Genomic DNA, 134,259 nt, shown 5'->3' with positions numbered 1-134,259 from the left:
TATTATTATTATTATTATATCTCCCCCTCTTTCCCAGGGGAGCCCCCATTTTTAGGGGGGGTGACGTTAGGAACTGAAAAAAGCTGCAACCCAGATCTGGGTCTCCCAATTTTTTTATGTCTTTCAATCTCTCCCAGCCTTGGGGCTATCGGCTGTGTTGGGACTGCAATTCCCAGAATTCCTCAGCTGTCATTGGGAATGCTGGGAGTTGCAGTCCCAGGACACACCCAGACGTGTGGTTTAATGGAGGAGTCTTGGACCTTGGCAACTTTATGACAAACTTTATGACTCGTGGACTTCAACTCCCAGAATTCTGGGAGTTCAAGTCCACAAAGTTGCTACGTTTGGAGACCCCCGTTTTACGCTAAAGGAGGGGGGTGTCACTGAACATAGGGGAGGAGAAAGGGGCTCAAACTCTTGAGTTCAAGACAGGTAGGGCACTGACCGGGTGGAGGTCCCTGGGATGGGCCGGCCGCTGACCACTCGCACGCACCAGCAGTAGCCTGTGGCTTGGTGACATTGCACCTCCTTGTAGGTGCCATCGCCTTCGCACTCCGGGATGAAGGTGCCCTCCTGTTGGTGCTGGCGGGCCTGGTGGATGGCTTCCCGCCGTTCCTGTTCGCACGATGGCGGGTATTCTGCACGGAAAGAGCGTCAGGCGCAAGAGAAACCAGGAACAGGAGTTGAGTTCAAAGCGCTAAAAGTTTACCGCGTTCTACCTCTATGCAAGAATCTGATCTACTAACAGTCAAGCCCAATTGGTGCCAGATAAGAATCAACGGAATTCATGGGAGGGCTGGACTTGTTTCTCCTGTGGGAACGCCACGATTCTAAACTTGACAGCATGTTTGACCCCACCTTCCAGGTCAGCCTGTTCAACGACAAGGAGGATGAAGCAGATTTTTCTTAGCAAATGCTAAAATGAATTTCACAAATAGACTGGAGAACCACCTGACTGGGATGGTTCAGATAGTCCTCGGCTTACGACCACAATTGACCCCAAAATTTCTGTTGCTAAGCAAGATAGTTGTTAACTGAATTTGGCATCCATTTTATGACCTTCTTGTCACAGCTGTTAAGTGAATTACAGCAGTTGTTAAGTTAGCAATACGGTTGTAAACTGAATCTGGGTTCCCCATTGTCTTTGCTTGTCGGAAGGTCGCAAAGGGGGCTCACGTGACCCCGGGACACTGCGACCGTCATAAATAGGAATCAATTGCCAAGAGTCCAAGAGTCAATTCCTAAATCCGAACTCTGGACAGATCTGGCACTGGACAGAAATGATTTTATTACATTCATTCATTCATTCATTCATTCATTTATTCATTTATTTATTTATTGGTTTGATTTATATGCCGCCCTTCTCCGGAGACTCAGGGCAGCTTACAATGAGTTAAGCAATAGCCTTCATACTTTTGTATATGTCTGCTTAGTAGGGCTTTCGGCCCCCCCTAAGCGGTGTTCTTTTTTTTTTATACAAAGTCAACTTATTGCCTCCACAATCCGGGTCCTCATTTTACCTCCCCCGGAAGGATGGAAGGCTGAGTCAACCTTGAGCCTGGTGAGATTTGAACTCGCAGTAATTGCAGGCAGCTGGCAGCTAAGTGCTACTTAACAGCGCTTTTAGTCCGCTGCGCCACCAAGGCTCCTTTTAATGGGCAGCTGTCCAGAGTCCCTTTTTAGAGTGACACAAGCAGCATATAAATGTCATAAAGATATTAGTAAGAAAACGGGGCTCACCTTGAGCCGGTTTCGCCGTGTGGTTGGTCTTGAAATCCGGAAGGATGATGGGAATCAGGAAAGGCAGGGTGGTGCCTTCTGGGTTACGGAGGAGCAGCGAGGGATCCGTGATGGGCAGGGAGGCAGAATAATTGGCAGGAAACAGAAGCCGGGGGGGGGGGGGGGTTAGAGCAAAAATGTGGCATCTGGAAACCCGCTTAATCACACCCAACTCTTTGGTGCCTCAATGGCCCTTCTGGTTTTTCTCTTGCCGCCCCCCCCCCACCAACCCGGCCCATCCTGCCACATCCAAAGAGTCTCCTGGTCCTGTTCAGGGTGTGGGGGAGTCCATCCTGCCAGGCTTCCTTATGGAGAGACCACCTCTCGCCAAATAGGGCAGGGCACCCCACCCCAACTAAGGGCAGCTGTGCCACCCATCCACATGAGTTGCCCACTCAGCCGACAGGGACTGCCGCTGCTTTATATTCATTTTCATGTATATTTAGATTCATCGGTGAGTGAGACGGCAAGTTCTAATCCTGCCTTGGACCTGAAAACCGGCTGGGTGACTTTGGGCCAAGCGCCAGGAGTCTGGGAGTTCTAGTCCCGCCTTAGGCATGACATCCGGCTGACTAACTTTAGGCAAGTCCTTCTCTTTCTCAGCCCAGCCCACCTCACAGGGTTGTTGTGGGAAGAATAGGAGGAAGGAGTGTTAGCTATGTTTGTTAGTTTCATAGTGAAGGTGAGATATAAATAAATACAAAAAGAGAAGGGGAAGAAAGAAAGAGAAAGAAAGAAAGAAAGAAAGAAAAGGAAGGAAGAGTGAGAGAAAGGAAGAAAGAAAAAGGATACAGGAAGGGAGGAAGGAAGGAAAAAGGATAAACAGGAAGGAAGGAAGGAAAAGGATAAATGGAAGGGAGGAAGGAAGGAAAAAGGATAAACAGGAAGGAAAGGAAGGAAAAAGGATAAACGGAAGGGGGAAGGAAGGAAAAAGGATAAACGGGAGGAAGGAAGGAAAAAGGATAAACAGGAAGGAAAGGAAGGAAAAAGGATAAACAGGGAAGGGAGGAAGGAAGGAAAAGGGATAAACAGGAAGGAAAGGAAGGAAAAAGGATAAATGGAAGGGAGGAAGGAAGGAAAAAGGATAAACAGGAAGGAAAGGAAGGAAAAAGGATTACCAGGGAAGGGAGGAAGGAAGGAAGGAAAAAGGATAAATGGGAGGGAGGGAGGAAGGAAAAAGGATACAGGAAGGAAGGAGGGAAGGAAAGGAAGGAAAAAGGATAAACAGGGAAGGGAGGAAGGAAGGAAAAAGGATAAACAAGGAAGGGAGGAAGGAAGGAAGGAAAAATGATAAAGAGGAAGGAAGAAGGGAAGGAAGGAAGAGAATAGGGCAACTCAGGCATGGCAGGTATAAAAGTCCACATTCGGTGTCTCCATTTCAAGCATGCCTTGTGCAATTGTTGCCTAGCAGTGCAAACACACCCATGCAACAACAGTCCAGTTCTGGCGAGTCCAAGCAGCTTATTTCCTCCCCCCACCCCCCACCCAAACCGAGGGCGGTGGCCTGGGTGGCACACTGACCAGAGTGGGGAGAAGGAAGGGCTGGAGACCTACCTGGCTGCCTGTGGGGCCCGGGGCTGGGCTGAGTAGGCCGGGGGGCGACGCCTTCCTCTGCGTTCAGGGAGGAAAAGAGGTGGAAGGCAGCTATTACAGAAGGTTTAATGTCATCTTCTCTGTCCAAAGAGGGGGAGAATTTAGAGCTGCAGGGGGCGCCTCGAGCCAGTGACGAGGGTTCATCGGGGTTCTACATTTGACGCAAACTGAGGGAGGGGACCCACCCGAAACCCAACGGGGCAGGGTATCCTTTCCTAAGACAGAAGAAGCTCCATCGGTTGAACTTCTGCCTGCTAAGTAACATTCCCCCCCCCCCAAGGCATTAAAGGGAGGAATGCAGAAAATGACTTTAGGCTCTTTTGTCAGGAAGACCCCCACTTCCGTAGCTCAAGTAGCTATAAATTGGCGTTTCTCAACCTCGGCAGCTTTTAGATGGCTGGACTGCAAGTCCCAGAATTCCCTAGGCATTTTTAGATGGCTGGACTTCAAGTCCCAGAATTCCCTAGGCATTTTTAGATGGCTGGACTGCAAGTCCCAGAATTCCCTAGGCATTTTTAGATGGCTGGACTTCAAGTCCCAGAATTCCCTAACCTGGCTAGGGAATTCTGGGAGTTGAAGTCCACACATCTTAAAGTGGCTGAGAAACACTGCTCTAAATCCGTGTTTTAGTGTGTCTTCTGGGGAGGGGCTGAGGGCTGCTATGAAGGAAGGGGGGGGGTCACGTGAAACCTATTTTTAAGACTTCTTAGATTTCTTATCAGCAGTCAGGCTCCAAATCCCAAGAAAGGCAAGTCGAAAAGTTGCCAGACTGAAGGAGACAACTTGCACCATAAAAACATACGCTGTGGGAACTGTTAGGGAGCAGCTGTCTTCACTCTTCATTCTCATACACCAAACTCTCTGAAATGAGTCTTGAGCTGCCCCTCCCACCTGGGAATCCAGACTACATTCCACTACATCCTCAAAGGGTGGGAAAACACACCCCTGCTGTTCTGCCACTGGTTAAGAGGGGGGCTTTGGGAAATGCGGGAGGGGGGGGTCTCCTCAGAAGGTCAAAAAAGTCAAGAGGGAGGCCATAAACACGCAATCAAAATCTGCATGTGGCATGAGGAAAAAGGGGCGGGGCTTCATTGCCTCATAGTGGCAATGCTTTTTTTTTTTTTGAGCCCCTCCCTGCAGGCATCCCTGGGTGGGTCTTTCCTAGAGACCCACTTATGTACTCCTGAAATCCAGCTACAGTAAATGTCATATTAATTTTAATAATTTTAATAGGTATTTTTAGTTGTACGACGTTCTGTGAATGAGATAGGCGGTTTCCCAATTAGACATATGACTAAAATTAAGTCAATAAATAAAATGCTCATGCAACAGACCAGAGATGCAGTACTCCCACACGCCAGCAGGATTTGCAAACCGAGATTGTGAACGACTGAGTTCACAGCACCTTTTTCTAGAAAGTCAGTCGAAGCCCTCGGGGGGCTGCATCCCCACAACATGCTTAAACCGGGTTAGTCTGAATCTCGATCGGTGCATGGTGTGAATCCAGAACACACGGGTTAACTCACTAACCAAGTTAGGCACATCATGCACACTCAGTCGCTGGGCATTAACAGCTAGCAGAGGGCGACTTACCTCGCTTAGAAGAATGGGCATCTTGCCATGAAGTCCCCGCTGAATCCATTCCTGGTTTGGGTCGGACGCAAAAGAGACAGAAGGAATAAAGAGGTTACTAACAGACTAAGGTTTACAGACAGACCTCGGTTTATAAGCACCGTTGCGAGTGGAACTTCCAGCAATCTATTTGTTAAGTCAGCCGTGCCTGATTTTGCAACCGTTTTTGCCCCCGTCATTAAGCGAATCCAGCTTCCCACACGAACTTGGCTTGTTGGAAGCCAGCTGAGAAGGTGGATGCCACAACCATTCTGGGAATTGAAGTCCATATGCCTTAAAAGTTGCCAGGTTTGAAAAAACACCGCTCTTAGTCTAATCTGGATTTCTAGCTGTTCTTGATCTTTTATTAAAATGCCCAGGAGTTCCCTTGGATATTTATTAATTTATTAAGAAATGCTTTATTATTAAATTTATTAATTATTTTAAATTAATTTAATTATTAATTATTTTCTCTGAGTGGCCAGTGGCCTAGAGGTGGAGCTCTCGCCTTACAGTCAGGAGGCTGGGAGTTCGATCCTAGGTAGCGGCAGATATTTCTCTCTCTGGGCATAATGAGAATTAAACTTTATTACGGTCATCGACCAGCAATAGACATACAATAAATTAAAAATAATTCTAACATTATTCGTGAATAATAACATCTCTGTGATAAAATACATGATCTCAAACCTAATTTACATGCATGTAAGTACATGGGTAAATGTATTGTTATAGATCTCAAAAAATTGGCACCAATTGATATTATAATTCGGTAACCAATTTTTTTCTTGTGGACACAATGAGTAAATATCAGCTGTGAACTCTGCACTGGCAACAGGAAGGGCATCCGGCCAGTAAACGTTCAGCTCCATTCAGCTGCCCAAATTCCAGCCCGATGAAAGGGATTATGGGGTCATTAAAAGACAAAAAAATAATAATAATTTTCTCTGCATTGATTATTTCAGTTCACAAGGCAAGCCGAGCCCCCCAAACCAGGAAAATAAATCTTGGCTAAATTCCTTGTTTCTCCACCCCACCCACCAGCCTCTAGGAACCTGGCTGGAGGCGAGAGAATGCCAGGAAGACCTTACCTGTGCAATTGGGCGCTTGGTTCAGGGCAGACGTTCCCGCAATGGGCTTGCCTTCCGGGGTAGAGCACCAACAATACCCGGTCTGTTTATGGCACTGGACCTGGGCAGACGGGAGAGAGAGAATGGGTGAGGGGATGTGCCCAGGAAAACGATGCAGGTGATCCCTCGACTTATGACCATTTATTTAGGGTCAACAGATATTTTGGAGCTCGGTTGTGGTCGTAAGTTGAAGAATTTGGGGTCTACAACAACCACACTGTCCAAAAACCAGAGCTTGATGGCAAGGGCGCAATATTGTTTCTGAGCATCCCTCGGGCACCCCGTTGTCTGCCCTTCACCCTGAGCTCCGAAGGAGCCCGTAGAACAGGGGTGTCAAACACAAGGCTCTTTGGGCTGGACCCAGCCTGCGATGCGGTCAGATCCGGCCTGTGGGGCCATCCTGGAAAATGTAAGGGGTCATCCTTGCGTGGCTTCAGCCAGTGCGAAGAGGAAATATGCCAGCAGTTGGGGGGGGGGCATCAAGCTGGCCACGCCTATCTCCCCCTCCCGAGGTCAACCACAGCCCTGATGCGGCCGTCAATGAAATTGAGTTTGACACCTTGCCGTTGAAGATTTATGAATTGATGTAGGAAGTTAGCACCCACCCCTCTCCTAGGAAAATGAGATATTTTAGGAAATATTAAAAGGGCAGAATATTTCCCCTAAACGGGAGGCAGAAAATCAGCCCCCCACCGCCCCACTTTGTCAATGGGCCACTAAGGCCTGGGCCACTCTATTCTACGTAACAAAGATCTACCTCCTTCAGGCAGAGCTATAGTAGGAATTCCCCAAAGCCACTTTCATTACATCATCACCCAGCAAGAGTCAACCAAGCTTGGGACTCAAAAATCACAACCTACAAAGTTGCCCCTGCATGGCCCCATGGGAGTCTGACAACCAATCAGAATGCAAGCTCAAATTCAAAAGCCCAGAGAGGACATAAAACCCGGGCACTCTCAGGATCCCTTCCCCTTTTTTATATTCACCCAAGATCTTCAAGGCATGGGGTCCCGTCCACCATTAAAAAAACCTTCTTCCCAGTATCTTCCTCCCCACTTGGAACTGAACCCAGGGGGACATTTCTTCCGACATTGATTAAATGTATTTACTGCCCGTCTTGCTATCGAGAGCGGCTCAAGATGGGGCAGGAGGACGGGAAGTTCGCCCAGTGCCGTAAGGAAGACGTAGAAAGAGCTTCACCTCCAGGAAGGCACCGTTCTCACTACATTCGGGCACGTACAGGGCGTGGCTCTGGCGCCGGGATTTGACGAGGGCAGCCGCTCGGTCTTCTTGGCAACGAGTCAGATTGGCACCTATGGAAGAAATGGGAGGAAGACACAAGTCAAGATCGGACATTGAACCAGGGTTTCTGAACCTTGGGGACTTAACTCCTACCTAGAAACAATTTGCTAATCCATCAATTCACACCGTGGTCCAGTTTCACAGCTACGGCCACTTGGGGCCAGTCCCTTGGGAGTCTGGAGAATTGCGGTCGTAAGTCGAATACCAATAAGCAATTCGTCAATCAATCAATTCACACTACAGCCCCGTTTCACAGCTATGGCCACCTGGGGCCAATCCCTTGGAGGTCTGGACAATTGCAGTCATAAATCGAGGAATACCAATAAGCAATTTGCTAGTCAATCAATCAACACTGCAGCCCAATTTCACAGTTAGGGCCACCAGGAGCCAATCCTTTGGAGGTCTGGAGAATTGCAGTTGTAAATCAAGGACTACCTATAAGCAATTTGCTAATCCATCAATCCACACCGCAGCCCCGTTTCACAGCTACGTCCACCTGGGAAAAGCCACCCTTCCCCAAAATTCTCTCCCACGTCCGTCCCCCCTTGACACAGGGGCACCTCCCTACCATCTTCTGCCGACCCCGATCCCCCCCTCCCACTCCTGGTTTCCTTACTGTTGTTATCCCGCTGGGCAGCTCCTCTGCAGCGGAAACGAGGCCACACCTGCAGATTGGGACGTTCACACCTGGCTTCCTGGAAGGCGCAGGGCGACGCGTAAAACTTCCCGTCGGAGGCACACAGGAGGCGGCTGTGTTCGTGTGGGGGGCACTCGGCCGGGCATGGCAGCCGCTCCTGGTCACCCTCCGAGATGAGGAACTGCAAAACAGGCAGAAGTGCGTGATTAAAACACAGGTCGTCCTCGACTTACGACCACCGTTCAGCCCAGAATTTCTGTGGCTAAGCGAGACTATTATTGTGGGTCTACCTGGAGCCTGCAACATCCAGGATAGACAGTCCCACAGCCCCCCCCCAGCAATTAATCATGGTTAAATCTAAGTTTCAAAGCAGGGCTGGCACAGAAAACATGCCAAGCCAAAAGGGTTTGCTAGCTAGCTAAATTCTCCTCGGTTGCGTTTTGAGGCACCTGTTGGATTAATCTTTCAACATGACAGCCGGGACTGACCGGGGAATTCTGGGAGTTGAAGTCACCCACCCACCCACGTCTTCAAGTGGCCCAAATTTGAGAAACGTAGCTTTATTCTACAAAAGGGGCTTTGAATGTTGCCCTCATCGAGCAGACATGAGGTCACCCATCACCTCGACAGGAGCTGCTGTGTCTTCGAGGGGAGCCAGCCAGGTCTCCGATTCGGACAGCCCTTCCTGGACTGTGTAGACACAAACCTCCCCCCCCCGCCCCCACAGAGTCTCCCACATCTCGTCGGTTGAAGGATGGGATGGGACGGGGGGGGAGGGGGCACTGCTTCTGTGAAGGGTCTTTCAAGAGGATGGTCCTTCTTTCTGAGCCCCCACCCCCCACCAACCTTTAAATCATTCTCAAGGACAATTGGGATTATACAGCAATAAATGATTGGTGTATTCAGACCAGGAAAAATATAGGTCTCTTTTGGATACGTGGAGGGGTGGGTGGTGAGCCAATCACCAGGAGACAGGGAGTTGTAGTTCCGCCTTAGGCATGAAAGGCATCTGGGTCAGGGGTCTCCAACCTTGGCAATTTTAAGCCTGGAGGACATCAACTCCCAGAATTCCCCAAAGCAAAGCTGGCTGAGGAATTCTGGGAGTTGAAGTCCTCCAGGCTTAAAGTTGCCAAGGTTGGAGACCCCTGATCTGGGTGATTTTGGGCCAATCACCAGGAGACAGGGAGTTCTAGTCCTGCCTTAGGCATGAAAGCCAGCTGGGTGACATTGGGCCAGTCCCTCTTTCATCCCACCCCACCTCACAAGGTTGTGGTTGTGTGAAAAATAGGAGAAGGGAAGTGTATTAGGTATGTTTGCAAACCTAGAGTCATATATAAACAATAATGAAAGTGGGATAAAAATCCAATCCATCCATCCATCTTTAATTTTAGCAAAACCATTGTCTTCCCTTTTTTCAACCAAGCCATTATGCAGATGCTGGAGATGCCTTTCTCCACTACCCCACCTCAAAATACGTAACCAGATCCTCCCCTTCAATACGCGAAGTTCTTTAAGGGACATTCCATTCTTTATGGGGGGAAAAAAATCCATTTGCTTCTTTTTGGGTTTTCCCAAGTAACATTTTCATGGCTAAGGTGAGACTAGAACTCGCTGTCTCCTGGTGATTGGCTCAAAGTCACCCACTTGGCTTTCATGGCCAAAATGGAACTAGAACTCGACATCTCCTGGTGGCTGGCCCAAAATCACCCACCTGGCTTTCATACCTAATGTGGAACTAGAACTCCCTGTCTCCTGGTGAAGTCACCCTGCCGGCTCACCCTAATATAAACTCAGCATTCATCGTGCTTATTGCAGCTTCTCAGGAGTGTCCTTTTTTGGCCATTTTGTGGTCAAAAAAGAGTCAAGATAGGACCCCCCCCAATGGTGGGATCAAAGCTCCACCTGGTTTTTAGGTGCAACGGATTCATACTGATCCGTATGAGTGATTTTAAGCCATTCGCGGGGAGGTGGGGTCCCTCATCCTGAAACAGAGACCAAGTTGGCTCACTGTGCATTTTTTTCCTTTTTGCCCCGGGACTGAAAGACGACACCGTCTCCCGTTGCCTTATTCTACGTGTCCTTTTCCCTCTGCAAAGTCACCACTTAACGTCGACAAACACAACACACACCTCCGAACAGCCTGGCCGAGATGCCAAATCGCATCTCCCGCTGCCTCCCAACACAAATATTAGTGCATATTGCAAAAAAATGTGGGTGTTATGGGTGGGGATATTTGTTTATTTTGCAGTAGACAATTTATCTAATAATTTAGCCAGGAGGGGGAGGGCAGTTGTTTTGGTGGGAGATGCACTTGGAAAAACGTTGTGGGTCATAAAACGGTTCCAAATACAACACAGGCCCTTTTGGGAGGGGGGGGGGCCTGGATGCTCCTGGGCGCACGTCGGCTGGATGTGAAAAAGGCTGCCGTTCTTTGGGATTTGACATTGATGGACCCTGGCACGGAGCCCACCCAAAAAGAACAGTGGGTCTAACGTCTCATGGCTCCCTCGAAGTCTCCCAGTATGAAAAATAGAGGGGCCATTCGCTAGGGGTGCTTACCGGACAAACCTGGAGGCGTTTTACACATTGAGATGACACCTGAAATAAACCCACGACTATTACAGGTGGTCCTAAGTTTACAACCATCCTTGGTGCTCTCTGAGCTTGGTTGTTTTCTTGGTAGATGTTTCATTACCCAAAGTAGGTAACAAAATCAGTGCGAGAAGGAACTGTGTTTGAGCAGAGAGCAACCCAAGGAGCCTTGGTGGCGCAGCGGACTAAAGTGCTGTTAAGTAGCACTTGGCTGCCAGCTGCCTGCAATTACTGCAAGTTCAATTCTCACCAAGCTCAAGGTTGACTCAGCCTTCCATCCTTCCGAGGTAGGTAAAATGAGGACCCGGATTGTGGGGGCAATAAGCTGACTTTGTATAAAAAAAAGAACACCGCTTGGGGGGGCCGAAAGCCCTACTAAGCAGGTATATACAAAAGTATGAAGGCTCTTGCTTAAAAGCATTATAAGCCGCCCTGAGTCTCTGGAGAAGGGTGGCATATAAATCGAACCAATAATAATAATAATAATAATAATAATAATAATAATAATAATAATAATAATAGTCCCCACTACCTTCTAGAACTGATGGTGCTACCTAGTTTGGTAATGAAATGTCTGTGAGAAAATAACCAAGCTCAGAGAGCACCAAGGACCCCACATATCTCCTCCTCCTCCTGTCTCTCCTCCTGCTCTTCTCTTCTACTCTACAACCCCCTCCTTTCTAGCACTGATGATGTTACCAAGTCTGGTAATGAAACGCCTGCAAGAAAACCACCAAGGGATCCACAGTTCAACCCTGAGCTACAAAATATTCTCCCCAATTAGTTACAACCATTTACTGAACAATGGTGAAAAAAAAGGGACTTACGACCGGTCCTCGCAATTACAACCCCCCCCCCTTCCTCACAGGGACGTGATCAAAATTCAGGCGCTTGGCAAGACTAGCACTGTGCAAGTAGTATATATGTTATTTGTCTTTTACTGTTTTTATGGCGGATGAAATGTCAGGATGGTCACACTGTGTTCCATATACTTATATGTAAATAATAAAAATATATCTTTTTTTAAAAAAAATCATGCGCTTGGCAATCACACCCCTGGGTCATGTGACCTTCCCACCTGGCTTCTGGGAAAGTCAGAGGAAGAAGCCGCTTAAAGACACAGAAATTTTGACACCACGCCCCCCCCCCCCAATTTTGGTTGTAAATCATGTACTACCTGTAATAGCACCATAAACATTAAAAATAACAAACTGCCTTGCTTGCCTCATTAAGTGGGGCAAGATTTTTTTAAAATATTTATTGCATCTATCTATCTATCTATCTATCTATCTATCTATCTATCTATCTATCTATCTATCCATCCATCCAACCATCCATCCATCCATTCATCCATCCATCCATCCAATTTATTTGCTGCCCATCTTGTAGTTCAGGGGTCTCTGGATTTTATTTTATTTTTTTTTAAAAAACCCAAATCTTAACAAAAATGTCCCCTATGACAGAGGTCTCCAACCTTCCCAACTTTAACACTTGTGGGCTTCAACTCCCAACTCTGGGAGTCTTAAAGTTGCCAAGGTTTAGGATGGAGTTCAGCGGTGAGGGTGAAGTGGTTTGAGATCTGGATTTGTGGGAAAGACTCTGAACCTCTCTGCCCAACAAACAGGTCGGGATTAGGGGTGCAAATACCCCAGGGGTTCTTGATGCCAAAGGTAGAGTGCCGTGTGTGTGTTTGTGTAAAAAAGCTGCATCTGTTGCACGCCACTCTCTGCAAAGAGGCAGCTGCCATCTGAGCACTTCAGTCTTGATTGACAAGCCAGTCGTAGGGATAGCCGCCTCCCGGCTGAACAGATTCCCTGTCTCTTTGTGTCTCTGTGTGTGTATGTGGTGAGCAGCCCAAGTGCCTCGCAGCTTACCTTGGCTCCTCGCACGCTACCCCGTAACCGCAGGAGCTGCAGCCAGGAAAATGTGAGGTCTGCATCAACAGAATTTAATAGGCAGGCCTGCCCGTTACAACTCTCCGTTCTGTGTCTTCCATCAGCATCCGAGATGCTGGGCGATGCTGCGGGGGGGATCTTTAGGGGGTCTTTAGGAATTTGGAGAGGGGGAAAGAGTCGAAAGAGCAGGGAGGGAAAGGATAAGGGTGCAGAGAAGTTCTGAAGCAATGTTCCTCAACCTGTCTAAGTCCAGTATGTTTAAGATGGGTGGACTTCCACTCCCAGAATTCCCCAGCCCACCATGCTTTAAGATGGGTGGACACAAGCAATCAATTTTAAACTAAGTTATTCTCTTATTTAACTCATTATTTAATTCATCAATGTAATACAATGTATAGGAAAACATAGAATTCCTTAAATTTTACAAGAAGAAAAAGTGGGTAAGATTGGATGCCCTTCCTCTACCCCTTGGGAAGGATGAACCATCTCCCGCAGCGAGAAAATTCAGCAAAGCAATGAGAAATTATTTCATTGAATAGTCCATGTGTCCTTTTAGGGGTTTTTTTGAGAGTGTTTTCCCGACAGTCTACACAGGTAGACCTCGACTTACGATCACAATTGAGCCCAAAATTCCTGTTAAGGGAGAAATGTGTTCAGTTTTGCCCCACTTTACAACTTTTCTTGCCACAATTATTAAGCGAATCGCTGCCGTCGTTAAGCGAGTAACACGGTTATTAAGTGAATCTGGTTTCCCCCATTGACTTTGCTTGTCAGAAGGTCGCAAGAGGGGGTCACGTGACCCTGGGACAGAGTAACAGGTCATAAATATGAGTAGGTCACCAAGCGTATGAATTCTGATCCCACGAAGCTGCAAAGGTCGTAACTGTGAAAAACGGTCATAAGTCACATTTTTCAGTGCCGTTGTAACTTTGAGCGGTCACTAAACCGTTGTATGCCGAGGAGTAGCCGTACAAGCCCCTCTCCACTTCCAACGCAGGAGTCTTCGAACCCACTAAGAAGTGGATTTATTTAGGGAAGGGTAATAGCTTGTTGGCCGATTATGTGCTTTGCGTGCAAATAAATAAACGTGTGTTTTTTTTTAAAAAAAGAAAAACACCGCAATCGCTCCCCGAGGAACAGCTTGGGAAATCTCTGCCAGGAATCTACGGAGCTCAGCTCCTCTCCACATCAATCAAGGGGCTTGTAAATGGACCTTTGTTGTCTAAAGTAGCTTTCCACCTTCCTAAAAGCCGCCACTTCATCGGATCCATGTTTTCAAAAAAACAAAACAACACCCAAATTCAAGAGAAGGTGGACGGCTTCGGATCCAAATTCTCCCCCATTTGCATTTGGCAGCCTGTTTTCGAAACCTACCACCGAGACGTGCCTCGTGGGGGGATTCCAGAAAACCCAACCCGTGGGGTGTATTTAGCTTGTCCGAAGCGTGTCTTCTCCCGCTGAGACATCAGGGACCAAACAGACGTGCCCTGATCGACAGCCAGGATCAACAAACCTGGCTGGACAGGTGTGTGTGTTTGCGTGTGCTACTGGCTGCAGACATGCCAAACGCCCGTCAGCCAAGACGACTGAGTTAAGAGGCGACTCCAAGCGACAAGAGATGCTGCATCGGTTGTAAACAATGCTGGCCTTCAATTCTAGAGGGGTTGGGGGGGGCACCAGGTTGGAGACCGAGAATAAATATTGGGAACTGGGCCTTTTTCTTAGCTGGGAGATGCCAGGAACAGAGGCGGGGGGTGGGGTTAATTTCAAAGAAAAAAGTTCGAAGGCTTGGAAGATGCTACTTGTAGATTAAACTGGGGAAATATGCCGGGACAGCCTGATGCTCCCAATCGAACCCCCCCCCCCCAATACTGACCTTATCTACTGCCCGGCCCAAATTTAGTCAGTCTTTACAAGATCTATAAAATCTGAGCGTCCCTTGGGGCTCTCTGAGGCTTGGTTGTTTTCTTGAAGACGTTTCACTACCCAATTAGGTAGTATCATCAGCTATCTAGAAGGGAGTGGGATTTGTGGAGAGGAGGAGGCGGAGTGGGAGGAGGACTATTTATTTATTTATTTATTAGTCCAATTTATATGCTGCCCTTCTCCGTAGACTCAGGGCGGCTTACAATGCATTATAGCAATAGCCTGCATACTTTTTTTGTATATCCCTGCTTATTAGGGCTTTCGCCCCCCCCCCTAAGCAGTGTTGTTCTATACAAAGTTGGCTTATTGCCCCCACAATCTGGGTCCTCAATTTACCTACCTCAAAAGGATGGAAGGCTGAGTCAACCTTGAGCCTGGTGAGATTCGAACTTACACTAATTGCAGGCAGCTGGCAGCTAAGTGCTAGCACTTAACAGCACTTTAGTCCGCTGCACCACCAAGGCTCCTGTGGGGTCCGTGATGCTATCTGAGCTTAGTGGTTTTCCTGCAGACGTTTCACTACCCAACTAAGTAGCATCATCAGCTATCTAGAAGGGAGTGGGGTTTGTGGACTGGGGAGGAGGAGGACAGGAAGGAGGAGGAGGAGGAGAACGACTGTGTCTGCTCTCTAAGATGGGCTATTTTTCTTGCACACGTTTCACTACCCAACTAGATAGTATCATCAGCTGTCTAGGAGGGAGTGGGATTTGTGGAGAGGAGGAGGAGGGGGGAGGACGAGGACGATGACGACGACAACTGTGGGTCCTTGATGCTCTTTAAGATGGGTTATTTTTCTTGCAAACCTTTCACTACTCAACTAAGTAGCATCATCAAAGATACAAGGGAGTGGGGTTTGTGGAGTGGCGAGGAAGAAGAGGAGGAAGAAGAGGAGAACTGTGGGGTCCTTAGTGCTCTCTGAGCTGTTTTCTTGCAGACATTTCATGACCCTACTAGGGAACATCATCAGTACAACAAGATCTATAATCTTTAAAATCGATGTTCTTTGGGGACACTGCTCCCATTTGATCAGGTTTTGAATGCTGCCCCAGATGTCGGCCAATCCAGTTGTGCGGCTCTTCCCCCTTGATTAACTCTCCAGCTGCCATCAACTCCTTCGGGGAGGACAGGGGTTCGAGATCTTTAGCCTGTTGTCTTCCTCTTGTTTAGTGACCAATCAAAGGCACTCAAAAAAGTCACTTAGGACCATTTCTCACACTTACGACCATTGCAGCATCCGTCACGATTAAAATTCACACGCTCGGCAACTGACTCATGCTTATGACGGTTGAGGTGTCATGGGATCACGTGATCCTCTTTTTGCGACCTTCTGACATGCAAAATCAATGGGGGAAGCCGGATTCACTTAACAACCATGTGACTAACGTAACAGCCGCAGTGATTCCCTTAACAACGGTGGCAAGATGGAGCAAAACTCACTTAACTGATGTCTCACTCAGCCACCTAAATTATTTTTTGGGGGGGGAAGGAGGGGAATTGTGGCCGTAAATCGAGGACTACCCCCTGGGATGAAATCGAAGGTGCAAAAACCACGTTCTGCAATCCGTTTGGCGAACCAGGTAGCTCTGCTCTCCCGCCCTCCCTTGCTGCTTCGGCATCTGGGGCTTCGGAGTGGCCAAGCGTTTGTGGTTTCGGTGGCACGGTGCGCTGCCGTGCCAGAGCACACACGGCTCTTTCAGCTGTCAGCTGGCAGGATTTGTTAGCGCCTCCAGCAAACATGCGAGGGAAACTTTGCAGAAACGCTCTTCCCTTTGCCAGATTCAAAGCTGCATTGTAGGGAAGCTGCCCTCCCTGCTCTCCCCCCCCCACCTCCCCAGATGACAAGCGCCCTTGGGCTGCTGAGTGGCTTATGAAGGGGGCCTTATTTGAAAGGGGGGGGGAGGCAAGGAGGGGGGACTAAGAATGGAGGAGGAGGAGGACGACGATGATGGGGTCCTTGAAGCTCTCTGAGCTTGGTGATTTTCCTGCAGACGTTTCACTACCCAGATGGGTAACATCATCAGCTATCTAGAAGGGGTTTGTGGACTGAGGAGGAGGGGGAGGAGGAGGAGGAGGAGGCTGGAGCCTTCAGCATGCTAGGAACCTACTCTGCTCTGCCCCCAGTCTCAAAGTCACCAAAGTTGGAGACCCCCTGATCTCAACATTTAGTGGACCATATTCAAAGAAGTTAGAATGACAGCTAAACAAAAAGTAGAATATGTTCCTGGTTTGGGATGATTACCTATTTTGGAGACAGATTTATTTATTTATTTATTGGTTCGATTTATATGCCGCCCTTCTCCGGAGACTCAGGGCGGCTTACAATGCGTTAAGCAATAGCCTTCATATTTTTTGTATATACCTGCTTAGTAGGGCTTTCGGCCCCCACAAGCGGTGTTCTTTTTTTATACAAAGTCAGCTTATTGCCCCCACAAACCGGGTCCTCATTACTATAAATGAAACCAAAAGGAGCTTCCTAAATTGAGGAAATTGAAAACTAGCTCAAAACTCAATTCCGAAATTGAGAACTAGCTCAAAACTGGACATTTTGACATTCCTTGACTAGCAGGCAAAGGTTTGGTCAATCGTTCTTGAGGAATAAATAATGGATAAAATCCAAGTACAGATAGTTCTCGGCTTACAACAGTTCATTTAGTGACTATTCATTAGAAGTATCTTGTGGCACTGAAAAAATGTGACTTGTGGCCATTTTTCACACTTCTGACCGTTGCAGCATCCCCATGGCCACGTGATCAAAATTGAAACTCTGGGCAACTGACTTGTATTTATGACGGTCGCAGTGTCCCTGGGTCACGTGATCCCCCTTTTTTTGCAACCTACTGACAAGCAGTCAATGGGGAAGCCAGATTCACTTAACAACCGTGTGACTAAGGTTAACGACTGCAGCGATTCGCTTAACAATTCTAGCAAGAAAGATTTTTAAATGTCACTTAGCAACTTAGCAACAGAAATGTTGGGCTCAATTGTGGTCGTAAATCGAGGACTGCCTGTATTGGCATCCCTTGTTCCACACTGTTGTCTTTCTACTCTTATTTCTCCTTGCCTTACACAATGTCACAACTATCTTTTTCACAGAAAAATGTATATTTTAAAAACTTCTGATTTAGTTCAATCAGATTCAGATCCTGATCTGTTGCTCCTGAGATGCAGAAAAATCAGATCAGGATGGAGAGAGTTTCATGTCCTTTCTGGTTTTCCTTTGAAGAGGTTTCGCTTCTCATTCGAGAAGCTTCTTTAACTTTGACTGAAGGGTGGGGAATGGAATTCTTCAGTCAGAGCGGAAGAAGCTTCTCGGATGAGAAGCGAAACCTCTTCAAAGAAAAACCCAGAAAGTCCACTTGTCTCTTGGGAAAAAAGCATCTTTGGGACAACCTGGATGATGGAGAATCTCCATAGACAGAGAGTGTCATGCTTCACCCTTGTCTAGCAAATGGGGACATTCTTCTGCTTGGTCCACATCTAGGAGAAGATCTCGTGGTTGCCCAGTTGCGTTTCTAGCTGAACTTTGTTAAGGGCCCACAGAAGAGATGACCTCACTCCGAACAGACTCGGCCTCCCAAGAGCAGGTTAAAATTAGCTCCCGCAAGTGACACGTTGGGAACTAAATATGGATTTCAATCCTTCCCAATTTGGCAATGCGCTTTGTGTCTCGGGATCTGTGGAAGCCTGGCCTATTGCTGGATAGAAAGGAGCACCCAGTTCAAGCCCATCGTTCTTGGGAAAGGGACTACAGAGCCATCTTGCAGTTGGAGGCAAAGAACAGCCCCGAGAAATCCCGAATAAAATCTAATTATTTCCAGAATCATACAAGTAGCCCAAACATTGAGAGTAATCAGTCGAAAACAGACAAATTCATCACTGGGATTTTTTTTTTTTTTCAGATAAGATTTAGGATTTGAGAAAAAAATAAAATCATAAAAGAAACCCTTTTCAAATCTACCGTGTTCTCCTTTAGCTTCTTCCAGCATTAAAGATCTGAAAGTTAGGGAGAAAATTAAAAAAGGAAAAAAGAAATAGATCTCTAAAAGACAGAGAGGAGGAAGTGTTTCGTCCATGTTGCACTTAACAAATAGGCAACGCTTGATTGGACTTTTGTGGTGGACATCTTGACTTTTTTGACCACATCTGGCAGACACTCTTGGTTGGTCACTATTTTGTCCTTGGATTCTTGACTTCCAGTGGTTCTGACCACTCCATTCTCATATACAACAGAGAAGACAGTGGGGTTTTTCTGGGCCATTTATATACAGGTAGTCCTCAACTTATGACCACAACGGAGCCCCCAAATTTTGGTTGCTAAACAAAAACAGCTGTTGAAGGAGTTTTGCCCCATTTTATGACCTTTTTTGCCATAGTTGTTAAGTGAATCACTGCAGTTGTTAAGTTGCTAACATGATTGTTAAGCAAATCTGGCTTCCCAAATGACTTTGCTCGTCAGGAGGTCACAAAAGGGGATCACATGACCTCGGGACACTGCGACCGTCATAAATATGAGCCAGTTACTAAGCATCTGAATTTTGATCACATGATCATGGGGATGCCTCAAGGGTCGTAAGTGTGAAAAAGGTCACAAGTCACTTATTTCCAGTGTTGTTGTTACTCCGAACAGTCACTAAACCTATTGTTGTTAAGTCGAAGTCTGCCTGTATTTAACTTTTTCTACTATAGCATGAAGTCAAACAAGAAACCAGCAAAACTCTTTCCCGGCCAAAAAGGAATTGGAGAGTAAGCACATTGACTGAGCACTACAAGCACATTCCTGAATTATTTCTTGAGCAGTTTGCACAAGCGAGAATCAGAGGAAGTTCTTTGCCCAAAGAAGGAGCTTATAACATATAATTCAAAAGGGTGACTGAGAATGGGGACCAGCGAAAAAAGCCTCCCAGACAGGACTCTAGAGCCGATGTCCAACATCCCACCTCAAGTCCCAAATGCCGCGATCCTGACTTGTCATGTAGAAGAATGAGAGGCAACCCTTCACTGTCTAAACAGGAAGGTCTTCTTCTCACCTACGATTTCACAACCCTGAGCGGGGAGAGGGGAATGGAGGAAAGATGCATATTGATAAGAGTTATACACACTTGGACTTAAGAGGTGAGTAAGAGGTTAAGCCAGAAGGTGTGAACAATGGGAGATTTGGAAAGAAAACATGTCTTTGTTTGATTTATAACATTTAGAGGCTGCCCATGTTCTCTCAAGGTAATTCTAGGAACATGAAGGCGAAGGAATCCTAGGAAAAACACTACACAAAAACCTCAGCAAGGACTCGTCTATTCCGTAAGCTAAGATAAGCACTAAGAGCTTTGCAAAAGAGGTTAACAACAGGCAAAGTAAGATTAGAGATTTCCGTGTTTACAGCTATCCATCAACCTTGGCACATGGTGACATAAATGTCACTGTGCCTCTTTTTTCTTTCTCTTTTTTAACATCTGTAAACATGGAAGCTCCGTTGCTCACCGTAATTTTCCACCTGGGCCTAGGGAGAACCAGCCAATAAATAAAGTGAAGTTACCCAGGGACCATCACAAAGTCAAAATGACTTTATGTGAAGATGGATAAAAGATTGTGGCAGAGAAGACTTGAACGTTAAACTTATAAAACTTACTTTTAAAAAAATATTGCAAACGTATTTTCTGCAAGAAATGGAACACAAAACGTGCATTGAGTGTCATAGGGAAGGGCAGTTAGAGGCTCAATTAATGTATACAATAATGTTTTTCAACTTTGATAATGTTAAGATGCCTGGACTTCAACTCCCAGAATTCCCCAGCCCGCATGGGAGTTGAAGTCTGTGCATCTTAATGTTACCAAGGTCAAGAAACACTGAAATGCTTGACTTACTACCATAATGGAGCCCAAAATGCTAGGGAGAGAGAGTTGATAAATGAGCTTGGCCCAATTTATGACCTTCCTTGGCTCCGTTGTTAAGCGAATAACTGCAATTGATAAGTTAGTACCCCGGTCGTTAAGTGAATCTGGCTTCCGTATTGACTTTGCTTGTCAGAAGGTTGCAAAAGAGGATCACATGACCCCGGGATACAGCAACGGTCATAAGTATGAAACAGTTGCCAAGCATCCGGATTTTGGTCACCTGACCATGGGGAAAACGATGAAAAGGTCGTAACTGTGAAAAACGGTCATAAGTCACTTTTTTCAGTGTCTCTGAACGATCACTAAACAAACTGTTGTAAGTCGAGAACTACCTGTATCAACCAAAGTTCACAAACATCTTTATCTTAAACTATGATACAAGTTTCCAAGAAAAGATTATGCACTGATAATTGAAATTTAATTAAAATTCAGTTAACCTACCATCAAAAACCCATTCCACATTATGGACACATTCATAATGTTTAAATAAATAGAATGAAATTCTATTTCATTCTATTTATTTAATAAATAGAAAACAAATTTTGCTTCATTTTTGCTGGGCTGGTGCCCAAGCCTTATTTTAAATCAAAAGTGTGACAATTTTCCCAGGTTTGAAAAAAAGGAGGGTGGGAAGCGGGACAGAGAACAGCCCCAAATATTAGCTCGGATTCTCTCAGACTTGGTATGAAAAATAAGACAACGGACTCCTAAACTCTCTGCTTTTAGTTTTAACTTTGCACACCGCCAAAGGAAATAACCTTTCTTTGCCAAATATTGATCTTTTTTAGGAAAAAAAAGAGTTTTCAATATCTAGAAGTTTAAAGTCACACGCATACACGTATCTCACTTGCCATGCGTTGCGGCGTTCAAACATTTATGAATTCAGAGTAACAAAGATCCAGAAAAATAGCAGTACAAAAAAAAAAGGGGGGGGGATGTCTATCCTATTCAGGACCAAAGAATCATTGTGCTCCATTCAGGAGCCCCTCCCCAAAACAACTGCCCAGACCCCTCTCCCTTTATGCTTCCAATATCTGATCAGTTGTCTTAAAAAAATGCTTCCAAGTTTTCTTACCGGAGACCGAAAAGATGCTGTCAGTTGTAGCAGGACGAGCAGCAGCCAAAGCGCAGGAGGTTGCATGGTGTTTGCAGACCCTTCAATTCTCCCACCGAGGTTTCTGCAGCCCCCCTCCTCAAAAAAGCAGGACGAAGGGGACACGGACTGGACACGGCTGAGTCACCGCCTGCCGAGTTATAAAGCCCACCCCCCCCACCCTTGACAGCCCACCAGCACTTCCCCGCCCTTCCAGGCCGGTCACTGCTCTCTTCTCCAAGGTGTTCAAAGCACGTGGGCCACCAACAGCTGGAGGAGAAGCCACGCCCCCTCAGGGAGGGGAGATTCCCACCCACCCACCCACCCCCTTTTCCAGATCAGAGGCTGAAGCTGGGCCAGAGGGAGGCAGCCACACAGAGAAGCCAGGTTTTGTGGTCCGCGGGTAGATTTCATCGCTGGAGGTTATTAAGAGAGTCACTTATCCAAAATGGTATAGGTCTCCTGCTTGAGCAGGGGGTGGACTAGAAGACCTCCGAGGTCCCATTCTGAAATCTTTGCCTCCAATAATTTTGCAAAGGGGTGGCCCAGCTCCAGAGGGCTTGAAGGAGTACAGGTGGTCCCAGAGGCTTACCATCACAATGGAGCCCCCCTCCCCCCCCACCGGGTTTTGTGGCTAAGGGAAACTCAGTTCATTTTTGTAGCTGAGCAAGAGTATTAAGTTGAGTTTTGTTCCATTTTATGACTTTCTTGCCACGGTTGGTAAGCGAATCGCTGCAAGTTGACAAGTTGGTAACACCTTGGTTAAAGGGAATCTGGCTTCCCGTGGACTTGGCTTGTCAGGTCACAAATAGGGGATCGCACAACCCCGGGACACTGCGACCGTCATACGTATGAGTCGGCTGCTAAGCATCTGAATGTAAATCACGTGACCCTGGGGTGTGGGTGCTGACACAACAGTCGTAAGTGTGAAAAACGGTCATAAGACACAGACTTCAGAGGATCATTAGTATTGCAGAAAAAAACAATGGCTACCAACCTGCCTTCCACTGAGGACCTGCCTACTGCACAAGTCAAAAAGAGGGCTGGGAAAATGTCTACAGACCCCTCACATCCTGGACATAAACTGTCTCAACTCCTACCCTCAAAACGACACTATGGAGCACTGCACACCAGAACTACTAGACACAAGGACAGTTTTTCCCCGAACGCCATCACTCTGCTAAACAAATAATTCCCTCAACACTGTCAAACTATTCACTAAGATTGTGTTACTATTACTATTAATCTTCTCATCGTTCCCACCACCTATCTCCTTCCACTTATGACTGCATGACTGTAACCTTGTTGCTGGTATCCTTATGATTTATATTGATATTGTTTCCTGATTGCTTATTTGTACTCTATGACTATCACTAAGTGTTGTACCTTACGATTCTTGACGAACGTATCTTTTATGTACACTGAGAGTGTATGCACCAAAGACAAATTCCTTGTGTGTCCAATCACATTCGGCCAATGAAGAATTCTATTCTATTCTATTCATAAGTCACTTTTTCGGTGCCACAGTAATTCTGGGAGTTGGAGTCCACACCTCTAAAGTTACTAAAGGTTGTGAAACGCTGTTCTAGCAGAAGATCTGCGGAGGAACATCTTGTTTTGCAGGTCCAGTTCCCTCCAAGAAGCCACAAGCATGTTCAGATCTTCCTTCCTTGCCCAATCTCTCTTCTCAACGCCCCCAAGCAGCCATCTCTACTCCCCGCCGACACCGTTGAGTTTCGGTTACACGGTTACAGGGAAGAGCAAAGAGGAAGGAGGGGGAGACACACACACGGCAGCCCAGGTTGGGGCAGGGATATTTGTGAGAACAAAATGTGCTGCCGACAGCCCCTTTAGCCTCCGAGCGTGGGTTAAGCTTTAACCATTGAATCCACAGCTCCTCCTGAAGTGACCCTCCGGAACACCAGCTGCTGACCCAAACTGTAGGCGTTCTGGATTCGAGCCGCGACGGGGCACATTTATTGTGCAAGGGGCAAAACTGAGTGTGCAGTAGCTTGGGAAACAGACACTGCTCTCTGCTGGATAGAAATCGCACCGGGATCGAACGGTTGCTGGAAGTGGGTATGTCTAGTTTAATGAAAAGAAGGATGAGGGGTGACATGATAGCAGCCTTCCAATATCTCAGGGGCTGCCACAAAGAAGAGGGAGGGTCACACTATTCTCCAAAGCACCTGAAGGCAGGACAAGAAGCAACGGATGGAAACAAATCAAGGAGAGAAGCAACCTGGAATTCAGGAGAAATTTCTCAACAGTGAGAACAATTAACCAGTGGAACGACTTGCCACCAGAAATTGTGGGCGCTCCATCCCTGGAGGCTTTTAAGAAAAGACTGGACAACCACTTGTCTTGAATGATATAGGGTCTCCTGCTTGAACAGGGGACTGGACTGGAACTTCAAACAGTCACTAAACAAATCGTTGTGAATTGCAGACCGCTGTAAAGAAATCACTATCAGATCCACCTCAAAAACACCCATTTCAGTATATATCACTCCAGGCAGCTTAATCGTCTTAATTGAGCTTCAATGGACTCCAGAGGATGGTAGAGGACAGGTAAGGCCTGGAGGAACGTTGTCCATGGGGTCGCGATGGGTCGGACACGACTTCGCAACTAACAACAACAACAACAAACTCCAGATATTGTAAGGCCTTGATTGTAAAAAGATATTAATAGCATTGGGAAAAGGGGGATGGGACACTTCAAATAATTCCTTGGTGGCCACTGTTATCCGCAAACACCACTATGAGGATGCAGCGTTCACCAAGGGGGGATCTTTGCACTTCTTAAAAAAATTACAAAGGGCTTAAACCAAAATACCAGGCCTGCATCAAATTTATAGACATGGCTCCCATTCTCTTGAAGGACAGGGGAGGAGGAAACGCCAGAAATCCAGGGTCAGAAAAGGACATGATTTTAAAAAGGGAGATGTAAAAATTAAGCCAGTACGTTTAATTGACTTTTCCAGAATCCACTCGATAAGTCTGTCTTGGGTGGGCGAAAAAGCCTTCCAGCCAGCCCACGGAGTGTGCAGCGAAATGCACTCGGTTTGTACGATTGGAGACACGGGGCCAACTCTGCAGAAAAGCTGATGAGAGAAGGCAATAAAAAAGTTGAGCAAAAGGGGAGAGAAGGAAGATACGTGTGAAAGTCGGAGACCTTCACAGCCTGGAGTTGGTGACGCCATTTGCGTTTTTCTCCCAGTTCCTCTGTTAGAAACCTTCGTGTTAGGCTGGTTCTTCCCCTTTGGGTGGGGAGGAACCAGAAGGAGGACAGTTAGAACAACTTTAAGAACAGTCCATTCCTCTCCGTTACTAGTTTTAGGGATGACGACAGCCACTGCCAAGGTGAGCACTTCAGCACTTCAAGATCTTCTGCTCAAGAGATTTCTCCTCTGTAGTCCTCATGTCAGCTGCCACTTCAGGCTTGCCTTTTGCTATCACTCAGTGCCAGACTGCCATGAACTCGGGGAGTGGGGGGGACTGCATGGGAGGGGGGAGAATTCAAGGAAAACGAAAAGTTGACCGTATCTCCTTGAGACGTGGGTTTCAAGGTCAACCAGCTGGAGAACGGAATACAGCTGCATATCAAAGCGACCGTTCTGAAAATATCTTCTTTGAATTTGATTGGACACTGGGGGGGGGGGGAAGGGGTGTCAGCATGGGGAGGTATCTAAAGAAAGGAAAGTTAGATTTTGGCGCGCGATTTTCAGTTCTGGCTTTGCACTGCTGTAGTTCACTTGACATCTAGTTAACTATACCTTTGTAAAAAAAAAAAAACAGAATTAAGGATTGTTCTTTTTTAGAGACTCAAGCTGAGACAGGTCTGACATTAAGCCAGTCTTAGTTTAGTCTAATCCCTAGAAACTCAGCCTTTTCCTGGATTTAGGCCAGGGGCCTGCAACCTTAAACACTCAAAGAGCCATTTGGACCCGTTTCCCGCAGAAAAGAAAACACCGGGAGCCATAAAACCCTTTCCGTGCCTGACTATTTCTTGAGTGGCCACAAAACTAACATATTTAGTTGAATTAAACGTTCTGTTTTCTTCTGAAACTTTTCTTTTCTTGGATTTATCCATGGTTGGCCTACCGGGGATTGAAAAGCTCAATAAATAGTGTGCAGGGGCGTGTCGCACATTGGCGGTTGTGATGCATATTTTGAGTGATAGGGAGCCGCAGCAGAGGGGTGAAAGAGCCACATGCGGCTCCAGAGCCACAGATTGCTGACTCCTGATTTAGGCCAACTTGGAAACTTCATCCAACCCAGACAAGACAAGGAAGGTCCATGGCCATAGTCAATCCCCGTCCAACTGCTCCATCCCCACCCTTCCAAGAGGCTTGTGGGACTCAGTCAAGTTGACAGCCTCCGGAAGCAGACCGGAACCAGAGGCGGTCAGGATGCTATTTTTGGGCTTGTAAACAAAATTGACACTGCCCTCTCTTTGGAGGAGTTCTGCACGGATCTTCTGTGGGCAGCTGTCCTCCGTTAAAAGTTGAGAGGAGTTGTCCGATACCACGAAAAGGCCATAGGCGGCACCGTCAGAGATGCCATACTTCTTCGCACAGGCTGCACAGACCAATGCCGTGGTCATGTCGGGAGGAACGGAGATGGTCTTCTGGTTATTGAAGGGTTCGTGGAAGGAGACGTAGAGGGTGTGCTGAAAAGAAGGAAGACAACGAATGACCATTGGGGTCACAGCATCCCAACAATGGGCTCAAACTCACCGGGAAGTCATCATGCAAAGACCGAAGTCTGTGGGGAAAAGGGTCAAATGCCACGAATGGTGTAAAGAAAGAGAAGGAGAGCCAGAGATGGATGGACCCTCTTCCACTGGGGATTATAGAGAACATCTATCTGCAGTGGTACCTCAGTACTCAACTGCTTCAAAACTTGTCTAATTGGTCACAAATTAGTTGTCCCAGTACAGGAAGATCTCAACTTACAACAGTTCGTTTAGTGACTTGTCAAAGTTACAACGGCACTGGAAAAAACTAACTTATGAACTAGTTTTTACACTTACAACCATTGAAGCATCTCCATGGTCACATGACTGAAATTTCAAATGCTTTGCAACTGACTCATATTTATAACTCGTATTTATTTATAAGCAAAGTCAATGGGGAAGCCAGATTCACTTAGTTAGCGTCACTAACTTAACAACTGCAGTGGTTCACTTCGCAGCTGTTGCAAAGAAGTCATAAAATGGGGCAAAATTCACTTAACGAATGTCTCACTTAGCAACAGAAATTTTCAATTCTGGGAACTGAAGTCTACATCACTTAAAGTTGCCACGGTTTGAGAAACACTGAAGGGATGTTTTGCCTTGCCTTTTCGACTTTAATGTTCTCTTTTCACCTGCCTTCCACCCTCACCTGCAAATTGCGTCGATGGTGGTGATGGATGGTTCGGCGGCGATGCCACTGATGGATGGAGTGCTGGGCCTCCACGCTGATCTGCCTGGTGAGGGTAAAAGTCGCTTGGAAGTTTTCAATGTGGTAGAGAGCCCCGAACCAGGTGGTGAGATAGTAGCCCCCTAGAACGCAGGAGGAGGGGAAGGGAGGATAGGAACGTGGGAAACACAGTAAGGTTTCGGAAAAAATCTTGGGAGTGACAGTTCGAAGGTTTCTGACAGACCTTTTGCAAGATCAAGTTAAGCCCCCCAAGCAACTTCAAGCCAGTCTTGTGGGTTTCTTGTTGTCTCCTCTCATCTGTCAAGGCAACAATCGGTAGGGCACTTCCCTGTGCAACAGGGCACTTTTTTTTTTTTTTTAATTTGATTTATATGCCGCCCTTCTCCGGAGACTCAGGGCGGCTTACAATGCGCTAAGCAATAGCCTTCATTCTTTTGTATATTTATACAAAGTCAGCTTATTGCCCCCACAAACTGGGTCCTCATTTCACCTACCTTAGAAAGGATGGAAGGCTGAGTCAACCTTGAGCCTTGGCGAGATTCGAACCTGCAGTAATTGCAGGCAGCTGGTCTTAATAACAGGGTGCTTTAGACCACTGTACTACCAAGGCTCTTTGAATAACCCCAAGGCTTCTAGTACAGAAAGTATAATCTTTATTTTATTGTTCAATTTTATTTTATTGTTCAATTTTTATTATTTTAAATAACTGAAGCAGCAATTATTGAAGAGGCAAGAATCCTCTTATTTTCCCCACAACAACCCTATGAGGTAGGTTAGACTGAGAGATTGGCCCAAAGTCACCCAGCCAGTTTTCGTGTCTAAGGCAGGACTAGAACTCACTGTCCCCTGGCGATTGGCCCAAAGTTACCCAGCCAGCTTTCATGTCTAAGGTGAGACTAGCCACTTTTCAGCTTAAGGCAGGACTAGAATTCACTGCCTCCTGGTGACTGACCAGGACTTTCATTCCACATTTAGAAGAACCTCTGAGTCTTAGCAAGAACTTAAGATGATCTCCTAATGGCTAGTGGAAGAAAACTCTTCCTCGGAAACAGATCCAGCTGGAGCCCAGCAAGCCCACCCTACCTTCTCCCTGCAGCTGACTGGGATCCATCAGCTCCATCATGTACTCCACATCCAGCTGTATGGACACCACATCGCAGCGCACCAGCACATAGATGAGAACTGGCAGGAAGTCATCGGCACCAAACGGCTCTTCCAAAAATAGAAAGCAAAGGCATATTATGGGGAGGGGCAGCAGACATCTGAAGCAGCTCAGGGAGGAAGGAAGGAAGGGGGGGCTGAGGCTGCTTGGCAATATTTATTTCTATTTATTTACAGGTAGTCCTCAACTTATGATCACAATTGAGCGCCCAAACTTTTTGTTAAGTGAGACGTTTGTTAAGTTTTGCCCCACTTTCTTGCCTGAGTTGTTCAGTGAATTGTTGCAGTTGATAAGTCAGTAACCTGGTTGTTAAATGAAACTGACCTCCCCGTTGACTTTGCTGGTTAGAAGTTAGCAAAAGGGCCTTGGGACACGGCAACTGTCATAAATATGAGCCAGTTGCCAAACATCTGAATATTGATCACGTGATCATGGGGATGCTACAAAAGTCCTTAAGAGTGGAAAAACTGTTTTAATTGGATCACATGACCAGAGGGATGTTGCAATGGTCATCAGTGGGAAAACCGGTCATAGGTCAGTTTTTCCCATGTCGTCGTAACTTTGAACGGTCACTAACTGTTGTAAGTGTTGTAAGCGGAAGACTACCTGTATTTATTTATTAATTTCCTGCCTTTATTATTGTAACCTTCCCCTACTTTCTCCCCTCCCCCTATCAATGTCTTCCGTGATCACGGAAATAGACGTTAACGGAATTGAGAAGGAGCCCACCCAGAAGCTTCCTACCTGCCTTCTCGCAGTGGAGGTTCATGGCCTCATAAAGCATCTTGCAGACCTTCAGCATCTGCGTCTCCTTCTTCTTGGGCGAGTAGGCCTGGTGCAGGAGACTCAGCTTGGTCTGAATACGCTCCAGGCAAGCCCCGTCAGGCACCCCGGCCGCCACTCCGAGCTCTTCCAAGCTTTGCTGGCTCAAAGTCAGCTGATTTTCACGCAAACGGTTCAGAGACCCGTCCCGGGTATGGAAGTCCAGCAACTGGGCATAAATCGTATCTCTCAGCGGCTTCAGGATGCATTTGTAAAGGGCGTCTTCCACCACGGAACCTGGGCCAGAAGAAGAACAACAGAATTGGAAGGGACCTTTGGAGGTCTTCTAGTCCGACCCCCCCCCCCCTTTGCTCAGGCAGGAAACCCTATAACATTTTAGACAATTGGCTCTCCAATCTTTTCTTGGAGCACCCACAACTTCTGGTGGCAAGTCGTTCCAATGATTAATTGTCCTCACTGTCAGGAAATTTCTCCTTATTTCTAGATTGCTTCTCTCCGTCATTAGTCTCCATCCGTTGCTTCTTGTCCTGCCTTCAGGGGCTTTGGAGAATAGGTCGACCCCCCTCTTTGTGGCAGCCCCTCAAATATTGCAAGACTGCAGTCTTGTCCCCTCCAATCCTTCTTTTGATGAAACTAGATATACCCAATTCCTGCACCTATTCTTTGTATGTTTTAGCCTCCAGTCCCCCAAGGTCAAGAGAATGACCTTGGAGCCAAGAGGTGGGTCCTTTGGTGTTAGGGACTAACATCTTAGGCAATTGGTTGCAAGCCAACTTTATCTGTTTAGGTCATATTGTCCAAGATGGAGCAACCCTTTGGCCTACAACAGTAGCAGTTAACATCTCAGGAAGGTCGAGAGCAACGAAGTGGATAGGGCCGCATCGCATCTGTAGGTAGGACTGACATTTTCAATATTTTGAGCAAGATGTCTTGCTTTTCCAATGTTGGTATGCTGATTTTATGTTCTTCATGGCCATTCTTATATACTTTCGCTGGCTACAGGTTGCCCAGCCTTACCTTGGTGTAGTGTAGTCCAATATTTCTCAACTTTGGCAAGTTTAAGAGGGGTGGACTTCAATTCCCAGAATTTCCCAGCCAGCAAGGCTGGCTGGGGAATTCTGGGAGTTGAAGTCCACCCCTCTTAAAATTGCCAAAGTTGAGAAGCTGGGGAATTCTGGGAGTTGAAGTCCACCCCGCTTCAGTGTTAATTCAATTTGCAAATCACAGATTTTAGCTTGGAACCCAATCACCGGTGTGTCTTCAAGACATCACTGGTCAAACCAATCATGGCTTATGCAGAGATGTCCCATCATCTGTTCCCCTGCCTTTTTTGAGCTGCAAGGACCGAGACTGAACCTACAACCTCCTTCCGTGCCATAACAAGGGCTGCCGAGTTAAGAAAGCTTTCCCACCTTTGTCCAGCTGCTTTTGGAGACTTACCAGAAGATAAACCCATTTGGGTAAACATGACCTGAAAACCTTGTGGGAAACTAACACAGGAAACCAGCTGGGATTATCTGTCTTTAGAAAAAGATCTTAAAGCTGGAATTTAATTTGCAGCCCAAAGCTTCTTCCAAATTTTGCACAAAAGGATGTGCAGGTGAGCTCAAAAGCTTCCCACTTTTTAATTGTCTGTTGAAAGTAGCTCTCTTGGGGCCTTGGTGCTCTCTGAGCTCGGTAGTTTTCTTGCAGACATTTTGTGACCCAACTAGGTAACGTCATCAGTTGTGGAAGGGCTTGCTGTCTATTTATATTCAAGTGGCTTGCTCGGTCAGTGTTGGTGGGTTTGTTCTTGGTGGTTCCTTGACTAAGCTGTTGTTTACTGCTTGATTCTTTGATTGCTTGTCTTCTGGCACTGATGATGGTTCCCTAGTTGGGTCATGAAACACCTGCAAGAAAACCCCCAACCTCGGAGAACCCCAAGGAGCCCTCATTTCAACCCTTCTCTTTAGTGCTAGAAGGGAGTGCAGGAGAAGGAGGACTGTGGGGGTCCTTGGGACTCTCTGAGCTTGCTTGTTTCCTTGCAGACGTTTCATTACCCAGCTAGATTACACCTTCAGTGTTACTACGGAGTGAGGTTTGGTCTTTTTTTACAAACCCCACTCCCTTCTATCACCGTAGATGTTACCTACCTGGGTAATGAAATGCCTGCAAGGAAACAACCAAGCTCAGAGAAATGAGGCCCCTCATTTCAACCCTGAGCTACAAATAGTCTCTTTTATTGGTTTCTGGTTCCCCCCCCCCCCCATCCCCGTCACATCCACCGCCCCAAACCTCTCCTTCAACTGTCAAAGCCACACACGGCACTGCTTGCATCACAACCCCGACCACAGACTGGGTTGATTTCCTAAGCTATCGGCGTTTGTGTCAGCAGACCCTGTCGTAAACCTGCCTAGAGCCCAGAGTGGAAACCGCAGAAGTATTTTCAGTTGTTCGGAGATAGGGCAAGAGATATTTATGATCAGTTTTCTGGGAAACGGACTTGAGGGGTGAACTCCTTGGGAGTCGTTGCAGACAGAGGAGTTGCTAGCGAAACTTTGCTCTACCAGGAGAAGAGAGTATTGGTAGCTCAGGGTTCAACCCCTGTAGAACAGGGTTGGTTCAATCTAGCACCAATGATGTTACTTAGTTTAGTAATGAAACATCTGCAAGGAAACCACCAAGCTCTGAGGGCACCAAGGACCCCACAGTACTCCTTCTCTTCCTCCTCCCTCTCTCTGCAAGCCCCCCTCTCTTCTAAAACTGATGGTGTTACCTAGCTGGGTAATGAAACGTCTGCAAGAAAACCATCAAGCTCAGAGAACCCCAAGAACCCCATATTCCTCCTCCTTTTCCTCCACTTCCACTCCCTTCCAGCACCAAAGAGAACATTTGTCGCTCAAAGTCGAACTGTGGGGTCCCAATCCTGCCGGCTGTTACTGAGGCATCTCTGCTGTGCAGCCATCACTGCTACCCAAGATGGATCATTTTCGGACTCCCCGCCCCCAAATCTCTCGGAAGACCCCGTTCCATACCGAGATCCAGTTCCTCGGCATCACCATATTCGCAGTAGGAGGCGCGCAGATCCGAACTTTCGCCCAGGTAGCCCTTCAGATTGCTGATCATATGCCGTATCACCTGCAGCATTTCAGTGCTGGTTGGGTGCCGGGACCCAGCTCCTTGCTGGATGTGCTCCACAAAGTTCTGCACCAGGCCTCCCACGTCCGACGTGGGCTCCTGGACCAGCTCTTGCACCCGCTTGGCGACCCGGCGCTCGAGCGAGAGGAAGCCGGTCAGGGCACTGCTCATGGCTGAGAGACGGTGGAGCACCTTGTGGGTGAAGGTGATGGAGGAAGGGCGCCGTCTCTTCTGCGGTGAAGGGGTGGCAGGAGGGAGACCCTCGCCCTCGTCCTCCATGCTGCTGATGGAGAGTGAATCCAATTCCGGGATGAGAGGCAGCAACATGGAGTCGTTCAGCAACAAGGATTCGGAACGGGCCTTTTTCAAGCAGGGAAAAGCGTCGGCCGAGATCCCTTCCACCCAGGAAACACGGTGGGGAGAGCGGGTCTCCTTTTGGGACACCGTAGGAGACCACGGTGGCGGGGTCTCTGTTTCCAAACTCTTCCAGGACGGTGTGCAAGGAAGGAAATCCCCTTGCGTAGAGGCTGAGCAGGGCGGAGGGTCTGCGGGGAAGAAAACGGCAAGAAAGGAGCCCATGGGCAAATTAGGCAATCTGTGTTATTCCATCTACCATCTAGAATGCCAACTGGTAATATTACATAGTAGTATCTACTAATAGAAAAGGAATCTTTGTAGCCCGGGGTTTAACTGTGGGGTCCTTGGTGCTCCATGACCTTGGGAGTTTTTTTGCAGACATTTCATGACCCAGTTAGGTAACATCATCAGTCCTAGTAAGGAGTGGGGTTTGCGGAGTGCAGGAGGAGGCGGAGGAGGAGGAGGAGGAGGAAGAGGAGGACGACTGTGGGGTCCTCAGTGCTCTCTGAGCTTGGGGCTTTTCTTGAAAACATTTCATAACCCAACTAGGTAGCATCATCAGTGCTAGATGGGTGTGGAGTTTGTGGAGTGGAGGGGGAGGAGGAGGAGACTCTGGCGTCCTTAGTGCTCCCTGAGCTTGGTGGTTTTCTTGCAAATATTTCATTACCAAACTAGATATCATCATCAATGCTACTGCTAGCACTGATGATGTTAACTAGTTTGGTAATGAAACGTCTGAAAGAAAACCCCTAAGCTCAGAGAGCTCCAAGGGCTCCACAGTTCAACACTGAGCTACAAAGATTCTCTTCTATTGGTAAATCATGCTCTTCCGAAGCAGGAGAACCGGGGGGGGGGGGAGTTTATACCCATAAGCCCCCCTCCCTCCCCGAGAGCTTCCCAAACCTTACCTTCCCCCGTCTTCTCTTTCTCTTCCAGAGACTTGAGACGTTCCAGACTAACTGGGGCTTCTTGCCTCGCTGAGCCATTGGCGAGTGGCTGGGATCCCCGCCTGCGTGTCGAGTGGTAGAGGCCGGGGGCCAGGTCGAGCCATTCGATGTCGCTGTGCACGGAAAGAAAGAGGGGGTTCACGATGCACAGGGCGGCGTCCTCGGACGTCACGCGGATGGAGCACGAGGGCTTCTTGGATTTCAGCAGGTCCCCGTTGGGTTCCATGCAGCTGGCTTCTGTGTCGTCTGAGCCCAGGCCGTTGGTAGGTTTAAGAGGCATTGCCCAGAATGCTGAGGAGGGAAAAAAAAAAAACAAGAAATGGAGGAGAGGAACCCTGGGGGGCGGGGGGGGGGCTTCAAACTGTTCTATGACATCAAATGTTTTATTACCCAATTAGGTAACATCTTCAATGCACTGATTATATTACTTTGTCAGGTAATGAAATATCTTCATAGAGCACCAGACACACCCACACACTCTTCTCCTCCTCTTCTCCACAAGTGACACTCCCATCTAGCACTGATGATGTTACTTAGTTGGGTAGTGAAACGTCTACAAGAAAACCACCAAGCTCAGAGAGCACCAAGGACACACACACCCCACCCACCCCATTCAACCCTGAGATACAAATATTCTCTTCCACCGGAATCCCTATGGTAAGTCTGGAGTGGAAAGAAAGATCTAACAACTTCTTTCTGAATAAAATGAAACCTTCCACTTTCTCAAAAACTGCGTGCACTTGTTCAAATGAAAAACCACGTTGCAAAGTTCCACAGAGTACAGATATTAAGCAACCCGATTAGGCAAACCCTCCCCAAATCCCAAAGCAGAAGGTGGGGTATTCTCACTCACTTGGGCCCAAGGTGGCAACTGCATCTAAATCAGCTCTGCCAGGGAGTTGAAAGGCATGGGCGATCCTGAGCAAACAGGGCAGGATATCCCTGGAAGAGAAGCACAATGACAAAAACGATGATACTCACAACTGGCTCCTTGAGGGCCTTCCGTGCTACCTTTTTTTCCCATTCATTTATGACTGATTTAGTTATTTATTACATTTCTATGCTGACCCTCTCCACAAGGTGACTCTGGGTGGCTTACAAATTATAGAAACAAGTTAAAAATAGTTAAAGGATTAAAAGATTAAAACGGACCATTAAAGATTAAAACTTTGCACTTTAGAGGCTGTTTTAAAGTGGGTGCTCCTAGTATAGTCAGGGCATGCGGTCTGATATTTCTTTCCTACATCTCTTTTCCCAAAGCCTGCCCAATCTCCTCTTACAATTTGGAAGGTCTTCCGACGAACGGAAATATTTGGGAGAGGGCAGATGCTAGGAGCCTGATATCTGGCCCTTACCGGATTAATGAAAGTCACATTCAGCACCTGTAAATTCCTCCCAGCCCACTTCAACACCACAACCTCCCTCTCCCTGGGGCTCACCTGCTCACAAAGTGAAAGCCAAGCAGTTCCAAAAGGTTTCTGAAATACAACTGAGAACCTTTGAGGTGAAGGGCTGCAGAAGGAAGGAAGGAAGGAAGGAAGGAAGGAAGGAAGGAAGGAAGGAAGGAAGGAAGGAAGGAAGGAAGGAAAAGAAAGAAAGAGCAAGAAAGAAAATAAGAAAGAAAGAAAGAAAGAAAGAAAGAAAGAAAGAAAGAAAGAAAGAAAGAAAGAAAGAAAGAAAAAGAGGGAGGGAGGGAGGGAGAAAGAGAGAATTTGTTTAGTGACTGTTCAAAGTTACAGCAGTATCGAAAAAAATGACTTACCTCTCTGGTCACGTAATCAAAATTCAAATGCTTGGCAAGTGGCATGTACTTATGACCGCTTTTCACACTTACGACTATTGCACCATCCCCATGATCTTGTGATCAAAATTCAGGCGCTTGGCAGCTGACTCATATTTATGACAATCGCAGCGTCCAGGGGTCACGTGGTCCCCTTTTGCGACCTTTGAACAAGCAACATCAATGGGGAAGCCAGATTCGCTTAACAACCATATTGCTAATTTAACAACTGCAGGGATTCGCTTAACAATGATGGCCAGAACGTTAAATTCACTCCACAGCTGTCTCACTTAGCCACGGAAATTTTGGGCTGAATGAGGACTACCTATAGATGTTTGCCATGGGGGGGGGAGGGGGAGGAAGGAAGCTTCCGTCCTTGGCCAGTGCTTACTAGTGAAGCACATGCTTTATAATCAGAATAATTTCTTCCCATTTCTTTTCACAATTTCCTACTAAAGGCAAAGGGGAAAAAAAGAAGAGAGTCTGGAAATTAATGACTTGCACGATGCCCAACAATCTGACTCAACGCTTCCCTCGGTGGATTGGGACATATCCGCTGTTCACAACAGAACATCTGGAGGGCAGCAGAAGGAAGTCTGAAATTCCACTTACTGACACTTCTGGCCTGAGAAAAAGATCTCAGGGCCAGGATCATCTCAGGAAGAAGAGGTAATCAACCAGCAGGGGAAAAAAAATATTGAACCAAGAAGTGGGATGGATGGGCTGGGTCAAAGGGAGATCCAGCCTGGAATGAAGGAGAAATTTCCAGACAGTGAGAACGATGGAAGAGCTTGCCTTCAGAAGTTGTGGGTGCTCCATCACTGGAAGTTTTCAAGAAAAGATGGCACAACCATTTGTCCAGGAAGAAATAAGGGACTCCTGCCCTGGCAGGGGGTCAGACTAGAAGACCTCCAAGCTCCCTCCCAGCCCTAGGATTCTGATTCTGTGGTTTCGTGTTCTCTACGTCCTTCCTTCCTTCAAGGCAAGGATAAGGATCCTGAACACTCTTGTTTTTCAAACGCCAAGAGCCTCTTCTCTTGAAAGTTTCAAGTTTTCCTTCTATACTGAGGCACGAAACGCAGAAGCAATAGTGTAAGCTCTCAAATAAATATTAAAGTAGTTTAAGCCCTAAAACATCAACCTTGAGACAAATTCACCCTGGAATAATTAGTGGCATTTTGAAAAGCAAGAAAACCAGCCTGACATTTTCAGCAGATGCCAAAGACACAGAGCTGCCCACTTGGCATCACTCCTACCCCTGGGTTTTGCAAAATTTAGGTAATTCTGCAAGAGAAAACTGGAAGCTGTACCAGTTCTTTCCAGTTGTTATGCAGAGCAGAGGTGTCCAATCTTGGCAACTTTTAAGACTTGTGGACTTCAACTCCTCAAATTCTCCAGCCAGCCATCGGGAATTCTGGGAGTTGACGTCCACAAGTCTTAAAGTTACCAAGATTGGACACCCCTGATGGAGAGCCCTGGGTTTCTTCTTCCCCTGGGTGGGAAAGGTGCTTCTCTCCCTCGCCCCCTTATTCATTTCCTTAAGTTTACTTGGGGAGGAATCCTCCCTGTTTTGGGGGAGGGGGGAGAGAGAGGGAGGGGGGGAGAGAGAGAGAGGGAGAGAGAGGGAGAGAGAGAGCGCATCTGTTTACATTGCTGTTTTGCCTAGAAGCAAGGTAGGATTAAAAATACATATTTAACACAAGGAAGAATTCCTCACCTGTTCAGAGACGGGGAACACCAAATTCAGGGGAAGCAAGATGAGAAAAAAGTGAGAACCGGAGAACGGAGGGAAAAAGGCAGAACTAACGGTCAAGAATTTAAGGAGGTAGCCAGTTTACAAGGCGAGCATGCAGCCTGCAACAACTGGTGCTTCTCCAAACTACTTCCTCTTTTAAGTAGAAGGAAATGATGTTTTGAAATTCCCCAGAAGAGACACGATGAGTGTTGAGGTCCAGCAACTGGTTGGGGCAAGGAAGTGAGGAACGGTAACTCAGAGCCTGGACATTTCCTATTTCCCACACTTCGGCTTCCCATCATGAGATCGAGCAAAGGAGGTGAAATTTTGGGGGGGGGGGTGCCAGAGAAGGGAAAGGAAGGGGTTCACATTCCCTGTTTCTCCTCTACATCTATAACTCTAGAACCCCGAAAATGTAGACCAGGGGTCTCCAACCTTGGCAACTTTAAGACTTGTGGACTTCAACTCCCAGAATTCCTCAGCCAGCAAAGTCTTAAAGTTGCCAAGGTTGGAGACCCCTGGTGTAGACATTCATTCATGCAGCTTCCTTGTGGGAAAGAAAAGCAAACATCTTTCCGCCATAAATGTGAGGACTGTGGGATCCTTGGTGCTTTCTGAGCTTGGCAGTTTTGCTGCAGACGTTTCATTGCCAAACTAGGGAACATCATCAGTGTGATGACGTCACTTAGTTTGGTAATGAAACATCTGCAAGAAAACTACCCACCTCAGAAAGCACCGAGGACCCCACAGCTTAATCTTGAGCTGAAAACATTCTCTTCTAACCCAAAAGTGCTTTTTTTCTGGAAGCAATTGGACTTCCATGTTTTTTCTTTGCAGACGTTTTGCTTCTCATCCAAGAACTTATTCAGCTCTGACTGGATGGTGGGGAATGGAAGGATTTATATTCCTTGCAGACAGCTGGACATTTGCATCCTTTTAGAGAATCGCTGAGGAACTTGGAGGTTTATCTGTGACTTCAGGGTCACCTGAGTCTTGCAAATGGTTCCTGTAGTCTGCAATTTGTTTGGAAATCCCTTCATACTCCCACACCATGTGAAGGCTTCTTGGACGAGAAGCGAAACGTTTTCAAAGAAAAAACAAGGAAATCTACTTGCCTCCTGAAAAATCACCTTTGGGACAACCATGACCTGGATGACGGAGAATCTCCATAGACATTTAATTCTCTTCTAACGTTAAAACTGACTGAAGATATTTTTAGCACTGGTTTGAAAATACCGCTTAATGCTGCATTGTTCCATGAGATTGCCAGGTGTCTCTGTTCACCTCCCAGGGACAGAAAGCTCCAGTACCAAACCAACTCACCTGGATTGTCTTCAAGAGGAAAAAGGTCAACAATCTTATTGTCACTTTCAGGTAACCGGAGGAAAAGGGTCTTGGTGGCGGCGTTCCCATTTCTAGCAACGATGAATGACTGAAAGAGGTGAAAAATTGAGACAGGAAGGTTGCTGGAAAATCACATCCCAAAGCAAAACCATCACCACCTCCTAAATACCCATTTCTCTCACCCTTTCGGTAGGATTTATAGTGATTAAATTTTTAAGTAACCCATCTCCCTGTGACAGTCACTCGGGGAGGCTTACAATATAATAAAAAAGTAATAAGTGATTAAAATTAAGAGGATTAAACAGAAAACTAAAAAACAAAAGAATGGGTGGCATGGGGATGTTATCTTCTCTATATCCCATCCGCTACCCCTGGCCTTGGGTGCCCCTATCAGGGTGGCAGGCCAGCCAGCAGAACCAGGTTTAAGGCTCTTCTGCATTTATTTATTGAATTTATATTGCCGCCTATTCGCCCACGGCGACTCAAGGGGGCTTACAGAATATAAAACCACATTTAAAACAATAAAAAGTAACAAAAGGAATCAAATAAATTAATGTAGTACCATATAACGAAATCACCTCCCACCCCCACCTCGGCGACAGCAGATCACACAAGCCATTGAATGGGCTCCCTCCCACTCTGGGTTCCCCAGGCCCGCTGGCAGAACTAGTTCTTCAGCGCCTTCCGGAAGAGTATTAGAGTGAGGGCCATTCTAATCTCTGGGGGAATGATGTTCCAGAGAGACAGAGCCACCATGGAGAAGGCCCTTCTTCTGGGTCCCACCAGGTGTATCTCCCTTGGGGATGGGACCCGCAACGTTCCCTGCCTCCCCACTCTGATGGATCAGCAAATTAGTCCAATCCCAACAGATCTGAAAAGATCAGCTTTGCAGGAAAGAAACCCTGGGCAAAAATTTTAGTCCTTCTAAAAAGGGTTAGTTATTCACCCCCGGTTGGTGCGACGAGAGCAACCTCTTGACTTGCTCCGGCTGGACATCCAGAAGCTCCCAAATGCCCCTCGTGGCCGAGAGCCTGTCCAGAAGTGGGATGCGACTGCTGGATTTGCGCCCTGCTGTTTCCTGTGACCTACGAAAGAGAAAACGCAAACGAAAGAGGCCAACTGATTTTGTGCTGCCAAAAAAACCCCTCCAGTCGTTTGTGTGCAAACGTTAATATAATATACGGAGTAGGAAGGACAGCGTATAAATTCAATAAATAAATAATAAACACATTTTGACCACGGGTAGGATTCGCACAAGGTCCCAAGTCCTAGCATGGATTGGCTTTATTAAATGAGCAGCCAGCGGTTCTTTATTCAACGAAACAGAAGAATGGAATAAAAGAATTGGAAGGGACCTTGGAGGTCTACTAGTCCAACCCCCTGCTCAGGCAGGAAACCCTATACCATTTCAGACAAACGGTTTTAAACAAACCACAATTATTTTATCATTTTTTATTTTTATTCTATTATTTTTATTTCTTTTATATTGTGTTTTTATTTCCTGTAAATCGACGTGAGTGAATAGGCGGCAATATAAAATTTCCAAACAAACAAATGAATAAATTCAATGCAGCAAAGGAAGTCAACCCAATATGCGATCTGGCGTTTTCCTGGGATAGACAAATAGCTTAAAAGAAGCTGTCAGCAGAACTGCCTAACTGTCAATAGGTGGTAACCCCACGAGAGTTCAATCAAAATTTACTCCTGCACTGAGATCAGAGCAGCTGTTTATTTATTTATTTTATTTTGTCGCGTTTCTATGCCACCCAACTCCCAAGGGACTCTCCCAATCAGCCAGGCACTACACAAGATCGAACATGGTAGGTTTAGAAGTGACACAAGAATCTCCTTGGATGTCCTGCCATGTTTCCCAATTTTATTTATTTATTTATTTATTTATTTATTTATTTATTTATTTATTTATTTATTTATTTATTTATTTATTATATTTCTATACCACCTTTCTCCCGTAGGACTCAAGGCGGTGTACAGTCAAGAAAAATATACACAAACATCATAAAATTGCTAATTAAAATTATTATTATAACATAGTTTGGCTCAATTAAATAAATTAATTAAATTTTGGCATTGTATGGACTTCAACTCCCAGCATTCCCACTTATCTCCTTCTAGGAATTCTGGGAGTTGAAATCCACACATCTTAAAATTTGTGGAGGTTTGGATTACACGCTCTTCACATAACCAACTGGGCAAACAGGCATTCCTCTTTCTTGACCCAGACACGCAGACCCTCTCCTTACCGAGACCCTGGTCCCTTGTGCTCCTTGTTGGCATCAACCATGATCTCCGTCATTGTTCATTCCCACGAGACTCCAGTTAATCCCCAAGCCCTCTTTTCCTGATCAAACTTTCCAAACGGTTTTTTCTTTGGAGGGGTGGTCTCCGAACGTTCTCCTGGAGAAACGAAAGATGTCAGGCAGATGAATCTGAGCCCCAGGGGTTCACGGGTAGAGAAACAATAGCAGGAGGAAAAGAAGTGTCCGTGGCCCAGGTAAACTAAACAGTGTCCTGAGGAAGGGGTGACTTATTTGTGAGATGGGTGGCTATATGCACGGGACAACTAAATAAATAATTTGCTATTGTGGGATTCAGTAAAACCTGCTACCCTCGGGGAAAGGAGCCAGCTCTCCCCAAGTCCGTCTGGTGTGACTGAAGAATTCTACTGATCAATAAACAAGAATATTTGTAGCTCAGGATTGAAATGAGAGGTCCTTAGTGCTCTCTGAGCTTGTAGATGTTTCATTACCCAACGCAGGGAGGAGGGGGAGGAGGAGGAGGAGAACTGTGACGTCCTTGATACTCTCTGAGCTTAGTTGCAGATGTTTCATGCAACTTGCAGATGTTTCATGATCCAAATGAGGCAACCTCATTACTAGTTTGGTAATGAAATGAAAACAACCAAGTTCAGAGAGGACCAAGGAACTTTAATCCTGTTTGAAACCACCAATGTATTTGTCAATAAATATTAATCATATACATTAATAGACGCCCCCTGGCCTCCTTCCATAGGGAATTAACCCCATAAGCTCAACACTCTTGAAAGTTCCCACCGTTCGGAGAAGTAATCATACTTAACATACCTACAGCTAAATTAAAAATGTCCCACGTCCAGGGAAGGTACTTCAGAAGAAAGTTTCCCCTTCCAAATGGCCACTTCCTTTTCAATTCCTGCCCTAGTAGAGCTCACACCAAATCTGCCTGCAAGGGAGACCCGAGCCCACGTGCCCCTATCAGCGGGCAAAATGGCGGACAGAGTCAATGCTCAGCTCTGAAAGGAAGACAAACATCCTGCTTGAAAAAAAAACCAGCGCTCGGCAAAACACCGAATGCATCCTTACCGTCGTGCCAACGAACATTTCTGACCTTCCTCCCACACACACACGCAAAGTTCCAGATGCGTTTGAATATCTTGAATATCTTGCGAACAGGCAAGCTCAGAGATCACCAAGAACCCCCCAATAATTCCAGCGTTCATTCCCCAGAAATAGGTGAAGAGATTTTGGTTAACCTCCCTGAGGCTTGTAGGGATAGGTAAATCTTTTCTCCTCAAACCCTGCCGTAACCTTCCTGCTCAGAAATGAAACCTGCAGTTCTGCTCCAAAGGTCCCCGTGTTTACTTGATCCCATCAACAGTTAGAAGATCTTACCTTGCGATTGGCATGCACAAAGGTGAAACCGCCAGCTGTGAAATCTCTGGGCCTAGCTGCCACCCTTGGATCAGCAAAAGGTGAGTGAAGAAAGGCAGGACCGACGCACTAGGACAGGACCGACAGTTTCAGGAGACAAAGGCAGGGATGTGGTTTGACACCTCCGCCGACTGCCTTCACGTGGTCCTGGGGCCTCCTCCATTCACTTCAAAGAAAGGCAGCTAGAGAAAATAAAAGTTGGGCGGAGAAGCATTTGTTAGAAAAGCATTTAAGAGTAGATATGCTGGATCAGAAAAAAACCAACCTCATTTAATCCACTTGCTCTATGGTGGCCAACCAGCTTACGAATGAACACAACCACTTACACTTCTCAGCAATGGCCTCCGGTACTAGAGGTGATACAGTGCCATTATGCTTAGTACATGTCAAGAGCCTTCCCCTTCTTGAATTTAAGATTTTTTTCCCCAAAGCCTTCCAAAGGAATCATCCATAACCTTCAGTCGTGGATCAATAGGTCCGTTGATGCACCAAGAGAGAGAATTCTGGAAGAAAATCTCCTGTGTGAAGCCAGAAGGCAAGATTAATCAGGACAGACACCCAAGGTAAAACTGAGATGGCTGATGGAGCTGTTAAGGAGGCTCAGGCAGGTAGATGAATTTAAGAGCAGTCTTAAGCCAGTCTCAGCAACTTTGTGTGGGGCTGCTGCCTGGGGGATTCTGGGAACTGAAGTCCACACATCTGAAAGAAACACTGACTTGGTCAAAGATATTAATAGCACAAGGCTATTAGCACAAAAGCTCAAGAAATTGGCTAAGCTTCCAAAGTGAAAAGTGCTTTAAAAAGCAATTTCCTGTTTTATTTTTTTTTTCTCATGTTTAACCTGACTATTCCTAGAGATCTTAGAAAGTTGCATACCTTTTAGGAGCAGGTCAGTTGAACTAAGAAAAGGGTTTGCCTAACTATGGACTCGGACAGTGGCTCAGTGGCTAAGACGCTGAGCTTGTCGATCAAAAGGTTGGCAGTTCAGCAGTTCAAATCCCAAGTGCTGCGTAACGGGCTGAGCTCCCGTTACTTGTCCCAGCTTCTGCCAACCTTAGCAGTTCGAAAGCAGGTAAAAAATGCAAGTAGAAAAATAGGGACCACCTTTGGTGGGAAGGTAACAGCGTTCCATGCGCCTTTGGCATTGAGTCATGCCGGTCACATGACCACAGAGACGTCTTCGGACAGCGCTGGCTCTTTGGCTTTGAAACAGAGATGAGCACCGCCCCCTAGAGTCGGGAACGACTAGCACATATGTGTGAGGGGAACCTTTGCCTTTTAACTATGGACTGTGGGAATGATTTTGCAAATTCCTTTATAATCCATGTATTATTACTTTTTTAAAAATAGTATATAACCTGTAAACACTAGCACATAAAACTAAACTCTTTATATGTGAAGCCCTTATTTATGCTAACAGCTAGAGTCTAGACCATTCAAGAGTTGCTTTTATCATAAAACTTTTCCAGTACCTCTATCTGAAGAATATATACATTTCTTTAATTGTAGCAATAAATAAAAACTTGTAATAAGATGGCAGGGAGCTATCAACTAGTGCCCAAAGCTATTTTGCTGTAATCTATGATTCAAGGGTGAAATCCAGCAGGTTCTGACAGGTTCTGGAGAACCAGTAGCGGAAATTTTGAGTAGTTCGGAGAACCAGCAAATACCACCTCTGGCTGGTCCCAGAGTGGGGTGGGAATGGAGATTTTGCAGTATCCTTTCCCTGCCACGCCCACCAAGCCACACCCACAGAACCTGCCACACCCACAGAACCAGTAGTTTTAAAAAAGTGAATTTCACCACTGCTACGACCCCCAGAACACTGAGGGGAAAGTCAATAGCTGCCTCTCAGTACAGAAACCAGAGAACCAGTAAGGATTGCATCCATATTAAACTTTGTAAAAGCAACAGTTTCACTTTGTGTCCACAAGAGGGCACCAACACTCCAACCCCTGAATTACCGCCTGGTTTGCTAATCTGGGTCACTACAAAACAGGTAATTACACCCAGTCTTCTTAAAAATAAACACAGGAACGCAGAAAGCAACAACAACATATTATCTTGTATCAAGCTGATTATATTTAATTGTCACTGATGACAGCTTTATGTAAATGATGGAAACAAAAGCATCATAGGTAGTTCAAAACTGATACCCTGCATAAATCAACAGTTTAATCAAACACTTCAAACTATGCTTCTCCGAAAGTGCCTTATTTGGTTAGATCAAGGAAACAAAGAAAGGAGGGAGGGAGGGAGGGAGGGAAGGAGAGAGAGAGAGAGAGAGAGAGAGAGAGAGAGAGAGAGAGAGAGAGAGAGAGAGAAAGAAAAAGAAAGAAAGAAAGAAAGAAAGAAAAAAAGAAAGAAAGAAAGAAAGAAAGAAAGAAAGAAAGAAAGAAAGAAAGAAAGAAAGAAAGAAAGAAAGAAAGAAAAGCCTGGATAGAAGTTTAGATCATCTCGTTTTCTTTTTTTTTCTCTAACGCAATTAGAACAAAATTCTGAAGTTAACTGGAAATTAATCAAATTCACCCTCCCAACATTTTAAAATAAGTAGAGCAAGGCTCTAAAGCAGAGGTGTCCAATCTTGGCAACTTTAAGACCTAAGAACTCCTGCTAGTTCTTAGGTCTTAAAGGTCTTAGGTCTTAAAGCTGCTAGCGAATTCTGGGACTTGAAGTCCACAAGTCTTAAAGTTGCCAAGTTGAGCATCCCTATTCTAAAGAAATCTCCACGAAATACTCCTCCTGCTAAATTAAAACTCCAATTCAATCATAATTTCAGCTCTTAGTGGCTCCAATCGGGCCCAAAGTCCCCCGAGATGACTTCATGGGGTGAGACCTATTTTGGATTCCACCTTTGCCCTGAACTCTATGACCTCCGCCAAAATCTTTGATGCCAGACGGCTAAGTCCCTTTCCTTAGTTAGAATTATATCCTGCCTTTTCTCCAGCAGCGCAAACAGACTCACAGAAGAATCTTCCTTCCACTTATCCTCCCAACAGCCGTTTGGGATGACAGGGACCCGCCCAAAATTATGTAGGGAATTTCCACCGCTAAAGACGGACACCTCATCAGCTCGCCTTAAGGAAATGAAGACAGAAGGCCCCAAGCATCCCCCGTTCACATCGAGGTGGGTTTTTTAATAATCAGAAAACTAGGGTTCCTCAATCTTCTCTAATCTCTTCATTCTTCTTTCTTTGCAGCTGGCTTTTCATTCTCCAAAGACGGATTCTGCTCTTGCTTCTTGGCTGGTTGCCAACCAGCGCCTGCCCCGACACCCACAGCCTGTCCAGATTGGGCCTCAATGAGAGCGTGTTCCTTTTCCACCAGTTCCTCCAGCTCTTTCTAAGGGGGGGGGGGTGTAGAAAAGAGAAAATCGTGTAAGGAAGATAACCAAGAAATAAACAGAAACTTAATTTGCTCAGAGTTGGCAAGCCACCCCCTCCCCAATAAGACCCCGGAGGGAGCTAAAGAGAGCCCCATTCATTTTCACATCTGGGCTGTTCTCAGTGATTTTCAAACGGGGGAGATACCTTCCATCCCAACAGCTCTGCCAAAGCCAGGCAGCCCTCATCGCAGTCTCCCAGCCACGCGACGTCCCTGAAAAATTAAGTGAATAACGGTGAATAACGGAATTCCAATTTATTAGTATTTCTATAGAGCTGACAAAGCATTCCAAAACGGATGCATCTTTTTTCCCAGCAATCTTTACAAATACTTTGTGATCAGGTGGATCTCCCTAGCAGGATCATCTTCCTAACACACCTGGGCTATGAAGACCAAGAGTGTCCCAAAGGTGCTTTTTTTCGAGAGCTAAAGGATCTTCTTGGATGAGAAGCGAAACGTCTTTCAAAGAAAAACCAAAAAGTCCAGTTGCCTCTTGAAAAAAAAGCATCTTTGGGACATCCATGACTTGGATGACTGAGAATCTCCATAGACAAGACCAAGAGTGGCCTCCCTGAAACCACCAGGCGAGCTCAGCATATGGACCATAAAGCTGCATTAGATACACCAAGGGAACTGAGCATGTCAGAATCAAGAGAAACACACAGAAGTTATTGGCTTAAACATTATTTTATTTAACTCCTCAATGAAGTCTCTTACCTAAGACTTTTGTTTGGCACCAAAGCCCTGAACAACACCCCATCTCCCATGAGTCAACCCTTAGGTTCTCAGCATCTACCCTGCCACAATCCTGCACCCCGAGGTGAACTTGCCTGTATGCCTTCTCTGAATCAAAATCCATCCCGCAGCCTAAGCCCATCAGGGACATGAAAGGATCACTCTGAAACGAGATCAAAAACGTTAAGAACATTCTCTTGGAGGGCTCCAAGATGGTGACAATTTTAAGATGGAGGATCAGCAGAGAACTATCATTATACAAGCTGGCTCGAGAATTCTGGAAGTTGAATTCCACAGGTCATAAAATTGCCATAATTTTATGGTAGAGAGGAGGGAAGATGACCTGGATGGGGATACGCAGGCGATGTTGCCTAGGCTGAAAAGCATTTTTCTTAAAAAAAGGCCAGAGCAACAAGATAGCATTCAGAAGCAACTCAAGCCGATGCCTTCCTGATTAGCAGAAGTACAAGAAGAAGCAGGCCAGCTCAGGAATTCTGGGAGTTGAAGTCCACCGCTCGTATAACTGCCATAGCTGCCACACCCTGGCTCAATTCCCAGGAGCTCCCACTCTGCGGCAGGCCAAAGAAAGCTCACCTCTCCTGTCTTCTCCTTATTGATCAGAAGACGTGGGGTGTTTGAGGGTACCCTGGAAGAAACAGAGAGGAGGAACCATTTAGCAACGGTGCCTGCGGCGTCTTGGTTCAGAGGAAAGCCAGCCCTTGCTTGCAGAAGCTGATGGAGTTGACTGAAATGGCAAAACTGACTCCTCTGATAAAAGAAAAGAACATTGAGTGCTTTGGTTTCCACATGGAAACTGCTTCTGAATTTTGGGCTTGGTGTGGGAAAGAACGTAATTTTGACTTTGGGTTTTATAGATTAGCTGGATAGATCTTTATAGAAATGACTTGTTCATGTTATTATGGAAAAACAAAAAGCTGTGATTTGATGCTAATGCCTTATTTTATTGCAGCAGAGAGAGTCGGAAGTCGATGCTTCTTTTCCCTACTTTGCCTCACTTCTCTTTCCCCTCCCTCCTCACTGCTCTTTTATTTACTTTCGTATTTTATAATACTTTATAATACTTAATTAAAACAATGTTTGGGGAAAAAAAGAGAAAAGAAAAGCAAGCCCTCCCTTACGCAGCCCAGGTTCACTGACCTGCTGACCAGAGAGGCGAAAGGCTGGACCTGAAGGGAGGTGCCCATGATAATAAGCATGTCCGCATTCTGGAAATCCTGCAAGCAGAGGGTTAGCGTGAAGGACGGAGGGCACCCAAAGAACTGCATCCCAGTTTCTAACCTGGTTTTAAACACTCTCGTCTCTGAAATAGTGCTATCTGGATAGATTCCTGTGACCTTCCATTTATTCAGATGTAGATTTTGCTGTCTCATGTTATGATCATGACAGACCACAGAAGAGTTTAGGGTTAAGGCTCCAGGCTGTAAGGCTTATTCAACAGAAAGGAAAGCTCTAGGTTCCTGCAGTGTGCAGATAGAGGTAGTCCTACGACCAGAATTCAGCACAAAATTTAGGTGGCTAAGGGAGAAATTTGTTAAGTGAGTTTTGCCCTGTTTTATGACTTTTCTTGTCACATTTGTTAAGTGAATTACTGCAGCTGTTAAATTAGTAACACGGTTGTTAAGCGAATCTGGCTTCCCTGTTGAGTTTGCTAGTCAGAAGTTTGCAAAAGGGGATTGTGTGATCCCGGGACACTGTGACCATCATAAATATGAGTCATTTGTCAAGCATCCAAATGTAAATCACTTGACCATGGGGATCCTGCAACGGTCATAAGTGTGGAAAATGACCATGTGATTTTTTTCAGTGCCGTTATAACTTCGAATGGTCACTAAGCGAACTGTTGTAAGTAGAGGACTACCTGTACAGGATTTTAAATGAGTACATACTGCGTGCGGAGGGGCTTCTGACTATAAAATTGAACGTTAATTTGCTAATCTGTTTATAGTGCAAGATCCAGCCAATGTTTGCCCAATGTTTTGTTCCAAAAAACACCTGGAAGAAAGATGTAACTCCATGGAAGCTGAATGCTGCTCTCTCTCTCTTTTTTTTTTAACATCCTTTATCTCTATTTTCAGCCTAAAATGCAGCTCCTTTTCTGCCATATTTTCATTCACCAGATTTCATTCATCCTAACCAATTATGGATCACATCTGACAAATTAGCAAATAACGTCATTTTGTCTGGAGAAATTTTAACTCCTAGAATGAGGACTCAGAAATCCTGGCTCTTGGGAGACCTCCAACGTGGGGCTGCCAGTGTTCCCAGTCCAAGGACAAACGACTGAAGCACTTACCGACTGCATGAGAGAGAAGAAACGAGGGGGCAGATTCTCCCCAAAAAACACGATGTCTGAACAAAGGGAAAGAAAGCAGAACCTCGGGTTAGGGTTCCCTGAAACCTGATCGATAAGCACCAAGATCCCAGGATGTTGCTTTGATGAATGACTGGGTGGGGATGCTCACCTGGCTTCACTACGCTTTGACATTTTTCACACCTGGGGGTGAGAGATGCAAATATTTTTTCTGAAAAAAGAAAAACAAGAGCAATGCACCTGAGCCAATTCCGTTTGCAGTCAACTCATGATTTGGCATAAATGACAGTGGTCCAGGTTCCTTAAGGGACCGTCTCACCCCACTGGGATTGGCCTGTACCACCCATGCCAGCAGAGGAGGCATGCTGCAGGTCCCCTCAGCTCCAGTATCCCAGCTGGAGGGTCCAGGAGGAGGGCCTTCTCTGCAGTTGCGCCTGCCCTCTGGAACATCTCCCTCCCACCACCCTGTGTGAGGTTGGCCCCAACCCTCCTATCTTTTCAGAAGGGCCTAAAGATGTGGCTGTGCCAGTCAGGTTGGGGCTCCAGTGGGGGATCAGCGTAATGGAGGTAGTTGATTGAGTAATAACAGAACCCCCCACCCCCCACGTGTCTTTGGTTGCAAGGTTTGATTTTCACATTTTATGTTTTAATTAAGCTGTAACTGTAAGCTGCCCAGAGTTACCCTATGGTTAAATGGGTGGCCAATTTTATATTTTTTAAAAAAAACCCTACAACCCTTAATTCTAATCAGTCTTTTAATCTCTGTCTTGCACCCATAGCCATACTAGCCAATCCAAAGTGTACCACTGGAATAGCAATAGCATTTAGACTTATATACTGCTTCACAGTGCTTTACAGCCCTCTCTAAGCAGTTTACAGAGTCAGCCTCTTGCCCCCAACAATCCATGTCCTCATTTTACTGACCTCGGAAGGGCAGAAGGCCGAGTCAACCTTGAGCCTGCTGAGATTTGAACTGCCAAATTGCAGGCAGCCAGCAGTCAGCAGAAGTATCCTGCAGCACTGCACTCTAACCACTGCGCCACTGCGGCTCAATCCCACAAGTGGTGGCTTTCTCCCCTCAGCAGCATTCACACATCTCAGAAACAAGCACTGCTTATCAAGATCATGCAGTGGGAATAATCCAGTTTATTCCAAAGGATTTTTTAAAATTTTCTTTACCCCTTCGATCCCTTCTGGAAGGCCCCTGATAATGTCTTCCCTGCTTCTAATGCCTGACCCTCACCTTTCATCCACTCCAGGCCGTAGGACTTCCTGCAAGTGGCGCTGATGCAATGGGAGGTATAAAAGGTGCCATGAGCTTCCACTAAGTGTTCAGCATCCAGACCGGCCACCCGTTCCAAGGTGTCAATGTTCTAGAGGAAGGCAAGAGGCTCGAAATAAATCCAACCTGAAGTGGCCATCAATCATCATCTCCTTTTAATGAACCCATAATCCCTTGCGGGGTGGAGTCTGGGCAACTGAACAGAGCTGAGAGTTTACTGGCTGGATGCCCTTCCTGTCGCCAATGTGGAGTTTTGTTCAGCAGATACACTCTCATTGTGCCCAGAGAGAGAAACAGCTGCCTCTACCTAGGATCAAACTCACAGCCTCCTGATTGTGAGGCAAGAGCTCCACCTGTAGGCTACTGCACCACTCTAACCTGAAGTAGCTGTCAATCCTGGAACTAAATCTGACTAGGACACTGTTATTTTATCTAATGCCAGCGTATTAACTTTCGAGCACCACATGTGAATTCAACATTTAAAAAATCCTTTACATGTGGTGACAATAACTTATTATTGTACCCACATATTAAATCATTTTACTGGCTCACAGTCAAGAAGACTCATTCAAAATTCACTTGCTGCAATGCACCATTTCAAAGAAAAAATTCTAATGGCCCTTAGGAGGCCAGAATAATATAACAAAAACTTTCATTGTTTTAAAGCGCCAGCCCCAAAGATCAGAAAGAGACCCAAAGGGAAAAGGACTCATTTACCTGAGTGTAGCAGCGTAGCAGCAGCCCTTTATCCTTCAAAAGGCGAATGAAGTAGTGACAGACTGTGGGCTGAAAAGGACCAGAGCCTTAAATGTCATATTTTCTTTTCACAAAGGAAACCAAAGGGGTAGTTTTTATTTACATGTTTATTCATTCATTCCGACACTTTGGCAGTTAACAACATTCATCACATTAAAACATCCATTGTAAATTAACAATAAAACATCCACGGCGATTAAATGAAACAATAAACCCCAGTAAATTAATGCATAATCAACTGACGACAGCAGAAAAAACATCAGCTTCGGCTCATTAAATCCTGGGGATGACATTGAGCAATCAACAAAAGAACTTGGTGTTTGGCATCTTTTGGAACAAAACCAAAGAAGGGCACCTGGATTTCAACAGAGTGGCTGTTCAAAAAAGCAGGCCTTACTCATGAAATGTTGTACCTCATCCCAATTCATGGATGAGCACAGGAGGGGCACTGGTAGTAGTCTCTTGGGGGAGAATCAAGTCAGTCTGGTTAATTCTAGGTGAAGAATGCAGTTCTGCAGGTGTGTGTTTTATTGTATGGGAATTGTATAGTTTGGTGATTTACAACCAGTATGATAAAGAAATGCCCCTCTTCCCAAGCACTAAAAATTGTTAAGAAAACTCAGAGGATGTAGCTCTGGTTCTACTCTAAAGCCTTAGCCCAGAGGTCTTCAAACTTGGCAGCTTTAGGACTTGTGGACTTCAACTCCCAGAATTCTCCAGCCAGCTATACTTAAAACCTCTTAAAGAGACCTGATTTTGAGCACCTCTCTAAACTAGAAGCAGACCAAAACAGAGATGGGCTTCTCAAGAATGTGAAGGGGGCAGGGAGGGCACTTGTTAAGAATTCTTTGAAGCAGCTGTTTCTTCTCCTGGGTGACAAGAAGACCACTGCACTTTTAGGATTGAATTTAAATCCCTGCCCACCGCCTAGGAAACATGAAAAGCCAGCTGACCTTGAACTGCCCTGGGTAGAGCTCCCGAGCCAAGGTGAAGAATGGGTCTGGGTTTTTCTAAATGAAAACAGACATCGAATCAGTTATGCCAAAGAAAACAAACCACAAGAGAGCACCGTATTCAGCCCACGTAAAGAGCAAGCGGGTAACTCAGCCTGGTACCTTGAAGTAGCCAATCTCAAAGATGGCTTCAGGGTATGGTAGATTGTATTGCTGCAGATTGGCATATAGCCCCGTGCCAGGTGAGCGGAAATCGGGGATCCCCGCACCTGAGAGGCAGAAAGGCAAACGCTGAGACCGAACGGATAGCTGGAAGCAGCTGAATAGAAAACTAACTAAGGATAGGGGCTTATTTATTCTGATGCTACAGAGAGCACCAATACAGTTTGAGCTGAGAAGCAGATACTGTACTTGAGGTTCCCAGTTCCATTATTTCAAGCCCAGCTTAGAACAAAGGGGAAGAAATTAGTTTGATTCAGCAGGGTGCTTCTCGTGAACATTTTTTCTCCACTTTCCCAGAAAAAGTGTTTCCTAATTAAAAAAAATAAATCTCTGTGGCAGGATAAGACCACACTTTATTAGACTGAGTAGGAAAAAAACTCCTTCTGACCCCTAACTATGTAAAGGCAGTTTCTAATTTTCTCAACCAGCATCACATTCTGCTCCTACATTTGCACAAAACTAACAAACAAACAAAAAAGAAAGAAAGAAACATGATCAGCAAAGCCATCGTGACACTTACTAGTTGAGATTCCTGCACCGACCATACAGATTATATTCTTGCCTGCAAGAGAAAGGGCAGTAAATTGCCTTTCAATATCAAGCCCTGAACTACACCAGGCCACCCTCATACCCTGAACGGCATCAACCGCTTGGCATGGGCATCCAACCATTGGAGCCTCGGCAACTGAGAAGCCACAGAATTTCAGAAGCCGGGATTCAAGTTATTCTGCTAAGAGCTTCTTGACCTTTGGGTCGCCCTGGGCAAATAACCTTTGTCAACAGCAGTCCCTATCGGTAAAAGTATCAATGACCACAGGTAAGCATGCAGAGATATACTGATAACGGCATTTAACTACAGCACGCAGAGGTGCCAAACCTCCCTCCTCTCTTTGATCTACACCACCACCTGCATCACAAACTCTCCCCCCGGCCCCCGCTCCTTTTTCATCCACTTCAGAGGCTGTCAGAAAAAAGAAAAGAGCAAAATGTTTCAGTCTCTAGAAAGAACTGGTTTACATTTCTCAGTGAGCATGAAATTGGTCACGCCTTCCAGCGTCAGTTCCTCCAGCACCTTCTCAGGCTTCTCACTGCCGAAGCCCAGAGTCCGGGAAAAGAGGTTTCGCAAAAATTCCACTGTTAAGAAAGAAAAAAAATCGCAACATTATCATGTGCCTTGAAGAGCTGAGATCTGTGCCGATAGAAGAGATCATCAGGGCACAAATGAAATTACCTAGAGGGTTCTGCAAGGAAACCACCAAGCTCAGAGAGCACCAAGGACCACCCAGTCCTCCTCCTCTCTGCAAACCCTACTCCCTTCTAGCATTGATAATGTTACCTAGTTGAGACATAAAATGTCTGCAGGAAAATAACCAAACTCAAAAAGCACCAGGGACCCCATGAGATCTCTGTATATTGTGCTAAACTCTTACTTGAAGAAAAATCTACCTGCACCTCAAATGCGAGCTTTTCTACGCTTTATATATAAAAAAATGCTAATGTCTTCAAACAGTGTTTCTCAATCTTGGTAGCTTTCAATCGGATGGACTTCAACTCCCAGAATTCCCCAGTCAAGCCATGGGAAATCTAGTTTGAAGTTTCTCTAGTTTGTTTGGCCTCATTTGTTAGAAAACAAGGTTTCCCTCCTTGTTTTAGAGAAGCATAATTCTGAAAGAAAAGGCGCATTGTTGTTTTAGGAACTCACTTCCCCTATTCTATTCTTATTTTTGACAAATAAGCCCTGATTTATGTGCTCCACTGGACATTTGCTCATCTTGTCCTGAGGCAGCTGACACAAACTACAAGCTCACTAATAAATGGACATGTCTATAACCGTTGCCCAGAGACAAAAGTCAAGTGTCTTTGCTCTATGGATTAAGACTTATTCCAGGCCAAAGAATGTAATTATAATGCTTTATTACATAGCTACTGTGTACAGCAAACATTGAAGTTCTTATCCTGGGTTTCACAATTCAGGGGTTTCTATGTCTAGAAATAATATTTCATTAGCTATAGGAAGACAGTAATAGTTTGGAGATATCGGGATAGCCTCAATTTATATATCCACAATATTTAAAGGAAAACATGAACTCCCATTGGATAGTTACTTACTTTCTGTCTGGCCAGAAGCTCCCCCTTCCTCATCAGAATCTGAGCTCTACAGGAAGAAAGGAAGGAGGGATGTCATTTCTGAATTTATTAAGTGAATATTAAGTCTGGCCAATCTTGCCTGGGCTCAAACTGAGCAGGGTTAATGCCTGTTAAGCACTCCACTCCCCCCCCCAAAAAAAGTACTGTGAAATTCCAGAACATCCCAAGTCCCATCTATCCTTTCTTAAAAATATATATTTAAGTGGCTCCTGAACTTTTCCCACAGGTGCAGGTGCTTTCTGGCCTCAAACTAAGAAAGGCTCTAACTACAGGCTAGCACCAGCATGGATCAATGTTCTCCCATCAACATTTTTGGAGAAGAGATATAAGGGCATTCCATTTGAATCTAAACTATGCCCAGGGGTGAATGAGCCTCTGAAACTGCAAGAGATATCTTTTTATACCAGTGTTTCTCAACCTGGGCAGCTTGAAGATGTGTGGACTTCAACTCCCAGATTTCTGCTGGCTGGGGAGTTCTGGGTGTTGATGTCCACACATTTTCAAGATGCACAGGTTGAGAAACACTGCTTTATACCGTCTATTCCACATTAAATCCAATTCATTCTGATCAGTGTTATTTACAATCATCAATCTTATGTGACTCTCTCCTCAAGTGTGGCCAAATTTTGTCATTTGTCTGTAATATGTGCAATAGTTTAAATTAGGCTTGATGAGCTGCACAATTGATAAAAGTGTTATGTATTTCTGACTTATTTGTGTCTGTATAATTTATGCATTATTGACTACTATATGTAGTCCTCGATGTACGACCACAATTGGGACCAGAACTTCCATCGCTAAGCAAGATGGTTGTTAAATGAGGCATGCTTGATTTTATGACCTCTTTTGCTGCAGTCATCAAGCAAATCATTGCAGTCGTTAAGCGAATCACATGATTGTTAAGCAAATCCGGCTTTCCCCGTTGACTCTGCTTGTCAAATTTTTGATCACATGACTGTGGAGATGCTGTGATGGTCGTAAAAGAGAGGACTCGTTGTAAGTCACTTTTTCCAGTGTCATAAGTTCAAATGGACAGGTAAGGGTGGCATGTTTGTGTACATCATAAATTTTGAGGACCGGACTTACAACCATTCACTCAGTGACCGTTCAAAGTTACAACGGCACTGAGAAAAGTGACTTATGACCGTTTCTCACACTTACGACCGTTGCAGCATCCTTATGGTCACGGGATCAAAATTTGGACGTTTGGCACCTGCCTCATATTTATGACGGTTGTAGTGTTCCAAGGTCACATGATCCCCTTTTAGGACATTGTTCCAAGAAAAAGTTAACGGGGAAGTCAGATTCACTTAACAACCATGTTACTCACTTAACAACTATGGTTGTGAAATGGTTGTAAAAACAGAGCCAAATTCACCTAACAAGCGAATCAGAATAGAGCTGGAAGGGGCCTTAGAGGTCTTCTAGTCCAGCCCCCCAACTCAAGCAGGAGATCCTATGCCATTCCAATGTTTCACTTAGCAACAAAAATGTGGGGCTCACTTGTGGCCGTTAAGTGGAGGACTACTTTTTATCAGGAGACAGGAGGATCCCTGGCATCTCCTCTTGATGTGCCTCCATGATCAGGCAGAGTCTACCCTCAGGTACCCAAACCATACCAGATTTTAAAGGGGTGGATCCCCCGCCCCGCCGCCCCCTGCCCAGTCACTATATTAATTATTATTTACATATTTTATTTTATTTTGTAAAATCCTAACAGGAAAAAAAAAGGAAATTGCCATCGCAGCAGGAGTTTCTTTAGAGGATTTTTTCCCCTCACCTGACTCCCATTCAACTGAGCCGGGGATGATGGGCTTGGAAGTCCACCCCCCACTCCCACCCCCACCCCCCACTCCCACCCCCACCCCGAAATGACTTTTAAAGAGTCCTTATTTTGGGACTCGAGCCACTTTCCTTCTCAAGAAGCTCTACCGGTTGGATTTCTGCCTGAGGGACAGAGCTCCAGGCGCCCCCTTCCCTCTGTGGGGGCAGAGCCGCCTAGAGAGAAGGCCCCGAGGGGGGGGGATTTGGAGCGACGCCCCCCAATTTCGCCCCCTAAATCCTCACCGAGGACTTCGAGGCCTTTTCGGCGCCCTTTTCGGGACTGGCGGCAGCGCCTGTGACAAGGGAAACAGAAGGAAGAAGGGGAGACTGGGCGGGAGGCCCGGGCCTTCTCAGCCCACCGGTTCCCTCAGCGGCACCGTTACCTTCCTGGCTTGCCATGGAAGTTCGCGACGCCGCTCCGCCGAGAATCGAAACGGACCGTTGCCCCCTGAGAGGAAAACTACAAGCCCCGAAAAGCCCCGCGGGACAACAGCCAATGGCCGGCCACCTTCCAAACAAACAACGTCTGACGTCACCGGTGGGCGTAAAGAGACCGTTTTGGACTCACCCAACCGCCGCTAGAGACGAGGGGGCGGGGAAAGAGAAATTACAAATAAACCCGTCTCCCTTCAGGCTTTGCGCCGGCAATGGGGGGCTCGACGTCGATGAAGTGTAAGCTGTCTTTCCAAATTAGGGCCTCCCCAAAGCCAAAAGATTAGACGGTAGCGAATATAAACGATTAGTGATGTAAAAAAGGCGAAGTTCTGAAGGGAAACACCGAATGTTGAAAAAAGACGCCAATGTTACTCAAACGCCCTCACTCGCAGGACTCCATTCCCCATCATACCTCGGGGGGGAAAAATGGCGCCTCCGTCTCTTTTTTCCCTAAAGCGCAGGCGCGGAGGGAGGGGGGCGGGAGAGTGACGGCAAAGAGCGTCACTACAACTCCCGGCATGCCTCTCTTCGCCTGATAAGACGCTCGGCCGGGGAATCCCCAGGCTTCTGAAATTCCCCTTCATGGCATCCTCGGCCGGGCCGGCTGCTTGAGTTTCCTCGGCCCCCGGGGGCTTCTGGGCCCGGCCTCCGCGATGGCACCGCTGCCCGTAGTGAAGGCTCCTCTGTAGGCCCGTCCCGAGCCATGGCCTTCGTGCAGGCCCAGCCCGGCCAGGGCGGCCCCAGAGAGCCGAAGAAGCTGGAGGCTGGGGGCGAGGAGTGGTGCGACAGCGGCCTGGGCTCGCTCAGCGAAGGGCAGCTGGTCCAGCTCCGGGAGGATGGAGGCCTGGGGCCCCCTGGAGACGCTGAGGGGGGCCCTGGGGGCTGCCCAGTGACCTCTGACCCCAGAGCCCCCCAGAAACAGGAGGAGGAGGAGGGGCGCCTGGACTCGGCCCTGGGGGGCGACGAGGGGGTGGGCGACCTGGTGGAAGGGGTGGGGGGCGTCCACCTCCAGAGCCAGGTGGGCCCCGAGGCTTGGCTGCGCCACGTCCTGGGCTTCGTCACGGAGGATGGAGACACGTAGGTACCCCAGGGCTCTGAGGGGAGGGGGGGGGTCCCTGGGGAGGGGGGGGGAGCCAGGTGAAATTGAAATTTGGGGGACCTCACCCGATGACCTGCTTAAGGACCAGCACAACTTAACAACAACCGTAAATTCCGGGCTCGATGGCGATGCTAACTCGAGGACTTTTAACTACCTGTACAGGTAAGTCCTCGGCTTACGACCGCCATTTCGAGCCCCAAATTTGGGTTGCTGAGCGAGTTTTGCTTCCCCCCCCCTTTTTATGACCTTTCTCGCCACAGCTTGTTAAGGGAAACACCCCCCCCCCCCGCAATGGTTAAGTTGGTAACACAACGGTTAAAGGAAGCCAGCGTCCCCGTCGGCTTTGCTTGTCAGGAGGGCGCCAAAATGGGAATCATGTGAAATTGGGATACTGCGATCGTCGTAAATACGAATCGGTTGCTAAGCGTCTTGAGTTTTGATCACGTGACCGTGGGGGAATGCTGCAGCGGTCGGTGTGAAAATTGGGCCTTAAGTCGCTTTTTTCAGTGCCATTGTAACTTTGATCAGTCATTAAGCGAGTGGTTGTAAGTCGAGAATTATACCGTAGAAAAGTTTTCCCACCCGTGAGTTTGGCATTTTTTTAAACCACGTTTGCTCTTTCCTCTCATTCCAGAGCTCTTCACCTGGCGGTGATCCATGAACACGAAGCTTTCCTGGATTCTATTCTGCAATACACCCATGGAACAGATTACCTGGATATTCAGAACGACCTTGGCCAGGTGAGACCGCAGGACACTTTGCTTCGCTCCAGCTGTCCTGGCTGTCCCAAAATTTACAAGTGAGAATAGGAAGACTGTTGGGACAGACCTGAGAACAGAATTTGCGCTGGTTAAATTTTAAAAGGGTGAAAGCCGAGGACAAGAAAAGAATGAGGCTTGGAGATTTTGGGTGGATCGGATGTCTTTTAGGCCTGGTGTCAACAATCTTGCTAAACAAATAATAGCTTTGGTGTTCTCTTACAACAAGGGTGTCCAATCTTGGCAACTTGAAGACTTTGTGGACTTCAAGAGAAGTCAAGGGAATTCCCAGAATTCCCCAGCCAGCATAAAATTAAAAAAACTTGTGGACTTCAATTCCCAGAAATTCTGGCTTGGGAATTCTGGGAGCTGAAATCCACAAATCTTCCAAGTTGCCAAGGTTGGATATCCCTGTTTTAAGAGAACACCAAAGCTAAGTGTGAAAAACGGTCATGAGTCACTTTTTACAGTGCCGTTGCAACTTTGAACGGTCACTAAATGAGCTGTTATATGTCGAGGACTCCCTGTACTGAATGACTCCCATCAGTGATGGAAATTCCAGTTCCTGTCGTAAGTCGAGGACCATGCTCTGCAAAATCAGTTAGTTTTAAAAACCATCAAATCTCTCAGGCGAAAAGTTTCACCTTTCCTTCTCTTTTCCTTTAGACCGCACTTCACATCGCCGTCATCCTCGGGGTGTCCAGCTTTGTTGGCAAACTCGTGTCGGCAGGAGCCGGGTTGGGCATCCAAGAGAAAGGAGGCCACACGGCCCTGCACTTGGCATGCCGAGAGGGATGGCAGGATTGCGCCGAACAGCTTCTGGCACCGCTTGCCATCCAAAGGCCCGGTCAGGGCAACCGTTTCCAGGCCCAACTGGATTGCACCAATTACGATGGTAAGTGACGTCCGTGAAATGGGTAGAACCCTCTTTGAAGTCTTTTGTAAATGGAGAGAGAGAGAGAGAGAGCTGTGAGCACAAGTTTCTAGTCCTCATGGCTGGGGGAAGTTCAGAAGATTACCGGCATGCCTTCTAAATTCATACAAATATAAATTTAGCTGTATGTTGCTGAGCAGGTGGGCTTGTAATCTCATGTCCTGTTGTTTGTTTATTTTGTACAAGTAGTCCTTGACTTATAGCAGTTCATTTAGTGACCATTCAGAGTTAACAACGGCATTGAAAAAAGTGACTTATGACTTTTTTTTACACTTATGACCGTTGCGGCATCCATGTAGTCCCATGATAAAAATTCAAATGATTCATATTTATGACGGTCACAATGTCCCGGAGTCACATAATCTCCTTTGGCGATCTTCTGACAATCAAATTCAATGGGGAATCCAGATTCAGTTAACAGCCGTGTCCCTAACTTAATAACTTACAGTGGTTCACTTAATAATCGTGGCAAGAAAGATTGTAAAATGGGACAAAGCTCCCTTAACGAGTGCCTCATTTAGCAACAGAAAATTTTGCGCTCAATTATGGTCGCAAGGCGAGGACTACCTCTACGGTGTGAGACAGTGCAGCATGAATGCATAGAATTCACAAAAACAGCCTGTGAAATGCATATCAAAATATAAAACTCCAGAACAGTGATTTATTTTAAAAACTCGCCATGTGAACGACCCATAAAATTATGTCCTATTGTGGTCTGTTACAACCAGAAGTCTTAGGGTTAACAAAATATATGTCTCTTCCTTTTTTTCCCCTCCCTCTTAGAATTTGATTTTTTGCTCTCCTTTTCAAAGTCAGTTGTTTACTTCTACGGCTCTGTGTGGTTAAAAATTTACCTCCTTGCCAAATTTGCATAGATTACTCAAATTCTGGCAGAGGGATCTGAACCGAATTGGAACGAATGTTATTTATTTTGTACGAAGGGTTTCTTTTGAATTCCAGTGTGGCAGGTTAAGGTTTGTGGGCCAAAGGAAATGACATGTTGTTTTTCCAATCTGTAGCCCAGGTTGGCCTCATAAAATTGTTTGTTTTGCTGGTTTTGTTTCTTCCTCAAAACACCTGCCGTCTCTCCACCAGGTTACATCCCCCTGCATGTGGCCATCTTACGGAAAGATTTGGACATGGTCAACCTCTTAATCTCTGCAGGATCTGATCTCAACAAGCAGGTTAGTTTTCCAAGCTTATGAACTCTCAAAAAAATCTTTATCAATTTCATTTTGATTTTAAAGGAAGCGGCGTCCTCATCATTAGGTTGAAAAAACCTGTAAATTCAAATAGAAAGGTGGGAGAGCAATCAGGTACAAAAAATAATTACAGGTAATCCTCGCCTTAGGACTGTAATGGAGCCTGCCCATTAGGGTTGTAAGTCACGATGTTTATAAAATAGGTGATCACGTGACTGACCTGATTTTATGACCCATTTTGTAACGGGTGTTAAGCAAATCAACATGGTCATTAAGTGAATCCGTGGACGTTAAACAAACCCGTTGTTTGCTATGGGGGCGTTTTTACAAAAAAATAATAATCAGGAAGTGAACACCATGTTTTGTCAAAAACATAAAACACGGTCATGCGGCTGCAGGATGTGGCCAATGGCCATAAACACATGCCAAGTTGCCTACCATCTGAAATGTGGTTATGTGATACTGGGGAGTGGGCTGGCCATCAAAATGCGAGGACCAAGTCATAAGTATCTTTTGGGGTCTGTTGTAACTTTGAACGGTCGCTAAGCAACCAGTTGTAAGTCGAGGACTGCCCCTATTAAGCATGTCAGTTTTGACCACTGACATGGATGTTGGGTGAGGAGGTGGGCAGTTGAGAAGGGGAAGGAGTTGGCAGAAGCTGGGGGCGGTGCTAAAAGAGGGATTAACCTAGAATCCCTACGTAGCCACAAGTGGACTTAGTGCCTGCGTTGGGATTCTAGGCTTATTCCTCTTTTAACGCCGCCCCCAGCGTCTACCACTCCTCCTGCTACATTGTTGTTGCGAAACTATTTCTCAACCACGAGAGCTTGAGACTCACTTTGAGTGCATGGCACTAATTCGTTGCCTGAATATTTCCCACTCCTTGTAACTGGAGCATCCAAGCGGGATTCGCATGACGCCTTCCACTGAGCCGTCAACAAGCAGTTGTCTTGGTGTGACATCAACCACATTCCAGGGTTAACATGACAGCCTGCCCTGCCCCACAGGCTAAACGAGGCCTGGGTCCTGCCCACAGCTGACCCATAAGCACTGCCAACACCCCATTATAACTAGTCTTAGATTGTGCAAACCCAGCCCGTTTGTAAGGCGAGTTTGTGCAAATGCGAGAATTCCAGTCTCTGTCAGGGAGATCATGTTGCAATCTAGTGGTTCCACGGTGAAGGAATGTCAGGCTGGGAGGGGCCGCCTGGAGCCATGAGGGAGGGGCCTGGACATAAGACAAAATCCAGAGGTAGAAGAACAGGTGAGAAAGAAAGTCAAAACAATCCTGCCCTGATTTTGCTTAGTATACAGAGTGCCCAGCTCAGGTGATGATGCTGTACCTTTCTCCTCCTCCTCCCCCACTTCTGCAGGAGCTAAGTTGTGGCCGGAGTCCCCTCCACCTGGCGGTGGAGTCCCAGAGCCCTGAAATAGTGGAATACCTCTTGCGTGCAGGAGCTGACACAGAGGCACGCATGTATGTGGGCTACACGCCCATGTACAGCGCTGTGCACCGGCCTGACCAAAAAATCCCACAGCTGTTACGGGAATTTGGCTCCGAGGAGCCGGAATGGGATTCTGAGGAAAGTGTGGATAGTAACAGCGAGGTGAGTGCGATCGCAAGAGAGAGGTAAACTGTGAGATGGGCCACTTGTACTCTATGGGAGGAAGGGAAGGAGGAAAGGAAGGAAGGAAGGAAGGAGTTAGGATGGGAGAAAGGAAGGAAGGAGTCAAGGCAGGGAAGGAAGCAAGGAGTCAGATGGAGGGAGAGGGAGGAAAGAAGAAAGAAAAGAGGGAGGAAGGAAGGAAGGAATGATAGCATGCTAACACTCTCTACAAGAATCCAAACTACTAACAGTCAAAGCAAATTGGTAGATGAGAATCAACAGAATTCAAGGTGGGGTTGGACTTCGGTCTCTTGTGGGCGCAAAGGGACTCAAGACTGATGCTGCCTTTGACCCCTCCCTCGGGCTCTTTTGTCCTGCAGGCATCCAACTCTTTTGGCCCGTTTTTCTTTCTTTCCATAGGAAGAATACGACGACATTGTGATCAATTGTGGCCATTAGAAGGGAGCCCAGGAGCCCTTTTACCATACGCCGGACTCCCCTGAAAGTACCCCATGGTGGTAGCTGGCTATGATCTCTGTAGCAATTGCATCTTCACTGTGAGCTAGACGTGAAAACTTATTTATAAAGGCCGGGACGAAAGGGGAAGCAGCCTCGCCTGGCCCCAGAGGCCTCTTCCCCAGTGGCCCCATTCCGATGTGTACCCTCCGTTATTTTGTCCTGCTTCAGAAATGGATGTCTTGTCTCTGATGTCTCGCTCTTGCACGCCTTGACGTTTCAGAATCAGTAGGTTTGGGTTTTCTTTGTTAGTAGCGTGTGTCCTGAGCAGAGCCTAGTTTTGAAAAGGCCTCACCTTGTCCATCTCTTTCTGGAGCACGCACACACATACACCTTTCCTGGGAATGCTCACGGTCAGATTCGGGGTTTCCCTTCCTTCTTAATGTGGGTCCGGGGCTGTGGATCTTGTTCTGGAGAGCTGGAGGGTCGGGGGACCTTGGATAGGCTCCCACCGCTCGCAGTTGGAGAGTTGGGGAACTGCCCGGCACAAATGACCAGATCCACAGGTGAAGAGTTCAATTAGCTACTTCATTGCTGGTGCCTATAATACAGGAATCTGCTCAGATTGGTCGTTTGCACCTGGGTCAGTCAAAATAAGGTTCAACAGCATTCAAGGAGGTCAGACTTCGCCCTTTTGTGCCTACGTAGAGATTCCAGATTAGTTCCCCGCGTGACTCCTCCCCCTGGCTCGGCCAATGTCTTTCCGACAAGAATAAGGTGCCCGTCCTTGGCACAAGGGAAATTGTCCCCTGCGTGGCTTGGTTTTCAACTCACCATCACCCGAACCAGGAGATTGTGGGCGAGTGGAATCCTAAATCTGTGGACCAATTTTTATCCGGGGTTTAGCAAAACACAACCTTTGGGGGGTCTCATAGCAGTTGGAGGTTGTTTAGTTGGAGGGGGGAAGATCTCTTCCTAAAGAAAGACAGAATTTAGGAAGAAGAACTTTTGGTCTGTCTTTCCCTATCCTGGGATTGTAAAAAAAAGTGGAATTTACACCCCTTTTGGACTAGCAGTAATTATGTCGCCCTGATGAAGGGATGGTCTTAATTCGCCTTGTCTGGAAGGGCAGTATAATTATTGCTCGGACTACCCCTTGTTGGACAGTTAGAAACAAGTCCTGAAAAACTGCCTCTAAATTCCAAGGGAAATAAATCCTTTTGGCCAATCTTGCCTGCTGTTCCCATGCCAGCTTTATTTCTAAATCTTGGGAATCTGACAAGCCCCTAAAAATCGTTTGTCCCAAAAGGTGACAGCGGACGACATAGCTGGGAAGGAAAAGATGTTAGTGCAAATTTGAGATGGTTAGGGTAGGTCTAGCAGCTAGGATTCTATGGAAGAAGACAGAATTTGAACCCAGAACCTGCTTGGAACTGGTGTGTAACAACAACTGGGGGGGGGGCTGGAGGTTCCCCACTCCCCTCCTAGGGGCTGTCTCCAGAGCAAAACCCCCCCAGGAGTGTCTCTTTAAAATACCCCCTGTACGTCTGCAGCAAAGAGGAAAGAATTGTGCGTTTGCCAGGCTTTTGAACTCTGCCTTGCCGTGTTTCTTCTCCCCCTTTTCACGGAGGCTCAGTGTTTTGACGTTCCAGTGTGGTTTCCTGTGACCTGTTTAAATTTGCATTTATGACTCGGTTCGGTGGGTCTCTCTCTGCTTTTTTTCTCTTCCTGCCTCTCTCTCCCTTGATTGTATTCTGTAGGTCTTCCCGAGCAGACAGATTAAACCTTACGGATGTGGTGTGTTTTTGTCTTCCTTTTCATTGCTGCTGGCGCCAGCAACCCCTGCCTGAAAGTTCAGCGGCATCAGAGTCGGATAGGAGGACCCACAAATCAACACACATACCCCATCCCACGGTGGCGCAGTGGTTAGAGTGCAGTATTGCAGGCTACTTCTGCTGATTGCCGGCTGCCAGTAGTTTGGCAGATTGAATCTCACCAGGCTCACCGTTGACTCAGCCTTCCAGCCTTCCAGGGTGGGTCAAATGAGGACCCAGATTGTTGGGGGCAAGAGGCTGACTCTGTAAACTGCTTAGAGAGGGGCTGTAAAAGCAGAATATAAGCCTTAAGTGCTATTGCTATTTTCAGATCCAAAGCAGAATAAATTGCCAATCTGGGTTGGTCTCAGAGCTTTTCTTTAATGACAGCCTCCTCTGAGAGTAATGTAAAATTTCCCCTGTACATTTCCGCCTGTTCAACTGGCATTCAATGCAGATATTATGGGAGGGAAAGCCGCTGGATTGCCAGATTTTCGATAGCTGAGCTGCATTTGCGTTTTACTTATTTATTTCTCCCATCTTTATTATTTGTACAAATAAGACAGCAAGCATATCAACACACCTTCCTCTTATTTTACTCACAACAACCCTGTGAGGTAGGTTGGGCTGAGAGACAGTGAGTGGTCCAAAGGCACCCAGCTGGCTTTCATGCCTAAGGCGGGACTAGAAGTCACCATCTCCTGGTGATTGGCCCAAAGTCACCTAGCCTTTTTTCATGCCCAAGGCAGGACTAGAACTCACCATCTGATGATTGGCCTAAAGTCACCCAGTCGGCTTTCATGCCTAAGGTGGGACTAGAACTCCCAGTCTCCTGACAATTGGCCCAAAGTCACCAAGCCAGCTTTTGTGCCCAAGGCAGAACTAGAACTCCCTGTCTTTCACTTTCTAACCTGGCGCCTTCACCACTAGACCAAACCAGCTCTTCTAACTGGAGGCAGGGACACATCCCTCTTAACGTGTGCGTAAAAGCAGAAGCCAAAAGCAACTCTGTCCTTCAAAATAAGCTGGAGGGAGAGAGGTGAACTCAGCAGATGCCGGACCACAACGGAACAGCTGTCTTGGAGGACACAAAGACACACACAGGCATGGCAAGCATCGTCTTAGGCAATTGTTTTTATTTGCAGTGTGTGCAGATCCAAAATACATTTTGACGCAACGGTGCAGCAGAACGACTGCAGCAGTTGTTAGGAAAAAGGCAAGCTTAACGACAGCAAAATACTGAGGTGCCACAAGTCACCCCTATTCCGAGTGGAAATTTAAGATTATGGGAGCCCCTGTTTATTTAACCCAGATTTTTTGCTTTTTTTCTACCCGTGGCAACTTGAAAACTTCAGTTCATGCTGGCTGGGGAATTCTGGGAGTCGAAATCCCACCCGTCTTCAAGTTGCCAAAAGTGAAAAACCACTGATTAAACCATTTTTTTTTTTAATCTTGATGCGCAACGCAGAAAAAAGAGCCTTGTTCCCATTTGACCATCCCTGGAATTGCGGCGTAGAAAAGTTGTAGTAATGCGAACTTGTCCCCCAGCCATTTAAAGACTTTGTAGTCGAAAATTCATAATAAAATACATGTGTAGCACTAAGCTTTTAGGAGGCGATCAAAGCTATCCTGGCAGTAGCAAGCGGAGATCTGAGGACGGTGGTCAGTGGGAAAACAGTTTTCTGTAGCCAGATTGAGTCCTTTACCTGGGAAGTAAGGGACTCCCTGTTTTGTGACAAAACGCGAGTCAGGTGGATATTTGTTGGGGTCCTTGATGCTCTCTGATGCTTTCTTGCTTTCTTATGACCCAACTAGGTAACATCAGTGCAAAAAGGGAGTGGGGTGCGTGGAGAGGAGGAGGAGGACTGCGTTCCTTGGCGCTTTCTGAGTTTGGTTTTCTTACAGACATTTCATGACCCAACTAGATAGTGTCATCAGTTCTGGAAGGGAATGGTGTTTGCTATCTGTTTATATACAAGTGGCTTGTCTTCTCAGTCTTGGGAGTGTCTTTGGTCATTCTTTGGTTAGACTGTAGTTAATTGTCTGAGTTGGTAGTTCCTCCCACCAAATTCCTTTAAGCTTATCAAGGAAATATCAAGAGAGCAAACCCCTCCTCCCTTCTGCACTGTTGACGTTACCTAGATGGGTCCTGAAACATCTGCAAGAAAACCCCCAAGCTCAAAGAGCGCCAAGGAACTCACAAGAAACCACCAACACTGACAGGGCAAACCACTTGTATACAAAGAGAGAGCAAAATCCCATTCCCTTCTAGTACTGAAGATGTTACCTAGCTGGGTAATGAAACGTCTGCAAACGTCCTCTTCCTCTCCACATACCCTACTCCCTTCTAGCACTGATGATGTTCCCTAGTTGGGTCCCGAAATGTCTGCAAGAAAACCACCAAGCTCAGAAAAGGCCCGGGATTCCACCGTTCAGTAACCCTGAGCTACAAATATTCTCTTCTTGACGATCATTGTAAGCAAGGGAAAACTTAGTTTAACAGTCTAAAGCCAAGCTGAATACAAGGGTCAGAGAGAAAGGAGGAAGGGGGGGCTGATAGAAGGCGACTTGATAGCTGGGATTTCTCCTACCCTCCCCAGCTCCTGAGGCAACAGCAGGATTTAACCCTTCTTCAGTTCTTCTAGCTTGTCAGCAGCCCACTTCAACTCCCGCTCAATCTCTTCCAGTTTCTCCACTTCCGGAGCCTGAAGGAAAAAGCAACACGCAAGAAAAAAATCAGTTAAAAAAAACAAAAGGGAACTCTCCCGCATGTGTCTGATAGAAGTCTTCTCCATCCTCAGATGCGTGGACTTCATCTCCCACAATTCCCCAGCCGGGATGTCCACGGGCCGAGAAATTTAAGGCTGCCCCGCCATTTCCAAAATTGAGGAAATATGTTTTTAAGAGGGCGAAGGGCATTGTACACAACCTTTGAAGAAGACAAACTCAGGATAGAGGTAGTCCTCAACGTACGGCCGGAATGGGGACCGGAATTTATGAGCATTTTGGCCATAGTTATGAAGCGAACCACAATCGTGGTGAAAGGAGTTCTGACCATTGGCTCCTAAAGCAGGGGTGACCAACCTTGGTGATTTTACAACTTCTGGACTTCAACTCCCAGAATTCCCCAGCCAGTAAGTTATTGAACTTCAAGATGGGTGGACTTCAACTCCCAGAATTCCCTCGCTATCATGCCATTGAACTTCAAGATGGGTGGACTTCAACTCCCAGAATTCCTTCGCTATCATGCCATTGAACTTTAAGATGGGTGGGCTTCAACTCCCAGAATTCCCCAGCCAGCATGGCTGGCTGGGGAATTCTGGGAGTTGAAGTCCACAAGTCTTAAAATCACCAAGGCCGGACACCCCTATCCTAAAGTATCCATATTTAGGAGAAACACTTTTTAGAAGCCTAAATCTTCATTTAGGATCTTCCCAGCTCCTTTTATTTTTCTGTTTTATTCCCCCTTCTTCCTTCTTTCCTTTTTTTTTTTTTTAAACCAAACCAGCTGATAGGTCCCCAAAGTGACTCTGCCTTGATACCAACCTTCCTCTGCCTGGCATGCTTTTCTTCCTCCTCCCCCTCTTCCTCCTCAGGAGTGTGGTGTCTGCCCCTCAGATCCGCCTGATCCTTCCAATATCTCATCTTGAGGTCCAAGTCCACCGATGGATGGCGGTGGCCGTATCTCGCCTTGTTGTGGTTCTCCTTTTCTTCCTCCTCCTCTTCTTCCTGCCACGGCTTCCACCCTTTATGGAGGTGGGCCTTGGACTTGGAGCTTTTAAGACCCTTCTCTTGTTCTTCCTCTTCAAACTGTGAGGTCTCCTCGTCGCTGGCCTTCTCCGCCACCCTCTTGGCCACGGCCGATCTCCTCTCTTCTCCCTCCCACTTCTCATCATCGCTGTGCCCTCCAGGATGGTATTTCTTCTTCTCCTCTTCTTCTGAGGTGTCATCTCCCTCTTCCTCATCCATCCTAAAGCGTCTCTTGCCCATTTCCTGCCCCTCCTGGCTTTCTTCGTCTCCCTGATGCATTCCCTTTCTGATTTTGGGCGGCCTAGAACCTCTTTTCTTGACGTGGCCAAAATATTCCTTGGAGTGCCACGTCTCTGAGGAGGTCCTCTTCTTTATATCTCCTTCCTCCTCCTCCTCCTCCTCCTCTTCCTCTTCCTCCCGTTCCTTCAAAGCCTCTTGAGAGACCTCAGTGTTCTCCTTTGGGTCTTTACTTTTCTCATCCTTCTTTGTCACCTCCTTCTCCTCTTCCTTCTTCTTCTCCTCTTCCTCCTTTTTCTCCTCTTCCTCCTTCTTCTCTTCTTTCTTTTTGCCAGCGTGCTCTTCCCTCTTCTCCGGGGCAGCTTCCTTCTGTTGGGCAGGCTCCTCCCTCTTCTTGAGTTCTCCTTTTTGCTTTCCTTCCCGAGAACTGTGGTCCGTTTCCTGGGCCAGGAGATGCTTTGTATTTTCTGGAAACGGAATGGAAGACATTGAAGAAGAAAAAGTAAACGTTAAAAGTAAAAAAAACCCACAACTCTTTCGCTCGTGCCGTCATTCTGCTGATTCTGAATTCTGTAATTCTCACAGTGCTGTCTAACGTCTTTGTATGCTTACCCACGTAGTATGGCTGTAGTAGTATTATTTATCCTTATCTTCTTTATTATTTCTTCCTATTGTTATTATTAATATGATGATGATTATCTGTTGCTTTGCATGTTCCCTGAGACAAATTCCTTGTGTGACTAATCACACTTGGACAAATAAAGCATTCAATTCAATACAATACAGGTAGTCCTCAACTTACGACCACAAGTGAACCCAAAACATCCAGTGGATACTTTTCCAGAAGAAAAACAGATCTTCCAGTGAGTTCTTTTCCAGGAGAAAGATACTGGTCCAGAGTGCAGCTCCTGAGTCCCCCTCCTCGATACACCCAGGCATGAGTGGGCCCAAGATAGCACCCTAAAAGGGCCCCCTTACCCTCCATCTCCACCTCGCAAGGAACCGAACTCAGGAATGGAGTTGCTTACCTTGATGGGCGAGTTCCTCCAACTCCGTCAGCAGATGCCGATGATGGAGCATCGTCAGGACTCTCTCGTCTGAAATGGAACTCGTGTTAACGCTCCCAGAGTAACACATGCAGGTGTTGCTTGCGCATAATGCAAGAAACTGGCAGGGTGCAGGGTTGAGGTTATGGAATGTGGGAAAGAGCTTGGGAGACAGGACAAAGAGGACAGACAGATAAGAGATTGCATCGCCCTTAGATTTGCAGGATTGACACCTCGTGGGGTAAACCCAGATGAGCAAATTCTACTTTGCTGTACTAGCAATAGCACTTGGACTTCTATACCGCTTTACAGTGCTTTACAGCCCTCTCTAAGCGGTTTACAGAGTCAGAATCTGGCCCCCAACAACCTGGGTGCAACTTTACCGACCTTGGAAGGCCGAGTCAATCTCGAGCTAGTCAGAATTGAACCCTTGGCAGTCGGCAGAATTAGCCTGTATTCTAACCACTGCGCCACCACGGCTCTTCTCTAACGCTAGAGAATCTTGTAAGTCTGAAGCTACAATTGTCCCCCCCGTCTCCTTTACCACCCAAGAAAATAGGGACCGTCTCCTGTGAGCCTCCCTGGGGTTTGCAGAGAGGAGGAGGAAGAGGAAGAGGACGACTGTTGGGTCCTCGGTGCTTTCTGAACTCGGTGGTTTTCTTGCAGACATTTCACGACCCAGCTAGGTAACATTATCAGCATTAGAAGGGAGTGGGGGGGGAGGAGGAGGACTATGGGGTCCTTGGAGCTCCCTGAGCTTGGTGGTTTTCTTGCAGATGCTTCACTACCCAGCTAAGTAACATCATCAGTGCTAGAAGGAAGTGACATTTGTGGACAGGAGGAGGAGGAGGAGGAGGAGGAGGAGGAGGAGGAGGAGGAGGAGGAAGCCCAAATCTCCACTTACCCTCTCTCAGGATCTTCATGCAGTCACTGGTCACCGGCATTGGGCTGGATCTGGACAGGGTGTCTGCTAAGATTTCCGAGATGCATTTAATCACCTGGCCAGAAAATCAGAAGAAGACAGGAAGTTAGGCGTGGAAGCTATTTTGAGGTTCTCTTTCCCATGGGGAACCCAGATTCACTGAACAATCCTGTTGCTCATTCAACCATTGCAGGGATTCCCTTAGGCAATGTGGCAAGAAAAGACATAAAATGGGGCAAAAGTCACAAAAAGTGTCTCACTTAACAACAGAAATTTTGGCTCAATATACAGGTAGTCCTCGGTTATAAGCCGAGGACTACCTATAGAGCCTTCACTCTCCCTCCCTTCCCCTTTCCTTTACCGTTTCATCGTCCTTGGACACCTGAGTAGGTACAGGCAGCGAAAATGCTGGGGGGGAAAAAAAGAGAGAAAGCATCATAGCTTGCCAAATATTCAAACAGGCCTAAATTTCAGCAGCAAAACACAGTGCTTGGTTAGCCTGCTAGGCTTTGCATTTATGACCGGTCCAATATTAATCCGACTTTCCTTTCTGTGACATGGGAATAAAAGAGCAGAGGTGGGACTTGGCGCTTTCTAATCTAGTTGATGTGGATAAAAGAACAGAACAGAATAACAAGACTTGGAAGGGACTTTGGGGGTCTTCTAATCCAACCCCCTGCTCGGGCAGGAAATCCTCCACCATTTGAGACAAATGGCTACTCAATCTCTTCTTTAAAACTTTCCATGTTGGAGCACCCACAACCTCTGGAGGCAAGTTGTTCCACTGATTAATTGTTCTTACTTTCAGGAAATTTCTCCTTAGTTCTAGGTTGCTTCTCTTCTTGATTCGTTTCCATCCGTTGCTTCTTCTCCTGCCTTCTGGTGCTTTGCAGAATAGCTTGACTCCCTCTTCTTTGGGGCAGCCCCTGAGATATTGGAACACTGCTGTCATGTCTCCCCTAGTCCTTCTTTTCATTAAACTAGACAGACCCAGTTCCTGCAACCGTTCTTCATATATTTGAGCCTCCAGTTCCCTAATCCTCTTTGTTGCTCTTCCCTGCACTCTTTCCAGAATCTCAACATCTTTTTTTTAATATCGTGGCAACCAAAACTGGATGCTGTATCCCAAGTGTGGCCTTACCAAGGCATTATAAAGTGGTATCAACCCTGATCTTGATTCTATTCCTCTTTTCGATGTATTGTGTAACCCCCCCAGTCAATGGGAATAGCTTTTCATAAGAGAAGGCAGGCAAAATTGCTTTCTCTGACGTGCCCTCCTTTGAAAAGACACAATAAAAAGCAGGCTTGAAGTGGCTTAATTTCTGGAAAGCGAATCGTGTCCGGGTTGCAGGGCATCACAGCTCCAAACTCTCGCCAGCCCTGATGGAGGGAAACCGAGGTTTATGGCGTCTTCATCCTGTCCAGATATTGCAGTCTTTGTTTCTCTTCTCGTTTCCCCCCCCCTTTGAATTGGGCAAGAGCGCAGATTGGCATCTGTTGGGTGAGGGAAGAGACAGCTGTTCGGGGGCTTTTAAAGGATCTCCGCTGTGATTCGGTGGCAGGCTTCAGTTGTTAAGCCAGGTTCATTTTGTGCTGAATCACTTCGCCAAAAATTGACCGTCCGTTTTTCTTTTGAGCTCTCATAGTTCAAGAAAACCAAAGCAGGTTCTTATTTAAAGCAGGATGTTCCTCCGCCTGGGAACTATCTCCCTCCATCTCCACTTTGAGATGCCTTCTCTTCTCTTCTCTTCTCTTCTCTTCTCTTCTCTTCTCTTCTCTTCTCTTCTCTTCTCTTCTCTTCTCTTCTCTTCTCTTCTCTTCTCTCTTCTCTTCTCTTCTCTTCTCTTCTCTTCCTTTCCCTTCCCTTCCTTTCCCTTCTCTCTCCCATCCTCTCCTCCTCCTCTCTTCCTTCCCCTCTCCTCCTCTTTCCTCCCTTCTCCTCTCTTCCCTTCCTTCCTCTCCTCTCCCCCTTTTCCTTTCTTCCCTCCACTCCTTTCCTCCCTTTTCCTCTCTTCCTTCCCCTCCCCTCCCCTCCTCATCCTCTCTCCCTGTACTCCTTCCTTCCTTCCTTTTCCTCTTCCCTTCCCCCTCCCTGCTCCCCCTTCCCCCTTCTTGCCTTCCCTTCTCCCTTTTATTTTCTGATCTCCCTTCCCAAGCTAAAAAGCCCAGAAGAAATGAGACTGATTAAACCAGGGTCGTTCAACTTTGGCAACTTTTAAGACCTGTGTGGACCATCAGCTCTCAGAATTCCCCATCCAGCCATGCTATTCCGCAGGCAGGCTGAGGAATTCTGGGGGTTGAAGTCCAGAGGTCTTAAAAGTGGCCAAGCTTAGACCTCCCTGGATGAAATCTTCCTTATTTGTATATCTCCATTCAAGAAAAGCCTTTCGGCTGTTTCATTGGGGGACACCGAGCTGCTATTCAAGCAGATATCAGCAGAGGGCAGGCAAAGCTGCTTTCCGGTCGGAATAACAGTGAATATGTTTAAATTTTATTATTTACTTCTTAAATCGACGCACTGCCACTCTCACGCTGTCCCGTGACTGTGGCCAGCTTACGATCCGAATAAATAACTCTCCCCAGACCCTCTTAATGTCCTCTTTACCAAACCCACTGTTGCTTTTTAAAATAAGTCACGGGGTTGGACTAGAAGACCTCCAAGATCCCTTCCAAGTCTGTTGTTCTGTTATTCTGTAAAAAGGACCATTGATAACTAACGGGTGGGGGGAGGGCTGTTGCAAAGAAGTCTGTCATTATGGGGTTCATCATCTGGGGGGGGGGTTTCTACCCCTCCCCTCTGGCACAGAGAGCTGAGACTCTTAACAGCTTAGGAAGGCAGAAAGAGAAGGACTTAAGTTTTTCAGGTGTGCCAGTTTTACTTACATAAGACTTACATAATGCTAGAGACTGCACAACAACAATTCCAAAAAAAATAACCCAGAATGAAGAGAAAACATCAATCATGTACAGGAAGGAAACAGCTCCCTCTCTCCCTCCCCATCCACTCCCCCCCCCCATCCCACCCCAATTAACTCTGTTCTCTTCTAAACATGTTGTGTTGCTGGTTCCTGCTCTTTACGGGTTTGCATGAGATTGGAATTTATTTTTATTTTTATTTTGGATGCCCTCCTTCATTTAGGAGCCCAATCTTGACCTGGATAAGAAACTCGGGCACTGCTGCCTCCTAAATATCCTCTCGGCATCTCAGCTCTTATAGACCGGCTGCCAAATTAGAGGAATATAAGTACAGTATAGGGATGCGGTGGCTCAGTGGCCAAGATGCTGAGCTTGTCGATCGAAAGGTCGACAGTTCAGCGGTTCGAATCCCGAGTGCCGCGTCATGGGGTGAGCTCCCGTGACTTGTCCCAGCTTCTGCCAACCTAGCAGTTCGAAAGCAGGTAAAAAATGCAAGTAGAAAAATAGGGACCACCTTTGGTGGGAAGGTAACAGTGTTCCATGCGCCTTTGGTGTTGAGTCATGCCGGCCACATGACCACGGAGACGTCTTCGGACAGCGCTGGCTCTTCGGCTTTGAAACGGAGATGAACACCGCCCCCTAGAGTCGGGAACGACTAGCACATATGTGCGAGGGGAACCTTTACCTTAAATACAATATCTGCTTGGTGTGGAGTCACTTCCCTGATCTTTTTCAACTCTGTACTCGCAACTTTAGATTTGCTAGGGAATTCTGGGAGTTGAAGTCCAGGTATGCTAGCTGGGGAATTCTGGGAGCTGAAGTCCAGGCATGCTAGCTGGGGAATTCTGGGAGTTGAAGTCCAGGCATGCTAGCTGGGGAATTCTGGGAGCTGAAGTCCAGGCATGCTAGCTGGGGAATTCTGAGAGCCGAAGTCCACCTATTATAAAGCCACCGAGGTTGACAACAGTGATTTAAAACAAGGATAGAGAAGACAGAAACTGGGCAATCAGCCTCTGCCAGGAAACCATTTATTTATGAATTACTTTTTTTTAATTAAAAAGTAATATCGGGGCAGCACATCCGCTTTTGGGAAGGCACACTGGACGCATCAGGAAAAAAAAAACCCCTGAAAATGCAAAATTAATTTCCCTTATGATTTAAATGTCACCAATAGGGCATTATAAAACTAGGTCATCCTTTCCACTGATTATGATATGCTAGCAAAACGCTTTCCTTTTAGACCGTAGCAGCTCCTAAAAACTAAAGACACAAAGGAACAATTCCCCGATTGTTTTATTTAGAAATGGATCTGCTCCCTAGAAATCCTGATTTAGCCTAAAAAAAAAACCCACTTTATAACCGGGATGGAATGCCGGCTATCGAAGAGCCATGGGTGCACACCAATAAGCTGTACATCAGTGGTTCTCAACCTTCCTAATGCCGGAACCCTTTAATACAGTTCCTCATGTTGTGGTGACCCCCAACCATAAAATTATTCCTAAAACCATTGAAAATATGTGTTTTCTGATGGTCTTAGGCGACCCCCAAAGGGGTCATGACCCACAGGTTGAGAACCACTGCTGTACATCATCACATCAACCCGTCTCCCATTACAACTAACTGGTACACTGCATTGCCCAAGAAATCCATCAAGCCTTTTGGCCAACTTTCAAACTACAAAATGCAGCCAGTCTGTTGCCAAAAACCCAGGCAGGGAGCCCATTCACACCATCCAAGTATTTCAGGAATGGAAAAGAGGAGGGCTGAGTGTGCTTTTTTTAAAAAAAAAAATGCCTAGATAGGGGGAAAAAACAGGATTTTAAGTTTCAGCCTCCTTGGGACCAAAAGGCGCCGCTCTCCAGGGTGCTGAAATTCCGAGTTGGAATCCCATCCAAGTTCCGAAGACCACGACTGGCGCAGCGCTGGCCTAACCATGACTCTGCCTTCATCGGGACGAACCCCCGAATCCAAAGCAATAGTTGCTTTATTTAGCGGAACAGGGGCAATAAATAAATAAAGATAAATCAACTCTACTACCAGTATAACAGCTTGGTCTTGTCATAGACTCCGCATGGCATTGCAGAAAGGAGGCGGATTTTGGGAAAAGAGCCATCGAAAGAGAGGGAACAAAAGGAACGGGAAGGGGGGGAGGGGGAGTTTGAAAAAAAAAGCATTTTTTTAAAAAAAAATGCAACTGGGGAAGAGGGAGCCGCCTTCAAGGAGGAGGTTGAGAGAGGTTGAGGGTCACTCCGGCAGAAAGGTTTAAAACAGTGTTTCTCAACCTTGGAAGCTTGAAGATGGGTGGACTTCAACTCCCAGAATCCCCCAGCCAGCGCTGCTGGCTGGGGGATTCTGGGAGTTGAAGTCCACCCATCTTCAAGCTACCAAGGTTGAGAAACACTGGTTTAAAAGAAGCTGATAGAGATGATAATCAACTCCTAGTTTCAAAGCTGTGCAGGATTACTAGGTTGATGGGTTTCATTGGAATGAAAGCAGCAAACGACCGGGCCAGCCTTCTCCAATATCCTGCTGTTCTAAGTAGAGCGGACTCAAACTCCTATTGGTCCCAGCAGTATCTGGGCAGGTAAAGAGAAGGCTCTCTTGGCCAGAGGGCTGGACTAGAAGACCTCCACGGCCCCTCCCAGCTTTATGATTCTAAGGCTTACAGCCCCGTAGTGGGAAGGTAACAGATTGAGAAAGAAAACTGAAATAAGGCATATTTTAACTCTAACAGAAGGTTTCTAAAGAGAGATTGGGCAACCATTGGTCTGAAACGGCATAGGGTCTCCTGCTTGGAGCAGGGGGTCTCATCCCACTCTTTTATTTCGCTAGAATACATTCGCAAGTCAGATTCTTTTCCTTCAAGGACAAAAAAACATTTGAGATCTCCAAAGAAGGAACGGGCCATCCCTTCTGAGAAGCAGCCTTTCCCCCCCTCCGGTTTTGCTACCTTCGGGCAAAAACCATGCCTTTCCTGTGTAGGTAGAAGTGGGGGGGGGGAACCAGCAGGAAAGACTCCCGGGGACATGGTTACAAAACCCAGATTCTACGTCCCAACACTGAGCTTGTCCGATCAGAAAGGTCGACAGTTCGGCGGTTCGAATCCCCAGTACAGGTCTCCTGAGTAAGCAGGGGTTGGACTAGATGACCTCCAAGGTCCCTATCAACTTTCTGTTACTGTTATCATCAAGCTCCTTGGCCGGATCTGCATTTGAAGTTCAAGAAAAAACCCCGCCGGTGAGCTGGCAAAGGAGGCTGCTTAAGTGCTTAATGGAGCACGATCAGAAGATATTAAAAAATTAAAAAAAAAAAACTTTGGAGGGGTCGTTCCACTCGCGTCTTTCTCGGGGAATGGAGAGCGGACGGGGCTGGAAGGGGAAAGGAAGGGATGGAAACCACGCACGGGACTTACCTTGGCAGAGGCAAAGGAGCAGAAGCGAGGCTTCCAGACGAACCATCGCTCAAAAATCCCCAGCAAAGCTGCTTCTCTCGTCCTTCTTGGGGCGGTGGGTTAGGGTGGGAGAAGGAAAGGAGATCACAGAAAGGAGTAAAAGGGGGAGTGGGTGGGGGGGGGAAACCCCACGCAAAGGGAGCTCTTGCAGCAACCGGGCGAACGTCCTTGGATGAGGAAGCCTGAAGGACTTCTCTTTGCATGTGGAACTGAACAGAGTCGCATCGTAGACTTTGGAGAAAGGGGCGGGGGGAATGCTAAGGAGGAGGCTGGGAAGGAAGTGATGTCACCTGCTCCTAAAAACAGAAGGTTGAGGGGCTGGGGGAGGAGAGGGTCTCTTTATACTGGTGCTAATGAGACACACACACACACACCCCTTTTTGAAAAATCAATCAATCAATCTCCCTTTCCAGTGGGTTAGAGAATTCGTGCACGATTTAGCATTGCCTGCAAGGCAGGTTGGTGGTACCTCCGGCTGGAAAGAGGGGAGGGGATCGTTTTATGCAACCCTAGAAGTGTGAGGGAGGGGAGGAGGAAGGATTTGAACCAGGGGGGAGGGGAGCAGGAAACGGGTGGGGGGCAACGTTTTCAGAATTAAAGGCATCCCAAGCTTGCAATGCATCTTAAGCGCATAATGTTTGAAATAGGTTAGTGGCACTAAAGCAGGGGTGTCCAATTTGGCAACTTTGAAGGCTTATGGACTTCAACTCCCAGAATTCCCCAGCCAGCACAGGGGAAGAGCATGGCTGGTTAGGGAATTCTGGGAGTTGAAGTCCATAAGTCTTAAAGTTGCCAAGGTTGGACATCCCTGATTTAGAGCCAGAAACTTAAATCACCCAGTTTTTTGTTTCTGACTCTAAATCATGGATGTCCAACCTTGGCAAGGTTAAGATGGTTGGACTTCAATTCCCAGAATTCCCCAGCCAGCCATTTACTTCTGGGGGATTCTGGGAGTTGAAGTCCACAAGTTTTAAAGTTGCCAAGCTTGGACACTCCTTGAAATTCAAGGAGGCATTGCCACCCTCAATTAGCACCCAGAAGGACCACCCAACATGACAGACATTCAGCAAATCTTTGGATACTCAGGATTGAAGTAACACAACTTGGCGTTGGGTGACACAATTGGGAGACACGTTTCTGTCATCTGAGAAATTGATTATGACATTAGGCACAAATGAACTTGTTTGCACATATATATATATATACTGTATATATATATATATATATATATATATATATATATATATATATATATATATATTTTAAAGATGCCCCTGTCCTACTTTCCCATAGAGAATAATACGGCCAAGCAAAGAACAGCCAATGGCGATTAAGGGGATGGTCAAAACGGAAACTCAGCACGGAAAAGGAAGGGCAGGTGCAATTAAAAACAAACTTCCCATTTCCTTGAATGACATAAGAGCCTTTTCATGAAAACTCAGCACCCTATTCTTATCCTGCTTTTGTTAAATTAACTGAAGGCGGTGCACATAACCAGAACTCAATCCTCCTATTTCCCACAATCACCCTGTGAAATGGGTTGGGCTGAATCTGATTGGCCCAAAGTCACCCAGCCAGCTTTCATGCCTCAGGCAGGACTAGAACTCACTGTCTCCTGGTGATTGGCCCAAACTCAGCCAACTGGTTTTGATTTCTAAGATGGGACTAGAACTCAGTCTCCTGGTGATTGCCAGTCACCCACTGAGCCAGCTAAGGCAGGACTAGAACTCACCATCTCCTAGTTTCAACCTGGTACCTTAACAACTAGACCAAACTGGTCTCCCAGTTTCCCCTCCCATAAAGTTGTTCTACACCCAAAGCACAACCACCCCTTATGTGAACTAATGAGCCAGCCCCTCTGCCCTTTGGGTGACTATATACCTACAAGCAGGGATGAAATCCAGCAGATTCTGACAGGTTCTGGAGAACCGGTAACGGAAATTTTGAGTAGTTTGGAGAACTGGCAAATACCACCTCTGGCTGGCCCCCGAGTGGGGTGGGAATGGGGATTTTGCAGTATCCTTCCCCTGCCATGCCCACCAAGCCACACCCACAGAACCGGTGGTAAAAAAAAAATTGAATTTCACCACTGCCTCCAAGCATCCATAAAGTTGCATTTACTGGCCCAATTATTGTTGTTAAGCTACAACTCCCTTTTGCTCCAGACAAGCTTCTTAGAAGAGTGGTTTCCATGGCAGCCTGCTCCCTCTCCCTTGACCAGCTGCACCTGTTGATCTTCCTTTTGTCACAGGCCCTTTGTTCTGAAGTCACGCATGGAGCACCATAGCGTGCAACCAACGTGTTGTGCCAGAGGACCACAGCTGTCAGGCGGAACTCACTCAAGAGAGTGCGCAACAGCTGAAGTTGCAGAACAGGGTAGCACCCCCCCACAACAGATGGTGGCTCCCCCAAAACGGGTCTTTATCCCTGCCCTGGAGGAGGGGGGTGGGAGAAAACCCAGGGGGCTCATCCCCAACGCAGGGACAGCTCGTTTTTGAAAGGATGCAGATGGTACCAGATTTTTTCCGTCAAGGCTGCAAAGGAAGCCATTGAAAAGATCACCCCAATTCTTTATTTATTTACTATTTCTAGTCCTCTCCTTCCAGGTCAAGTTAGCCCGGTTGGGATTTGAGATGCAGGCTGTTTCCAAAAAGAATTTCAAGGGACAGAAAGAGTAAAGGACGAAACATTAGAAGGGTGCAGGATTCAAGAGGAAGAGACTAGAGTCTGAAATAAGTGTTCTGCTCCCCACGCAGGGACCTCCCCCAGTCTTGAAAATACGTCTCCATCCTTCAGAGAGGAACAAGAGAGGCTTGGCCGAAGGGTACCGAGGCCCCTCTTGTGTAGGAGAGGAGATGCCTCCGTTGGAAAGAGGCCCTGCTGGTTGGGTTGGTGGTGGATCATCTCTGGAAGACCCCAGACAGGAGAACAGGGGTCTCCCTCTACGGCCCGATGCCACCCAGCAAGGCACCACCCCAGAATATAACAGCGCAAGAAAACGTCTTTCTCCATTTGTGACTTCTGCAGGGGAAGCCGATGCAACGCGCCACATCGGAGCCCTCTCCAGCTGCCAGTCGGAGGTAGAAGTGGCACTTTTGCTGTTGAGGAGGGGCTGCCCCGTTTCGCAGCGGTATTCCGGCCCCTAACGGACGGTCCTCGCTCCTTCTAAGTTTTCCAGGGCTTCTCCAAGATTGGTTTCTTCCCTTTCTTGGCCTGGTTGGGACCGATGTATTTTAGCGGGGTGTGGCTGGGTTTATGGATGACCTCGGCGCCCATCAGAGGCTGCAGGACCGCCGGGATCCGAACGCTGCCGTCCTGGGCGAAGGAGAAGGTGGGGACAAAAGCAGAAAAGGATTATTATCACCTGTGCATCATTCCTCACAGTCCTCAACTTACGACCGCAAACGGAGCTTGAATTCCCATTGCCGAGCAAGACCTTTTTTAAGTGAGTCGCGCTCCGATGTACCTTTCGTGACACACTGTTAAGCAAACCACCGCGGTTGTTAAGTGAATCACATGGTCGTTAAGCAAATCTGACTTCCCCCCCCCCAATGACTCTGCTTGTTGGAAGCCAGCTGGGAAGGGTGCAAATGGCGATTGTATGAGACCCCCCCCTCCCCCAAAGGATGTCATAAATACAAAATTCGGGGTATCGAGCACCCAAATCTTGATTGTATGAACCAGGGAGATACTGCTGCACTGGTCGTTAAGTGTGAGGACTGGTCACAAATCACTATTCCCAGTGCCGTTGCAACTTCAAACTATCGCTAAATGAATGGTTGCACGTCAAGGACCATCTCTTCCCATTTTATTTACAGTATGGATGCAAATATTTATTTGATTTACAGAGTGAGGTTGACTTTGGCAGTTTCAGCCTGACTTGTTCCTGCAACTCAGAATTGGACTTCAAGGGCCAAAGAAAATCAGAATTCATTAAGATGGGTATAACAGCTTCCCACCCCCAAGCTGGTGCCTTCCAAGCACATTTGGACTAGAACTCCCAGCATTCCCCCAATCAGCTGGGCTATTTGCTCTGCACCCTGGCAGTGGGTCATCTACATTGGAGAAGGCTAGGACCAGAGGAAGTGGGTGCTAATGTCCTCCCTATTTTCCCCCCCACAAGCATCTATCCTCCCTTGCTGGCTAGGAATTCTGGGGGTCGTAGTTTATTTATTATTATTTATTAGTTCAATTTATATGCCGCCCTTCTCCGAAGACTCAGGGCATCTTACAATGCACTTATAGCAATAGCCTTCATTCTTTTGTATATACCTGCTTAGTAGGGCTTTTGGCCCCCCATAAGCGGTGTTTCTACAAGGTCAGCTTATTGCCCCCACAAACTGTATCCTCATTTTACCTACCTTGGAAGGATGGAAGGCTGAGTCAACCTTGAGCCTGGTGAGATTTGAACTCGCACTAATTGCAGGCAGCTGGCAGCTAAGTGCTACATAACAGCACTTAGTCCGCTGCACCACCAAGGCTCTTTTTTTCCAATGCACCCGGAGGACTCCAGCTTGCGCAAGGCTGCCGTATTCTGGAGCCTATGCAAAGGAAACACCCCCCACCCCCCCCCCATTTAACAAACCTTGAGTTGGTTGGACTCCAGGATGGCAATGAGCATCCGGGGAATTGCACAAGCCGTTCCGTTAACCTGCAAAGGCACAAGAGGGGTCGTGAATGTTTGGAGGCCGTACACACCAAGCCCCCAGCCCCAAGATTGCCCAGAGGGAGAAAAGGAATCAGGTGGGTGCTTTCTCCCTCTGCAGCCCACCCCCCTCCACCTTTTTTATTCTCGAGACATCTCCCCTCCGCCCCAGGGTCTCCCCGGACCGAGCTTACGGTATGTGCGAAGCTGAGCTGCTCTTTCTCGTCATAGTACATGATGTTCAGCCGCCGTGTCTGGTAATCGGTGCAATTAGAGACGCTGGAGATCTAGAGAGGGAGGGAAGAATGAAAGAAAAAGAGGATGAGGGCCAGGAAGACGATGGGCAAACCGAAAAGAAACAATTCCACCTCCATCTTGATTTAGGCAGAATTAGAATTCTTTTCTTGGAGCCTGGTGGCGCAGCAGAATAATAGCCCGTTATTAACATTCAGCTGCCTGCAATTACTGCAGGTTCGAATCTCGCCAGGCTCAAGGTCGACTCAGCCTTCCATCCTTTCTAAGGTAGGTAAATTGAGGACCCAGTTTGTGGGGGCAATAAGCTGACTTTGTATAAATATACAAAAGGATGAAGGCTATTGCTTAGCGCATTGTAAGCCGCCCTGAGTCTCCGGAGAAGGGCGGCATATAAATCAAATTTTAAAAATTTTAAAAAATAAAAAAAACATGAGCCATTATAAACATTCTTATTTATGTCTCAGTTCTTTCTTATCTAATTTTTTTCTATTTTTCTTTTAAATGTTATCCAATTCTGGGTTTTATTTAATTGACCAAACTAAGTAATAATTTTAATTAGCAATTTTATGATGTTTGTGTGTCTATATTTTTCTTGACTGTACACCGCCTTGAGTCCTACGGGAGAAAGGCGGTATAGAAATATAATAAATAAATAAATAAATAAATAAATAAACATTCTCAATCTTTTACATTGCTCTTTTATGAGGTTACAAAGCACCCCGAGTTGCTCGACGGTGAGATGGGCACCCTATAAATTTAATTAATAAATAAAAGTAATAAGAAGAAACACACTGACGTAGCCAAGAAGTTGTATTGGTGTGGTCCAGGAACGAGAACAGGGGCTGTCCCGTATAATCCAGAAGTGTTCAGGAGGGATTTTATTGCTTGTTTCTAAGGCTGGGATCATAATGAAGGCTTATTTTTTGGCAGATGGTTGTGGGTGCTCCAACGGTGGAGGTTTTTAAGAAGAGATTGGACAACGATTTGTCTGAAGTGGTTTCTTGCTTGAGCCAGGGGTTGGGCTAGATAACCTCCCAGATCCTTTCCAATATTCTCAGTTGGAGCTGCAGGATAGAGAGAGTAATACCTCCCTCCCCTTTGCTTTTAACCAAAATGAAGAAACAAGAATGGAGAAAGAAAAAAGTTTGGTCTGAAATACGTGAGGGGCTGGCTGCCCCAAATAAGAGGAGGTCAAATTATTCTCCAAAGCACCAGAAGGCAGGACAAGAAACAATGGATGGAAACTAATCAAAGAGAGAAACAACCTGGAAAAATGAAGGAGAAACTTCCTAACAGGGAGGACAATTAACCAGTGGAACAGCTTGCCACCAGAAGTTGTGGGTGCTTCCTCACTGGAGGTTTTTAAGAAGAGAGTGGACAGCCACTTGTCTGGAATGGGATAGGTTCTCCTGCTTGAGCAGAGGGCTGGACTAGAAGACCTCCGAGGTACCTTCCAGCCCATTCATTCATTCTATTAAAAAAAAGTGGGCCTTGATTTAATCCAGCAGATGACTCCAGAGATGGTGAATTCCTCACTCGGAACAAGACAAGCGAGTTCCCTGGAGAGAACTCATGAGTGTTGTGGCCCCGCCCTCTGAGCCTGTCCCATCGGAGGAAGAAAGCTCCGAGCATGAGGAAGAGGAGTCAGCCAGGCCTCCCTCTCCAGGCCCCTCCCCTCTGGCATTGTTTCAAGTGCCGGCTGAGGGAGAGGAAACAGCTGATTCGAGTCAAAGTGATAATGAAACATCATTCCTGGACGCACGCCTCTGAAGGCGTGATAAACGTTTGCAGCAGCTTGGGAGGCGTGCTAGGGATTAGAACTGAGTCACTGGACCACACCCCAGAGACTATATAATAGAGGGTAGTGGTCAAAGGATCCTTGTGACGAACAAAGCAAAACCTTGGAGTCACTAAAGCCTCGTCCGGAACTGCTGGGAGGAATATTATTTCTGCTTGGACTTTCTTGAACGTTCGTATCTTATCTGTCTATTTGTGAAAATAAAGTAACTTGGCAGACGGTGTGTCTATCGCTGCCAAGTTGGAGATAAGAACTGGGTGCATTCCAAAGTGTTTCCTTAACCCTCGACTGGCTGTGTGTGTGTGTGTGGGGACGGGGACAGATCAATGAGCTGTGAACACCTGAGCACCAGCAAACATTCCAGCTTGGACACTACCAAACCAGGGAGGCATCCACAGGTAGGTCAATCAAACCTTTGCACCGGCCATCTTGATTTTGCTTTTTGCCAACCCTTAGCGCGAACCCCACGCCCAAAAACCCAGGTCTTCAGACCCCCCCCCACCTCACCTCTCCATACTGGTTCCGTCCGGGCATCCAGGCCTCAATGTCAAATTTCCTGAAGGCAGACAGGCCCAGTTCGTGTGGGGGCATATCTAGAACTCTGCCACAAAGAAGAGAGGCTGGTCAGAGTGAAGCCCAGCAGCCACAAACAGGAACAGCGAAATCCTGAAGTCTGTTTGGGGGAGGCGCCATCTTGACTCATTTGGCTCTTTGGATGGGGAAACGGGGTTTACAGTGAACTCCTCCACGGGATACAGGTAGTCCTCGATTTACGACCACAATTGGGCCCACAATTTATGCCGCTAAACAGGACAGCTCTCAAGTGAGGTTTACAACCATTTTAAGACCTCTTTCGCCCCGCTTGTTAAGTGAAACACTGAAGTTGTTGTGTCAGTAACACGACTGTGAAGTGAATCTTATTCCCCCGCTGATTTGGCTTGCCCGAAGGACCAGTGACCCTGGGACACTGCAACCCGTCGTAAATATGAGTCAGCTGCCAAGCGCCCAGATTTTGATCACGTGACTCTGGGGGTGCTGCAACGGTTGTGTGAAAAACGGTCGTAAGTCACTTTTTTCACTGCCGTTGTAACTTGGAACGGTCACTAAACGAATGGTGGTAATTCGAGGACTGCCTGTGTAATAAAACTCTGTGGCTACTTCGCTGTGTAGATATTTCTCCCGTATTGGTGTTTCTCAATCCCAGCCACCCAGAAGAGGCTAGCACAGATCCTGCAACTGCTACCACGTCCACCACGTTCCTTACTTGTAGTGCAATCCCAGCTCCAGGAAAATCTCTTTCTGCAGGGCGAGAAATTCCTCCATCAACGCATTGCTTTCGAGACCCGTCTCGTTGGCGGTCACCCCAAACATTTCCACCTGGGCGAATGCAAGGAGGAGAAGAGAAAAGGGTGACCTCACTCGATGTTTTCCAAACTTGCCAACTTTAAGATGGGTGGACTCCAATTCCCAGAATTTCCCAGGCAATCTAACTTTTCAAGAACCACTTCATTTTTGGAGAGGAAAAATAATAATAATAATAATCTGAAACAGGCCCAACTTGGCAGCAAAAACGGAATACTCCAGCCAAGGTAAAATTGGCTGTGTCTTATTTTGCACTTGTTTTGTTCTGAGAAACATAATCCTCCACTGATTTGTCACTAATGTTATGTTATTGTTATTATCACTAACGTTATGTTATTGTGGTCGTAAGCTACAACCACAATTGAGCCCAAAATGTCTGTTGCTAAGTGAGAGTTCAGTGAGTTCTGCCCCATTTTAGCCCTGTCTTCCCTTCGTTATTAAGTGAATCACTGCAGCTGCTCATTTAGTGACACGGTTGTTAAGTGAATCCGACTTCCCCATTGACTTGGCTTGTCAGAAGGTTGCAAGAGGAGATCTCGTGACCCCAGGACGCTGCTACCGTCATAAATACAAGTCGGTGGCCAGGCGTCTGAATTTTGATCACACAACCCTGAGAATGCGGCAACGGTCCTAAGTGTGAAAAATGGTCTCTAAGTCCCTTTTTTCAGTGCCGTTCTAACTTCGAGTGGTCACTAAATGAACTGTTGTAAGTCAAGGACTGCCTGTATTTCTTTGCTCAACACTTGAGCTCCCTCCCTTCCACCACGATTTTGATTTTTCTCCAGGCACAGCTGAACCCACGCCGGCATCCAGCAGCTGAAATACGCCAGCCTGCATCCAGCAAAGCTGCCTTTGTTTGTGGCACTTGCAGAACCGCAGGTGCGCTGTATCCTTTCTCTCTCCGTCTGCAGACCTGGCCCTTGAAGGCGAGCGTGGACAAAACTGAGTCCAACCAGCCTCACCTTGGTGAACTGGTGCACCCGATAGAGTCCCCACGGTTCTTTCCCGGTTTCGGTTTCTGCTCGGTAGCAGGTGCTGGAACATACTATCCTGGCCAAGAGAAAAAGGATGATGAATCATGCCGGGTGGTGCAGATTCTCGGGCCTTCCCACCCACCCGCCCCACAAAAATCTGTTGGAAGTTAAAAAAAAAAAAAAAACCCTGGGAAATCTAGCCAGCTAGAAAGGCAATTCCGAAGGTGTGAATGCACAGCAAGTACAAAAGCAACTCACCTGACGGGCATATCCTTCAAAGCTACAGCATGGTCGGCAAAATAACCTGGAGAAGCCAAAACCAGAAAGAAAGGGGGAAAAAATGGGACTGATAGAAGAGAATATTTGTAGCTCGGGGGCAAATTATATTTGGTGGACTCTTGAGATTGAGTTTTCTTTCAGACGTTTCAGGACCCAACTAGGGAACATCATCAGTGCCAGAAGACGAGGAATCAAATAGTCCAAGAGTAAACAACAGCTTAATCAAGGAACCACCAAGAACATTCCCAGCCACACTGACAGGGGAAGCCACTTGTATATAAACAGAGAGCAAACCCTTCTAGCACTGATCTTGTTACCTAGCTGGGTCATGAAACATCTGCAAGGAAAACAACCAAGCTCAGAGAGCACCAGGGACCCCCACAGTCCTCCTCCTCCCCCCTCCTCCTCCACTCCACACACCCCTCTCCCTTCAAGCACTGATGTGGCCCCCAAATTCATCCTTCACTGGAGGCTGGAAGACTTCCCTGTTTCAACCATACCTGCAATGCCAACTTCAGATGTTCCCGCCAAGTTCAGATCCTCAAACTGGGAAGGGTCTATGCTATACACCAGGGAGGAGTGGACTTCAGGTAACATGCCACAGCCTTCCTGATAAACAGAAGACACTGATGATATTACCTAGTTGGGTGATAAGACGTCTACAAGAAAACCTCCATGCTCAGAGAGCACCAAGGACCCCGCAGTCCTCCTCCTCCCCTCTTCTCTTCCATCCCACAACTCTCCCTCCCTTCTAGTACTGATGAGGTTACCTAGTTGGGTAATGTAACATCTGCAAGAAAACTAAGACCACAGAGCACCAAGGACCCCATAGAAGCTAAGCAATGCATTCAGCCCCATAGACACCTTCATTAGCCAAAACTGGATGCAATGGAACAAAACAGAGGGATACTCACAAACACGGCTCCTTTAACCAAATCTGGGACGGTCATAGGAATGAAACCCTGAAGATAAAAGAAATGGTTGTTAAGGACTGCAGGAATGCCTCATGCCCCAATGCCTGTAAAAAACCCCATTTTTAGTTTGCTCTTAATGCAAAGGAGACAGAAAATCAGCATTGTGGAGCGTTTGCCGATCATTCTGAATTTTTTGCGATGAACTTTGGGGTACAATCTACACAACAGCATGGCTGGCTGTGGAATTCTGGGAGATGAAGTCCACCATACCTCTTAAAAGAGGTGTCAAGTTTAAACAACAATGATTTACACTCAAGAATTAGATCCCAAAGGTGCTTTTTTATTTTCAAGAGGCAACTGGGCTTCATTTTCCTTTGAAGGCATTTCGCTTCTCATCTGAGAAGCGGCTTCAAGGAAGTCCAGTTGCCCCTTGAAAAAAAGGCAACTTTGGAATAACCATCACCTGAAGGACCGAGAATCTCCATAGACATCAAGAATTAGATGCCCAAGAATTCCATACCTTTTGGATCAGCTTGGAGAAAGTGAACTGCACCAGGGCTCGCTCAAGCAAAGCACCTGCCCCACGGAGGTAGTACGATCGTAAACCAGAAATATGTGATAAGCGTCTACGGAGAAGAGGAGGTAGAAATAAGTGGTTTTTTTTTTTTAAAAAAATTATTTTATAGACAAACATACAATACATAATCATTCAGTGTATCATCTGAATACATCTTTTGTGTCTTCTTCTTACTCCAATATTTATCATATATTGATATTATCATTTCATTTATTGCAACATTTCTCCCACATTTAATACATTTATCTATCCTATATATATCTCTTCTCTAACCAATGATAAAATTGCCCCCATATCTTAAAAGTATTCCGATTCTTCTCTTTTTTTAATTGTCAACGTCAATCTATTCATTCCTGCACAATCCAATATTTTCTTATTTACTTCTCCCTCTTTAGGGAGTTTCTCTGATTTCCATCTTTGCGCAAGTACTATCCTTGTTGCAGTTATGACATGTATAATCAAATATATATTTTCTTTACTAAATTTCTCTGGTAAGATACCCAATAGGAACAGCTCAGGTTTTATGTTCAAGAGATTCCTAAGGGTGCAGCCAAATTAATTTGCAGCCTTCCCTTCTCTTTTGGGTAATATGGGTAATATTTAAATCAAGCCATCTGTTTGTCTCTTCAGGTTCCGAGCATTGGAAATTCTCATACCCTTAGCCATGTTCCAGCATAGCTAGTTGTGAACACAAACTGTACAGATTTTTCTGGAAAATGATCTCACTTATGTCACCTTCTGACATAAATCAGAAGGATTCTGGTAGAGCCTTTTATGAAAGCCAATTTTATTAAGTTTGGTTTTAAATTCTTATGAGCTACAGCTCACCAAAGCTTCTGCCTTTTAATCAAATACATTAGGCACAAATGCTGCTACCAGATTTCTGATTTTTTTTAACCACCACAGTCCAAATTGTCTCTCCTACAATATCCATAACTGACCTAGCATATTGCACTCTCTGCTTATTTCATTAAATGGTCATTAAACAAACACCACCTCTTATTTCAGTCTGATTAAGAAAAAATTCAACTCCGCCTATTCTACAGTATTCTCAAATTTCTATTTAGCAGATTAGCTGGAATATACTGGAGTGGAATGAGTTTTAATCCTACAATTTGGAATATTACAATTTTTCATACTAACCTTTGCCTTATAATATCCAGGTTTTCTCCAATTTCTAGGTGTCCTTTTACCTTGAAATCAAATTCTGTTTCCGAAACAAAGCAAAGAAGCAAAAGGCATTATATTTTGAAGTATTAGTGTTGCGTTAGCTGTCAAGTATTATTTTTGGCTGTAAATGGGCACTAAAACCTTTTCAATGGGTTCTGTATCTCAATGGTCTCCTCACCTGGTTTTTCGCCAATGATCTCTACTACCCTGGGTTCGTTCTCATCTTCAAATTGCTACGGGAAGAAAAGAGAAGAGGTGAAGACACAGCATCGAATATTCTTTCTGTCCAACTCAAGATGAAAAACACCAGGACTAAGCTAAGTGAATCCAAAGCAAGAGGACTCTGCAAGAATTTTATAGTAAAGGTTCAGGAAATTTGGGCCGCCTCACTCATAGGAGCTTATAGAAGGAGTGGCAGAAGCTGGGGGCGGAGTGAAAAGAGGAATCAGCCTAGAATTCCTACATAGTTAGAAAGGAAACTTAGTCCAACAACCCTCCCCCCTTGAATCCCAGGAAGTTAGTTGAGAAGATTCCTGTGTACAGGTAATCATTGACTTATGATCACAATTAAGCCCAAAATTTCTGTTGCTAAGTGAGACATTTCTTAAATGAGTTTTGCCCCATTATGTGACCTTCCCTGTCAGAGTTAAGGGAATCATTGCAGTTCTTAAAATTAATAACACAGTTGTTAATTTGCTTGCCCCAAGGTTGCTTGTCCCAAGATTGCAAATGGGAATCACCTGATCCCGGGATATTGCAACCGTCATAAATATAAACCAGTTACCAAACATTCAATCATGTGACTACGGAGATACTGCATTGGTATGAAAGTGTGAAAAACGGTTGTTAAGTCATGTTTTTCAGTGCCACTGTAACTGCAGTCACAAAACAAATGGTTGTAAGCCGAGGACTACCTGTATTGGCTTTTTAGCAATAAATCAGTTTAATTGGACCTGATCTTCCGTGCCTGACAAGAGTCCTAGGCATACTAAAATTTACTTCTCTATTTCACGCTCCTTACCACATCAGGGTGAATCCTGTTGGGCAGCTTTAGGGCATGCAGATAGTATTTTTCTTGCAACTCAACCTCCTCCTGACGCAAGGCATTAAGGCGAAAACGGATTTCTCTCCCCTCTTTCACCAAGGCGTTGTAAACAGGGAGCTGGTGGAAGAATGAAAGAGGGGAAAAGATGTTGAAGAATTCACAGAAGAAAGCAGAAAGTATCTATGGAGATTCTCCATCATCCAGGTCATGGTTGTCCCAAAGGTGCTTTTTCAAGAGGCAACTGGACTTTCATTTCCCATCCAAGAAGCTTCTTGGATCAGGAGCAAAACGTCTTCAAAGAAAAGCCAGTTGCCTCTTGAAAAAGCATCTTTGGGTGCTTTCCATTTTTATCGTTGTATTTTCTCCCTTTGTTTCTAACGCTTTTTATCTGTAACCGCCCAGAAATTTTGGGAGATGGGTGGCATATGCATTTAATCAATTATAGTAATCAAATTAGGTCCAGAAGGATTGTTGTCCTTATGGACAGACACGGGGGAACCTGTGGTGTGGGTCAGCAGGCACCTTTTCTGGCAAAAAGGCATAACTTCCATTGGTTTGAGGGCAACTCCAGGATCTGGGCATCACGTGCTTCAGAAGTGAACCGAACAAAGACCAAGCAAAGTAAATCAAGCAAATGCTAATTCTATGTTTAATGCCCTGGATTGAAATGATTAAGATAGCTGTAAAAAGAAAAAAAGAAATTTCCTTACCGTCTGTAAAGTACTGTCATCATGGCTTTTCTACAAAGAAGAAAACAGGACAGTTATTCATAAAACAAACCAATGTAATGATTGTGAATAATTAACTATCAACCAAGGACGTGAAGCTATTTTTGTCTATTCTACAACTATGAAAAGCAATCAATTAACATTCCAAAATTTGAGATAAACTATCTGAAGCATTGATTCAATCCTTTCCAGCTTTTTTTTTTAATGAAAAGTCCCCAGCAATCATAATTCAGTCAAAAAAACCCCAACAAGTTATTGAAGAGAAGTGGCCCGACATAGAAGCTTATTAATTCGTTAATGTATTTTCCTACAGTAAATTCAGGGGTTATTCCAGAGTGATCACGGACACTTACCGTAAAATTGTACACTTCTGTCCTCACTCTCTTTTTTTCTGCTGTGAGTTTTGCAATCTCCTCTTGAACCTGATTCAGTCTCTCCCAAGCAGTAACCTGATGGTTAGGATCCAGGAAGAAAGAAAATTACAACAGTCCAGCAAGGATTAAACCAGATCAGTCAAAAGGAGACACAATGGTATGAATATCCTCTTTCACCGCACCACAGTTCTGCTAAATCAGAAGCAACGGGAGGTTAAGTCTGTAGCCTCTAACTAAATTTACATGTAAGAAGTGAATCAACAACCCTATTTCTGAACCTCCAGATTTTTTTAAAAAAGCACTTTAAAATGCTTCCTTATCACATGGTACGATTCAATTGCTTTTAATTCAAGGCTTGGGGGATTCTGGGAGTTGAAGTCCACATATCTTAAAGCTGTAGAGGTTTTGGTCCCCATGATGTAAAAAAGATGTGGAGACTCTAGAAAGAGTGCAGAGAAAGAGGGGACTGGAGGCTAAAACATAGGAAGAACGGATGCAGGAACTGGATATGTCTAGTTTAATGAAAAGAAGGACTAGGGGAGACATGATAACAGTCTTCCAATATCTCAGGGACTGCCCCAAAGAAGAGGGAGTCAAGCTATTCTCCAAAGCACCTGAGGGTAGGACAATAAGCAATGGGTGGAAACTAATCAAGGAGACAAGCAACCTAGAACTAAGGAGAAATTTCCTGAGAGTGAGAACAATGAATCAGTGGAACGACTTGCCACCAGAAGTTGTGAATGCTCCAACACTGGAAGTTTTTAAGAAGATGTTGGACAACCATCTGCCTCAAGTGGTGTAGGGTTTCCTGCCTGGGCAGGGGGTTGGACTAGAAGACCTCCAAGGTCCCTTCCAACTCTTCTATTCTATATTTGTATCAGGTTGAAGAAGACCGATCTCTCTGGATAAAGGCGGGCGAGAGAGGGAGGACCCAGGGCGCCTTTGAAGCAACCCCTGGGAGGGAAAGCCAGGCGGTGCCCGAAGCCGAAATCCCAGCGCCCACCTCCGCGGCCCCTTCAGCCAAGCCAAGCGACCTCCACCCCCTCCACCCTCCGCTTACGATCTCGCGCAGGTCCAGCGCCTTGAGAGGCCCTTTGCGCGCCTCCACGTCCCGCTCGGCCTCGCTCAGCCGCTCGCTCAGCCCGGCCACGTCCAGCCGCGGCCACGACGCCCACCCTTCCCGCGCGTGCTCGTACAGGCGGCTCCTGGCGCCGCTGGAACCGGCCCTCCGAGGCGGCGATCGACGGAGCGGCGGCGCCTGCAGCGCCCGCCAAAGCCGACCCACGCCGCGACTCAGCCGCAGCGGCGCCGCCATGACAGTCGATCACATGACGCGACGCGGCCACGTCGGGGTCTCCGAGCCAGCCAATCCGAAGCGCCCGGCTGCGCCGCTGTGGTCACCATGGCAACGGAAGGCGGCCTGCGAGGGAGGCGAGTCCTTTGAAGGATGAGGGAGACGGAGAGTCTGCGCATGCTCTCTGAGCTTGGTGAGGGGTGGTTTGTGGACGTTTCGGGACCCAGCTAGGTAACATCAGCAGTTGATGGTGGGGCAGCAAACAAACCCCATTCTGCCTGGTGGTACTGGTGAGGTCACCTAGTTGGGTCATGAAACGACTGCAAGCAAACCACCAAGTTCAGCACCAAGAGCTGTTCAATTTTTAAATGATGGAGGGACACTGGGGAGACCCAGAATCAGGTTCCCTCATGGCCACAGAAATTCCCAGTCTGAATTTGAACCAGTCACTCTCTCAACCCAACCTTTACAGGGCTGTTGTGGGAAGATGGATGGATGAATACATAGACAGCCAGACAAGGATATTTAGATAGATAGATAGATAGATAGATAGATAGATAGATAGATAGATAGATAGACAGATAGACAGACAGACAGACAGACAGACAGACAGACGATAGATGGATGGATGGATAAGTGGATAAATATAAATAGATATTATTTTCCACTCCTGAATAAAATATGGGCTATAAACCTTTTTTTTTAAATGTACTATAATCTTTTATAGTACACAGGATTTCCCAAAATGTTGGGCTTCAATAATTTTCTAGGTGTGTGATCGCAGCAAAGTGATACATCTATGGAGACTCAGTTATCCAGGTCAACAGTTGTCCCAAAAGTGCTTTTTCAAGAAGCTTCTTCCATTCTAACATTTAGTCAGAGGCTTCTTGGGTGATAAGCGAAACGTCTGGAAGGGAAAGCCCAGTTGCCCTTGGAAAAAGCAACTTTGGGACAGCAAAGCTATTAAAACAGGTTTATGCCCTTTTCTGAACTAGATTCTGAACCCAATTTGTTTGGAGTTTGCTTTGTTCTGGCTTTCAACCCAGCCATGGTGATTTATGTTGCAGTCGACAATATGTACAATCCACATACAGTAGTTGTTGTAGGTCTCCAGTATGAAATTATATCCTTGAGGAGTAATGGTACAAAGGAAGAAAAGTACTGTTGAATGTAGGTCTCTTCCATAACAAACCACACAGTTAAACGTCATTGTTGTTCCTATTGGGTATCTTACCAGAGAAAATTAGTAAAGACAATATATTTTTGATTATACATGTATTAATAGCAGCAAGGATTGTTTAAGCACAAAATTGGAAAGCAGAAAATATACCATCGGAGGGAGAAGTAATTAAAAAAATTCTAGACTGTGCAGAAATGAACAGATTAACTCTGATGATAAAAGAAAGACAAGATTCAGAATACTTTAAGATATGGAATCTATTTTACTATTGGCTAGAAAAGAGATATAAATAAGCTTTAAAAGAGATGGATAAAAAATGTTATAACTAGAATACTATATTAGTGGAAAATTTTTGTAATGGACTTGGTGAGAACGAAGAGAGAAGAGATAAGAGAAGAGAAGAACTTTTTGGAGATAACACCGAGATGTCACATGGAAGAAATGAATGATGTTTTAAATTTTTGTTTGTCTTAAAAAAAAAAAAACACGTCATTGTGTATTCCTAACCCATTTTTCTCCCCCTCTGGGGAGCCTGTGTGTTATTCCACAACACTGACATTTCACACCCAAGCCTGTAAAAGGTCATGAAAAATATCAGCAATTTTGTCATTTTCTCTTAAAGAAAAAAACCAGCTATTTTATTAATGCATTTCGCTCCTTTTTTGTTCATGTTATTTACTCCTTCGTGTGCAATTTTGGTTGTCTCATTCAGGCTTCATTTCTTGGACTATTTCCTTTTTTCAAAGTTTGTTCAAAATAACTGTTTTCGTGTGGAACATGAAATTGAGTCATTCCTCATTTAGATGAATATGTGTCACCACAGTAATGCAGAGGGTTGGATTCATTTAATTGCTCTGCCATTTGTACGAAGTCACAGGTATTTAACTATAGTTTATTAAATAAGCTATGGTAGAGTAAGTTAGAAGATGCTAAGCCATAAACCAAAGCTTATAGATTGCAATGAGTTCACCTAACACATTAAGAAAAAGAGCAAAGAAGTCTACATATGGCTTAAGCACATTACATGAGCTCAGAGAAGCAATACCAGATTGACAATACTGATTTAAAGACATTAAATTAATGTCTTCTGACTAACAGTAGGTACTGACTACTAGTTATACTTTAGTCAGTATCTACTAGCAGTTAGAAGACATGATGAAAACGCCTCAATTGTACAACACGTGGATAGACTTTGCAATTCCACTGAAAAAGTGTGAGCATCCTAGACCAAGCTCAGTCCAAAAAATGTTAGATACCAGTAATTCCTGGAAGTCTGGTCCACAGACAAAACAGCCATCAACAGACACATAGAGATAAGCAACATCTCCATACCATTCAAAGGAGACAATTAAAAAACCATAAAGGAAATAAAAAGACCGAAATATCTCCTCACCAGTAATTAATACCCTAACTAGCAGAGATTTACACCAAGATTAATACTAAATCAACAATCAAGCAAAAGATCTGTAGAGATTCTCAGTCAATCAAGCAGTAAACAAGACCCCAATCAAGGAATTATGAACTTGGACAAACAGTATGCAACACCTTAATCAAGTAACCATTAATGTTACCGTGTATTGCTGTAATGTTTTAATAGCTTTTTAATTGATTTTTAACCCTAAAGTCTCCTCCAAGAGAGATAGATGGCATATGCCATATAGGGTGGATGAATGGATGGATGAATGAATGAATGAATGAATAAATAAACAAACAAACAAACAGACAGACAGACAGACAGACAAACAAACCACCAAGAACACTCCCACTATTAGTTGGACAAGCCACTTGTATGTAAACAGAAAGCAAAACTGACTCCCGTTAGCACGGATGATGTTACCTAATTGAGTCATGAAACATCTGCAAGAAAATCAGCAAATTCAAAGAGCACCAAGCATCCCACAGTCTTCTTCCTCCTCCTCCTGGCAAACTCCACTCCCTTCTAGCACTGATCATGTTCCCTAGTTGGGTCACGAAAGATCTGCATGAAAACAACCCAGCTCAGAGAGCACCTAGGACCCCACCGTCCTCTTCCTCCTTTTCTTCCCTCCTCCTTCTTGCCCTTCTCTTCCCCTTCTCCTTCTCTTTCACCCCACAAACCCCTCTCTCTTAATGTCAGGGTTCCAAGTAACACCCCCAACAAAAGAAGACTCTGAGGTTAGAAACTCTTCAAAGTTCCATTTTCTTAGAGATGTCATATTGGCACATCTGGGAAAAACCGAATCTGAAAGCTTCCAGGTTTTCCCCACCCAAAAGAAAATGCAAGTCCCTGCCCCCTGCCCCCACATGTCCATCTCATGGTCCAATCAATGCACTGTCCTAACTGGAGATGCCTCCCAGTCACACCACTCCAGGTGCAGGGCAGGATGTCCTTGACTCGCAGAGAAAAGAAGGTTATTATGGCTACATATATCTCCATTCCATACAGTCCTCTCTCCCAGTTTCCCACAGCACTAAATGTGGCAGCCCTGAAGATCCAAAGTAAAAGATGGCTTCCAGGACTGACACTAGCACTGATGATATTCCCTAGCTGGGTCATGAAAGGTCTGCAAGAAAACAACCCCGAGCTCAGAAAGCACCAAGGACCCCACAGTCTTCTTCCTCCTTTCCCCACTCCTCCTTCTCGCCCTTCTCCTCCCCTTCTCCTTCTCTGTCACCCCACAAACCTTCTCTCTCTTCTAGCACTGATGATGTTAGCTGGGCCATGAAACATCTGCAAGAACCCAATCTCAGGGAGCCCCAATCCAGAGCACCCCACTGTCACAAGGGACCAGGTCCAGGTAAGAAACTTCACTGTAGATCTGTTCCCCCCCACACACACACACACTTTGTGGCAGGTGTGGAGAAGAAAGTCAAAAGTCAACTAGCCTTGATGTGTCACCAGAAACATCTTCAGACCAGATGTTTAACCCCTCTATTACCTTTGCGTGGGGCTTTTACCCCTGCCCTTTCCTTCTGATCTCATTTGGGGCGGGGGATGGCTTCGTCTCTTATTGAGTCATGAGATAATGGCAAGATTTCCAACCTTTTGAAGAGTCGTGATGCTTCGCCCTGGCTTTGCCTCCATCCTCCAGAGATATCCAAAGCTATTAGGTTGATTCAAGGGCCTCTGGGGCCCCCAACCTCATAAATCACCATTAAAAGCAGCAATTCCTAAGCTTCAATGTTCCACAAACAGAGGCACTGGTAAGTGCCAATTGTAAATTCCAAGCACAGATGCTTTAGTTTAGTTCAACCTGCATCAACGTGCATTAATACACATTGCTAGCAATCTAGTCCATTATCTAAATTTGTTTGCTTTACTACGAACTGTTTTGCTTGCTCCGATGATTTAAAAGCCAAGACATGTCGGTGCTTCAGGTTAAAGATATTTTCGGTGCAAATAGAATCAGTGAACACAATGTTGGCAAGGAATATATTGGAGGTTAAACCTGGGCCCCCAGTGTGGCAATAATCAAATCAGTCAACAGATTGCAAATAGTATTTTGGGCAACCCAAATTGGGTTTTACTCAACCGGAAGGAACCCAATCAACCCAGACGATTGCTGGTCTTATTTTAAGCCTTCTGGGAGGGGCCAATCATCTCTTGGCCTTACTCCTGAGTTGTCCTCTCTGCTTTAGCTGCTCCTGCCTTCTGGCAGCTCTTCTCATGTGTGCATTAGGAACAGGCTCCTCCTATTCCTCTGCCTCACTCCTATCAGCCTCTGGAGGCTCCGGAGTCTGCACCTCACTCCCCAATGGTCCTGGCCCCATCTCTGCCTCTGACGCAGAGCCCTCATCCGGGCCTTCCCCAGCCTCCAGGACTGGCCCCTGTTCTTCCTCAGCCTCATCGCTGTCCGACTCCTCTGCCAGCTCCGCAGGCTGCTGGCGGACCACAACACTAACACCACCAGTGCTAGAAGGGAGTGGAGTTGAGGAGAAGGAGGAAGAAAGATAGAAGGACAAGAAGGAGAAAGAGAAGGAGAAAGAGGAGGTGGAGGCTAGTGGGATCCCGGCTGCTCTCTGAGCTTGATGACGTTTCATTACCAAATTAGGTAACGACATCAGTGCTAGAAGGGAGTGGGGTTGTGGGGAAAGGAGGAGGAGGAGAAGTAGAAGGGTAAAAAGGAGAAAGACAAGGAGAAAGAGGAGGGAGAGGACTGTGGGGTCCTTAGGTGCTCTCTGGACTTAGTGGTTTCATTAGCCAGCTAGGTATCATCATCAGTGCTAGGAGTGGGATATGTGGAGAGGAGGAGGAGAAGGAGGAGGATTGCGGGGTCCTTGGTGTTCCCTGAGCTTGGTGGTTTTCTTGCAAACATCTCCTGACTCAGCTAGATATCTCACACCAATGACAATAAAAGATTTGCAAGCAAACCATCAAGCCCAGAGAGCATTTACTATGTCTTCATTTATTAAATTTAAATGCTGTCCACCTCCCAGTCATCACAAACTCCTCATCAGGATCTTCCACAACGACTGACCTCAGCATTACATCTCCACAATCTCAAAGTCTTAACTTTGTTATCGGGGCAGCCAGAGACAGAAAGCAAACAGAACAGAGCCTTCCAGCGGATTCACGATGCTCTAACATAGGTAAGAGCATAGGTAATGAAGTAAGAATCCAATCATCCTTTGACAGGTGCTGTGGAAACAGCCTCAAACACTGAGGGCCAAACTACCACCAAATGGGAAAGGTACATGCTGTGATAATTCTACATTAAGTTCAGTTTACGCCAAATAAGCACGGACACTGTTCCCTACCGCAGTTGCTAGTTAATAATGTCCCCTTCCCGGCTTTGATAGCTTAATTAATGCTTAGAGAAGAAGAGGGAATATATTGCCTCGGATCAAAGCTTCAGCAAACAAAAGCCAATTCTTTGATAATGGCAACGGGAGATTTTGGAAAGATATGAGTAAGGTGACACTTCGGAAACTAATAGAAAATCTGGACGGTGTCTCTTTGGTGAAATAGGAGCTGGAGGAGCAATGGAGCATACAGGTGATGGAATCGATTTCCTGAAAAATCCAATGTTCATTGGTAGGTTTAACTTTAAATATCAGCAAGGATAAAGGGAAAACAAGCAAACTCTGATTAAAATGATTAAAAAAAGCCATAAAGATATAAACTTATGAATGGTTGTTGATTTATTTGGATTAATAGTAGCTGCTTATCTTGTTGGCTTTTATATCTTATATATCTATATCTATATTTCCCTTATTCTGGTGCCTTTAACAGCTGTTTGGATCTGTCAGAAAATATCCTGTTTTAATTATTGCTCTTTCTCTGGATTGAAAATTTCAGTATCTGATTTTTAGAGATCTGGCTATTGATAGTCACTAGAAGATACCAGCTACTTCTTTTCCTGAACATCTGGCACCCCTGCAAATTTTCTTTTTTATATATAACACATTTTTTATATATAACACATTTTTATTAAGTTTTGTCCTTCAGAATACAGGCTGCAGAATAACAGAATTGGAAGGGACCTTGGAGGTCTTCCAGTCTGACCCCATGACTCAAACAGGAGACCTAGTTCTATAAGTCTCAGGTTTTTTGTCTGCATCTTTTCATTGTACAAACAACTGACCCAATCAGATTTGGAAGGAAGGATAGAAGGGAGGATGAGAGAAAGGAAGGAAGGAAGGAAGAAAGGAAAGAAGGAAGGAAGGAAGGAAGGAAGGAAGGAAGGAAGGAAGGAAGGAAGGAAGGAAGGAAGGAAGGAATATCTGCAAATCTTAAATAAACTAAGCTCCATAGAACTCCCTTTTCCAGATAAGTTACTTTTGCAAGCCAAACAAACTTCGGTATCACTTCAGTATTGTTAAACATGATGCGGATTAATCTCATAGAACAATTTGCATCTTCTCAAATACAAACCTCCAATGTTTTCCTCCACGGTTCCTTTGCATTCTCCATCCTGTTCTCGACACGACAACCACGTTAAAACATTTCCTCCTCCATCACCCACCTACTCCTGCTTTGCTACCTGAGGCGAGACCCTGCCCTTTTCTGGATGACATCCAAAGCAGGCGTGAGCCTCTCGAGAGATGCCCTTCCACCCCTGCGGACACCCTCCCCAGGGGGATGACGTGAGAACCTCCCCCCACTTCTGACTACTTTCGCACTCGGCTCAGGCCACCCACTCGAAGCCTTGATAAGGCAAGGGAGATGGCACTTCCAAACAGCAGCCTGGAAGCCTCTAAGTGACTTACCTATTGGACAGGTAAAAGTCTCTCTGCTTTTCCAGCTCCTGAGACCGGCTGCAGGTAGGACTCTCTGATTTTTTTTTTTTGTTCCTGTTTGGGTCTGGGGTTGGTTCTCCTTTCAGCTCTTGATTCAAGATCACTTTTGGGAAACAGGCTGTGAGAACACTTGCGGGAACTGGGTATGTCTAATCTAAGAGAGAGAAGGACTAGGGGTGACACGACAGCTGTCTCCCAATATTTGAGGGGCTGTCACAGAGAGGAAGGGGTCAACCTATTCTCCAAAGCACCTGTCTTGAAGACAAGACAAGAAACAATGGATGAAAACGAATCGAGGAGAGAAGCAACCTAGAACTAAGAAATTTCCTGACGGTGAATACAATTAATCGGTGGGACAGTTTGCCACCAGAAGTTGTGGGTGCCCCATCACTGTAGGTTTTTAAGAAGACACTGGACAGCCATTTGTCCAGAATGCTGTTGGGTCTCTAGCTTGAGCAGGGGGTGGGACTAGAAGACCTCCAAGGTCCCTTCCAACTCTCTTATTCTGAGATGTTTGCAGGATAGTGTGAAACGGCTGTCGGGAAGCTGAGCGGTAGCTGCTTCATCTGGCAGTGTTATGAATCTATATATATGTAATTACCGTAGGTTTCTTGTGCAGTTGACTCTCTAGTTGTCAAACAGCTATCAAGATACGTTATTTATTTTTTTCTTCCCTGTTCAATTGGCAATTTGCTTTTCGTCGAGCCGAGCAAGGTAGAGAAAAAAAAAAGAAAAGAAAAACTTGGGAAAAGGTGCTAGAAGCAAATCTGAAACGAGTGTCGAACAAAAACAAAACAAAACATCAGCCCATTTTCAGTTTACTGAAGGAAGTGTTTCAGATGGCACCGTATCGATTGTCTGGTTGATGAGTTATAGATCCTTCTCCGCATATTGTGCAAAGCCCAGGAGTTTGATGATATAAAATGGGATTTATGGGTTAAAAATGTTGGAGAAATGGCGACCCAAGTGGGTGGCTAAACAAGCCGTGTTATATGAAGCTAACCATCATCTCTTGCAAATGAAAACGAAAAACAAAAAACTCCAGAGACAGTAGAATCTTTTAATTCCAGAAAGTTGGAATTTTTCTCCTGTTAAATTCAACAAGACTTCCCTATCTTGCAAGACAGGGTAGCCTAGGAGAGTGAAAAGCCAGGGGGGAGAAATTTTCTCAAATTTACTTTTAAAATACGGGTAGCCCTCGACTTATGGCCACAACTGAGCCCAACATTTACGTTGCTAAGTGAAACATTGGCTGAGTGAGTTTCACCCCATGGTTCACCCTTGCCACCGTTGCTAAGTGAATCCCTGCGCTCGTTCAGTAAGCAATCCGGTGGCTAAGTGAATTTGGCTTCCCCATCAACTTTGTTGGTTGCAAAAGTGGAACACGTGAGCCCGGGGACACACTGCAACCGTCATTAAATAGGAACCCGTTGCCAAGCACCCGAATTCGGATCATGGGGAGGCTGCGATAGTTGTGAGTAGGAAAAACGATCATACATCACTTTTTTTCAGTGCTATCGTAACTTTGGGCGGTCACTAAATGGACTGTCGTAAGTCAAAGGCTACCTGTATGATACACTAGATCAGTGTTTCTCAACCTTGGCCACTGGACGATGTGTGGACTTCAACTCCCAGAATTCCCCAGCCAGCAGAGCTGGCTGGGGAATTCTGGGAGTTGAAGTCCACACATCGTCCAGTGGCCAAGGTTGAGAAACACTGTACTAGATGTGATATTTCTGGACTATCTTTTTGTCCTTTCTCAGACAGTTGCTAACTGGACAAGGTCTCAGAGTTGATGATCGCAGACAAGGTCCCTCGGATTAAAAGAAGGCCCTGAGATGGGGGCTTATTGATCTGTAGCCCCCTTCCCCCGGTATGCAGACAATCCCGGAGCGGTTCTTGTTGTTGATTCAGATCTACTGGACAATAGAGGTGAGCAATAGAGGATCTGTGCCCCTTTTCCTTAGAATTCATTCATTCATTAGAACAATTAGCCAGTGGAATGACTTGCCACCAGAAGTTGTGAGTACTCCATCACTGGAGGTTTTTAAGAAGAGATTGGACATCCATTTGTCTGAAATGGTACAGGGTCTCCTGCTTGAGCAAAGGGTTGGACCCTCCAACTGGGAGGAGGAGGAAGAGGAGGCGGAGGACAGAGTACCTGATAGAAATAAATTAAATGCAACCCCCACCTCAACCCACATTCATGAAACATCTGTATACCTCTGTTCTAAATACACTCAATTATCCAAGTTTACAGCTTTGTTTCTAACTTCCAAAGTTGGGGGGAACTTATCCTTCTCTTCTCTTCTATGTCGCAGGCTCACCCCACGGGGTCTTCGGTCCAAGAGATGTTGGAAGCCTGGCAGGGATACCAAGAGGCCTGCATTCGAAAGATGACCGAAGACCCTCAACCAACAGGTGCAGAAACACGTAGATGCTTTTTTTTTTTTCAGTCTTGTGAATCCATGTCTGCCTCAAGACTTCTGCCAATAGAGCACTGGACATCTCAACCTTGGCAATTTTAAGATGTGTGGACTTCAACTCCCAGAATTCTTGAGCCAGCATGGAATCCTGGGAGTTGAAGTCCACCCATCTTAAAGTTGCATGCTGCCTAAGGAACTCTGGGAGTTGAAGTCAACATATCCTAAAGTTGCATGCTGGCCAGGGAATTCTGGGAGTTGAAGTCTACCCATCTTAAAGTTGCATGCTGCCTAAGGAACTCTGGGAGTTGAAGTCCACATATCCTAAAGTTGCATGCTGGCCAGGGAATTCTGGGAGTTGAAGTCCACCCATCTTAAAGTTGCATGCTGCCTAAGGAACTCTGGGAGTTGAAGTCCACATATCCTAAAGTTGCATGCTGGCCAGGGAATTCTGGGAGTTGAAGTCCACCCATCTTAAAGTTGCATGCTGCCTAAGGAACTCTGGGAGTTGAAGTCCAAATATCTTAAAGTTGCATGGTGCCTAAGGAACTCTGGGAGTTGAAGTCCACATATCCTAAAGTTGCATGCTGGCTGAGGAATTCTGGGAGCTGAAGTTCACCCATCTTAACATTCATAAGGTCGAGAAACACTGCGCTATATATTTTCGTCAGCAGTAATTTCAGCCTTCCTGTTCAAAGGATGCTCCTTAAAACCAACAGCTTATGTTGCAAGGTGAATTTTTTTTAATGCACATTGCAAACATTGTCTGATGTGTCCTCAAAGCAAAAGAGAACTCTGCTTTTTGCTGCTGCTTGCCTGGTTCAGGAAATGATAGAGGAGGCAAAGATATCATCTGTATGTAAATAACACAAAGGGAAGCATTTCAGCCCCGGGATATATTTGCAAGATGCTAATTGGCAGCAGGGTTCACAAACAACCCAAATTAGGTGTACACTGCACAGGTGCAGCCAAATCGCCGAATTATGTAGTGGTTTTCCAAAAGGCAATTTGGAATATTGACTTGGTATTAACCAGGAGGCGTTGTAATCTTTAAAAAGTGTGAGGAAAAACTTGCAGTGTTTTACAAGCCCAAAAGATGGTGCAATGCACTTTTTGGGCGTGTGGGCGAATCTCAAAGGTTGTTGTATATTTGCTCTTTTCCATAACAAGCGGAACAGAATCCGTTATGCAAAAAACCCCACATGCCTAAGAAACTGTTTTTCTTGGCACAAATGCAACGCACCCTTTTTATTGTCAAATACAAAATTGTGTCACATCCTTCATCCTGGGATCTAGCTCTATTTGTTTTCACCAGTGATTTTTATGTATCTATCAGGTAATAATGTTTCTGCCGCGATGGAACTTTTAAACATGAATTGATTGTTGCTGGCTCTGTTTTTCTCGCTGTGGGTATTTCTACCCACTTTGTTGAAGTGTTTTAAGTTGTGATTTTTTAAAGTGCCTGCAATCCTGAAAAGATTTAGAGGTTGGCAAGCGGTCTGGAAAAGGGTTAAGGAAAGAAATAATGCACCTCGCATTATGTCACTAATGGGTAGCTCTTGATGGGCACCTTAAGCAGTTCTTCTCAGCCATAGCAACTAAGATGGGTGGACTTCAACTCCCAGAATTCTCCAGCCAGCCATCTTCATTAGCATTCTGGCTGAGGAATTCTGGGATTTGAAGTCCACCTATCTTCAAGTTCATTAGCATGTTGACTGAGGAATTCTGGGAATTGAAATCCTCCCATCTTCAAGTTCATTAGCATGTTGACTGAGGAATTCTGGGAATTGAAGTCCTCCCATCTTCAAGTTCATTAGCATGTTGACTGAGGAATTCTGGGAATTGAAGTCCTCCCATCTTAAGTTCATTAGCATGTTGACTGAGGAATTCTGGGATTCGAAATCCACCCATCTTCAAGTTCATTAGCATGCTGATTGAGGAATTCTGGGAGTTGAAGTCCACCCATCTCCAGGTTATCGAGAAACACTGACCTTAAGAAATATGGATGAATGGAGGCATAGGGTGATTAGGGAGCCAGTGTGATGTTGTCGATTTCTTGTCCTGCTCATTCCCCTCTTCCTCTCTTCTGTTGGGTTGCAGGCCTGGTGTGCAACCGTACGTTTGATATGTACGCCTGTTGGGACGATGCCCTCCCTAATACGTCGGCTCGGGTTCCTTGCCCCTGGTACCTCCCTTGGCACCAGCAAGGTGAGTGCAGTTTGAGGCAGGTAGAAAGACTCAATCTATACTTTGGAAAAATAGGTAGATAGCATTGATTTCTTCAATTGGACTATACCAGAACACAGACGGTCCTCAAGTTATGGCCGCAAATCAGGACCAGAATTTTGATTGCTCAGCAATGCAATTGTTACAGGAGTCATCATCGGACTGGATCTGATTTTGTAGTTTTATCACAGTCCTTAAGTGAATCACATGGTTGCTAAGTGATTTCTGCAGTCATTAACTGAATTTCCTCTCTTAATTGACTGCCGGGAAGTCTGCAAATGGTTATCACGTAACCACAGCACACTGCGACTGTCAGAAATAAACCAATACTGGCAAAAAACAAACCAACATTGCAAATTGTGATCCTGGATAAGAGCCCCCTTGGCTGGGCTGGCAGTGGATGATGGGAGTTGTACTCCAGGCTGTCTGGATCTCAGGTTGGGGCAAGGTACCCCTAAGGCAGGCCGCTAGGCAGCAAGCAGGTGACGTTTGATATAACTGTAAAATACAGAAGGAGAAGTTTGTCAGCTGTTAACCAGACCATCGGATTCTGCTCTTTCTCTCCCTGGCAGTGCAAGATGGATTTGTCTTCCAGAAATGTGGCGCAGATGGGCAGTGGGTGGCTGATGCCTCCGGACTGCCGTGGCGGGATCATTCCCAGTGCATGGGCCCCAACAACGATCTGCCTTTCCAGGTAAAACCTATTAGACCAGGGATGGCCCAAGCTTGGCAACTTTTAAGACCTTCAACTCCCAGAATTCCCCAGCCAGCCTGTTGCCTCTTGAAAAAAAACACCTTTGGGACACCTTACATTCAGTAAAAATATATATGTTAACTAAGACTGCAGCCATGGATATTTATTTATTTATTTATTTGACTTTTATCCTGCCTTTATTGTTGTTTATAAATAACCCAAGGTGGCAAACATACTGAATAGCAATACCACTTAGACTTATATACTGCTACTCCTTTCTCCTCCTATTTTCCCCACAACAACAGCAATAACAACAACCCTGTGAGGTGAGTTGGGCTGAGAGAGAGGGTCACCCAACCTGGCTTTCATAACTAAGGCAGGACTAGAACTCCCAGCCTCCTTGTGATTGGTCCAAAGTCACCCAGCTGGTTTTCATGCCTAAGGCTGGACTAGAACTCCCAGCCTCCTGGCAATTGGCTCAAAATCATCCAGTCAACTTTCATGCCTAAGGCAGGACTAGAACTCCCAGCCTCCTGGCAATTGGCTCAAAGTCATCCAGTCAGCTTTCATGCCTAAGGCAGGACTAGAACTCCCAGCCTCCTTGTGATTGGCCCAAAGTCACCCAGCTGATTTTCATGCCTAAGGCTGGACTAGAACTCCCAGACTCCTTGTGATTGGCCCAAAGTCCCTCAGCCAGCTTTCATGCCTAAGACAGGACTAGAACTCCCAGCCTCCTTGTGATTGGCCCAAAGTCACCCAGCTGGTTTTCATGCCTAAGGCTGGACTAGAACTCCCAGCCTCCTGGCAATTGGCTCAAAGTCATCCAGTCAGCTTTCATGCCTAAGGCAGGACTAGAACTCCCAGCCTCCTTGTGATTGGCCCAAAGTCACCCAGCTGGTTTTCATGCCTAAGGCTGGACTAGAACTCCCAGCCTCCTGGCAATTGGCTCAAAGTCATCCAGTCAACTTTCATGCCTAAGGCAGGACTAGAACTCCCAGCCTCCTGGCAATTGGCTCAAAGTCATCCAGTCAGCTTTCATGCCTAAGGCATGACTAGAACTCCCAGACTCCTTGTGATTGGCCCAAAGTCCCTCAGCCAGCTTTCATGCCTAAAACAGGACTAGAACTCCCAGTCTCCTGGCAATTGGCCCAAAGTCATCCAGTCAGCTTCCGTGCTGACGATGGGACTAGAACTCACAATCACCGGGTTCCCAGGCCAGCACCTTAACTACCAAACCAAACTCACATCGGCAGGGAAAAATTGGTTTGCAAAAATCCTCTCTTGATCCTCACCCAAGGAGGATATGTACGCTCCTATTCTTTTTCTGGGGAGGCGGGGGGGGGGCTGTTTTTAAGATTTAAGCCCCCCATGAATTTCTCTTTTCCTCCAGAGGCATTTGTGGATCCTGGAACAATTCCGCCGGATGTACACCGTGGGATACTCCGTCTCGCTCGTGTCGCTCCTCGTGGCTTTGACGCTGCTGGCAGCATTCAGGTATGGAAAAGCTGGATCCAAAATGCACTGGTCCAAGCCCTGAAATACAGGTGGTCCTCAACTTACAACAATTCATTTAGTGACCATTCGAAGTTACCCCGGCACTGAAAGAAGGGACTGAGGGCCATTTTTCACACACTTACGACGACCGTCTCAGCATCCCCACAGTTGCATGATCAAAATTCAGAAGCTTGTCGACTGACTCATACTTATGACGGTTGCAGCATCCCGGGGGGTGGGGAGTGTCACGGGACGTGATCTCCTTTTGTGGCCTTCTGACAAGCCATGTCACTGGGGAAAGCCAGTGATCCTCACTTAAACAGCTGCAATGATTCACTGAACCGCTGTGGCAAGAAAGTTCATACAATGGAGCCAAACTCACTTGGTAAATGTCTCGTTTAGCAACGTCAATTTTGGGCTCCATGATGGTCGTACGTCGAGGACTACCCGTATTAGCTATTTCGGAGGAGAAATGGAGAGAGGGGAGCAGGAGGGGCTAAATCAGAGGTCTTCAAACTTGGCCGCTTTAAGACTGGTGGACTTCAACTCCCAGAATTCTCCAGCCAGGTGGCTGGAGAATTCTGGGAGTTGAAGTCCACCAGTCTTAAAGCGGCCAAGTTTGAAGACCTATGGGCTAAATGAATCTGGTGATGCCAATCGACAAGACCATTCCTGTAATCTTGAAATGGCAGTCAGTAGACGAGGAGGACAAGAAATTGGTGGCCCCAAGTAGATGCTTCTCATCAATTAAACAGAAAGGAATTGAGAGAATGTGTACAAATTATGGCAATATATATGAGCCCCGTGTCTGTTCCCCCAGGAAGCTTCGATGCATGCGCAATTACCTCCACATGAACCTGTTCCTGTCCTACGTGCTGCGGGCAGCCGCCATCCTTCTCCGAGATGCTCTCCTCTGGCTCCACTTCCCCCGGGACCTCCAGGTGGATCTCTCGGACCTTCCAAGCAGGGAACAGGTATCTATCTCTCCCTACCATGGAGGATCCTGGGGTCGGATGGGACAGAGGATAGGATGAAGGTGGGAGGAGAAGGGGAGTTGGAGGGTTCTGGATTGGGATTCAATTTTCTTTCTTTCTTTCTTTCTTTCTTTCTTTCTTTCTTTCTTTCTCTTTTTCTTTTCTTTCTTTCCTCCTTTCTTCTTTCTTTCTTTCCTTTACTCTTTCTTTCTTTCCTTTTCCTTCTTTCCTTTTCTTTCTTTTTTCTCCTTCCTTCCTTCCTCGTTCCTTCCTTCCTTTCTCTCCTCCCTCCCTCCCTCCCTTCCTGACCTCCCTTCCTCCTTTCCTTTCCTTTCCTTTCCTTTCCTTTCCTTTCCTTTCCTTTCCTTTCCTTTCCTTTCCTTTCCTTTCCTTTCTCTCCTCCCTCCCTTTCTCCCTTCTTGACCTCCCTCCCTTCTTCTTTCCTTTCCTTTCCTTTCCTTTCCTTTCCTTTCCTTTCCTTTCCTTTCCTTTCCTTTCCTTTCCTTTCCTTTCCTTTCTTTTCTATACTCCCTCCCACCCTCCATTCCTGACCTCCCTTCCTTCTTTCATTTCCTTCCTTCCCTCTTTCCTTTCCTCCTTCCTTCCCTCTTTCTTTTCCTCTTCCTTACTTCCTTCCTCCCTTCCCTTCCTCCTTTCTTTCTTTCTTTCTTTCTTTCTTTCTTTCATTCATTCATTCTCTTTCTTTCTTTCTTTCTCCAGGCTGTAACTGGCTGTCGGCTGGCACAAATCCTAACCCAGTATTGTGTCTGCGCAAACTACTTTTGGCTACTGGTAGAAGGCATCTACCTGCACAACCTTCTAGGACCCATGGCCTTCTTGGAAGAAAGTTACTTCCCTGCCTATCTATTCCTCGGATGGGGTGAGTCAATTCGTTGGTATTACATTTCAGAAAGAGACTGAAGTGAAATTTTTAATTGGTGTTATTTACTTGGCTTCATACCCTGAGGCTTAATTTGCCGGCCCACCCAGAAGCGGTGGACAATTAGCAATTAAAGAACCATGGAAATATGTCATGATGTTAAACAATCCTAGCCAGTAAGAACCTTCTATGGATAGCCCTTGATTTATGACCTCAATTGGGCCAAGAATTCTGGGAGCTGAAGTTTACAGGTCTTAAAGTTGCCAAGATACCCCTGTCTTAAATATTTTAATGGAAAGAGAGTTATAATCAGTCTTATCTTATCCCAGATAAGATCCAGTCCAGGCGTAAAATCCAGCAGGTTCTGACAGGTTCTGGAGAACCGGTAGCGGAAATTTTGAGTAGTTCAGAAAACCGGCAAATACCACCTCTGGCTTGCCCCAGGAGTGGGGAGGGAATGGGGATTTTGCAGTATCCTTCCCCTGCCACGCCCACCAAGCCACACCCACAGAACCGGTAGTAAAAAAAATTTGGATTTCACCACTGATCCAGTCAATAGTTCTACCTGTATGACAGGTGCAAGCTGCAGCTACCTGGATTTCATTACAATATGAGAAACAACATTCTGACCTGTGAACACTTTTTTCTCTCTCTAGGGGCACCCCTCTTCTTTGTCATCCCGTGGGGGATCATGAGATACCTCTATGAAAACAACGAGTAAGTTTAGCTGGAATAGACTTTCTGTTGCATGTTATAAAACAATTATACGAGCTACAAATAGATTAATGTAAATAAATATCCATGATTAGGGTTATACATTAATCCAGAATCGACAGGAAAAAAGTAACTCAGAGCATATAAGCTACAGAGAACTTTTCAGCCATACTTTAAACCAGAGGTGTCCAGCTTTGGCAACTTTAAGATCTGGGGAGTTGTAGTCCACAAATCTTAAATCACTAAACGAAAGTTAGTAAGTCAAGCACTGCTTGTATTTTCAATTTGGGAACCAATCCTGTTCAACCGAGCAGATTTATTACGGTAAAAATCCACCGGTTCACACAGTGAGTCAGTGACCTGTTACGGCGAGTTAATTAATGACTATTTAATCTGCTCAAATGCACATTGCAGAACAACCAATTGTTCTAAAGGCGAGAGAGAGGAAGGAGCTGAGTTTTATTTTTAGCTCCGCCGTGTGTGGTTTTCACGGAACAAAATGCCCCTTTTGAATCGCCAAATTAAAGATTTCTCAGTAGACTTATTGCTGCCTGGAAGTTCCTTCATTTTAGATCCTGCCAGATTTACTAAAAATACCAAATTTGAAAAAGAAGCAGATGATTCCCGTAACATAAATAGCAGAGGTGGGTTTCAGCAGGTTCTGGCCAGTTCTGGAGAACCGGTAGCGGAAATTTTGAGTAGTTTGGAGAACCGGCAAATACCACCTCTGACAAGCCCCGCCCGCATCTATTCTCTGTCTCCCGAGTCCTAGCTGATTGGGAGGAAATGGGGATTTTGCAGTATCCTTCCCCGCCATGCCCACCAAGCCATGCCCACCAAGCCATGCCTACAGAACTGGTAGTAAAAAATTTTGAAACCCGCCACTGATAAAATAGCCTTCTTTCTTCTAAATTGTGGGGTTGTTGTTGTTATTATAATTAATAATAATAATAATAATAATTTTTAGGTGCTGGGAGAGAAACGACAACTTGGGTTACTGGTGGATCATCCGTTGCCCAATCTTGGTATCAATTTTGGTAAGTCTCAAAGGAACACAAAAGCTGTTGTGTTCTTTGCAAGATCAGTTCCATCCTGACCTGTAAGATTTTTAAATACAGGTAGTCCCTGACTTACAACGGTTCATTTAGAGACCTCTCATAGTTACAACAGCACTGAAAAAAAAGGGACTTACAACCATGGCTCCATCCCCGTAGTTACGTGATCAAAATTCTTGGCAAACGACTCCTATTTATGACGGTTGCAGTGATTCTCCTTTTGTGACCTTCGGACGAGTAAAGTCAGTGGGGAAGCCAGATTCGCTTAACAACAGTGCTACTAACTTAATAACAACAGGGATTCACTTAACGACGGTGGCAGGAAAGGTCTAAAATGGAGCAAAACTCACTTAACAACTGTCTTGCTTAACCACAGACATGCTGGGCTCCGTTTTAGTCGTAAGTCGAGGACACGGGTATAACCTGCCAAGAAAACTTGAGCTGGCTCTCTGCATGCTGCATGATAAGCAGGTGACAGGTGACAGGTGTAGGCTCAACAGGAAGGCAAGCACTAAAAACAAATTCCTAGGTTTATTACACCAGTATATGGCTTTGTTTTCTGCATTCTTGCTTTTTACAAGGTTTGAAATAAGACTTTTAAATTCTTGCTTCTAATGACTCATTCCCTGTATGCTTTTCTTTGGGGAAAAAGGGAGATGCGGAACTGAAGCCCTTCCCAAGTAAAAAAAACCCCATATATTCCACTCCCTTCTGCATCAGGATTTTTGGGGCCTGAAGTATAAATGGAAGGGGGTGTCACTATTACTAGGAAATCTCAGGGATCTGTCACCCCTCGGCCTTACCTGGCTGTTTGGCTAAATATTTTGTGCCATCGGTCAGAAACAGTGCAAAACAGCATTTATCAGTCTTAAGAAACTTTCAGTTGCTGGCTGGGGGATTCTGGGAGTTGAAGTCCACAATTTTAAAGTTGCTGGCTAGGGGATTCTGGGAGTTGAAGTCCACACATCTCAAAATTGCCAAGTTAAGATATACTGATCTAGAAAAAGCAAAAGTCCAAATGTGATAGTTGTCCATTGAATGCATTTTTGTCATTTTTTTTTTTTTACTATGCCGTCTTTTAACATATCTGGGTACATCTGGCAAAGTGCTCTACTGGATGAATGCAGCGAAACTTGGATTTGTGAATATCCGAATTATTTTTTTTTATCCCGTTTCCCAGGTTAACTTTGTGATTTTCATCCGGGTTCTTAAGGTCCTGAACTCCAAGCTTCGGGCCCAGCAAATGCATTACACGGATTATAAGTATAGGTAAGGAATTAACTTCCGGATAAGACGGAGCCATGGTGGGGTGGGAATGCCAGAAGAATTTTTTATTTATGTTTGTATTTATTCCCTGCTTTTATTATTTTTAAAAGCAAAGTGGCAAGCATACCTAATACACCCTCTTCTTCCTATTCTGTCTCCAACAACACCCCTGTGAGGTGGGTTGGGCTGAGAGAGAGAGGGACTGGCTCAAAGTTACTCAACTGGCTTTCATGCCTAAGGCGGAACTAGAACTCACCATCTCCTGGTGATTGGCCCAAAGTCACCCAACCGGCTTTCATGCCTAAGGCGGAACTAGAACTCACCGTCACCTGGTAATTGGCCCAAAGTCACCCAAGGCTTAGGCTTTCATGCCTAAAGCGGAACTAGAACTCACCGCCACCTGGTTTTTAGCCTTGAGCCTTCACCACTAGACCAAATTGGATGCTAAGGTCTCTCGTTCTCCATGCTCAGGTTGGCCAGGTCGACTCTAACCCTCATCCCTCTGCTGGGCACCCACGGGGTGGCCTTCGCCCTGGTGACGGAGGAGCAGGCGCTGGGCACCCTGCGCTACATCAAATTCTTCTTTGAGCTCTTCTTCAACTCCTTCCAGGTGAGGCAGCATTTGGGAAGCAGCCACGGAGTTGTTGAACTGATGACAGGTGGTCCTCGACTTACAACCGCAATCAAGCCCCCCCAAATGTCTGTCGCTAAGCGAGACGTTTGTGAAATGAGTTTCCTCCCGTTTTACCACCTTTCTCGCCACAGCTGTTAAGTGAATCACTGCAGTCGTTCGGTTAGTAAACGAGGTCGTTAAGTGAATCTGGCTTTCCCCTTTGACGTTGCTTGTCCGAAGGTCGCGAAGGTTGGGATACTGCGACCGTCATAAAGATGAGCAGGTCTCCAATCTCTGAATTTTGATCACATGACCAGGGGGATGCTGCAACGGTCATAAGTGTGAAAAATGGTCCTAATTCACTTTTTTTCAGTGCCGTTGTAAGTTCAAACGGTCACTAAATGGTCGTAAGTGAGAACCACCTGTAATTAGATTTATACAGCTCCCCATCCCACATAGAAAAACCTAAAGGTGTTTTTTTTTAAGGGCAAGCTTTCCAGAACTGGGCAACCTCTAAATTTAAAAAAGAAAAACCAACCCAATTTATTATCTATAATAAGAATAATATCTCTAGTAGGGCCAAACTTCATCAAACCCAAGATGATAAAGAAAATTACCAGGCTTAAAACCTGGTTTTTTTTCCTCAAACAGAGCTATCATTGCCTAAAACCAGCCAAAGCAAAATAATTCCATTTTTTTTTCCTTGTTTGTTCATTTTCAGGGTTTGTTGGTGAGCACGCTTTACTGCTTTGTCAATAAAGAGGTAAGCCATTCTCTTTGCAATGCAGGCATGGGGCTGAGTCTTGGCTGCTCAGGGGTCTCAGAATGTTGGGGGCTTAAGGAATCCCAGAAGACAAGCAAAGATGTTGGAAATATAACCAGATAACGGGTTCGTATTATCATATGTGGTGGACCTGCCCAAAGGGAAAAAAAAATTGGATGAAGAGACATACATGGTTAGAGAAAATGATAAAGCAACATATAGATTTAAAGCCAGAAATACTTTTGTTAGGTATTTTGCCAGAAAAATATAATAAAGGGAATGTATATTTAATATTACATGATTTGACCGCAGCGAGAAATGTATTTGCACAACATTGGAAAATGAGGAAACTCCTTCAGATGAAAATATAATGTAAAAAAAATATTGGATTGTGCAGAAATGGATAGGTTAACATTAAAGATAAAGGATAAAGAAGACACAGAATATTTTTTAACTTGGGATTTGTTTTACCAATGGTTAGAGAATAAAAGTAGACATTAGAAGTTGGAAGAATATTGTTATATACAAGTAAAGAATGTTATTATTACTATTATTACATATATGTAAAATGACCCAGACAATACACTGTTTATTAAATACTTAGGTATGTTAAAGAAAAATGTATAAATAAATAAATAAATATATAAAAAGAATCCCAGAATTGGGCGGGGTTCCTCAAGATCATCCAATCTAACCCCACGTCACTTCAGGAACTCGAATGAAAGCAGTTGGCTGCTTATCAAAAACAGGTGGGAATCTTTTGTCTCTCTTCTTCCTCCAGGTCCAGTCTGAGATCCAGAGAAAGTGGCAGATGTGCCAGTTGGACATCAGCCTGCTTGAGAGAAAGGGACGCTGTTTCAGTCTCTGCCGTTCTTGGTGCAACCAAAAACCCCCAACCAGGAAGCCCAGCTGCGCTCAGATTTACATCCAAGTAGGACCCAAAGTTGCTCCAAGTGACTTGAACAATGGGGCGGGTGCTCCGTTTTAGCCTGTGCCCGCAAACTACAACTCCCACTGGTACGTCCCCATCAGGATGAAAACGGAGAATGAATTAGCACAGCGACCGCATCTTCAAGACCAGGGCTGAGATCAGCTCCCTTCCAGATGTGGGGAAAAGCTGCCAACCATACCAAAGATGAAGGGATCTTAAGACAGACAGGAAGCCGATGCAACTGTCACCATCTGGAGGAACAACGGAACAAAATTGTCCCTTGCCTGCAGGCAGAAAAAAAGTCACCTCCGGGCGACTCCCATGAAAACTTTGGAAACTACGAGAGGGTGGATTTTGCTTTGCCTTTTTGGTGGGTTACTAAGGAAGCAGGCAAGATTTACACGGAGCTGATGTGACAGACACAATCTGGAACAATTCACGTGTCAGAACTTTTGCGATCTTGAGATCTCACGATGACTTCATGCAGAGTCCATATTTTTTGGGGCAACAGCATAGAAATGATTTTCCACTGCACTGTTGTGAGATTTCATTGTCCCTCTGGACTGAAATCGTAATCCAGGATGGGGCAGATCTGAATTACAGAGGATCTTGGATCTGCTAATATCAAAATCCTTCTGGATTAAAACTGCTGAGATCAAGAGGAGTTACGGGAATTATTTTGTTGACCTCCACTTGTGCAGATATATTCTGTGGTGCCCCCCACCCCTTGGGCTGATGCAATCTGCTAAAATAAGATATAATGCAACCTTCGGATTTCTGGATACTGGAATATATTGACGGAATCCTTGAATTAATTGTAAAAACAATGGACAATTTTTCACTGGGATTTCCAGTCTCCACGAAGAGATAAGAAGTTAATCTCTTACTGGTGCAATATTTTATTTATTGTTGTGAATTAAAAATGGTCATCTCTGCAGTTCTTGTGGCATGGTGGAATTATTACCTACATAACTCAATTGGAGATACTGTCTTTTCCTGGATTGGGGTGAATTTGGGGTAGGTGATGGCTGGGGAATTCTGGGAGCTGAAGTCCATTGCTCTAAAATTTACCAATGATCACAGTATCTTGGCACCTTTACCCAAAAGTTACATTTATAGTAATACATTATATACATAAAAAGGGCAAGATTCAATGCCAGAAAGAGAATTAATAAGGATATTTGCTTCAGCAATGGGGGTTTTCAGTTTATATAATAAATGTTGATCAACATTTGGTCAACATTATATAAAATGTTGGTCAACTTGCTCAGATGCTTAATCTGAGGTGTAGGTTCACCAATTTCAGTAGGATCAGGTGATTTATAAACCACAGTCATTTATACATCGCAGCTATTATGGCAGGTTGAATAACGGAGTTGGAAGAGACCTTGGAGCAGGGGTGAAATGCTCCCAGTTCGGACCGGTTTGGCCGAACCGCTAGCAATGGCGGCCAATGGTTTGGAGAACCGGTAGCGATGGCAGCACGAGGCTCTGCCCATCCGCCGATAACCTGTTTTTTACCCTCTGCACATGCGCAGAGGGTGTGGGTGCGCATGGTGCATGCACTTCCGAACCAGTTGGGAAGGTAAGTAGATTTCACCCCTGCCTTGGAGATCTTCTAGTCCAACCCCCTGCTCAAGCAGGACACCCTGTACCATTTCAGACCAATGGCTGTCCAATCTCTTCTTAAAAACCTCCAGTGATGGAGCACCCACAACTTCTTGTGGCAAGTAGTTCCACTGATTAATTGTTCTAAAGGAGAAAGGAAATTTCTCCTTAGTTCCAGGTTGCTTCTCTCCTTGATTCGTTTGCATCCGTTACTTCTTGGCCTGCCTTCGGGTGCTTTGGAGAATAAGTTGACCTCCATTTCTCTGTGGCAGCCCCTCAAATAATCTTTTATTTGAAAATAAAATTCAGACTTTGAATAAGAATAGCTAGTGGGATAAAGTGTTTCCAGATTCCTGGGGTTTTCTTCTTCTTCTTCTTCTTCTTCTTCTTCTTCTTCTTCTTCTTCTTCTTCTTCTTCTTCTTCTTCTTCTTCTTCTTCTTCTTCTTCTTCTTCTTCTTCTTCTTCTTCTTCTTCTTCTTCTTCTTCTTCTTCTTCTTCTTCTTCTTCTTCTTCTTCTTCTTCTTCTTCTTCTTCTTCTTCTTCTTCTTCTTCTTCTTCTTCTTCTTCTTCTTCTCATGGTAGGCAACAATGACTAGGTACCAAAGTAATCCAAGGTTTAAGAAACAAGGTTCTGAGTGTAGAAAGTTAAGATAATAAGCTCATGACGAACTCCAGAGACAATGCTAGATAAGAACAATAAAGGTCGTATTGAAACTCACTTTGTTTGGCAAGATCTGGAGATTGCCACCATCACCACTCTGGGAGCGGAGGTGCCATCCTTCGAAGCGGTCCAAAGGTTGCAAGCCCTGATTTCAGACGAATGAATGACTCAGGGGTCATAAAGAGACAATAGGTGTGTCTGAATTTTTCAAGGAAGGACTTTGGAAGAGGAACAAAGAGAGAAGAAAGGCAGGGTTCGGAAATAAATGTCCATTTTTAAAGCCCAGGCTGAACTGTTCCCTTTTTCTTTTTTCCAGCCTTCCTTTTACGAAAGAACACAAGACAAATTTTAAAAAACCAGAAAGGAAAATATTACACAAAATAACCAGTAATGGGATTCACATATTGTAGCAACCGGTTCGCCCAGCACCGGAAATGTGAGCGCACAACATCCGCACACGCGAGCAGCATCAAACAACACGGCAATTTGCTCATACGTGCCATCTACACATGCGTGTGGGGTCAAAAACACAGTGATATAGGATGGGATTGTGCCCGGGCAGGTGGGCAGAGCACCCACAGGTCGCCACTACCGTTTTGCCCAAACCGGTCCAAACTGGCTGACTACCACCTCTGAAAATTATCCATCTGCTTCAATGGTGGGTTTCAAAATGTTTTACAACCGGTTCTGTGGGTGTGGCTTGGTGGGCGTGGCAGGAGGAAGATACTGTAAAATCTCCATTCCCACCCCACTCCAGGGGAAGGATACTGCAAAATCCCCATTTCCTTCCGATCAGCTGGGACTCGGGAGGCAGAGAATAGATGGGGGAGGGGCAACAGTCAGAATTTTTACTACCGGTTCTCCGAACTACTCAAAATGTCCGCTACCGGTTCTCCGGAACCGGTCAGAACCTGCTGAAACCCAGCTCTGATCTGCTTCTCAAGGGATAGCCATGATAAGCGACTGGAGCTAAAACATCGTTCGACGGGCGTTTTCTCTCTCCGGATTTCATGCGCCTGTTGGATTGCGCATTGTCATCCAGTAATTATTATTTCTCCAGCACAGGTAGTCCTCGACGTACGACCACGATTGGGCCTCAAATGTTTGTGGCTAAGCGAAACGTTTGTTAAGTGAACTTTGTCCTGTTTTACGACCTTTCTTGCCACGGTTGTTAAGTGAATCACCACAGCTGTTAAGTTAGTACCACGGATGCTAAGCGAATCTGGCTTCCTCATTGACGTTGCTTGTTGGAAGGTTTCAAAAAGGGATCACATGACCATGGGACACAGCAACAGTCGTAAATATGAGTCAGTTGTCAAGTATCTGAATTTTGATCACGTATCTTGGGGACGCTGCAACCCAGGAACAATTCTGCTCCGAAGACAAAAATCCACTTTATCCTCTCTTTCCTACCTTCCTTTCTTCTATTTATTTATTCCGATAAATGAGAATATTTATTCTGATTCTGGGTATTAGAATAATATCATTGATTCTGATGGGTGGGAATATTATTTATTCTATTCATACAGTGGTTCCAAACTCTTAGGATTCCACAGAATCTTAAGGCACCTTTCACATGTACTGTAGCTGCAACAATTCATATAGTGACCATTCAAACAGCGCTGAAAAAGTGAGTTACGACCGTTTTTCACACTTATGGCCGTTGCAACATCCCCTGTGTCTCCCGTGATTTACATTCGGATGCTTGGTCACTGACTCACATTTATGACGGTTGCAGGGTCCCGGGGTCACGTGATCCCCTTTTGCGACCTTCTGACAAGCAAAGTCAACAGGGAAGCCAGATCCACTTAATGACCACGTTACTAATTTAACAACCGCAATGATTCACTTAACAACGGTGGCAAGAACGGTTGTAAAATGGAGCAAAAATCACTTAACAAATGTCTCACTTAGCAACAAAACAAACGGGACTCCATTGTGGTTGGAAGTCCAAGACTACCTGTACATGCTCAGAGGCACAGAAATTTTAACCTAAGCAATGCACACTTCCAAAAAAAAAAAAGAATCCTGCATGATTGCGAAACTCCAGGAGGAAAAAAAAAAAGGAAGCAGGGTCTCTATTCTTTTATTATCAGGTAGCTAGATTAGAAGAAAACCCCTTTTCCACCCCCCCCCCCCCAAAAAAAAGCTTTCCTGCCCTTCTCATCCGCAGAGCTGAGCAAGAGCCTCCAAATGCAGCGCCAGAACTCTAACCCCCAGAAGCCTTTGCGACTCGGAATCCCGAGCGGAGGAGAAGAAGGCAGCCCACTGGGCGGCTAAATACGGAAGGGGGCGGTTCGAGGAGGGGCGCCTGCGCAGAGGGGAACCAGGAAGTGGCGAGGAGTCCCTGCTTGCAAAGGGAGAGTGGAGGTGGAGGACGGTGCCGCTGCGTGGAAGGTAAGAGGCGGGGAGGCTCTCCTGTTGGGGGGCCGGGGGTGCAAAGGCATTGGAGGCCGGGGGATCGGAAGCCCAGCATGGAAGAAGCAGGAGGGGCTGGAGGGAGACAGAAGAAATATTGATGGGGATCAGGGTTGCCAACTTATCTGCCCCAGCCCTGCTCCTCTGCTCTCAGCAGCAGCCCCAGGATGAAGGGCTGACAGCCGCCGAGGCTTGTCTGGCCAGAAAAGCGGATTAAAACTAAAGGGCAAAGGCTTCATTTTACCATGCCAGGTTGCTGCTGCTGCTGCTGGAAAAGGCACAGGAGCAGCCCGAGAGGAAAGCAGGTGGCAACCTTTCTCCAGGCAGGGATCCACCCTTCTCCTGCCTCTCCACCAGAAGCATGGCCGGATCCCCTTGGTGCAATGGAAAAGGATCTTTGGAAAGTCTCTCCTTGGATGGGCTGAGTTTGGCAGCTCAGGGGGTTGGACTAGAAGACCTCCAGGGTCCCTTCCAGAATCTGATTCTGAGCTGTTGGCAATTCCAAAGGGAGGGGGTGGGGGGAAGGGTAGAAAAGTTTTGGAGAGCGGCTGCTGACTTTGCACAGACCCAGCAAGGACGCCGCAGCTTTCTGGCTGGGTTTGCCGTAACTCAAGGACCATAACGCACCGTCATATAAGAGCAGCATCGTGGTTTATGACCCGGCTTTCCATCTGGATCTTGGCTTAGCTGCCGTATTTGAGGAGAAAGACATGCAGCTTATCCCTGAAACCCAAAGTTTAAGAGCTCTGCTTTTGGGGGTTGGTGTCAGCTCTGTAGTGGGAGCCCCACTGACATCTGTGGCCCTCAGTTTCAGGTCCCCCTGTTATGTGGAGGTATAATCCCAGAGGCTGATTTCAAGATCTCGAAGTATATGGTCTGCCCCATATGCTTGTTCCTGACCCAGACCTGGCAGAGGGTTAATAGGAGGATGACTTTTCTATTTTGGGGGCAGGGGTGCTGTGGGCTGTAGCCCTTCCTTCCTCCGAGCTTTTGGATAGAAGGGAGGGAGGAAAATTATACAATCTGTCTGTCTGCATTTATCATCTATCTACCTGTCTATCCCTATCTATCTATCTATCTATCTATCTATCTATCTATCTTCATCAATCCATTTCTGTCTGTCACTCTGTCTATCCATTCATCCATCCATCTATCTATCTACATTCATCCATCAATCCGTTTCTCTATCTATCTATATCCATCCATCCATCCATCCATCCATCCATCCATCCATCCATCCATCCATCCATCTATCTATCTATCTATCTATCTATCTATCTATCTATCTATCTACATTCATCAATCCATTTCTGTCTGTGTCTGTCTGTCTGTCTCTATCTTCCCTTGATTAAGGACAGTCTCCACCTCTGTCCCTGCTACTAACATTATCCAGAGCGCCTTCACGGCTGATGAAATACCCATCCTCCCTCCCCCCACCCCCCCCGCCTTCAGAAGACCCCTCTCTCCCAGACTCCTGCAAAAGACAAAAGAGGCCACTAGTGTCTCAAAAAAAACAAAACAACAACAACAAAAAAACCATTTAGGTGCGCTTGCGAATGCTATGCCTGGGAGCGCTCAGTTGCCGCCTGTGTCACTTTCACCTGGCTTGTGCAACCCGCCCCAATTTTACAGCCTTTCAGTGCGCTCTTATCTCTCTCGATGTTCTGCGTTGGTGAGTTACACAGGCTTAATTATACGCTTGTGGATGTTAAGTTAATCATAAACATTGTGCTTGGCGTGAAGCCAAGGGCTTGCCTTTTTAGTCAAGCAGCAACGCAGGGTTTCGTTGTTACACTGGAGGTTTTTGCAGAGAGATTGGACAACCCTTTGTCTGAAATGGTGCAGGGTTTCCTGCCTGAGCAGGGGGGGTGGACTAGAAGACCTCCAAGGTCCCTCCCAATTCCGTTACTCTGTTTTTAATAAAGGGAACCCTCGACTTAACAACAGTTCCTTTAATGACCAAAGTTACAACGGCACTGAAGAAAGTGACTTATGACCATTTTACAGACTTATGACCGTGGCAGCATCCCCACGCTCACCTGATCCAAATTCAAAATGCTTGGCGACGGGTTCATACTTACGACCGTTGCTGTGTCCCCAAGGTCACGTGATCCCCCTTTGGCGACAATTCTGACCAGCAAATAGGGAAGCCCGATTCACTTAACAACCGTGTTCCTAACTTAACAAGCGTGGCAAGAAAGGTTGTAAGATGGGACAAAATTCGGTTAACAAACGCCTCACTTAGCTACAGAAATTTGGGGCTCAGTTGTGGTCGTAAGTCGAGGGCTACCTGGAGTTATGGGTCTGCTCGTCCTTTCCTCGGTCTTACAGCCCCCTAAGCCAGTGAGTGGAGTTTCTGTCCTTGATTGTCTATTTATGAGAGAGTCGGTGCTGATGAACCTAGAGGAATTTTCTCATGGCTCCAAGGTTGCCCAGAGTCTGGACTACAGATCTCCTGGCATTAACTTCTGTAGAATTACTCAGCATGTCCTCCTTCCTTTTCAATGTGGCTGTTGCAGTTATATCGATACTGCACTGATATCGAAGAGGATGTACATCTGCCTTTCTCATCCCTCGCCTTCCAGATGTTTTGGCCACGTTGCCTGGGGTGATGGAAGCGGCAGCCCCTCACATTTACAGAAAGGCCATCTGTGAGAATTGCCCGTTAAAGGGTTTAAAACATTTGCTGTACATTTGCTGTGGTGTGGATATCCCTCTTCGCATCTTAACCCCTCATCGGCCTTCTACGGGAACCACAGTTTTTTTTTTAAAAAAAAAAAAGAAATGTAATTGGGGGGGAAAAACCCCTTTGGAGCTCAGGGAATAGGAAGCCACGAGAGGCAGAGAAAAGACGTCATCAAGAAAAGAAGGGAAATCAATCTTAAATTAGCTATAACAGAAATCTTGCCAAGAGAGAAAGACCCCTTAAGGCGGGGTGGGGGGGGTCTCCCAACTATGGCGACTTTACGACTTGTGGACTTCAACTCCCAGAATTCCTCAGCCAGCATGACTAGGGAATTCTGGGAGTCGAGGTCCACTGATCTTAAAGCCTGGCTGGCTAAGGAATTCTGGGAGTTGAAGTCCTCCAGGCTTAAAGTTGCCAAGGTTGGACTAGAAGACCTCCAAAGTCCCTCCAATTCTGTGATCAGTCTGGAGAGGCTGGAAGATCTTGTCCCATCCTGACTCCCCCCCCCACAACTCCCAGACTATCAGTGCACTCTGTGTATAGGGTCTCCTGTTTAAGCAGGGGGCCGGACTAGAAGACCTCCAAGGTCCCTTCCGCCTCCGCTATTCTGTGTTCTGACGGTTAAAAGTTGTTCCTGTTGCAATGCATAGCGAGCCATCGACTTTGACCAGCTCAGATCCGAGAAAATAAATTTTGACATTCGGGGTGGTGGGGTGGCAGGTGAAGAGAGGCTAAGAATTGCAAGCCGGCCTTCGTTCCTGGTTGCGGGTGGGAATTGCACCACGATCCCTGGCATGGCTTGGCTTGGCAGGCTGGCAGTGGGGATTTAAAGGAGGGAAGGGAAAAGGAAAAAAAAAAAAAACAGAAGGAGAGGCTCAAACTCTGCTGTCATCCATATATGGGCATGCCCCAAACTCGGCTTTCTGATTGGCCGCTCAGCCTCATGCATATGTCTGTCAACAAATGGCTGAAGTGGTTAAGGGGTGTGTGTGTGTGTGTGTGTGTGTGTGTGTGTGTGTGTGTGTGTGTGTTGGAGGGGGGGGTAAGAGTTACAGTCTGGTGCATTCAAGGCTCCTTATTGATTGCAAGGGGGGGGGGGGAGACCTGCCCTGGCCAGTGGAGTGGAATGGGGTAGCTGGCCCTTTAAGAGATCCAGGTAGCGCAAGTGTGTGGGGGGGGGAAGGATCCATTCTATCAGCAGCAGGAGGAGGTTCCTTGGTTGGGAACAATATTCCCACTCACACCCCCACACACGCCCCCATTTTGGGCCGTTCCCTCCCCCCTCTTCCCCCCCCTCTCCCTGGCTTTGCAAAAGGACCTGTGGATTTATCCATTATTGTTGCTGTTATTATTATTATTATTATTATTTTTTAAACCAAAAATAATACTATTTCGCAGGCTTCCGAGCAAGGATGTAGGGTTCCGCGAAGGCCTGCCGAGGCTCCTCCCCTTCCCTTGGCTTTGGGGTACCAGGTAAGAAAGGAGGGGGGGGAAGAATTTGTTGGGCAAGGATGAAGGGATGATGCCATCGCTGGGAGGGGATTTCATCCTGGGGAGATGGGGCGGGGGGAGAGAGGGAATTGTTGGAATTGTTGTTGTGATTGTGATGATTCTAGTCAAATTATTTTATTTTATTTTTTTTTGTGCCCAGAAAAGCTTAGTTGGGAAAGCTTGCATTGATGCTGGTGAACAGTGGCGATTGCATTTGGGGAGGGGTCTCAAGGATGGGTGTGCAAGGGTGGGTGTTGTGTGTCTCCAAGACGGTTGTTACAGATTCCTCTCGTGCAACACCCATCCCGCATGACAATCGGGCGGTGTCTTTGCACAATCAACAAGTGCACGTGTGACTTTTCTTGGCGGTGGGGGGGGGCTTCCATCACAATGGGAACACGGCCCATGCGGGGGAGGGGGGGGAAGGAGGAGGGGGTGGCATTCCACCATGCCCCTTTCCTCATTCCCCACCACCACCTCGGGCTGCCTCCTTCCCACGGGATTTCAAGGGGGAGATGGGGCCAATTTCCAAGCTGTCAACCCACCTGCCCGACCCCCCCTCTCTCTTCTTTCTCAAACGCATCCTTGGTTTCGAACACAGTGCAGGTTCGGCTTAGGAGGGGCTGAGAAAGGGGCATTTTAATGGGAAGGGGTAAGGTGCGCCATTCCATAACAGCCATCGCTTTTGAAGTCCTCGGTGCTTTTGGAGCCTGGTGGTTTTCTTGAAGACGTTTCGTGGCCCAGCTAGGTAACTTCATCAGTGCTTGAAGGAAGGGGATTTTCAGAGGAGGAGGAGGAGGAGGAGAACTGTGGAGTCCCCAAATTTCCTTAGTCTCCCAATGGGCAGCAGGGTGCTTGCTGGCTGCCTGAAAAAAGCCTAGAAACTAGTGGATTGTGATTTCACTGAACTAGGGCTGCATAAAAATCTTGATTTACGTAGGAAGAACCTGGCTAAAGAGAAATACATACATACATACATACATACATACATACATACATATACATATACATATACATATACATATACATATACATATATATATATGTTTTCTCAGGTTTTCGCGGGTGTTTGTATGTAGGTCTTTGGTTATTCGGGTCTTCTCCCACGTAAAATTGGAAGTGTCTTGGCGACGTTTCGACGAAGTCTCATTCGTCATCTTCAGGCTGGTGTTCTCGGCTTCGTGCTTCCAGGAGCAATGTGAGATCGCAGCTGTCTCTTCCAAAGGAAGAGACAGCTGCGATCTCACATTGCTCCTGGAAGCACGAAGCCGAGAACACCAGTTTTCCCGAAAATAAGACCCTGTCTTATATTTTTTTGAACCCCGAAATAAGCGCTTGGCCTTATTTTCAAGGAGGTCTTATTATTTTGGGGCGCGTGGAGCAAGACGGGGCTCCTCTTGCCGTCTTACCTGATTTTCCCCTCTGTCTCCCTAAACCTAACCCGAGGAAATGCGCTTAAATATTTTCGGGGAGGGCTTATTTTAGCGCATGTGCTCCAAAGCCCGATTGGGCTTATTATCCAGGGAGGTCTTATTTTCGGGGGAAACAGGGTAGAATGTGTATATATGTGTTATGTATGTGCCTGGGTATATATATATATATATATATATACTTTCTTTGAGATCAGGCAACAGAATTTCATTTTTCACGTGTGCCAGTGTGCCCACAGTAAAGAAATGACAATAAAGTTTATCCAATTTCCTAAAATTCCCCCAGCCAGCCTGATTTAGGAAGTGTAGAATTCAGCTCCCAGGATCCCCCAGCCAACCTGGTTTTGGATGCATAAAACTCATCCCCCAGTATTCCCCAGCCAATATGACGGGGAATTCTGGGAATCGGTGTCTACATCTCTTAAAATTATGAAGGCTGAGAAACTGTCTTAGAACAGCCCTCTAAGGTAGGCCAGTATGTTCCCATTACTACAGAGGCATTGGTGTGGCAGAGGCCGAGCCGATGCTGACCCCAGATAGATGGGAATCAGCACGGCTGGCTCAGGAATTCTGGGAGTTGAAGTCCACAGGCCGTAAAGTTGCCACCGTTGCCGACTCCTGCTCTGGTATCCGCTTCAGTGTTCCTCTTGTGTTGGTGGCCTCCTGCCAGCCGTCTGCCGCAGCAGGGGCCACCCACGTGGTCCTTTGCTTGCCCTTGGCATCTGTAACCTTGGCTTTGTGCTTCCTTTGAAGCCGTAGGAGTAAATTATGCAGAGCGTCCCCGAACTTCAGCTGGCCGCTGGGAAACAGGCAGGAGATATGTGAAAGCTATGTGGCCCCTTCCAAAGCTTGGACAATTTACTGATGGCTTATTGCACAAATTTATAGGGCTGCCTATCTACCCAAAGGAAGAAACGCACAGGGCAATGACCGGGAAATCATTAAAATAAACTAAAATAATCTGAAAAGATTGAAGCCCCAATAAAATCGGCATCCATAAATCCAAGTCACCGCATTCCTTAAGACCGGGAGTCCGGGTGCAAGGCAAGGAGAGTGAAAGATACGAGAAGTTGTGCGGGATTGGACAGCTCCAGACGCTCACTGGACCCCATTGTCATGTTTTCCTTTTTTACTGGCAACATGAGGAGTAGCTGCAGGTCATCCTTGATTTACAACCTGTCCATCCGAAGCTACGGTGGCACTGAAAAAAGTGACTTACGGCTGTTTTTCACCCTGATGAACCAGCATCCCACTTGATTAAAATTTAGACACTTGGCAACCGGCGTGTACTTATGACGGTTGCAGTGTCTCTTGGGGATCACGTGATCCCCTTTTGTGACCTTCCGAAAAGCAAAGTCAATGGGGGAGCCAGATTCCCTTAACAACCCTGTGAGTAACTTAACTAGCTGCAGGGATTCACTCAACAGCTATGGCGAGAAAGGCCGTACACTGGGGCAAAACTCACTTTAACACATGTCTCACTTAACAGAAATGCTGGGCTCCATTGTGGTCGTAAGCCGAGGACTACCTGTAATGATTTCCCCCACCCCACCCCCAGAACTGGAAAATAAATTCTAAGGTAGCAGAGTGTTGCATGCACACAGTCTTAATCTGCTGCATTTGGCACACCTGATGGATGTCCGTTTTCCTTCGCTTTCCCGCAGGCTACTCCAGGGCCCTGGGAAGATTCACAGGAGCAGCCGATCATGCACTAGAGGGGAGGACCATCCTTCCCCCTCCTCTTGGCCATGAGAGCGTGATGGAGCACAACACCTTCTCCCACATCCAGCTGTGGTGTCCCCGCCCGTTTGGCACCTATTCTGAGAACAAGCCGTGCCGTGGCAACCAGGGGAAGAAAAGTTTTGGCGACTTTGCCTGCAAAGCCAAAGAGGACGAGGGGGACAGCGACGAGCTTTCTTCGGAGAACACCCCCCCAGCTCCGCCTCCGCCGCCGCCTCCCCCGGCTGCTTCCTCCAATCCTGGTCAGGTGGAGGAAGGCCGAGTCCTCTTGGACACCTGGTATGTGATCAAGCCGGGCAACACGAAGGAGAAGATCGCGTTCTTCGTGGCCCACCAGTGCAGCAGCGGCAACAGGGCCAGCGCCATGAAGGTCAAAGGAAACTGGGGGAGTGACAGCTCCAAGGCGAAGCGCCGGCGAAGGTCTCACGATCCCGCCCGGAGTAAAGCCTGCCCGGTCAAACCCAAGGACAGTGGCAGCAAGGAAGCCGAGGATGTTTGCCTTTGGCCCGAGTCCCACACTGACCCTGCCGGCGGGGACACCACCGACCTGCTCTCGGTGGCAGAGATGGTGGCCTTGGTGGAGCAGCGGACGGCGCGGGCAGAGCAGAATTGCTCCAGACCGAGCGCACCACCGTCCCCGATGGTTTTTGTATCTACGGAGCAAGAGGAGAATGGGGAGAAGAAACCACAAACCTCCGGGGGAAGCTCGGACTGCAGCCGCGTGGCTGAGGCCATTGCTCACTTCGAGTCTCGGGAGCGCAGTGTCGTGTGTCAGAATGGCCTCCGCCGGGAGTCTTCCGAGTGCGTGGCCAACTCTCAGCACAGCCCTGGCGAAGTTCGCATTGCCTTCCGTATTTCCAGCAGCCGAGACCCCCGTTCACCCTCCGAGAGCGGCTCTGTTCCCCGGCCCAACTGCATGTTTATGAGCTGCGGAGGGTCCCCCACCGGCACCACAGCCCGGTCCAAAGACAAGATTACCTGTGACCTCTATCAGCTGATCAGCCCCTCCCGGGATACCCTTCCCAACAATGTGGATTTCCTGTTGGCGAGTGCCTCCCCCAAGGGCTCTGAAGGATCCAGCCGTGAGCCCGCAGACACGGAGATGACGTACCGCGAGACCCAGAATGGCTCCAGCAAACTGGACGCTATCCCCGAAGACGTCCGGGCCCCTGCGGAAAAGATGGGAGGCTCCCCTGCCTCCGCAACCAGAGACTGTGTGTCCGGTTTCCATGTGGACGTGGTGGTCACGGGTGTGGTGGACCAGTGTGTCTTCTTCGGCAAAGACAGCACCAAGAACATGAAGGAAGAGACAGTTTGCTTGACGGTGGGCTCACCAACCCAAGAAGCATTGTGCGCGTCTTGCGATGACCCTCCACCAGGACAGCTCTTCTTCCTCCATGCTCAGACGCCACGGCAGGAAGACAGCCGAGACACGGATAGCGCGTTCCTGGACTCGTCCAGCGGCGGTGAGGGTGGGTTGGAGAGGGCCGATGGATCCGGCTTGGAGCCTTCCGTCTCCGATACGTCTTTGTGTCGCCTGTATCGCCACGTCTCGCACGACTTCTTAGAGATCCGTTTCAAGATCCAGCGGTTGCTGGAGCCTCGCCAGTACATGCTGCTGCTCCCCGATCATATCATGGTGAAGATCTTCAGCTACCTGCCCACCCAGGCACTGGCGGCCTTAAAATGCTCCTGCCACTACTTCAAGTACATCATCGAGACCTTCGGCGTGCTGGCCACGGACTCCAAGTGGAACCGGGACCCCTTGTATCGCGACGACCCCTGCAAGCAGTGCAAGAGACATTACGAGAAGGGCGACGTCTCCCTCTGCCGCTGGCACCCCAAACCTTACCATCACGACTTGCCTTACGGACGCTCTTACTGGATGTGCTGCCGTAGAACGGACAAAGACACTCCGGGCTGCCGCGTGGGACTGCACGACAACAACTGGGTGCAGCCGTGCGACATGTTGAGAGAGAGGGCAGCCCGGAGGGAGGACGGGAGGTGAGGGGCTTCGGGACGGGGGAAAGTGAGGTGGGTGGGTGGGCGGAGAGACCCCCCCCCTGCCCCCCTGCCCCCCTTTTCTCTCCTGTCTTAATTCTCCATGCGTGTGCGAGAGAGTTGGAGTGCGAGTGTGTTTTGCAACAGCTCTGGTTTGCGTGTGTGTGCGTGTGCGTTTTAAAGAATTGCTTGATCCCGTTGGCAGGTGGGGGCACGGATTTGGTCTCTGCTGCTGCCCTCCTGCTCCATATAGAGCTGTGGATGGAAATTGAAGAGGGCGGAGGGAGAGAAAATAACACTCATGTATTAAAAATAAAAAAAAATATATGTACACAGAGTCACGAGGCCCCTTTGAAAAAATATATAGGGTTGATGAAGGGGAGGGGCGTATATCGGCCAGTCACCTCCAGGCGATAGTGAGTCTCTTTCTGGGAGTGGCTAATTCGGACATAAGTCAGAAGTGGAAGCCGTGATGATGTCATCAGGCAGGTGAAGTCTTGGTCATCTGGGCAGGATGACATCATCACGCAGGGGACATGACTGGAGCTTCAGACAGTTCCCTCTAGTGCAGTGTTTCTCAACCTTGGTAGCTTGAAGATGGGTGGACTTCAACTCCCAGAATCCCCCAGCCAGCGCTGCTGGCTGGGGGATTCTGGGAGTTGAAGTCCACCCATCTTCAAGCTACCAAGGTTGAGAAACACTGCACTAGGTAATCCTTCTGGTCCCATCCAACTCTATCATTCATGGCTTGCTGGTGAATTCTGGGAGTTGAAGTCCAGGGGTCTTCGAGTCGCCAAGGTTGGATAGCGCAGAACTAAAATCAGAAATCAAGTTTCCCATCCCCCTCCTCTCTTGTCTTGCCCGGAGCACAAGTCCATTAAATGCATTTTTAGAGAGAATTGCTTCATTGGAATCGGGGAGCTCGCAAAGACCTGGGGGCATCAGCTGACTGCAAAAACCCACCTGCATGTAGGAAAACAATCCTCGCTGGGGGGGGGGCTTTTTTCAGTTGGGTTTTCTGCTGCAGTTCCCCCCCCCAAAAAAAAAAGACAACCCCCCTTTGACTTCTTTAGGTTCTGCTTTCTCCTCCCTGGACTGCGAAAATGTCAGCCCCCTCACCGCTTAAGATTTCAGAGTCATCCGAGTGATGGAGAAGAAGTCTTTGGTCCTAAGCAGGAAATGATTTATTTTTTTTTTCCTCTGGGCCGGGACAGGCCAACCGTCCTCTAATTCCACCCCACCCTTGAATTACCCTGGCACAACCATCATACAAGATATGATTGCTGAGAATTTGTTGGCTTTTCTATTCCTTGTTTCCTTTCTCCCATTCTATGTGGTGGGTAAAGAGACCCCTTATCTTGGGTGCATCTTCCCTAAGCTTCACTCTCTCTCTCTCTTCCGTACTGGGGAGGGGGCTCGCAGGACTGTGGTGGAAATGCTCACTCTTCTGCTAAGGGTTCCTCTGCTTTCACCCTTGCAGCCCACCCTCCCTTCAATCAAAGACCCCTTCCGTTTTACCGCAGTGCTCTGTGGCTCTTGGCTTTTTTCCCATATATTTTTTTTCTTCTCCTGGAGGCTAAAACTCTTTTATTTATCTAGCTAAAACGAAGCCCATCAGCGACGTTTCTTCCTTACTCGAATTGTGACCCAATTGGCTTGGGGGGGGGAGGAAGACTATCAAAGAAGTGGGGGTCTTCCAAACTCAACCACTTCCTCGTGAACTCTACAAAAAAAGCATGCAAGAGAGTCATAACACGGCCAATGTTTTCACCGGAAAATGCCGATATGTATTCGGCTGGCGTGAAAAACCTACCGGTCTGGTTGGGCAGCTTAACCACCTGAGCTTGCTAATCGAGTCATGGGATTGTCTTCTGACCTTTGCTAACAATCCTGTAGATTCAGGGACCTGTTGTTTTCCTTCGTTGGCCTCTTGTCCGGAGTTCTTCACAACCTGGTGTAAGCTAGTAGTTGTGGAGGAGCCCAAGTGTTTAGAACTTAATGTGCTGGCCTCTCCCACCCCCTACCCCCATCCTGGGGTCTTCCTTCAGTCACTTCCATAGGGTTTCTTCGCCTTCAGAAACTCACCGGATTGTCTTAGGACCTGCTCCACATCTAAAGGGGGTTTCGGCTACCATGAGGTCTTCACCATGAGAATGGTGGTTGGTTGGGCTGCTTCTTGGTGGCCATCCAAAGGGCTACTCACCAATTCAGTGTTTGTAGACCCTCCAAAAATTTGTAGGCCTTCCAACTTTTCTCACTTGGCCATCTTCACCGGCAAGGAAAGGTCTGAGGATGTTGGGAAGGCAGGCTCTCTATACCATAGGAAGACTCCTTGACCAGGGGTGAAAGCCAGTAGGTTCTAACAAGTTCTGGAGAACCGGTAGTGGAAATTTTGAGCAGTTTGGAGAACCGGCAAATACCACCTCTGGCTGGTCCCAGAGTGGGTTGGGAATGGAGATTTTGCAGTATCCTTCCCCTGCCACGCCCACTAAGCCACACCCACAGCACCAGTAATAAAAAAAAATGATTTTCACCACTGCCCTTGACACTCTACTAACCTGGTTGATAGTTGGCTGGGAACCCACAGGGAACCCCAAGAGCTCCGAGCTAGACTGGAAAGTCAAGAGGCCACCTTAGAAGACAGTGGCACACCACCTCCATCCTTAGTCGGGTCCTCATCCAAAGCTCAAGTTGAGTTGACCTTCACGTCAAGGGCTCCGACTAGGATTCCAACTTCTATAGGTCTCCTCTCCAGCTACCTCTTCCACACTATTCTAAGCCTTGCTCCTCCTCATATATTTCTTTAGCTCAGGAATTTTTTTACCCACAGTTCGGATGCTTACCCCTACTAGGGTCTAATTTGACCCATGGAGGAAGAGGATGGCCAGCTGAGAGGGCCACCTTGGGCAGGGCGGAAAGCAGATTGATATTGAAGGCACTGTGTTTTTGGGGTGAAAAGGATTATGGCAGTGTTTCTCAACCATCGCCATTTTAAGATGGGTGGACTTGAACTCCCAGAATTCCCCAGCCATCATGGCTGGCTGGGGAATTCTGGGAGTTGAAGTTTACCCATCTTAAAAGTTGCTATCATGTTCCACTGGAATATAATTTCCCTGCCTCCTTTCTCTTCTCTTTTATTTAACATGGGCTCACACTACAAACAGATTTTCTTTCTGCACATTTTTGCTTGTAGGAATGCCTGCAAGCCACGTTCTTGACTTGGGATCCGGTCTGTTTCTCAGCCCTTTCCTTTCTCCTTTCCTTCCCCAGAATTCTCACACCTCAACTGTACACCTGTCCTCCCTCCCCATTATTTTGTTATTTCTAACCATTTTGTCTTCTCTCCAGCTCCCTTCCCCTAAACGATAGGATTCGCGTTGTTTCCCCTTGGATCAGATGTTGATTTGCAGTGATTTTGACGCCAACCTGCTCCTTCATTGACGCTGGCCGATTGGCACCGCTCAGGGGTGGGAGGTGGGGTGTGTCTGGGTGTGTCTGGGTGTGAGCAGGACACTTTTGCTACTTATTCACACTGGTATTTATAAGCTCGTTTGTCTGTACACATGTGTGGCATTTTCAAACGAATGTCAAGTGGAGAGAAACAAACAATAAAAACAGGAAGGAAACGAAATAGGACTTGCTTTCTCATTTCTGGAGGAATAACAGAGTCGGAAGGGACCTTGACGTCTTCTAGTCCAACCCTCTGCGCAAGCAGGGGACCCTATATGGCGACCCTTTTCAGCACAGAGTGCCCAAACTGAACATGTGTGCGTGTGCATGCACGAATGTGCGCGCCTGAGCCAGGGGTGAAATGCTCCCAGTTTGGACTGGACCACCCGATCCGGTAGCGATGAAGGCGGGTGGTTCGGAGAACCAGTAGCAAAAATCCCTGCCCCCCCCCCATGCCCAGCTGAGCCACGCAATCATCAGATACTTTTTTTTTTATTTTTAAAAGCATTTTTTCTACAACCTCTTTGGCCGAAAAAATGCTTTTAAAAGTAAAAAAAAAAAGTCTCTGATGATCACACGGCTCAGCTGGGATCATCAGAGGCTTTAAAAAAAAAGAAAGCCTCTGCCAATCAGGTAAGTCAGCTGGGATCATCAGAGGCTTTTAAAAGCATTTTTTATACAACCTCTTCAGCTGAAGAGGTGGTAGAAAATATGGTTTTAAAAGTTTTTTTTTTAAAAAAGTTGGCCACACCCACTCAGTCATAAGCCACACCCACAGAACCGGTAGTAACAAATTTTACATTTCACCACTGGCCTGAGCCCTGGAAACTCGAAGACCAGCTGGCTTGTGCACATGCGCGAGCCGGCCACCTACTCTTCTGGTTTCCAGCACATGCAGGCACGCCAGCCAGCCGGTTTTTGCACGTCGCAGAAACCCAACGGCAAGGTGCGTTCCAGCTGGTCTTCGTTTTTCCGGGGCTCTGGCACGCATGAAGATCAGCTGGCCAGCGTGCATGCACGCAGCGGAAACCAGAACAGCTGGCGACGGCGCACATGCCCACAGAGAGGCCTCTGCGTGCCACCTCTGACACGGGTGCCGTAGGTTTGCCATCATTGCCCCAGTGGTGGGTTGCTCCCGGTTCAGTCCGGTTCTTGCAAACCGGTAGTAAAAGCAGTGGGAGACTCCGCCCACCCACCCGGACGTCATCACGGATGATCTGTGCATGCGCAGGAGCTCTTATCACGAACCGGTAGTAAAGGTAAGTAGCACCCACCCCTGCAGGGCCCTATCGCATTCCAGACGAGCAGCCGTCCAATCTCTTCTTGAACACCTCCAGTGGCCTAGCAGCCACGTGGGTTTTGACAATCCCTGTGCATCCAGCATAGTTGGATTTTGGTTTCCACATTACCTGAACGTGGTTTGTGGGAAACTTTGGAAAAGCATCCAAGATGATGGAGATCGCAACTAAGCTAGCTATGCAAGAGGTTGCACTTCAAGAAAGCTCCAGTTTTTATACCCGGAAAACCCATATTTGCAAGATTGCGAGGCTATTTACTACCTACAACTGTTTAGGTTATAATTGTGGATGTAACATATGGGGAAAAAACCGTGTGGCTTCCATGTTTACACAACACAGGGCTTACGTAACTCAAAGACCGTTTTTTTCACTCCTTTTTTTTCCAAAAAAAAAAATTAACTGAAACCAGTCATTCCCAAAGGAAGATAAATTGTCGTTTTTTTTTTTGCAAAGGAGGATTTTGAAAACTTCTTTCTGTGCTTGCTGGAATTCAAATAACTCTCACCTTTTTTTAAAGTGTTTATTATTATTGTTGTTGTTGGTCGCACAGCCAGCCAGATCTTCAGACTGGGTTTGGCATTTTTATCCATTTTTCAAGTCCTTCCAAGGATCTGGGATGGGCAGAGGTGGATGTTTGACGATGTTATTGGGATCAGCAGAGGACGTATGTAAGCTCTTTCGAACAAAAGGAGCTGCCTTTTGCAATTGACTGGACTGTGAATTTGTCAAGGCCCCTGGGGTTCAGGTGGTGCTCCAGCTGTTTTGGGATTACAGTCAAGGTGCCTATTCCTTCCTTCCCTCCTTCCTTCCTGCCTGCCTTCCTCCCTCCCTCCCTTTTCCTCCCTCCCTCCCCTCCCTTCTTTCCTCCCTCCCTCCCTTTTCCTTCCATCCTTCCTCCCTCCCTCCCTCTCTTTCCTCCCTTCCTTTCCCTCCCTCTCCTTCCTCCCTCCCTTCTTTTTTCCTTTGTTCTTCCCTCCCTCCATCCTTCCTCCCTTTCCTCCCTCCCTCCCTTCCTTCCCCCCTCCCTCTTTTCTTTCCTTCCTCCTCCCTCCCTCCCCTTCCTTCCTGCTTTCTTCCCTCCCTCTCTCCCTTCCTTCCTTTCTCCCATTCTTTTTTCCTTCCTTCTTCCCTCCCTCCATTCTTTCCTCCTTCCTCCCTTCTTTCCTCCCTCCCTCCCTCTTTTCTTTCCTTCCCCTCCCTCTCCTTCCTCCCTTCTTCCTCTCTCCCTCCCTCCCATTCTTTTTTCCTTCGTTCTTCCCTTCTTTTCTCCCTCCCTCCCTCCCTTCCTTCCTCCCTTCCTTCCTCCTCCCTCTGTCCCTTCTTCCTTCCTTCCTCCCTCCCCTTCCTTCCTGCCTGCTTTCTTCCCTCCCTCCCTTCTTCCTTCCTTCCTCCTATTCTTTTTTCCTTCGTTCTTCCCTCCCTCCATTCTTTCCTCCTTCCTCCCCTCCCTCCCTCTCCTCCCTCTTTTCTTTCCTCCTTCCCCCCTTCTTTCCTCCCTCCCTCCCTCTTTTCCTTCCTTCCCCTCCCTCTCCTTCCTTCTTCCTCCCTCCCATTCTTTTTTCCTTCGTTCTTCCCTTCTTTCCTCCCTCCCTCCCTCTTTTCTTTCCTTCCCCTCCCTCTCCTTCCTCCATTCTTTCCTCCTCCCTCCCGCCCGTCCGAATCCGCCCACGTGTCCTTAACCAGGAAGGGGGCGGTGCTCAGAGTCCCGCCCCTTCCCGCCGCCGCCTCGGATTGGCCCAGCCCGGTGGGGGCGGGGCCACGCGAGTTACCCCCTGCCGGGAGCCCCCCCTCCTGCCCACTCCTGGCTCTGGCCATGCGGCGGGGGGGCGCGTGGGGGGGCGCGGCGGGGCGGGGCTCTCCCGGAGGGGCTCGGGGGTCTCTCCGGGCTCCCCCAGCAGCGGCCGGGGCGGCGGTTCCTGCGGCGCTGGGCGCTCCCTCTGGGGCTGGTGGCGGCGGCGGCGGCGAGCTGCGCGCTGGGGCTCTGCGTCCTCTGGAGCAGCCAGCCGGGAGCCGCGCCGCGAGCGGAGCCGGGCAGCCAGGTAGGCGAGGCGGGCAAGGGGTCCTGGGGGTCCTGGGGCGGCTGAAGGCCCCTCCGGCCAAGCCCCGACCACGCCTTGGTAGTACAGCGGTCTAAAGCACCCTGTTATTAAGACCAGCTGCCTGCAATTACTGCAAGTTCGAATCTCGCCAAGGCTCAAGGTTGACTCAGCCTTCCATCCTTTCTAAGGTAGGTGAAATGAGGACCCAGTTTGTGGGGGCAATAAGCTGACTTTGTATAAATATACAAAAGGATGAAGGCTATTGCTTAACGCATTGTAAGCCGCCCTGAGTCTCCGGAGAAGGGCGGCATATAAATCAAATTAAAAAAAACAACAACACCTCCCATAAGGCGCAGCCAGGCAGAGGAAGGTGGGCTTCCGTGTCTCTTAATGCAAAGAGAGGGGAAAAAAGGGACCGGCAAGCCAGGACCGGATCTCAGCCGGTGGGCTTCGGGCTGCCTAGGCTGGCATCGTGGCTGCTTTGCCCCCAGGAGTGGGGGGGGGACCCCGGGGGGGAGACCC

The 134,259-nt window shown here is 46.6% G+C and overlaps 8 protein-coding genes across 14 annotated transcripts in view; 3 read left to right on the top strand and 5 right to left on the bottom strand.

The window, feature by feature from the left end:
• Positions 1 to 21,611, bottom strand: part of LOC139320949 (SPARC-related modular calcium-binding protein 1-like) — a 26,459-nt gene extending 4,848 nt beyond the window's left edge. Inside the window, exons 1-8 of one of the 3 annotated variants that reach the window (XM_070949508.1) lie at positions 21,430 to 21,611; positions 8,032 to 8,233; positions 7,314 to 7,426; positions 6,075 to 6,174; positions 4,966 to 5,016; positions 3,334 to 3,390; positions 1,741 to 1,818; positions 446 to 638 (exon numbers count right to left, since the gene is read on the bottom strand). In XM_070949508.1, coding sequence (XP_070805609.1) covers positions 446 to 638; positions 1,741 to 1,818; positions 3,334 to 3,390; positions 4,966 to 5,016; positions 6,075 to 6,174; positions 7,314 to 7,426; positions 8,032 to 8,233; positions 21,430 to 21,495 — 860 coding nt within the window. In that variant the 5' untranslated portion in view covers positions 21,496 to 21,611. The remainder of the gene's footprint in view (positions 1 to 445; positions 639 to 1,740; positions 1,819 to 3,333; positions 3,391 to 4,965; positions 5,017 to 6,074; positions 6,175 to 7,313; positions 7,427 to 8,031; positions 8,234 to 21,429) is intronic. The other 2 variants (XM_070949509.1, XM_070949510.1) reach the window with 2 other exon arrangements.
• Positions 21,612 to 24,110: 2,499 nt separating this feature from the next.
• RINL (Ras and Rab interactor like) lies at positions 24,111 to 42,958 on the bottom strand. 2 transcript variants are annotated; one of them, XM_070949778.1, is made up of 12 exons: positions 41,766 to 42,958; positions 40,359 to 40,512; positions 39,044 to 39,182; positions 38,077 to 38,185; positions 34,678 to 34,750; positions 34,092 to 34,180; positions 33,200 to 33,529; positions 31,832 to 32,479; positions 28,779 to 29,093; positions 27,956 to 28,084; positions 26,834 to 26,994; positions 24,111 to 26,118 (listed from the first exon to the last, which is right to left on the bottom strand). In XM_070949778.1, exons 2-12 carry the CDS (start codon positions 40,409 to 40,411, stop codon positions 25,756 to 25,758), a joined length of 2,409 nt encoding a protein of 802 aa, XP_070805879.1. In that variant the 5' UTR covers positions 40,412 to 40,512; positions 41,766 to 42,958; the 3' UTR covers positions 24,111 to 25,755. The 2 variants fall into 2 exon arrangements, with proteins under 2 accessions (XP_070805879.1, XP_070805880.1); XM_070949779.1 differs by lacking the exon at positions 41,766 to 42,958 and adding an exon at positions 41,199 to 41,270.
• Positions 42,959 to 44,076: 1,118 nt separating this feature from the next.
• On the bottom strand, positions 44,077 to 55,898 carry SIRT2 (sirtuin 2). 3 transcript variants are annotated; one of them, XM_070949607.1, is made up of 16 exons: positions 55,824 to 55,898; positions 55,684 to 55,733; positions 53,578 to 53,623; positions 52,486 to 52,602; positions 51,989 to 52,030; positions 51,409 to 51,515; positions 51,247 to 51,303; positions 50,255 to 50,323; positions 49,499 to 49,628; positions 48,407 to 48,466; positions 48,238 to 48,293; positions 47,082 to 47,158; positions 46,518 to 46,569; positions 46,019 to 46,086; positions 45,335 to 45,401; positions 44,077 to 45,146 (listed from the first exon to the last, which is right to left on the bottom strand). In XM_070949607.1, the coding sequence occupies exons 1-16, from the start codon at positions 55,837 to 55,839 to the stop codon at positions 44,985 to 44,987; spliced, it is 1,176 nt and encodes a 391-aa protein (XP_070805708.1). In that variant the 5' UTR covers positions 55,840 to 55,898; the 3' UTR covers positions 44,077 to 44,984. The 3 variants fall into 3 exon arrangements, with proteins under 3 accessions (XP_070805708.1, XP_070805707.1, XP_070805709.1); XM_070949606.1 differs by having other exon boundaries at positions 55,684 to 55,888; XM_070949608.1 differs by lacking the exon at positions 55,684 to 55,733 and having other exon boundaries at positions 55,824 to 55,878.
• A 502-nt stretch (positions 55,899 to 56,400) lies between these two features.
• On the top strand, positions 56,401 to 63,731 carry NFKBIB (NFKB inhibitor beta). The gene is made up of 6 exons (XM_070949556.1): positions 56,401 to 56,952; positions 57,609 to 57,714; positions 58,399 to 58,627; positions 59,762 to 59,850; positions 61,242 to 61,475; positions 61,896 to 63,731. The coding sequence occupies exons 1-6, from the start codon at positions 56,579 to 56,581 to the stop codon at positions 61,932 to 61,934; spliced, it is 1,071 nt and encodes a 356-aa protein (XP_070805657.1). The 5' UTR covers positions 56,401 to 56,578; the 3' UTR covers positions 61,935 to 63,731.
• A 1,871-nt stretch (positions 63,732 to 65,602) lies between these two features.
• Positions 65,603 to 76,074, bottom strand: LOC139321317 (chromogranin-A-like). The gene is made up of 6 exons (XM_070949988.1): positions 76,029 to 76,074; positions 70,062 to 70,108; positions 69,683 to 69,776; positions 68,761 to 68,829; positions 67,292 to 68,199; positions 65,603 to 66,450 (listed from the first exon to the last, which is right to left on the bottom strand). Exons 1-6 carry the CDS (start codon positions 76,072 to 76,074, stop codon positions 66,367 to 66,369), a joined length of 1,248 nt encoding a protein of 415 aa, XP_070806089.1. The 3' UTR covers positions 65,603 to 66,366.
• Positions 76,075 to 78,634: 2,560 nt separating this feature from the next.
• Positions 78,635 to 91,503, bottom strand: SARS2 (seryl-tRNA synthetase 2, mitochondrial). Its single transcript, XM_070949440.1, has 16 exons — positions 91,249 to 91,503; positions 90,168 to 90,263; positions 89,797 to 89,826; positions 89,063 to 89,203; positions 88,220 to 88,274; positions 88,015 to 88,078; positions 86,815 to 86,920; positions 86,295 to 86,342; positions 85,881 to 85,989; positions 85,360 to 85,405; positions 85,090 to 85,177; positions 84,030 to 84,142; positions 83,273 to 83,366; positions 80,907 to 80,999; positions 80,653 to 80,718; positions 78,635 to 79,382 (listed from the first exon to the last, which is right to left on the bottom strand). The coding sequence occupies exons 1-16, from the start codon at positions 91,501 to 91,503 to the stop codon at positions 79,233 to 79,235; spliced, it is 1,554 nt and encodes a 517-aa protein (XP_070805541.1). The 3' UTR covers positions 78,635 to 79,232.
• A 9,253-nt stretch (positions 91,504 to 100,756) lies between these two features.
• GIPR (gastric inhibitory polypeptide receptor) lies at positions 100,757 to 113,330 on the top strand. Its single transcript, XM_070949987.1, has 14 exons — positions 100,757 to 100,813; positions 101,203 to 101,302; positions 103,405 to 103,512; positions 104,103 to 104,224; positions 105,615 to 105,718; positions 106,539 to 106,692; positions 107,413 to 107,572; positions 108,229 to 108,289; positions 109,254 to 109,323; positions 110,522 to 110,610; positions 111,079 to 111,217; positions 111,942 to 111,983; positions 112,765 to 112,914; positions 113,205 to 113,330. The coding sequence occupies exons 1-14, from the start codon at positions 100,757 to 100,759 to the stop codon at positions 113,328 to 113,330; spliced, it is 1,482 nt and encodes a 493-aa protein (XP_070806088.1).
• Positions 113,331 to 117,569: 4,239 nt separating this feature from the next.
• FBXO46 (F-box protein 46) lies at positions 117,570 to 130,581 on the top strand. 2 transcript variants are annotated; one of them, XM_070950121.1, is made up of 4 exons: positions 117,570 to 117,581; positions 121,687 to 121,761; positions 124,874 to 126,953; positions 130,299 to 130,581. In XM_070950121.1, exons 3-4 carry the CDS (start codon positions 124,969 to 124,971, stop codon positions 130,351 to 130,353), a joined length of 2,040 nt encoding a protein of 679 aa, XP_070806222.1. In that variant the 5' UTR covers positions 117,570 to 117,581; positions 121,687 to 121,761; positions 124,874 to 124,968; the 3' UTR covers positions 130,354 to 130,581. The 2 variants fall into 2 exon arrangements, with proteins under 2 accessions (XP_070806222.1, XP_070806221.1); XM_070950120.1 differs by lacking the exon at positions 117,570 to 117,581 and adding an exon at positions 121,353 to 121,444.
• Positions 130,582 to 134,259: the final 3,678 nt, after the last annotated feature.

The sequence above is a fragment of the Pituophis catenifer genome, unplaced genomic scaffold (genome assembly GCF_029215685.1).
Source record: "Pituophis catenifer annectens isolate HBS135680 unplaced genomic scaffold, rPitCat1.0.hap2 SCAF_9, whole genome shotgun sequence".
Classification (NCBI taxonomy): Eukaryota; Metazoa; Chordata; class Lepidosauria; order Squamata; family Colubridae; genus Pituophis; species Pituophis catenifer.
This window is presented reverse-complemented; position numbering and strand designations above follow the sequence as displayed.

Bases quoted from the DNA above. Each gene is read 5' to 3' on its own strand.
- RINL (XM_070949778.1), bottom strand. From the start codon at position 40,411: ATGACGGAGATCATGGTTGATGCCAACAAGGAGCACAAGGGACCAGGG. The intron at 34,751-38,076 runs GTGAGTTGGTTT...TTCCTTCTGCAG, and splicing joins TCCTCTTGAAGACAATCCAG to CCCTTCACCTCAAAGGTTCT. The intron at 26,119-26,833 runs GTGAGGGTGGAA...CCTTCTTTTCAG, and splicing joins ACCATCGACGCAATTTGCAG to CACACCCTCTACGTCTCCTT.
- SIRT2 (XM_070949606.1), bottom strand. From the start codon at position 55,839: ATGGCAAGCCAGGAAGGTAACGGTGCCGCTGAGGGAACCGGTGGGCTG. The intron at 53,624-55,683 runs GTGAGGATTTAG...TTCTTCCTGTAG, and splicing joins AAAAGGCCTCGAAGTCCTCG to AGCTCAGATTCTGATGAGGA. The intron at 51,304-51,408 runs GTACCAGGCTGA...GTTTTCATTTAG, and splicing joins TTGAGATTGGCTACTTCAAG to AAAAACCCAGACCCATTCTT.
- NFKBIB (XM_070949556.1), top strand. From the start codon at position 56,579: ATGGCCTTCGTGCAGGCCCAGCCCGGCCAGGGCGGCCCCAGAGAGCCG. The intron at 56,953-57,608 runs GTAGGTACCCCA...CTCTCATTCCAG, and splicing joins GTCACGGAGGATGGAGACAC to AGCTCTTCACCTGGCGGTGA. The intron at 61,476-61,895 runs GTGAGTGCGATC...TTCTTTCCATAG, and splicing joins GTGTGGATAGTAACAGCGAG to GAAGAATACGACGACATTGT.
- LOC139321317 (XM_070949988.1), bottom strand. From the start codon at position 76,074: ATGGTTCGTCTGGAAGCCTCGCTTCTGCTCCTTTGCCTCTGCCAAG. The intron at 70,109-76,028 runs GTAAGTCCCGTG...TTTCCCCCCCAG, and splicing joins GCTCCTTTGCCTCTGCCAAG to CATTTTCGCTGCCTGTACCT. The intron at 68,200-68,760 runs GTAAGCAACTCC...TTCCGTTTCCAG, and splicing joins GGAGGAACTCGCCCATCAAG to AAAATACAAAGCATCTCCTG.
- SARS2 (XM_070949440.1), bottom strand. From the start codon at position 91,503: ATGGCGGCGCCGCTGCGGCTGAGTCGCGGCGTGGGTCGGCTTTGGCGG. The intron at 89,204-89,796 runs GTAAGGAAATTT...TTCTTCCACCAG, and splicing joins ATGACAGTACTTTACAGACG to CTCCCTGTTTACAACGCCTT. The intron at 85,178-85,359 runs GTGAGTTGCTTT...TCTCTTGGCCAG, and splicing joins TTGAAGGATATGCCCGTCAG to GATAGTATGTTCCAGCACCT.
- GIPR (XM_070949987.1), top strand. From the start codon at position 100,757: ATGCAGACAATCCCGGAGCGGTTCTTGTTGTTGATTCAGATCTACTGG. The intron at 105,719-106,538 runs GTATGGAAAAGC...CTGTTCCCCCAG, and splicing joins ACGCTGCTGGCAGCATTCAG to GAAGCTTCGATGCATGCGCA. The intron at 109,324-110,521 runs GTAAGTCTCAAA...CCCGTTTCCCAG, and splicing joins CAATCTTGGTATCAATTTTG to GTTAACTTTGTGATTTTCAT.
- FBXO46 (XM_070950121.1), top strand. From the start codon at position 124,969: ATGGAGCACAACACCTTCTCCCACATCCAGCTGTGGTGTCCCCGCCCG. The intron at 126,954-130,298 runs GTGAGGGGCTTC...TCTTCTCTCCAG, and splicing joins GCCCGGAGGGAGGACGGGAG to CTCCCTTCCCCTAAACGATA.